At 53.8% G+C, this 126,087-nt stretch overlaps 2 protein-coding genes across 7 annotated transcripts; one reads left to right on the forward strand and one right to left on the reverse strand.

Moving 5' to 3' along the window:
• Window positions 1-3,795: 3,795 nt before the first annotated feature.
• Window positions 3,796-81,817, reverse strand: ADAMTS14 (ADAM metallopeptidase with thrombospondin type 1 motif 14). 6 transcript variants are annotated; one of them, XM_045581758.1, is made up of 22 exons: window positions 81,420-81,817; window positions 78,964-79,394; window positions 55,811-55,967; window positions 50,795-50,985; window positions 33,146-33,229; window positions 32,301-32,457; window positions 29,966-30,071; window positions 28,186-28,329; window positions 27,482-27,614; window positions 26,362-26,475; window positions 24,137-24,285; window positions 21,887-22,062; window positions 19,367-19,500; window positions 18,956-19,079; window positions 17,879-17,959; window positions 15,083-15,246; window positions 13,571-13,739; window positions 12,959-13,091; window positions 11,282-11,489; window positions 8,514-8,643; window positions 8,292-8,384; window positions 3,796-5,830 (listed from the first exon to the last, which is right to left on the reverse strand). In XM_045581758.1, the coding sequence occupies exons 1-22, from the start codon at window positions 81,742-81,744 to the stop codon at window positions 5,334-5,336; spliced, it is 3,900 nt and encodes a 1,299-aa protein (XP_045437714.1). In that variant the 5' UTR covers window positions 81,745-81,817; the 3' UTR covers window positions 3,796-5,333. The 6 variants fall into 6 exon arrangements, with proteins under 6 accessions (XP_045437714.1, XP_045437716.1, XP_045437713.1 ...); XM_045581757.1 differs by having other exon boundaries at window positions 3,797-5,833; XM_036438223.2 differs by having other exon boundaries at window positions 3,797-5,833; window positions 32,310-32,457; window positions 78,964-79,391; window positions 81,420-81,816.
• A 24,276-nt stretch (window positions 81,818-106,093) lies between these two features.
• On the forward strand, window positions 106,094-110,873 carry PRF1 (perforin 1). The gene is made up of 3 exons (XM_036438225.2): window positions 106,094-106,213; window positions 107,885-108,427; window positions 109,316-110,873. Exons 2-3 carry the CDS (start codon window positions 107,889-107,891, stop codon window positions 110,442-110,444), a joined length of 1,668 nt encoding a protein of 555 aa, XP_036294118.1. The 5' UTR covers window positions 106,094-106,213; window positions 107,885-107,888; the 3' UTR covers window positions 110,445-110,873.
• Window positions 110,874-126,087: the final 15,214 nt, after the last annotated feature.

Here is a 126,087-nt window from a genome sequence, read left to right on the forward strand (position 1 = left end):
ACTCTCCTCAGTCACACAGGCAGAACCCTCTTTGGCTCCTCTTTTTAAAGCTGCTAACAGCACTCCCTCAAAACCAGTCTAGCCAGGGCAAAGGGAAGGCGTTCCTGCAGGGTCCTAGCCCTTTACAGTAACCTGACCTCAGGCTTGAAGAGAAAGGGGAAGGAGGAGAGGAGGAGGAGCTCCAAGCAAAGATGCTGTGTGGGTGGCTCTGAGACTACAGCAACCAGCTGAGCCCACCTTGGTCCATCCCGCTCAGCAGACCAGGGGGCAGCATGTTGATAAGCTTCCTCTGAGCTTTGGAGTATTTATTCTTTGTTAACACTTAAAGCTCAGGATTTAAGATTTCTCTTAAGACATCAGAAGCTATGGAAACTCTGGATCCTGGTCCTGCTGGTGTAAGCTCTCATTCACTAACTTCCCCACCCTCATTTACGAGATTTGCCTGGAGTCTGGGCATCCTGCTCTGGACACACATGTCGTCCATTTGTGGCACATTTCAGCTCATTCATGTCCACCGAGTCAGCTCTCCAGCTCTTCCTGCCCCTTAAGCTCCACATCCCCGTAACAATGCCCCTCCCCCCCCCCCCGGACAATTTGGCTCTTGGCTGGAACAACAGCCCAATGAGCACTGAGTTCCACCATCTGTTTTATAGAAGCTGAGCCCTAGAGAGGGAAAGGTTTTGCCCACACTCACGGAGCAGGGAAAGTCCCCTGTGGAGCATATTTTATTGCATCCTAAATTACAGGGTGTTAGCAGTTAGGAATCCAATTCCATTCACTGCAAACGGTGTTGATTGGCAGCTTAGTTTTACCTACGTAATGGCCAGGACTATTGAGCCCTGACCACATTTTAATTCTACAGCTACTTGGCAGAATGGAAGGATAGATTTGGTGGCTTTAGAGCCAGGCTCAGCCACTCCGTGTCACCTTCTGCAGTTCCTTCATTACCCTGAGCCTCAGCTTCTGCTTTTATATGAGAACTAGAGGCCCAGTGCACGAAATTTGTGCATGGGTAGGGTCCCTAGGCCTAACTGGTGAACAGGGCTGATCAGGGCCTTTAGGGTGCTGGCCAGGGCCTTCCTTCCCTTGGCTGCCGGCTTGGGCCTTTCTTCATTCTGCGCCGTCCCCTGGTGGTCAGCATACATCATAGCAAGTGGTATATTAGCCTTTTATTATATAAGGTTCTTCTCAGCCAGAGCACCAGATTAACCAGTAAGTGGATTATCTGGCTCTGATTTCAATACTAAGAACCTCTAGCCCTTTTCTTTTTGCAAACACTGTCACTCACTGGGTGCCAGCAGGTGGCCTGCACACAGAATTCTAGGCATGTGTTTTGTCAACTGCATGATCTCCCCCCTCAGTTGCTATGGAGAGATTGTCTACACTTTTCTGGTTGTGTGACATAGGCAAGTGGCTCGACCTCTCTGAGCCTGTTTCCTCATGGGGTTGTAAGGATTTAGTGAGATATTGGGTGAAGGGCATAGCACAGTGCCTGGCCTTATAGTATGTGTTCAATAAATGTTAGCAATATAGCCCCCTAAACTCAAGTACCCATTTCTATAAATTAATCTGGAATGACAGCCATATTGCTATCACCATACTTTCTTGACAATACTTTATACAAGGGACAAGCTGACATTTACCGATGGGTCCCACGATTACTCTCCCATATTCCCCTACCATCTTCACAACTGCCCATCCAAGGAGCAGGTCTGCAATGGCTTTCCCCGTCGTGCAGGGGGGAGGTCAAGTGAAGCACAGACGGTCAGACATGAAGACATAGGGTTGGGCTGTTGCCTCCAAGGCCAATGTTCTACCCTCTACACCCTGCTGATTACTAAACGGAATGGTCGGCTGAGGTGATTCAGAAGGCCCCTCAAGTATGCTAGGCCAGTGGTCAGCAAACTGCGGCTCTCGAGCCACATGCAGCTTGCGAGCCGAGGTTTGCTGCTCTGTTGACTAATGAGTTTGCCATCTGCTGACCTAGACTCTCGATTCCAATAATTACAGGCTGTTGTTGTTTCTTGTGATTAAGCCCCAGTGGTCAGCAAACTCATTAGTCAACAGAATGGCAAACCGAAGCTCGCGAGCTGCATGTGGCTTGTGAGCTGCAGTTTGCCGACCACTATCCTAGGCTCTTGGGAACACCATTATGAATGTCAATTCTTGCTCTGCAGACAGAAAATTCAAAACATTCTGGCAATGTGGCTTGGATGCCCAAGACTTCTGAAAGTGCTTTTTGAGATGACGAAAACCAACGTTTTAGAGTTGGGCGGCAGTACTGTTATCCCATCGGAGAGACTAAAGTCTGGACAATTTATGGAGGGCAATAGGAAATATATATCAAGTGCCTTCAAGATGTGGTTTTGGTACACTTTTCATTCCAATTCATTTCTGGAAAGCTGTCTTAAGAAAAATCAGGTAAACATGAGAAGATTTACTTCACATCATTTATGATATCAAAATTTAGAAACAAGCTAAATTTACAGTACTAAGGAATGTGGGTTTAATAAATGGTCATTTAGCCATACAAGCGGTACTATGTGTCCTTAAAAATGAAGATTTAGCCCTTGGCGGTTTTGCTTAGTGGACAGAGCGTCAGCCTGGCCTGTGGACACATGCCCAGGTTTTGGGCTTGATCCCCAGTAGGGAGCATGCAGGAGGCAGCCAATCAATGATTCCCTCTCATCATTGATTTTCTATCCTTCTCTCCCTCTCCTTTCCTCTCTGAATCAATTAAAAAAAATACATTTTTTAAAATGAAGATTTAACTGGACAGATTTCAGAGTGAAAATGCTGTTGCCTGGGCAGAGGGGCAGGGGAACATAAGCAATGTGCCCAAATTGCTGTTGGAGCCGGGGTGCGGAGGCTCTTAAAGGCCCACTCTGCCCACACTACCAACCATGGCAAGGACTGCACTGCACCAAGGGCAGATGTCCCCTGGGGTCATTTGCCTCTTTGTGGTCTACCTTCTGGGTAGCTGGTCCCACAGAATTCCCTGCCTGAACAATCCTGAGTGCAGTTCGAGGGCCTGTGCTAGCATCTCCCTAGGTCAGTCCCCCACAGGTGTGCCTGCGTTACCCTGTATGCACTTCTAGGCCTGAGTGATAGCTGTTTAAAAGGGGTAGTTTCTAAGGGGAGAAGGGTTTTTGCAGGGAGATATAAATGGGGCTTGAAGTTGAGGGCTAGAATGCTCCCACAGGCATGAGAGGTCCCTGGAGGGGTTCTCTGGGTCCTTGTCATGGGCTCCACAATGTTAGAGAAGGGCCTGTGAAACACAAATCCATACACTCAGTGATGGATTGGCAATGTCTGACACCGCAGGAGGTTAGCTGTGGATTGGTTCTTTTAAAACTGTACAGCGCATGTTTCATGTCAGCCTTCCCTGCCCAACAAGATGCATCATACTCCTACCACCTGCCCAGCACCCACGTTCCATTTGGACTTTTGCAGGAAAGAATGTTCACCATCTTCCAGGGAAGTCCCCCTTGCACGTTTGAGCAGCCTTGCTCATTAGAATGTTTTTCGTCATGCAGATCCAAAAACTGCCCCCCTTTTGGGCCACATTCTGGATATTGACTTGCCCAACGCCACACAGCCTCTCAGCGGTGAAAGCTGAGTGGGCCCTCCAGCCCTGTTCTTACCTCTCCACCCAGAGCTGATGCTCAGAGCCCCAGAGCCAGTGAGACCAAGGCAGGGAGGCTGGGGGTCAAGTTTTCTCGTGCCTCTAGCATCTCTCCGTCCAGCCCCCACCCCAATCATCTCACCACAGCCCAGCCCATGTCCCCTAAACACAGAGAGAAAAAACACACGCAACACAATATTTTGGGGTCCAAAGCAAAACACCAAGGACAATGTTAATAAATACAGAACAATTCCAAGATCTGGATCTCAAAGGCGGAGTTCACAGCCCTTTCACAGGCAGGCTGGGCCACAGGAATGATTCAGTGTGTGTCCCAGCACCAGGAGGGGCGGGCAGCAGGGGGAGGGCTCTCTGCCCCCGGCACTCACAAGCCGGCCCGCTGCTCCCATCCCTCTAGCCCGGCTCAGAACAGCCCTCACCCTGGGGAGGAAGAGCTAGCCAGCACCTCTACATCTGCTGAAGGGTCCGGGAGACCCTCTGCACCATTTGGGATGAGGGCCCCTGGGAGGGACCCTTGGGGATTCAGGTGGCTTCCAGAGAGCCAGAGGGTCAAGGGAAGATAACTGCCCTTGGAGGTAAGGGGGTAGGAGCAGCTGAGGCACCACAGTGCTGTCTGTCAGTGTCTCCTCCCCACCCCAGCATGGGACAGAGGCTCATATCCTGCCCGGGGTGGCCCCTGTCATTTCCAGAGCCCGGCTAGGAGTGGACTCTGGTCCTCGGCTGTGAAGCCTGACCCCCTCCCCCATCAGCACCACAAACCTCTGGCTCAGCTGGAGCCAGGTGGGGAAAGAGGACCCCTAACTCCAGCAGGAGTGGTCTTTGGCAAAGGGCAACGATGGACGGGGCACAGCCTGAGAACGCACGTCTGCCTCCGTGTCCCACAGGCCCCCTTCCAGCCCGTCTCCCTTCATGCCCTGGAGTGATGAGTGATGACAGAGTTGCCATTTCTGGCCTAGCCATGGCTCTAGCACCAGTTGGGAAATTCCTAGAGTGTTCAGAGCCCCCTTGGGTGAGCTGGAGCGAGGCTGGGAGGCCCACCTGTAGACTGGAGGTCCCAGAAGCAGCAGAAAGTGCTGTCTGCCGAGGCAGAGGTGGCCACCAACACTGGTGGCAAGCTGGACCGCCTGCCCCGTGGCCTCGGCCGGAAGAGCTGCATGGAGTTCTTGCTACAAGAGGCTGGGCCTGCAGCCGGACCCCCCCTCCCCCCAACCACCCTCACCCCCAGCTCCCTTCCTCTCTGACTGACTGCCCCGGAGCACCGCCCTCAACTTCCCTGGCCCTGCTTTGCCTCTCTGAGTAGAGGGGCCAGGCAGATGGTGGTCCCACAGGTTCTGGTGAAGACAGGCAGCTGGACGGATCTAGTGTGGGACCCGGTGGCTGTGAGGGCAGGGCGTTGGCTGGCCCTCAGTCCTGGCAGGAGAGACAGACAGGAGCCCCTGAGAGGTTTGACTCAGTCACCTGGGCTGCTTGCTGAGGTATCTCAGGTTACGGTTTTCCCTGATTTGTTTTCTTCCTCGCACACCCATTTCACAGGTGAAAAGTATCACAGCCCGAAACTAGAACAAGAAGGCAAATAATTTAAAAGGAAGTCTGTGCTTGCCCCTGGCCCGCGGTGTGTCCTCGGAGCTGGAGGTCTATGGGCCTACAGAGTGTAAACTTGACTGGCAGCGGAGGGATGGGCAGGGCGGGCTCATGTCACCGGGGAGGTGGCTGGAAGGCTGGTGCCCGGATGCTTCAGGTCTTCCCTGAGTTGCCCTTTATCCGCAGAGGCTGGCAGAGGCAGGCCAGAGGTCCAGCCCCAAGGCTGCCCCCGGGTGGCGCTAGGGGAAGTACTTTGCAATGCTCCGGGACTCAGTTTCTGGGGAGCAGAGCCGAGGCGCCAGGCCCCTGGGGGGCTTGTCCCCAGAGGTCCTGGGAGCTGTGTGGGTCGGCCATGCGAACGGTTGTCTGAGCCCATTGATGCCACAGTGGGCTCCACGGCATCTGGAGGGGCCTTGGCTCCCGGCGAGGGGCTCCCAGGAGTGGAGGAGGGTGGCGGTGAGGTCGGGCGGGGGTCCAGGCTGGCATCAGGGCCTGAGGCCTTCTTGGAGCAGGACTCACAGCACAGCCGGTGGAAGCCGGGGATGGAGCAGTAGCGCTCGTGCACCTCCATCTGACAGAGGATCGACCTGTCCCCCACGCAGGGCTCTGCTGCACACACAGAACAGGGACGGATGCCGGGAGGACATCTGTCAGCCGCTGACACCAGGACACACCCCGGCCTCCCCCTCAGCCCGCCAGCTGCAGGCCCTTCTCCTGCTCTGGCTGGACTCACTATAGAGCTTGTTCCCAGAGGGAGAAACGGGCCGCCTGACAGGAGACAGGACTGAGTAACAGCCCTTACTATGTGGCGGAGGGACTAGACGCTGAGCAGTGGTTCTTAAAGCAGGTCCCAGCCTGCAGGTCCCAACCATCACCGAAGCGTGTTGGTAATGCACGTTCTCAGGTCTCACTCAGGCCTCCCGAATCAGAAACTCTGGGGTGAGGCCCAGCTCAGTGTTGTTTCGTTTGTTTATAAATTTTTGTTTTGTTTTGTTTTACTGATTTCAGAGAAAGGAAGGGAGAGAGAGAAACATCAATGATGAGAGAGAATCATTGATTGGCTGCCTCCTGCATGCCCACACTGGGGGTCAAGCCTACAACCCGGGCATGTGCCCTTGACTGGAATCGAACTCATGAGCCTTCAGTCCACGGGCTAATGCTCTAGCCTAGGGGTGTCAAACTCAATCAGAGAAGGGGCCAAAATCTAAAATCCAGCCTAAATCGCGGGCCGAATGGTTTACTGAACAGTCATAAACTGTCATTGTGATGGAAACACAGCGGAGTGCAGTGATGACAGCGTGGTGCGGGCCACATTGCAAGGCCTGGCGGGACGGATTTGGCCCGCGGGCCTTGTGTTTGACACATGTGCTCTAGCCACTGAGCCAAACTGGCTAGGGCCCAGCCCTGTGTTTTAACAAGACCTTCAAGGTGATGCAAATACATGGGAAACCCTGAGAGCCACGGCCCTACATCATGAGCTGTCAGATTTGACTGCCAACTGGAAACACCTGGGGAGCTTTGCCAGTAGCCACGGCTGAGCTCCTACACCCGGAGAGACCGGGTGGGGCGGGTGGGACCTGGGCCATGGGGGACTCCTATGTATAGCAGATCTTGGGAACCTTGCTCTGGGGGGAAGTGGGAACCCCTGCCTCCTCCCAATCAATCCAAAGGAGTCTGATCCATTCCACCAGGACCAAGTGAATTATCAGGTAAGTCACACTTGTGACACGCTGATCAAACACAGGCCATTTGGAGCACTAAGCCCTCCACCAGTAAATGTGGAATCAAGCAGATCTAGGTTTCAATCAAGGCTCCGCCACTTAAAAGCTGTGAGGCTTCGGGCAAGTCAATTTCCCCACCACAACCCTCTGTTTCTTCACCTGCAAAATGGGGGTAACGCTGGCATTTACCAATGAATAATAACAATATAAATGGCTTTTATAAAATCCCTGGCATAGAGGAGGGCTCACTGGACTAGTTTTGTTTGCTTTGTTTCTGCACTAACAGAAGTCGAAGGAATGAGTCTTGTGGCCTCTAGATGGCGCCAGAATTCTAGGACCGGAATCAGAGCCCCATTTTTTGCTCTTGGGAGGAAGAGAGAAGGAAACCCTTGCACAGCCTGAGCCTCAGCACAAGAGCAGAGAAGCCATAAAGTCAGAGGCAGAAAATTCTCTGAGGACATCTAGTCAGACCACTTTGTTTCACAGATGAGGTCACTGAGCTCAGAGAGGTCCAGGGATGTGCCCCAGGGCACAAGGACAATTGGTCTTTGAACTAGGAGTTAGGCTCTGTGATCTTTCTGCTACTCATCTTCTTAACTCAGATCTACAACTACTTACCCCTGGGAAAGAGAGAAGGAATTTAGAAGGGCACTAGTACATTGATCCTGATACATAGCAGGTGCCTAGTCAACTATTGATGGATGGAAGAATGGATGAGTAGATAGGTGAGTGCATTGGATGGGTAGATGAATGGGTAAGTGGGTGGGTGGGTGGGTGGATGCATGTGTGGGAGAAAGAACTGATCATGAGGCAGAGAGAAACTGTGCCATTTTTGTTGTTCTTAGCTGACAGCTGGACAGGAGTGCATGCATTATCTCATTTAATTCTCTCGACAGCCATATGACCGCAGCTCAGATCTTCATCTGCTGATCCAAAAATCTTGAAACAATATATGGCTCATAATTCAGAACTTTTGAGGTTAGAAGAATAATATTCACTGTTTTGTATTGTATAACATTCCCAGGGGAGATTGGAACATCATCTTATAACCAAATATGGCAATGTTTTCATAGCAGAATAATGATCTCTTGTTAGTTCGGGTCCAATTTTGCTGCCAAATGAATCTGCACCAGATTTAGGGAAGCATTTGCAGCTTTCAGCATTTTAGAACTGCAGATAAGGGATCATGGACCAGGACAAGCATTGTCCCCACCTCCCAGCTGAAGAATCTGAGGCTTCTGGAGGCCAAGGTCACACGCACAGACTGGGAGCTGGGTCTACTCCACCACATGGAGCAGTGGCCACCGGAAGGCTGGGGGAGGGATGGGGCCTAGACATACACTTACTTGATGTTATCTTGTTCATAGGATGCAGGGGCCCGGATCGTGGGGTCACGAGTGTCTGGACGTCAGCCTTCACGGTAGAGTTCTGGAGATTTCCTGTGAGCAGAGAGAAGCACCTCTGATACTGGGGATTTCTAGGGGGCCAGGATACAGGCTGGGCTGGGAATCGGGTCTAGAGGGGCTGGGCCTGCCTGTCCTCCCCCTCCCCCATCCTATGCGGCTCACCTCTGCAGGCAGGCAGGCTGCAGGCCTGGATGGTGTCTGGCTTGTCCCCCTCGCACTGTCCGAGGCTGTTGGCATTGGTCCGGCACACCACCTGCCGCTGCTGGATGCCCTCTCCGCAGGTGGCAGAGCACTGCCGTGAGACAGACACGGCCAGGCCATAGTGGTCAGGGAGGGGCAGGTGGAGAGACAGCGGGAGGGGGCAGTGAGCTCCAACCCAGCCAATGCCCAGGTCAGAAAGGGTACAAAGAAAGGTGCCAAGTCCCCACTTGATCAGCGGGACGAGCAAAGAACTGCTGTTAGAACTCACCAGGACAGCACGCCAGCTGTCAAATACTCCTGTCCTGGGTGGCAGACAGCCCCTGAGCTCAGAACCCAGGAACCCTTCCACCGTCTGAACAGTTAAACCCGGCTCAGGACCCCAGTCCGGCAATACTGCCTGTGTCCACTCTGCCTGGTCTGTCTGTGTCCGGGTTCTTACATATTTTGTGTCTCATCCTGGCAAACTCCCCTGTTTGATCCGCCAGCCCTTGGGACCTGGGGCAGGACCGTTTACTTGATGATATCTTGGTAACAGGATATGGCGACCTGGATCATAGCATCTGCTAAACAGACAGTTGGGTGACAAGGTCCCATAGACCTTTCTAGGTCTGACATTCATTGAATCTGTGGCTCAGATGACCAAAACTCAGCGTGCAGAGGCATGCTCAAAATGTCTTCTTCCCCGAGAGGAAAGGGCGTGGGTAAAAGGAGACAACCACCACATGCGAGGGCTGCCACGCACAGCGTCCCCCTTACACGTCTTCCTCTGACAAAGGAGGGGTGGGGGTGGGGCCTCAGGAAAAGCAAGACTGCCCAAGTGAAGCTGGAACGGGAAGGCTGGGTTTCTGCACCGAGCACAGCCTCGCCTATGGGATGGGGGAGAACTTGCAGAGGTCCCTTCTCAGACCGGGCATGGGACAACCCGAGCGAGACACCGTGTCACCGGCCACCCAGAACCCCCACACAAGGGGCTCAGCCTCCTGAGGTGAATAATTACAAACAGTTGCTCTCACGTGCTTGCCACGACGCATAAGGGGCAACTAGCTCCCTTCACCTGTCACTTCTCTGTTAGATTTAACTATGGGGTCTTTTGTGGGACCAGCAGTCTTCCTGTTTTATACTGAAACAGATAAATCTACGTTTTACGGAGAAGAACAGAAAATCTTTCTGTTGTTGTGTGGGGATTCATGGTTATTTCAAAATACTCTTTATGATGCAATCTTTCAAGTGTACAGAAAAGTCTGAAGAAGGTGGTCATAAAAACCTGTTCAAATACCATCACCAGCTTTAAAACTCCAGCATTCCAGCTTGTTTTCAAATATCGTGTTGTGCCTTTTTTAACTTTAAGTGAATTGGAAGGGCTTTGCTTCTTTATACTTCAGTGCTCTCTATTGCACTTATTTTTTTGAGGTTTATGTTGATGCGTACCGTTCAAGCTTGTGTGTAGTATTCGTTGTATGAACAGACTATGACTCTCCTTCCTAATTTCCAATAGATAAACATTTAGAATATTCCCTCTTCTTTTTTTTTTTGCTGTTACAATAACCTTCCCTGTGCTCATCTCCTTGATCAAATTAGTTTTTTTAAATTGTGTGTATAAAAAAATATACATCACATGAAATTTACCATTTTGACTATTTTTAAGTATAGAATTCTGTGGCATTAGGTACAGTCATATTGTTGGGCAACCACCGTCCATCTCCAGGACTCTTCATCTTTCCACACTGACACTCTGTCCCAGTTAACCACCAACTCCCCAGTCCTCCCTCCCCCAGCTCTGGAAACCACCCATCTACCTTCTGTCTTTATAAATTTGATTATTCTAAGTACCTCATCTAAGTGGGATCATACGTCATTTTGTGGCTGATTTATTTCCTTTAGCATAATGTCTTCAAGGTTTGTATCAAGTGAGTTTCTAAGAGAGTTTCTGGACATCAGAAAGAGATCCTATGGGCACTGCCAGGGCCCAGCCAAGAACGCCTGGACTGCTCCACAGCCTTCTTACTGTTTCCCTTTCCACTCCGCCTCCCAACAATGAACTTTCAGAGTGAGCCTTTAAACCTGAAATCGGAGCTCCTGTAACACCCGCATAAAAACTCAGTAGTTTCCCACTGCTCTGAGGGTACGGTATAGCTTTATACCTCTTCCTAAAGCCCCGGCCACCATCCCCATGTCCTCCTGCAGCCGTCCGTGAGGCCCTCTCTGGTGCATTAATCCATTCACGTCCCACACAACGGCACCCTGTAAATGCCTTTATTATGAGTTTACTTGTACCTTATGTCTCCGTCACTAGACCATGAGCTTTACAAGCACAAGGATCAGATCTGGCTGGCTAACGCCGGATCCCTGCGGTTCTAGCTCAGTGTGCCTGGCATGTATCTGGAACTAAGCAAATATTTATTGGATGCAAGTATGTGCTTCAATTTGCTCATTTGTAATAAGGGGATAGTAGCCCATATCTCCTAATGCTGCATGAAGGTCAAAGCAAATAGTAAATGAATTTAAAGACCCAGCCCAGAGCCATGGCCCAGGGCACAAGTAGCTGTTCCACTCAGTGTTGAGAAAAACCAAGTCATATAAGGGGGGCGGGAGTGGAGTCAGCCAGAAACTCTGTTCTCGGGGAGTACCAGATCTTTCAATAGTCCCCCCATCTAGTCCCACCTCCGCCCCAACTCCCCAGAGAAGGCGCCCCATTGGCCCAGCCCCTCCATCCTTTAAGGACAACTCACCTGGGACCAGGCTCCGGTCCGCCACTGGGCTGGGCAGGGCACTCGGAGGCAGGGTCGCCTGGCCTCCGGCCGGTCCCCAGGGCAGGCTTTGGCTGGCATGGCCTTGTGGGTACCGTTGGAGAGGGGCAGCAGGCACTGCACTGCCCGGGTCTGCACCCCTAGCTTCCCACAGCTCCGGCTGCAGGGGCTCCACTCCTCCATCACCCACCTGGAGGCAGATAGGGCAGAAGGTGGGGGGGAGGTGGGGCCAAGGGGACATTTCCTCCCAAGGTCACTTCACCCACTGAACTGCTGCAGGCAGGAGCCAGAGACAGGGTTTGGGCTTCAGAATGAATGCTTGGGGGCCAAGACCACTGTCCACCTGGCTCTGCAGATGCCAGGCTGTGTGGCCTCAAGGAGGTCACTTAATCTCTCCTCTGACGCCTCATCTGAAAAATGGCTAGAATGCATATTTAAATCCTGGCACCCTGCATATCCTTGAGCAAGCTTTTAACCCGTCTGAGTCTCAGTTACCCCATCTTTCCATAAAGAGCACAAAGCAGCTGCAGTCACAGCTTGTACAGTAGAACACCCTCCCGTGGGCGCTTCAGACAATTAAAGGGCTTGATCTGCATAAAGCACCTGGCAGGGTCCATGGCATACAATAGGCATGTAATAAATGCAGGCACTATTACTATCACCGTTAGCGCCTGCAGAGCTTCGGTGCCGATCAGCTAAGCTGGTGGTAAACCAGGCTCTTTCAGTCAACCCCTTCCTTTAAAAGACAAAAAAAAAAAAAGCCCCAGAACTTCACTGGACAATTTTACAGACAAGCTGGGGCGGGTGACCTGTTAGCCTTGCATGGCCTTGTGGGAAGGTGGCCTGAATGCCAGTGTATAGTAGCACAGAAAGGGGAGCGTGGAGGGCTGAGGGGCTGGGGATCCCAGCCTGGCCCGAGCATAGGGAGGCTGTGGCAGGCTCTGGCCCTAGCCCGAGGGAGCAGGAGCTGCTGTGACTCAGCAGGGCCGGTGGGCACCATGGAGGACTCCTGGGAGGGCAGGAGATTGGGTTTGGCTCTCTGTGGTTTCCCATGGCCAGCTACCCTCAGCCCTGCCTGGGGGCCTGACCTTGAATCCTCCGTAAGTCACAGCTCTTTCCTCTCCCCAAAGCCACCTCCCAATAACCTCAAGAATATGATCCTGTGCTCAGAAGAGCCTGTATCCTCAGGCCATGAAACCCCAATCAGCGGCTACTAGACCATGGCTGGGGCCAGCAGGCTAGGCTGAGTCCACGGCCCAGATGACCAAGCTGAGGAGAGCTGGTGGACAGCGCCCTGCCTGGGGGTTGCAGTCTGGCAGCACTGAAATCTGCATGGACCTCCCAGTCATTGAGGAAAGCTGTGCCCCCGAACTGGGCCTCAGTTTCCCCACCTGTAAGAGAACGCTGGAAGTGACAGAACAAAGTTAATCCAGGAACCCAGAGGAGACGGGATGGACAGGAGGGCAGTGCCAGCTGTGGCAGAGCCTGGCATGGGCTGCTCTCTGCTCAGGGATCCTGCCTCGGGGCTGAGCCTCTGGGCTACAGGCTGGAGGAAGCAGGCTCCGCAGCCCCTCCTCCAAGGCCAGGGCTCAGAGAAGGCCTGCAACACGCCGGGCTGGCGGGCGTGGGATCGGGCTCCTCGTCCCTCCTGGCACTCACTCAGGCTGGGGGCACTGGTGCTGGTTGCAGCGCCTGCGGATGGGTTTGGGCCTCTTCTTGTGGTCGCACAGGTGCCGCTGTACCATGTGATGGTCTCGTCGGCGCCGACAGCCGTATTTGGTGAACTGGATACCTGTGGTGGGGAGGGCGGAGAGGGGGGCAGGCTGTCAAGGAGCTGATTGGGCGAGGCCCCCACTGCCTTGTGGAAGGCCTCGAGGACAGTGAGCTCTGGGAAGCCTGGAGGGCCAATCCCACCTCTGTCCGTGCCTTTGCACTCCCTCCTGCCAGTGTCCCTCTCTAAGGAAACCTTCCCGGACCAGCCTGTCTCTTTACCCCAGGTGTCCTGTGGGCGGGGACATGGCTGCCTCTCTGCCCAGAGGCCCTGCCTGCCTGCGCTAGCACCCCAGCCCATCTCTCATCATCACTGTTTCTATCTCTCTCTCTCCCTTCTACACCCTGGAGATCTTCAAGGAGAAACTGAGTCATGAACTGGGGACACCGCAGTGGAGACGATGTTAACCCACTGGCTACTCCTGCTCCTCCCCTTCGGAGAGGCCCAGGGCTGCACCCACAAGGCAGCTGGTGGAGGGGCAGCCGGGCCCGGGGCAGTACCTCCTCCGCAGGGCTTGGTGCAGGGGGCCCAGCTCTTGAGCGCCCACTCGTAGGTGTCCGTCTCCTCCAGGAGAACGTTGTTGCTCCCGATGAGGGGCAGCAGGTCCTCGTGGATAACATACTTGTAGGCCAGGCTGCCGCGGGGGCCGCCCTCCGCTGGGGGGAGCACCTGCGGGGAGATGTCATCCCTCAGAATCCAATCTCATGGGATATAGCCATTTTCTCTAACAGTTCTAGAGTCTGAGTTCTTGTATTTGGGTCTTGAGTCTGCTTTGAGCTTAGTTTTATACATGATGTCAGGTAGTGGGCCAACTTCATTCACTTGTGGATATCCAGTTGACCCAGCACTGTTAATTTAAGAGATTATTCTTGCCCTCGTTGGTTTGGCTCAGTGGATAGAGCATCTGCCTATGGACTGAAGGGTCCCAGGTTCGATTCCGGCCAAGGGCACGTGCCTGGGTTGTGATGCTCGATCCCCAGTGGGGAGCATGCAGAAGGCAGCCGATCAATGATTCTCTCTCATCATCACTGTTTCTATCTCTCTCTCTCCCTTCTCCCTTCCTCTCTAAAATCAATTTAAAAAAAAATTTTTTTTTAAAGAGAGATTATGCCGAAACTGGTTTGGCTCAGTGGATAGAGCGTCAGCTTGCGGACTGAAGGGTCCAGGGTTCGATTCCGGTCCAGGGCATGTACCTTGGTTGCGGGCACATCCCCAGAGGCAGCTGATCAATGATTCTCTCTCATGGATGTTTCTAATTATCTCTCTCCCTTCCTCTCTGTAAAAAATAAATAAATAAATAAATAAATAAATAAATAAAATATATATTTTTTTAAACAAGAGATTATTCTTTCCCCATTGAATGGTCTTGGTACCTTGTTGACAATCAACCGGCCTTAGATGTATGGGTGATCGATAAATACAGGGTAAACATGAGTCAGCAGGCCCTGGACCCTGCCCTCCAGGACCTCCCGGACTCGTGAGGGCAGCACCAGGAACAGAAGCCTGTCCACCCTCCCCTGCAGCCCAGCCTGAGCCACCGGCACTGTGGACAGGGCCCCTCCTGGTCTCCCGGGCTAACAATCCCTGCTCCCTAAGCTCTGGCCTGGGGTCTAGGAAGAGGGGCTGGGAGAGAGGCCCCTGCCAGAAAAGTGGCCCTGTTCCCTTCTCAGGAAGCCCGCAGTGCCAGATGGCACCCCAGGGTCAGTTGCCAACTCGCTCGCTGGCAATGCCATAGTGCATGCTAACACTGGATGGTGCCAGGACAACACAAGGGACTAACCCAGGGCTCTACGCTGCGGAGAACAAATGCCCTGTGTGTGGCGTCTCTGGTCCGACAGTGAGACAACTGTTCCTCTCCCTCCTCACTGCCATCCTGCTGGCCTTTAAGCACAGATGCGGAGCGGGCCTGTGATGGAGGGCACCTTGGCCCGGCTCAGGCTCCCGAAGAGGGTGGGACCAGAGGGCTTCCGGCAGCAGGGACAGGGAGCGAGGAGGACTGGGCTGGGGCTCACCAGGACGGCGATGGCTTCAGGCAGGGGCCCGCTCGTCTTGAGGGTTTCCTTGGCGTCCTCCGCTGTATACTCCCACTCCAGGCCCATTGCAGTGAAGGTCCTGCTAGCGGCTTCCTTGCCCTTGGGGTTGAGGATGAAGCTGCCTGTGACCTGGTTCTTCACCGCTGGCCAGGGAAAGAGGGACACACAGATGTCTGTTCCCCTCACAGGCCCACAAGCCAGACCTCTCCAGGGGCTTCAGACCTTGCCAGGGTGCCCTGTCTACTGCTACTCCTTCCCACCTGAGCCTCTCTCCCCAACCACAGAATGGGATGTAACAAGATCCTGCGTGGATGTCATGAGGCTTAAATAAGATGCGTGTGGGAAGTGCCAGCTCAAGTCCCAGGATATGTAGACATTATGACAGCGTGAGTTCTCTTCCTTTTAAAGAGTCCAAGTCCCCAAATTCCAGGAGAATCTGAAGAGTCTGGACAGGTCCTTCACCGCCAAGGCTGCCACCTGTCCTGGGCTTCCCCGGAGAGTTCATACCCTGTCAGGCACACATAGGCACATACAAGGACACATGTGCACGCACACGTGCGCGCACACACACACACATTCAGTCTATACATGCTGTGGCCCCACGCATGTATACTCATACAACCTGTGCCAAGGCCAAGTTCCAACGCCTGCCCCTGTCCTGGCGTCCGGCAGAGCCCCAGCCCTTCAGGAAACTCACCTGATAAACAGGCGAATGTGCATGCACAGAGCTGCCCCATGCGAGGGGCTTGCCCACCTCTACAGAAGCTGCTGGATCACCCCTACCGACAGAGGATCAAGATGCTAGATTTCTGGAGGTGGGGTAGGAGCTGGCCAAGGAGGCCCAAGGGGCTGCCGATATTATGGAGCCATTTGTAGGTGTGCAGTAGCCTGTGAGCTCCACCCCCTTTCTGGAGTCAAGGACCCTTCTCTCCTTGCCCCGGCCCCTCCTGGGGCCCTATTCCAGCAGGATTCCCCGGGCAGGTGGGCAGGGAATTGGTGGGGCCAGAGCCCTCCAAACCTGCCCTCCCCATGCAGAGGGAGGTGCCTGCCGAGGGCACGGGGCAGGAGACAGGAGACCCAGGCTCAGACGGGCTGACCCTGAAGGAGCATCAGAGCACACAGAGGGCCCACAGCCCACTTCGGGCCTCAGTTTCCCCTTGTGCCCAGAGCCTGTTTGGACTACACCTCTAGGCACCTTCCAGCTGTGCTCACGTGGATGTATTTTCCAGGGGAGACAAGTTCTCCAGGAGACTTTTTTAAATGTTTGTATTACTTTGACGATAACCTAAAATTATAACTGTCAGCACTTTTGTGACATACGAACCTGCCAGGAAGTGTTATGTTTTGTGGTTATGTTTCTGACGAGTTGGGGCCAAGCAGTGTGACTTGGTGGGCACAATACGTAAGAGGGGCTCGGTGACAGAGTGACCTGTGTGCCCTCGGTAAGGGGTCTGAACACAGACAGGTGTGGGAGAACCATCCACTGCCCCAAATGCAGGTAACAGCCTGCTGCCCCTCCCTGCCAGGGCCCTGCTCTAAACCAAGCTTGTATTTTTTTAAATTCAGATCTAGCTCACATACCTTACAACCCAGCCTTTGAAAATGAGCGATTCAGCGCTTTTTAGTGTATTTACAAAGTTGTGCAATCTAATTCCAGGACGTTTTCATCATCCCCAGCGAAAGCTGAGACCCAGTAGCAGTCACTCCCCCTCCCTCTACCCTCAGCCCCTGACAATCACTGATCTATTTTCTATTAATATCTCTATGGACTTGCCTCTTTTGGACATGTTCATTTTTTGGACTGCCAACTTCGTTTCAACAGAAACAGAATAAAGCAAACAAACCAACAACAACAAAAGAAATCTCTCATGCCATGAATGTTTTTCATTTGAATTTTATTGATGTATCTGGAGGCCCTACTTTTCATCCACCTTGGCTAGATGGTTGTAAAACTGCTATAAATATGAAGGGGAGGCACCCAGTTTAGTGACCATGTTTGTCATTGTAATGGGAATAATTTAGACAGTGGGTACCAAAAATGGCTACAAATGCCTCCTCCTATTCCTGTCTACGTGCCCCTCTGCCATGTTTCCATCAAGAGGCGGTCTGTTTCTACACCATCAGCCTGGGCTTGGCCACCAGATCTGCTGGACCAATGGGACATTAGAAAACATGACGTGCCCTAATGAGTAGCTCAGTTGGTTACATTGTTGGCCCTATACCCCAATATATCAAGGTTGGGGATCTGATCCGTGGTCAGGGCACATACAAGAAGCAACCAATGAACACATATGAATGCATAAATAAGTGGAATAACATATCAATGTTTCTCTCTTTCTCTTCCTCTCTCTAAAACAAACAAACAAACAAGAAAATATGATGCATAAAGCTTGCACACGGGGCCTGCCCTCTCTCACAACTCCTGAGGTCCATGTGACGGACACCACGTATATAACCTTGGGCTAGCCTGCGGGGACATGGCCCCGTCAGCCCCATGACCCCAGCAGGCATCCAGTCCCAGCCAAGGCCCTACACACCCACAGCTGAGGGCATCTGCATGAGCAAATCCGGGCAGTGAGGTGGAAGCAGCACCCAGGTGAGCCCAGCCCAAACTGCTGAACCACAGGAAAACAAACAAAAAGAGGTTCTCTGCCATTATTCAAATCTTTGAAATCCTCCCTGCATTACAACCTTCTCCTCTCCCAGCTCCCCCAAACCTGTGGGCAGCTCTGGGGGCCTGGCAGCCCTCCGCACCCCCCCCCCCCCGGCACTCACCAATGCGGTGGGGGGCCTTCTCCAGCTCCTCAATCTGGATGTGCCTGGCACCGGCTGGGATCTGTACCAGCTTGAGAGCTCCTGCCAGAGGAGGATCCAGAAAAGCTGTGAGCACCCTGAGCCGTGGTCCCACTGCCCAGCATCCCCCTTCGTGCCCCCCACCCCCGGAGGTACCCAGGAACCTCAGTTTCCTGATCTGTAAAACAGGCACGGGCCCTTCCCCACAGGTGGTGCCAGGATCGCAGGAGCTGCTGTAGCTCAAGATGCTCCAGGCACTCGAAGGGGCTCTGTGCGTGGTCGTTGCTACTATTTCCCACTCTCTTGACCCTCCTCTTCTCTCCGGATTTTCCCTCCTCCCCCATCCCTACCCCCGCTTTCTTTTCACACCTTAAGCCACAGCAGGGATTTAGATGAAGCAGGCCAGGAAGATCCAGCATGGCTGCCCTAGGCCCTCTTGGCCAACCCAACGCCTGGAAACAAACCTTTCTTGGAGCCATCAATCTCCTCCCAAAGGAGAGGCAAGTAAAGCTGTCGCAATCCCCCAAAGGCAAGGATCTAGTTCACACTAACATGTAAAGGACTGATATCTGGCCTTTTCAACAGCAAGTTTGGCAAGACAGACTGAAGGTGGAGGGGAAAGTCAAGGAACTCAAAAGTACCGGGAGTTCAAAGCAGGAGGCTCCAGGGGCGCTTTTAAAGTAAGAGAGGAGAGAGGGGAAGCACACTACCAGTTCAGCCTGGGCCACACGTCCAAACTGGTCGGACTCCCCCCCCCCCCCCCCCCCCCACCAGCAGCCCCAGAGCCAAGAGGTGGCTGAGCCCCGTCACCACACGCTGCCTAACAGGAAAACGCTTCTGAGTCCCTGGCCCCAAACACAGGTAGCAGGTCGCCTGGAAAACAAGGTGGCCAGCTATGGCGTCTGGTCACCAGCCCTGGCCTCCGGGACTGTCTGTAGACTGACTTTGAGGCCCTCTCTCCCCACGTAGACTGTGATCCAGCTCCAGGAGGAAGGGCCCACTGAGGGACACTCAGGCACCGAGTCGCCACTGGCCATCCCTCCAGCCCCAGCCGCTTACCTGCCTGCTTGGAGGCCTTGCCCAGCGTCCCCTTCACAGTCCGGCAGTGGGAGTTGTCGCCGCCACAGACCCCACACTTGTCGTCTGCCTTCATGGACCCCACTTCTTTGTCACAGCCGACGGGCTGAGGCCAGAGGTGGGGTCAGTGGGAGGAGGCTCCCAGGCCCCATTCACCACCCTGAGGTCAGCAGCCTGTGCCCCCCACTCCCTCACCCACAAGCTTGCATGTGACATGGGCAAGGTCTTAAACTTGGCCACCCCTCTCCTCTTGAAAGGGGCTGGGCAATAGTCCCTTTCTAGCATCCAGGGTTATGTTTGACGATGGGGACAGTAAGGCAATGCTTGTCTTTGTAGGGAGCATAAGGGGCAGGGAGAGTGGGTAGTCTGGCGGGGGGGGGGGTGGTCACCTACCACACACTCCCCGCGGGCACAGACACTGTAGGGGTCCCGGTAGCTGCAGCGTGTCCCATCGTGGACCACTTGGTTCATGAAGACCACATCCCCCGTGTCCTCTGACCGGCAGATCAGCTCGCACTTCTGGCTGTCTGTGGGAAGAGGAGTCCTGCTGAGCCCCGAGCTGGGCTCAGGCTGGAAGCTCCAGAGCCAGTTCTGGGCAATAGGGGCCGCCGTGGGGCTGGGGCTCAAGTTTCCTGCTCTGTCACTTACTTACTGGCCTTGTGATCTTGGGCAAATCATATCTGACCCCTTCGAGCCTCTGTTCCCGATTTATTTCCCTTGATCAGTAAAATGCTACATCGGATGGTTGAGAAAAAATCAAGTGACCAAATAACAATAACAAGCCAGCACGCAGTGAATGCTTACTATGTGCCAGGAACTTCCCAAACCTTTACACACTCTTGATGTACAACTTCAAACGCTTTTCGTGAATTAGCTCACATAAGGCTTTCTATGCCCGATGAAGTAGGTTCTAACATCACAGAGGAGAAAACCAAGGACCAGAGAGGTTAGGAATGTGTACCAGGCCACACAGTAAGTGGAAGAGCCAGGATTCTGGTGCAGACACTCTGGCTTGGGTCCTGCTCTGACCTCTACATGCATTTAACCAGCCACACATGTTGCTTGCAAACATTACAAGGAAGCATGAAAAGCAGGAATAGTGGTCTGTGTTTGGGTTTGTAAGTGGAGCAGCAAGTGAGGGAGAGAAGGGGCTCTTTCTAGTTCTAACAATTAAAAGTTCCATTCTCCGTCTGGGCTATTGATGTAAAAAGGAGGTCCCAGAGAACATATAAACACTCCCTGCGTTTCTCAGAAAATGGGAGGTTGGGGCTTAGCTAGCTTCCTGGAATTTGTCTGAAAGTCCTGGGAAAACTCAAAGTCTAGCTGCCCCATCGGCCTCCCGCCCCTCACAGCCCCTCCCCACCCCATGCCCCTCCCCACCCCATGCTCTGTTTGGATTCTGACTGGATCTGCAAGGCTTTCAAAGCAAGCCGCTCACTCAGCCACGTTTTTAAGGGACCATTGGGCATCTTGCCCAGCACTCAGGACTCAGAGCCGCAACATCCAATACCACTTTGGATTTCACCCACAGGAATCAGATTCCTGGTGGGACCTGGCAGTGGGGAGGAAAGGGGAGGGCAAATGATGGAGGCTCCAACTGTCCCAAAGACCAGTATGACCCTGACCACCATGTCCCCGTGGAAGCCAGCCTACAGTGGCAAGGAAGCAGAGAGCTCCCCAGGGCAGGAGGCAGGCAAGCAGAGGGAAGACACATGTAACATGCTCAGAGGGTATGTGTACTGGCGAGCAGTGGTCAGGCCCCTGTGGTTCCTTCCAACTTGGAGGCTGTCATTCTAAGTGGGCAGAACAACTGAGGGTACAACCATTGATACCCTGGAGCCAGGGTCTGAAGAGGAAAAGCTGTCCCATCGGCACGCTGCCTGGCGGGGTGCACATCAGCCCGTGGAGAAACCATGGAGAGAATGGCGGGGATGTGGCTCAGAGGACTGTCAGGTTCCTTCAGCCCGATGGCTCTAAGGCGCTGCTAATCTCAGCCCTTCACTGGCCTCCCGCTGCCCCTACAAGAGCCATCCCTGGAAGCGCTCCCAGCAGACAGGCACTAGCCCTGTCTTGTCCCTCTGCATGGGTCCCCTGGCCTGTGTCTGTCCCATAGCAGCCTGGAGGGTTCTGTATGAGGATCCCACCGGTTCCCATCAGCCTGTCTTTCCAATCATTTTCATGAACTACTGGAATGGTCACACAATCAGTAAAACCTAAAACCACGGCATGGGATAAGGATCGAGCTTCTCAGGATGTTGGTTTTGCAAAGCAAGGGGTGCCTGCACCTGTACTATGCCTACCTGTACAGGTACGGGCATGTGGGAAAGGCACCAACCTTGACAGCCAGCACAGCTGCCAGCTCACAGCACCTCTGGGTGAGGTGGCCTTGCTCAAGACATTCTCCTTGCTCTCCAGAACACAGTCATGATAATATACACTGAGTGGCCGAATTATTATGATCTCTGAACGCATAAAATCTGGCCACTCAGAGTGTGTGTGTGTGTGTGTGTGTGTGTGTGTGTGTATTAGAGGCCTGATGCATGAATTCGTGCATGGGTGGGGTCCAGCCAGCCTGGTCAGGGGGAGGGGACATGTGTGGTTGGCTGGCCTGCCTGCTGGTCAAACTCCTAGTCGAAGGGACAATTTGCATATTAGCCTTTTATTATACAGGATATACACTAAGTGGCCAGATTATTATGCGTTCAGAGGTCATAACAGTCTGGCCACTCCGTGTACAAACCAGGGATAACTATATGAGGACGGTGGCCCCCAGAGCTACACAACACGAAGGCCGGCACAGTCATCTGCAGCAAGCCTGACAACAACAATGTCCCTTTTGGTGTCCCCGCTGTCCTCCAGCCTTCACTGTCGGGCCCAGGCCTGGGGGGTGGGAGGGGAGCAGGGCCCACTCACCATCCTCAGGCTCGTGGGGGACCCAGCTGTGCTTGGCGTTCTGATGGCGGTAGTAGGAGTTGCGCTTGGCACACTGCTGGGCCCGGAAGTCCTCGTAGGGCCCCGGGCACTCGTCGCTGTTGCAGACCTGGTACTGGAACATGGGCCCTGAGCACAGGCGGCCTCCGTAGGCTGGGCTAGGGCAGCACAGGGAGATCCCGTGACCTTGAGGGCTGGGAAGGCCGGGCAAGGCCGGCTTCCCACATGGCAGCTCAGCCTTTTATTTTATTTATTTATTTTTAAATATATATACTTTATTGATTTTTTATAGAGAGGAAGGGAGAGGGATAGAGAGCCAGAAACATCAATGAGGGAGAAATATCGATCAGCTGCCTCCTGCATACTCCTTACTGGGGATGTGCCTGCAACCAAGGTACGTGCCCTTGACCGAAGTCGAACCTGGGACCTTTGAGTCTGCAGGCCGATGCTCTATCCACTGAGCCAAACTGGTTAGAGTGGCAGCTCAGCCTTTTAGACTGGCTTAAAGGAGGCTCTACTAACTGATCAGCTACACAGGGCCCCCTACTGTGGGGGCTGCTGAGCTCAGAGCCTGCTGTCACTGGCTCCCTCCGTGAAGCATATGCCACCTGTTCCACTGGGAGGGACGGGGGAAGGAAAGAGATGGGGAAGATGGGAACAACTAACCCTCCCAACTGGGCTGGAAGAGACGTCAGCTGTATTCATCTTTGTATTATAGTCTTTCAAATGTTACCCAGGCCTGACATATAATATGAGCTCAGTACATGACTCTCCTATGCCTACAAGCCCCACTGACTATGCAATCTTTGGCAAGTCCCATAGTTTTGCTGTGCCTCCACTTCCCCTTTAAAGGAGGGACCACAGTACCTCTTATTTTACCTGCCTCCCGAGGTGTCTGTGAGGAATAAATAAGAACAGGGATTTTAAAGCAATCTGTACTCCCTGCTCCATTAAATGCCAAGGATCCAGTAAGATTATCGTGTATTTGAGCGCACCGGGTTATGGGGACTCTGCTGGGGAATTACGGGGGTCCATGCAGGAAAGTGCCAGCGCCCCACCTGGCACAGAGCAAGTGCGCCACAGTCCGGGATGGTTTTAACCGCAGCTGTCGTTTATTAGTGCTTCATCTGAGCTGGGATGCGCTGAGAGCACACATATGACTTCACTTAAGTCTCATAAAATAAAGTTATCATCACGGAGGAGCCAGTAGCTGGTGGCTCTGATCAAGGGGACCACTACCCACTGTGACGGGAAGGTGGTTTATCGGAGTGGGCACCACTGGGCCTCGCTCTGACTCCAGCTTCCATACTCTCCCCCCGCCCCCTCCCCCCCAGGTGGAAGGCACAAGGCCGCTCCTTTTGGTGCCTGTGTGGGAAAGGTCAGTGCCACCATCTGACCAGGAACAGGCTGCTCCAGGAGGTAGTGCGTGTCCCATCCCTGGAGGTAAACAGCCGAATAGGTAGGACCTATTCTGAGGATGCTGGGGAGGAAAGAGGGGGGATTTGTTACTGAGCCACCACGACGCTAGGACCCTGCCAGCCTGCAGTCCTCACCCCATCACTCATTGCGTGAGGCGTGGGACAGGCCCTACCCTGGTGAGGTTCAGACCCCTGGGTCCTAGAGCCAGCCCCCACCTCTCCTCAGGCTGCTGTGAGCCTGGGAGATGCAGTGCATGCCGAGCTGGCGAGCTGGCGCTCAGAAGTTCAAAACCACGGCAGGGGTCCCCACAGAAGGGATGATAAGGGGGAAATAGAAGGCGCCCTCAGAATGCTGAAAGTTGGGAGGGGTGAGAGGGAGGACTGTATATTAGAAGGAGGTAAGTTAAGAAAAGTTAGTTTTGTTTCATGTGGTAGAAAACCAACTTGGGGAGTGTATTCTCCCGAGACGTGATGACTAAGCAATTTAGATCAGTGTTTTCTCCGAGGTTAGCCAGAGGCCCAGGGTCACAGGAGGGCTTAGAGTCTTGGGCCCCCCAGACTCCCAGGGAGAACTTCTGCACACGCGTTTGAGAACGGCTGGTTCAAGCCTATTCTCAGACGTCAGACCCCGTGGGCGATGCCAGCCCAGGTGGGAGGCTCTTCCCCCTCCCACATGGTGGGTCCTCACCATTAGATACACAGCCCCCTGCAGAGGTCCTGCTGTCTGTGCCCACGCCCCACTGCCTCCCCTCCAAGCCCCTTGGGCCTAAGCAGAGGGGACCCTGGTGCGCCCGCCCCAGCGAAGCATACTCACTAGGGATTGTCACAGCTCCGGCTGCGGGATCGCACCCCGCCCCCGCACGACCGCGAACAGGACCCGAAGTTGGTCCAGGAGCTCCAGCCGCCATCCTGGCCGTAGGTCTGCTCTGGCGACTTCCATATGCAGTGACCTTTGAAGCACCACTGGGACGGAGCAGAGGGCACAAGGTCACTCGGAGGCCATGCCATCTAGCCCTGCACGGAGGCTGCCCAACGAGGCACGTGGCACAGCTGGTGGGCAGCACGGGTGAACCCAGAGAAAGGGCCATAAGGAGCACAAGCCTCAGGTTACACAGAATCCCACCAGCGCTATGAGCCGAGTGACCCTTTCTGAGTCGCTTCCTCGACTGTCCCACGCAGGGAAGTGTCAGCGCCCACCAGCCCAGGGCCGCCGCGGGCACTTGGGGAGATGGCGCCTGCACACACAGCCCTCCAGAAATGGCAAACCACACTACTAATGACGATGATGACCATGCAATTATTTGCTCACCGACCCAGGATAAACCGAGGTCTGCTAAGGGAGAGAAGACACAGTCTTCCTGCACTGGACGATCCAGAGTCCATCGTGGCTCGCTACCTCGAAATCGCCATCCAGGGGCCATAAGCAGGTGTGCCTGTGGGAGGCAGGCCTGCCCCACGGGGAGACCCATCCATGCATGGAGTCCGAGAGGCCTGGGTTTGAATCCCAGCTCGGCCGCGACCAGCTGTGTGCGCTCTGGTGTAACTTCTCCTCGCCGAGCCCGCCTCCCCTCCTCTGTTCAGTGGGCTGTTCTAAGGACTGAAGGCAGTAACACCTGCAGAGGCCTCAGCACAGGGCCAGGCACAGAGGAGGCTCGGCCACAAACCCCCTTGCCTTCTCCTCTAAGGCCACCAGGAAGAAATGCAGCAGAGCTCTCCGGGCTCCTTCCACAGGTACCTCAGCGGTTCTCAGCCTTGGAGCCACCTGGGACCTTCAAAACCCCCATGCCTTGGCTGTGCCCCAGGCCAACGGACTCAGAATCCCTAGGGGAAGGGGTTTCTCAAAGAAGCCATAACAAGATGTGTTCTCCCCAAACCATAACATGCACTCCCTTCAAGTGTACAATCCAATGAAGGTTCACAAAGTTGCAGCATTGTGCAACCGTCACCACAACCCAACGTTAGAGCATTTCCATCGCCCCAGTGAGCGCTCGTCCCAGAGGCTGTCACTCCCTGCTCTGGGGGTGGGGACTTTTAAAGCTCCCCAGATGGTTCCAATTGCGGCCAAAATTGAGAGCCACTGATGAACTGTTATGTGACACAGTGACAGGAGAGGGCCTGGAACGATGGTGACATGTGGAGGAGCCATACTGTCTCCGGAATCACAGCCTGCTGGGCTAAGGGAGGCCCCAGATGGGAGCAGGAGGAGCCTGGTGAGGGCAGACGACAGAGTACAGGCTGGTGCTGGGGTGGGGGTGGGAGTGAGGTGTCCCCCAGGGACTGGGTTCACAGCTGAGGCTGAGTAATCATCACACCTCTCTCAACGTCTTGTTTCTTCCGAGCTCTCACGTGCTCTGACATGATCAGTAACTTCCAAAACACACGAAGACGGGCAGTATGTGTGGTCAGGACTCAATAGGGTCCAGAGAAGTTCAGTAAATGGCCCACGGTCACCACCCGGAGATTCCAGCAGAGCCAGCCACAGAGCAGAGGTGGGTGTCAGAACCCAGCTCAGGGCTCCCACACCTGAGCATGCGGTCCCTCTGCCAGAGGAAGCCCTGGCCATTCCAATGCATGTGGGAGCAAACACACAGAAAGAAAATACAGGAAAGGTCAGGTTTTTTGGGTTGGGGAGAGGGGATGTGTGTGGGAGAAACATCCTGGGGGAACAGTAGGCAGGACACCTGGAGTCCTCCCTTCATCCCTTCTCTGCTAATCACTCCCTGTGTGACCTCCACAAGTTCCTTAACTTGCCTGGGCCTCACTCTCCTCATCTGTGAAATGGGAGCAAGCATTTCCTCCTGGTGGGCTATGAGGTGAAGCCAAATTCTGCCAACTAGGGAAGCAAAGGCTGTGGTGTGGGATGTGAGTGTGCAGGAGTTCGTGTGAGGCCTCCCATGTGCACGGGGCTCCCATCTGTTCTCTTACACTCCCCCCCACCCCACCCCCCACCCCCCACACACACACACACTCATTACACACTTGGTGAGGAGGCAGGGGCTCCCCTGGGCTGACCCCAGAAGCCGCTCCCGCTGCAGGTACCTTGCCTGGCGCGCACTCGGTCCCGTCCAGCGGGGGCCCCTTCTTGGTCTTGCAGAAGTACGGGTTGTCAGGGTGGCTGCACCACAGCTGCTTACAGGGCTCAGAGGTCGTGAACTGCGTGGCAAAGGGCATGGGGTCACCCGGCTGGACTGGCTCCCCAGCTCTGACCAGGGGGCAAAGGGCAGTGACAGAGAGGAGGGAGTGGTGGGACCTGGGAGGCAGGAGCCGCCTGTCCGGCCAGAGCCCCACAGACTCTCCAGCCCAACCTTCCCCAGGTGCCAGCAGCCTCCACTCACCCCTCCTCTCTCCCACAGGGCACCCGGCAGGGCCAGCCACAGCCCACACTCCCATCTCCCTCCCACGCCTCCCTCTCGGCCTTTGCCACTGAGTGGGGATTAGGGTTTGAGACTCTAGGGAGGCTGTGCCCACCGTGCCCCTGAGCCGTGCACCTTGCCACCCAGCCCAGACAAGGCTGGACTGCCACCTCCCTCCAGTTTCACCCAGTCATGCCACAGGCTGGCAACTGTGTGTTTCCGATTGTCACTATGTCCCAACTTCCTTTTCTCTCCTATTAGCCCCACCAGCCAGACAGCCATCCTTACAAATACAGCCGTTGGGCATTAAAACCCCATGGTCTCTCCTAGGCTGTGTGTTCACTCCAAAGCAGAGACCACGTGTCCCAGTGTGGCCTGGGCAGTGAGGAAGTGACCATGTGCAGGGCCTTCTGGTCCTGCAGAGCTGGTGGGGGGTGGGGGGGTGAGGCTCTCAGCTCAGTGAGTCACCAAGGCCTGATCCCTCAGAAAGCCCCTGCCCTGGGCTGTCCCCTGCTCTGAGCCAGGGCCCTGGTGAGAGACTATCCCATCTTACCCAGGGCTAACGTATTCTCCAACCACTGCCCGCGCCCACCCCTCCACCTGGGGCTGGGTGGCAGGTAGGTAGCAGAAGGTGGCAGGGCCTGGGGCTGGTCGTCCTGAATCTCCCTGATGGAACTGAACCTTTGGCCCCAGCTCCAGACAACAACCGGCCCAGCTGGGCAGCAGATGTCCTGTGAATGACCAGCCCGGGTCACAGAAGGACACCATCCGGGCAAACCGGCGGGCAGAGGCCAGCGGGAACTCACCGCGGAGCAGGTGTGGTACCCGGTGCCGAAGTCGAAGCGGCACTGCTCGTCCATGGAGTAGTCGGTGCCAGGCAGCTCCGGGGGCTGGGGCCAGGCAGGTGCAAAGGGGTCGTCCAGGAGGCAGTCGTAGGAGCTGCGGGCGAAGACAGGTGGTGAGCCAGGCTGGCGCGGGAACCCTCAGGCTCACGGGGCAGGAAGGCTGGCAGCGGTCCAGCCCTCTGCCCTGCGCGGTGTCTCATCGCACAGGGGCCTCGTGTCCACCGACTGCGTCTGAGGTGCTCCGGGGCATGGGCACCCAGGGCGGGGTTAGAGCCCAGCTTGTGGCTACCTTACAAGCCAGTTTTGCCTGAGTTAGAGGAACACGCCAAGGCCAAGATGAAGGGGTGGCTCCTGGGCAGTTGGAGGGCTCACTGCACTGAAGGTGGAAAAAGCCAGCGAGGTTAGGGCAGTATGTCTGCCTGTACCTGTCCCGCCCAAATCTCCTCTGTGCCCATTCTCGGCATCGCACTCACAAGTCTAGCACTTGTACTGGCCTCCATGCCCCTGGATATGGGACAGCTAACCAGACACTAATCAGCGAAGCTGTGGATTGAGTGTGCTTCCGGTGGCACGGCACTGAGAAGGGAGATGACTTGGGGGAGGGGGGATGAGGTGGCAGGCCGCGTGCTCCCCGATCCTGGGCCCCAGAGGCGGAGGTGACGTACGGAAGGTAGCGGCTGAGCTCCAGCTTGCTGCAGCGGGACCAGTGGAAGCGGTGGAAGGCAGCCTGCACCAGGGGGGCCATGACGCTGCCCAGGCTGGTCTCGTCGGCACAGCCATTGCCCTGACCGTCATGCTCCATGCCGAGCCTAGGGAGGCGGAACAGAGGGCAGCCTCCAGTCACGCCCCGGGAGCCCACCCCTGGGAAGATTGGGGGAGGGGGGGTGCGCCAGCGGTGGGAACGCTGCCCTGACCAGGCTTCAGACTGTGCTGCTGGCCTCAGTTTCCCAACCAGGCAGTGGGGAGGACCATCTCTCTGGGTGGAAGCTGAGGGTCCACTCTGTCCCTCAACAAGGCCAGACTCATTCTTCTCTGATTTCTACTCTCGGACACTCGGCCCAGGGCACCCTCCCTGGCTGCCCAGCCCATGGGCTGACCTCCCACGGCAGAGTCTGCCTGTGCCTCCACTGCAGCTAGCCTGCCATGACTATCTTCCCACCAGGCCTTGGCCTCCAAGTGCAAGGCCAGGTCTCATTCAGTTCAGTTTCAACCTCACTGGCTGAGTCGCTTGTGCCAGCCTCTCAAGCTTCTCCAAGACCCCGCAGTACTCAGCACAGAGCTTTGCCTACGCTATGCACCTACCATAGGACAGCTTACATTTCCAAGTTTGCTCTTCACACTTAATATTTAACGCCAAAGCCCAAAGGTTCTAAATTCTTAGAGACATGCAAGTGGCTGCATGTGGCCTTGACCACTAGACAGACACACGGTCCTCCTGGCTTGACCCCTCCACATGGAGAGGCCTCCGCTCAGTGAAGAGGGAACGTTCCCTGCCTCTCCTTGCCCCCTCCCCGCAAAAAGGAAGACAGTTTCCTGGCTCCAGAATGTGTGGAACCATCAGCTTCCAGTGCAGGAAGGGACCTCCGCGGTGGCTCTGATGCCAGCCTCCGTGTTGCAGACGAGGAAACCAAGGACCAGAGAGTAGGTACCACCTGCCTGGGTGGCAGAGCTGGGATGGAATCTGCATGGGCTCCCGTGCTGGCAGGATGGATGCAGAGAGGAGCACGGAGACTGTGGATGGCACACCCAGCCCCTAGGACAGGCCCACCCCGCTCCTTCCCACGACCCTCAGACTGCAGGATCAGCCCTCCCTCTTGTGGGCTGATGAGTGTGAACCTATGGGCAGACATGGCTGGGAGGCACGATGATGGCACGTGCAGGTCACCACCTGACATATCAGATAGAGCTGACTGGCTTTCTCCCAGAATGTATATATATAGCTTCTCGTGTGCTTCTCTGTCCTGTTCTCCACGTAGGCCCCACTCCTAGAACTGGGCCTGGCACATGGTAGCTACTCCAGAAATATAGGGTGAATGAATGAATGAATGAATGAATGAGTATGCTCTCTACAAAGCCCAGGCTCAAAGATCAAGCAAGCCCGCCATAGCGGAGCACAGTGTGGAACTGGTCTCAAAGGGTCTCAAAGTGTGAATGGAATTGGGGGGAGGGGAGTGTGGATCGAGACCACCTAGACGCTCACCACAGCCTATCGATGGGACACTGACATTGACCTTCTCAAAGACAGGGCCACATCTGGTCCCCCATCCCCTAGGCAGGCCCAGAATTGCTGTCGGGGCCCCTGGGCTGTCCCCCGACTCAGGGCAGAGCCTCACTGAGGGCAGCTCCTCTGGCATCTCCCGAAACACTGGCACCGGAGCCCGATCTGGGGCAAAGCCTCCCCCACCCACAGACTGCCTCAGAGCTCGCCGTCTCGGTGCCACTTACACATGACCGGTCTCGTGGGCCACCACGAAGGCGGAAGAGAAGCCGTCCTCGTGGTTAAGGGCGCAGCTTCTCAGGGGGTGGCACATGCCCGTGACAGGTGCATACCCTGTGGGGAGGGGAGGGAGCAGAGAGAGAAGTGATGCACAGTGAGATAAGACGTGCCGAGCAGGCCCAGCAGGCCCACAGGCCATTCTGGCCTGGCCTCTGCTACAGGGTCCCTGGAGCAGGAAGCATCCTTGTGAAGTCCCACCTGCAGGAGAGCAACCTGGACCAGCTGCCCCATATCCAAGGCTTCTCTCTTGGCTGCCCCTCCCCGTCCCTGTCGGCCATCCTCTAGCCGGGCAGTGGGGTTTCCAGACAGGCCCAAACCTGCTCACGTCTGACTTCTACGTCCCTCCAGCCACCCAGTCAGTTGGACATTTAACAAATAAGCCTCTTTCAATGGGGGGCTAGGGGTGCACTGTGTTAGATTCTATGGGGAAAACAGAGGAATCAGATCCAACCCCCCCCCCCTTCTCCTCTCTGCCACACACCCACACATTAAGCAGGGGTCCTCAAACTTTTTAAAGTGGGGGCCAGATCACGGTCCCTCAGAGAGCTGGAGGGCTGGACTATATGAACTACTAATTCCTACTGTAACACCTCAGCTGCGCTCACTGCCCAAAAAACCTGGCGGGCCGGATCAGACTCCTCTGGGGGCCGCATGTGGCCCGCGGGCCGTAGTTTGAAGATGCCTGGAGCAGGTGGCTTAGCAGACACACTCGGGGGGGGGGGGGGGGGTAGCTTAGGTGTGGCCTGCAGGGCCAGAGTTCGAGGAACACAGGGGTCGTGCAGGGGGATCTGAGGAAGGGGATGGCTTCAACTGAAGGGCCTGAGGGATGCCTCCGGCGGCACAGAGCTGGGCCTGGAAGAAGGTGAGACATTCCCATGGGTCAGGGAGAGAGCACGTGGTGGAGAGAACACAGGTGACGGAGCAGGCACGGCTGTGAAGGCTTTGGGTGGCCATGGGCATTGCAGTGGGGCTGGGATGTGCCAGCAAATAAACAGCAATTGTGGACAAAGCCTATGGTGCAAGGGGCCTGCTTCCCAGCCTCCCCTGGGGCCTAGCCTGGGCTGGGACATGGACGTGGCTGGGGAAGGCCTCGGAGGAGGAGGGAGAGGAGAGAGTGCTCCCTGCCTGGGCCTACAGCTACGAGACAGTAGGCCCTGTCCTTAGAGCTGCTGAAGTGCTCTTTTATCTGAGGTGGGGGGTGGGGGTGGGGGGCTGGCGATAAATAATGAGATGTGGCAGTGGGCAGGATGTTCCTGAAGCCTCTATTATCCTGAAGGTCGGTGATGTACTTGGGGTGCAGGGTACACATGTGTCTAGGTATATGTGTGTGTCTGTGTCTGTGTACATGTGTCTATATGTGTCAATGTGTCTGTACATGTGTTTATATGTATGCATAAGTTCCTGTCTGTGTATACATGTATCTGTGCACGTATATCTGTGCTGTTTGTGTGTAGGCCTGTACATGTGTGTCTGTATGTTTATACGTGTGTGTATGTGTATCTGTATGTGTGTGAAAGCCCACATTTGGGGCTTCAGGGATTCAGACAAGGAGCTCTTTGGCAGAGGCATGGCTGGCAGATGCACTTCTAGCATCAAACTAAAAAAAAAACACAGAAAGCCCTCAACTCGGAGCCTAGACAGCCAGGCCGAGTCTCAGATCTGCCTCCTCTGAAAAGCAAGGACACAGGCAAGCCTCTGCACAACCGGTGCCTCAGCTCCCCCACATGGAAAACTGGGGGTGGTCAAGGCTCCGCGTGTTCGCAGAGCGTTCGAGTCACACTCTGTGCAGACATTTCATGCACCCTCGGCCCTTCTAGCAGCCCTGGAAAGGAGGAAGGCAAACGCTCCAGTTTTTCCCATTCTGCTGCAAGGAGGACGCAGGGAGGTGACGTGAGCTTGGGCCACTGAGCTCGAGAGCCGTGCAGCTGCAGGCAGAGCATGTACTTCCTTCCCAAAGCCCACAGGAGCCGCCCTCGGTGCACACGAGTTGGATAGGACGGATGAATACAGTGAGGGCGGACGATAGCAAGCACAGAGCCGCCTGCAGGCTCAACCAGGATAGCAGGGGCCAGAGTGGGGACCCCTTCACTTCCTCTGACCCTCAAGAAATCCTTGCCAAGCTTGCCCACCTGTTCGTCCAGGTCCTGTCTCTCAAGTCTCATGGGCCTCTTTGCTGACGGGGACCTGGCCCCTGACCTCCGAGGGTGGCCCCAGAGCGGGCGCAGCCCCAAGCCTCAGCCTGTGGCTGGCACTGCACGCACCTGGCCCAGGCGAGCACAGTACCTTGCATACCTGAGGGCCCAAAGTCCTGCCGGGTGAGGAAGATGACATGGTCGTGGTGCTCTGCGTGGCCTGGGTCCTGGCGCTGCTGAGAGTGGGCCCAGCGGCACACCTGCTCCAGGCTGCGGGAGGGGTTCCCACGCTCAATCAGGCTCAGGGACTGCGGGCCGGAGAGTACCAACAGCAGAGTGGTGGGTTGGAGCCCCCAGACCGCAGGGAGTACCCGACACCCCCCTCCCACTGGCAGAGGAGAACTCTGAGACCCACGGGACTGCAGTGCCTGTCACAAGGTCCCTAGCTGCCCCAAGGTCCCTGACTCTGGCTGCTGCTGGCATTCCCTCCTGCTTTTGGGAATGTTCATGCACTGAGCCCTGCACGGGGACACCTGTCTGTTAAGAACTGGTCACACATGACCTCTAATCCCTCAGCTGACCCGCAGGCAGGTGGTTCTGAGCGTTTCCTCTAATATATTCACTGTTATGTAATCTTCACAAAAGCCCCTGGAGAAACATGTGTTGCTACCCCCATTTAGGGGAGAATGAGCATCTGGTCTACGATGGCAGAGCACAGGCCCGCAGCTCAACCATAGCAGGACCTGCTTGGTCACGGTCCCTCTCCAAGCCCTGCTTTCCCCATCAGTCCTCCAGGGGAGGGACCCTCAGCTTTAAGGATAAAGGATGGTCCATATAACATACCGAAGGGAACCCAGGAGTCCCTGCCCACCGTCCCCAATGCCTCTGCCACTGAAGCCTCCTGGCACTGCCCCCTCCTGACACCATAGCTGGGACGATGCAATGGCCCCACACCCCTTCTCTTTCCAGAGCCTTCCTGCTGACAGGGGGGCTTACTTGTCGGTAGCCAACCATGATCAAGCGGACAAGGGCAATGTTAATGTGCGTCCCCAGGGACTCGTCGTGGTAAATTTCATTCACCTGCAAGGAGAGAAGAGAGTGCAGTTTTGGGGGACACAACGGGTTATGAAGGGCCTTCTATGAAACAGGTACTGGGCCAGGTACCTGACACACCTTCTCCCATTTCATCCTCACCATGGCCTTTTGAGCAGGCATTTGATAAAAATCAAATATATATTGATTTCAGGGAGAAGGATATATAGAGAGAAACATCAATGATGAGAGAGAATCATTGATCGGCTGCCTCCTGCACGCCCCCTACTGGGGATCGAGCCCACAACCCCGGGCATGTGCCCTTGAGCGGAATCAAACCTGGGACCCTTCCATCTGCAGGCCGACACTCTATCCACTGAGCCAAACCAGCTAGAGCTGAGCAGGCATTCTTACCCCTACTTTACAGATTAAGAAACCGAGGCAGAGAGAGGCACAATGACCTGCCCAAGGCCATGCAGCAAACAGAGCTGGTATTCAAATCCTGATTCCAACTACGAGCTCTCTCCTCGGAGCCGAAGTGTGAGGGGCCTGGTCTCAGGCACTCTGATGAAGGCTCTCGTCTTTCCACATCTCTGAAGAGCCCTTCTGGGATGTCATCTGGGTCAGGTCGCTCCTTCTCACATCCTGTGTGCCTTTCCAAGCGCCACTAGGATCGTTCCTCTGCCCTGTGGTGCCTGGGCGCTCCTCCAGGCCAAATCCAGGCGGAAGCGCGCTAGGACTCTGGACCAGCAGCAACATCACATGGGAGTTCGTCAGAAATGCAGAGTCTCAGGCCCACTCCCAAGTCAAGGTCTGCATTTGAACATGCTCCCCCGTGCTTCTCAGGCATGGCCAAGTTTAAGGAGCTCTGCATTGGATAACTCCCTTGTCCCATAGCCCAGGGACCCAGGGGGCAATGCTTGCACAGTTGATCAAAAATTGCAGTCTTCTCCACTCCCCTGTTCTCACCACTTCCGTCTCTCCATGCCCTTTAGCTCATGAGCAAAGTACTGAGCCTACAGCCCACAAAGGAACTGCTGTCCACCAAATGGAGAGGTGCATTGAGGCCAACCTGACATGTGAGAGTCCCTCGGGGAGGGGAGAGCGGGGAGGGGGACTGGAGGCCTGCTCCTGTGCTGACAGGGCCCTCCTGGAACAGCCAAGGACAGAGCCGGCTGTGGGTGCAGGGCTGCAGCAGCTAAAGCTGCAGGCGTCACAGAGCCCCCGCCCACTCTCTCTGTGCCCGGAACTGGCAGCTGCCCCAACTCATGAGCACGCAGTCTTAAGACTGTAAGCACCAGGCTTCCACCAGGGTCTGCCTGGCATCCACGTCTGGACCCAACTGTGATCAAAGATTGCTACCCACTGTGGGACAGCAGATGCCCCAAATCCCCACCACAGGGAATGACGGGAAGCCCAATGGGTGGCGGTGCTTCCTTCCACCCTCCTCTCCTCCCCAGCATCATGGAAGCCAAGTGTTCAAATGCATAAAGAGATGATGTCCTTCTCAACCCCCCTGCTCCTGATTTATCCTAGAGCTGAGGGGTAGGAAATGTGAGAAAATGTGAGATCCAATCAGCCGCACACACATGTTCTCCCCAACAGAGTTCCAACCTAATGATTCTTTGCTGATCTGAATAAATTATCATTTATCTGCAACAGAATGACTTTTAAATAACTTCAACATCTCAGCCCCTCCAGCACTGGGACACGGTCTTCCTTCTACAAGGGGGCGGGGTCAGTGTCTCAGACCTGCCTGAGATGCCCTAGAGCACGTGTCAAACACAAGGCCCTCGGGCCAAATCCGTCCCGCCAGGCCTTGCAATGTGGCCTGCACCGTGCTGTCATCACTGCACTCCGCTGCGTTTCCATCACATTGACAGTTTATTACTGTTCAGTAAACCATTCGGCCCGCGATTTAGGCTGGATTTTAGATTTTGGCCCCTTCTCTGATTGAGTTCGACACCCCTACCCTAGAGGCATGAAGGCCAAGGATGGTGTCATGGGCAACCCACACTCTACACAGCCTCATCTGTGCCCCACACAGACACATGTAAACCCACCAGCCTCCCAGGGGAGGGAGAGGGAGTGGTCACTGGGATACTTTGGGGGAGGGGTACATCTGCAGGGCCTCTGGCACTTGGAAGTACCCAACACCACTTCCCTCCTGCCTTCACCTCTCTCCAAAATGGACCAGGCAAATTGCTGCCAGAATCTTGCAATGTTACTCACTTCTGTCCCCACACTCAGCAGGCCAAATGCTCCACTCCTGGGGACAGATGGTGACCAGTCTCTTGGGGACTTCTCTCCAAGCTCATGCCAGCCAAAGAGAAAATCTCATAAGCAGCAAGAGAGAAGGCAGATCGCTCACCGAGGCACGACCAGAGAGTGAGGACAGGTTTTCAACAGTAGCACGGGAGACACTGAAGTGGCTCCATCAAAACACGAAGACAAAGAAACGTCAACCTAGAATCCTGGGCCCAGCACACTATTTTTAAAGAACCATGATGAAATTAAAGCATTATCAAATTAAAAAAAAAAAAAAAAAACACAACAAACCACTGGATTAGTTACACAGATCCCACCAAAGGATATACAGGAGAGGAAGATGGAAAACAAATTTTTAAAAATGGCCTAGGGTATAAGAATGGAAGAATCGTTTTGAGGCTGTGATAGGAGCGGGGTTTGGCAATGAGATAGTCTGGTCTTTTCTTGTTCTAAGTAAGGATAATAAAAACAAAGTAGTTCTCACCGAACCCTGTTTGGCTCAGTGGATAGAGCGTTGGTCTGCGGACTGAAAGGTCCCAGGTTCGATTCCTTTCAAGGGCATGTACCTTGGTTGTGGGCACATCCCCAGTAGGGGGTGTGCAGGAGGCAGCTGATCAATGTCACTTTCTCATCGATGTTTCTAACTCTCTATCCCTCTCCCTTCCTCTCTGTAAAAAAATCAATAAAATATATCAATTAAAAAAAAAAAAAAGTAGTTCTGAGAAGTAGAGGTGGGCTTGGCTCTGCCATGCCAAGTCTCCTGGTCCGACCTGCCTCTGGGGCCCTGGCAGGCTCATCTGCACTCACCCTTATCCACTGTGAATAAGGACTTCAGGGCTTACATCCAGCTGGACCTACCATGAGGCCCTGAGCAGGCCAAGGAGGAGGTGAGTGAGGGCTACTATGTCCAACCGGAACTACGGAAGCCGCCTGGCACATGGGTTCTACTTACAGTGCCAAGCTGGTGCCAGAGCCACAGTCAATAAATGCAGCTACCTGAGAGGCCCGCCCCAGTCCCCTGGAACACACACAGGCAGCCCCCTGACAGGCTCCAGCCTGGCTGTGCACCCAAAGGCCAGAGCGGAGGCCAGAGAGGCAGCGCAGGGGAGCAGGAATTGCTTCGCATGTCAGTGGGCACAAGCGTAACAGCTCCAAGATACACCCACCGGGCAGAAAAGAACAGTGTGTCTGGTCTCCTTGCTGCCATGACACAGCCAAGTTCAAGGTGGTCTGCCAAGGCCCCCAGGTTAGGGTTCGGCATCACATCTTGGCCTGGGATGCCCACTGGGTGTGCACCAGAAAAACAAGCAAAAGTCAGGACTCTCTCCGTCCAAGCGGAGACAAGACTAGTGGAGTAAGTGGAAGCTGGAGAGTGCTGAGGCTGAAGGGATAGCGGCTCACTATTTACTGAACGCGTCCTATGTGCCACGCTCTGCTGAGCTGAGGGCTTTGCATACAATCTCCCGACAACCTTATGGAGACAGGAATGATTCCCTTTTCTCAGGCAAGCTAGCTGAGGCTCAGAGAGGTTAAGCAGCCTGCCCAAAGCCATCAGCTGGGAAGTGGGAGGACCAGGATTAGAACTCAGATCTCTGTGACTCAGCCACTACACCCAGCTGCTCTCCAGAACCAGCTCCTGTGGCCAGCTCGTTGGGGTGGGCTTTCTCTAACCTGGGAGAGAAGAGGAGGGAATTTACAACTCAGAGGAGGAAGGCAGGTCTTCAGGCACCCTGGTCACCTGAGCCCACAAGCCTGGCTCAGCTGACCATGGCATCCGTGGGCAACAGAGAGAAACTGAGCTCCTGGGGGCCTGGGGTTTGCCAGGCAGCCCCGATGGCAGACACTCTGTCTCCATCAGCACACTTGTGCCCTTCAATCCGTATTTCCTCATCCTTACTTCAGAAAAGAGGCTTTGTTTTCAAATAATTTGCAGTCTTACCGAGAAGATATGAGATGCAGGGTGAGATCGGAAGAGAAGGTTCAATGGAGGTAAGCTCAGAGCAGGCCAAAGGACTCGGGGTTGGTGAACCTTAAGCCGGGCCGGCTATGGAGGGGCAGGAGTAGGGGTGAGGGGGGGTGTCTTCTAAGTCAGGGATGGGGAAGGAGAGAACTGCCCAGGGGCCAGGAAGCAACAGGCAAGGAGGCAGCTCCGCAGAAGCGGGTCAGAAAGAGAGGCTGGCCCTCCGGGTATCTCAACCACATGCTCTGCACCTTCTAGAACCTACTTGCTAATATCTCTCCTGTGCACCCGACTTCTGAATCCCACAAAGGCTTTGCTGGGACCGAATGCAGGGTGGAGGTAGATTTCCACATCCAGTAACCAGGCAATGCTGTCAGCCATGGACTTGCTACAAGAACCCCTTCCCTGTCCTCCTGTAACCCTCACGGCCAGGATCCGGCCCAGCCCGGGGAGCAGGGAGCAGGGAAGGAGGGACTATTGGAGTGGGAGCTCTAAATCCGTTTTCCTGCCCAAAGGGAGGGTCAGACTCTGGGTGCCTATGGCAGGGGTGCAGCTGGAAGGGGAGCCAGGCCCAGGAAGCTCACAGGAGGGCAGCTGGCAGCCTTCCCTCTGGACCCAGCCTTCCCTCTGGACTTCTCCTTGGTGGGGCAGGGACAGGGGGCCCAGCAGAGAACGGTCCCCGGCCAGCCCCAAGTTTCCCCACTCCCAGGGGACATTGTTCCTGAGGAGGCAGGGAGCAGAATGTGCACCTATTCTGTGGCAGGCAGGTTCCAGAAGGTCTCAAACAAGGAGGGGCAGGCCTGAGAAAGCAAAACTTGGGGTCTAAGACCGCTGTGCCCAAACGGGAAAGAGCGAGAACCGTCATCTTAGGACGGGCTCAGCCCACAGCTGCTGTATCACCCACTGAACCCTCCTAGCAGCCTGCCCGGAAGGAAGTACTATCCCTTCTTTGCTTTGCTTTTTTAAATATATCTTTCTTGATATCAGAGAGGAAGGGAGAGAGAGAGAGAGATAGAAACATCAATGATGCGACTCACTGATCGGCTGCCTCCTGCACGCCCCCTACTGGGGATCAAGCCCACAACCTGGGCATGTGCCCTTGACCTGAACCAAACCTGGGACCCTTCAGTCCGCAGGCCGACGCTCTATCCACTGAGCCCAACCAGCTAGGGCTCTTTTCTTTTTAATTAACAAACTTTTAAGTTTAGTTTTAAATTCACTGAAAAGTTGCGAGGGTAATACAGAGGATTCCCACATGCACTGGGCACAGTCACCCAGTTCCCCCATTATTACCACCTGCCACTGTTCTGCTACACTGGTCACCACCTACGAACCAGGTTTGACTAACTAAAGCTCATATTTTATTCAAGTGCCCCTCCCTTTCCCCTGATATCTCTTCCTCCCTCCTTCCTTCCCTCCCTCCCTTCCTTCCTACCTTCCTTCCTTCCTTCCTTCCTTCCTTCCTTTCTTTGTTTTTTCCTTCTTTTTGCCCTGGGATCCCATTCAGGACACATTTAGTCATCATATCTCCTTTGGCTGCTCCGAGCTGTTTCTTCTCTCTGACATTTCTCAAACTTCTCTGGGTTTTGATGACCTCACTGACACTGGTTAGGTGTTTTGTAGACTGTCCTTCATTTGGGTAAGTCTGATGTTTTTCTCATGAATAGACAGGGGTCTCGGGTTTGGGGGAAGAGGAAGACAGAGGTGAAGTGCCATTCCCATCTCATCTGTCAAGGATGCATGCTACCAATAGGACTCATCACTCATGACGCTGACCTGGCTCACCTGCTAAGAGTGTTTGCCGTTTCCTCACAGGGAGTTCACGCTCTCCCTGCCCCTTCCTGGCTGTGCTCTTGGAAGGAAAGTCACCCTGCACAGCCCACACTCCAGGAGTGGGGAGCTGAAACCCATCTGGAGAGCAGTCTCGTCAGTTACGCAGAATCCTCCGCACAGGAGGCTTGCTTCTTCTCCCCCCCCCCCCCCCCCCCCACCTATTCATTCCGTTGTTTATGCATCAGTATGGACTCGTGGGTATTTATTTTATGCCCTGGGTACAATTCAAAGCTCCATTATTTTGTTGCTCAAATTGTCCCAGCTTTGGCCACTGGGAGCTCCTTCCGTTGGCTCCCGTGTCTCTTTAACTCACCCCCTCATTTTTGGTTTGTTTTTATTGGTTGGTTTTTTGGGTTTTGAGCACGCCCTGACTTTCTGGCCCAGCAAGATGCTCGGCTTGAATATCCCCACTTCTAGAGTCAGCCATCCTCCCAGGAGCTAACCGGAGCACAGCCCGTGATCTCTACCTTCGTGTTGGGAAAAGCAGCCCAACGTCATGGAGGAGCTGCGGTGGAACACAACCACACGCAGAGTGCAAGCCCAGCCTCTGCTCTCCCCGCCCTGGCCAGAATGAAGGCATCACTGCTTGAAGACAGGGGAATGGCCCCAATGCCCTCCCCTGCCCTTCCTCAGTCCCAGGCCCTGGGCTCAGCCCGTCTGTCTCCCTGGCTCTGACCCTCTGAAAACAGGCCTATATGGTGACTGCAGTCCAGGCGCCCCCGGTACCTGAGACTCAGCATCTCGTGAGTCTAAGCCACCCGCCCTCCTTTCCCTATTTACGGCTGCAGTAGACCCGGTGGCAGCTATGGAGTCTTATCCATCCCTGTGCAAGCAAGAACCTCCTGTTATTGCTGGTGGCTTTCCAGGCCGACCGGAACCCCTCCACACTGCAGGCAGCGAGTCATTTAGGGACTATCTGAGGAAGGAATGCGAGTCCTGGTTGTCTGAAGACGTCCACCGCCATCTTCCAGGAAGATCAAAAAGGCAGCTGCATCAAAGCGTGCAGCGTGAGTGTCCGTGGCAAAACCCCAGAGAAGAGAGCGGAGCACTTAGCGGCATCTCCGTGCTCTGCATGGCACAGGGGACAATGCTGTGCAGACAAGCACTCTGATGGCTCCAGGCCGAAAGTGGAGAACCTGATGCCCCAGGCCGGCCTGCCTGTGTGTAAAGAGAGGCAGCGTGGAGGCCTGGAAAGCCCCAAGCTCTGCGGGGTGATCTCACCCCTTGCGCCCAACTCCCCCCTTTCTGGACGCACCAGCCTTGCAAAGGCGAACAGAAGGTGAGCAAATGTCAATCAGGGACACCTGTCAGTTTGGAACTGCTGCTTCCCACTCTGGGAGCTGAGGGGTGGCTCCTCAGACACACACACACACACACACACACACACACACACACACACCCGGAACAGGACCTGGGGAGTCCGACAGCATGTCCAGTGTGATGCTGGGTACGAAAAAGCTTTGTGAACCGTAGAGCGATCTTTACTCATGAGGGGAACTCATCACGATGTCTCTCCTGCCAGAAATCCGGCATGCGTCCGTTTGCGTCAGACCCTGTTCTCTGCCCGGTGGGCTTGTCAGGAAATGCAAACACCTGTGTGTGGCCACTGAGCTGACACGGTGGGGCAGGGTCCTCAGCCTGGCCATGCGGGACGCTTTGGCATGATGGTTCTGCTTCGGGGTCGTCCCGTACGCAATAGGATGTTTAGCAGCATCCTGGGCTCCCTCTACCAGACGCCAGGAGCAGCCACCCCCTCGGCTGTGATAACCAAAAAGTACCTCTAAATGTCCCAAATACCTCCCGGGTCACAAAGCAGACCTTGGTTAAGAGCCACTGCCTTAAAGTAAGTGAATTTTTGCTTTGCTTTTGGGGGAGGGGGGTGTCTCTGAGTGCACTAAAAGCAGTGGAGAGCTTTTTAGGGAAAAGCAAAAGAAGAGAGAGGAATGAAAAGAAGGGAGCAGGGGCTGTGCCCATCCAGTGAGCAAAGGATGAGCTGCCCCGGAGGCTCACGGGGCCCGAAAGGAAAAGGCCTGGCACTGCGACATCCTCCGACAGCAGGAAAGCAGCTTCCATGGGTTCCCAGCAGCCTCTGGGAGGAATCGTTAATACATTTTTAAAAAATATATTTTATTGATTTTTCACAGAGAGGAAGAGAGATAGAGAGTTAGAAACTTCGATGAGAGAGAAACATCGATCAGCTGCCTCTTGCACACCCCCTACTGGGGATGTGCCCGCAACCAATGTACATGCCCTTGACCGGAATCGAACCTAGGACCTTTCAGTCCGCAGGCTGACACTCTATCCACTGAGCCAAACCGGTTTCATTTTATGTGCTAACAGGCCACCCTCCTAGGCTGAGGCCACCAAGGTCCTGGTCTGACAGCCATCTGCACCCAAACCTCCCAGGTCTGGAAGGGGCACCCCACTTTTCCAGGCAGGGCTCCGAAAGAGGCCCTGAGGGGGGTCAGAGCCGGTAGGACCCTTGCAGAGGCACCAGTCAATGTCTCCCCACAGGCAAGCCCGGCCCCTTTGTAGTGTCAGCCTAGCTGGGTAGGGTGAGGGGCAGGGTGGGCAGGGAGCCCACCACTCAGACAGATGGGCTGCCAAGAGGGGTCAGGCTGCAGACCAGCTCCGTGAGGACTAGTGAAAAGCCTCTTTGTCTCCTCTCACCCTCCTTCTGCTCCAGCTCCAGGCCCTAAGAGGATCCCCATGTCCTCACGGCCAAGGGCATCTGTGCCCCAGTGACCGGTGCGTCACCCCGACGTAAGCGGAAGATTTCTGCCATGTGCCCCGCTGGCAGGCCCAGCCACAGGATCCCGACTCTGCTGAGGGCCAGCGCTCCTCCCCACTCCAGGCTGGGGGCCCAGGGACCTCCTTCTCCTGCTTCCCAGAGCTGCTCACCCCAAGTTCTGCCACAGCAATAATGGGGGAAAGTGCAGACTGTGGAATCAGGTGGATCTGAGTTCCAGTCCTGGCTCCGCCACCTATTAGCTGTGCAGGTTCTGAGCAAGTCACTTGGCTTCTCACAGGGGTCCAAGGAATGAAGCTCACTGAGGACTCAGGAGCCCGTCTGTAAAGCTGCCAGCCCCGTGCTGACACGCAGAAGGGCGTGGGATGAGACTGAGATATGTGAGGCCTCCCAGGGAGCTGGGAGCATCCTGGGTCTTTATGTGGGCCCATCACAGCCTCTGCTGGTGTCCGTCTCTCCTCCCCGTCCAGGTGCCACCCTCAGGCACTGTCCTCCACGCATTCCCTCCACACAAGAGCCCACACGGCTGCCTGATAGAAAATGTCCTGCCATAGCCAAGTCCCTGAGATTTCCCTGCACACTCAGGACAGCCTTCCCATTCCTGCTTCCACAGCCCGGCCATGCCATCCTCCTCCTCCCCTCCTCCCCAGCACCACCTCACTCCCCCTGCCTGCTCTTCACCACCCCAAACACCCCCTCTCCCCAAGGCTGGCTCAGCCCTCTCCTCCAGTCCATGGGGACAGCCGCCTCCTCTAAACGCCGTCAGCCTTATTTTCAATGGTTCCTGAGTTATTCCATGGGACGGAGGCTTGTTTTTGCAGCCAGACCAAAGCTCCTTGAACAGGAGTCTGTCTGTCATTCTGGGCACACAACCAGGCGCTCACTAAATGCTGGACACAACTGCCCTTCCATTCCAAAGCTCTCCAAAGGCCCCCTAGCCCTGAAACTGAAAGAAGCCTTAAGAAACCAGTGCACGTGGGTAAACTGAGGCACAGAGAAAGACAAGTCCATCCAGGGCCCACCAGCATGTGAGGGAGGGGAGAGGAGGGAGTGTTTGCCCACCATCTGGAGCTGCATGAATATGTATAGCGCAGGCCAGGTTAATGCAAGAGAAAAACGAGAAGCAGGCCAAGAGCTGCAGGGCCTCACTGATAGCTTCTGCCCCCTCCCCCTGGGTTAGCACAATGGGACCATCCATCCTGGGAACCGGATCTCCTCTCTCTGATCCCCCTAGGCCAGCCCTCGCCCTGGAAATTGGGATCAGAAATGGTCACCGGCAGGCTCTCCCAGGGGACAGCAAAGGGAAACCCTGGTGCTGGCTTCATGAAATCCCTGGGAGACTTATGCTTTACACGCCCCGGCCAAATGAGAGCTCCCAAACAATGCCCGGGACGAGCCGCTGGCCCCTGGGAGGGAGAGGCTGCCGGCAGCCCATCCGCTCACCTCCATGGGCCGGAACTCGGCTGGCCGTCCCCGGAGCCTTGGAAGTCAGACCCCGTGGCTGGCCTTCCCCTGCAGTTTCCTCACAGCAGCAGCGAGTGTGCAAGGCAGCGGCTCCCTAGCAAGGCCGCTGCAAGGCCACCCACAGCCATGTGGGCTCTTGTGTGGAGGGAATGTGTGCAGAACAGTGCCTGAGGGTGGCACCTGGAGGGGGAGGAGAGACAGACACCAGCCTCTCCCCGCCTCCAGGACTGACTGACCCCTGTGGGAGGCCCTATCTCCACCACAGCCCCCAGGCAGCCAAGGCCTTTTCTGCTCTCACCTTCAAGAAGCCCATTAGGAGCATAACCAGCTTCCAACACCCTTCTGGAACCCCTGAGAAGGCACCGAGTCTCCTCACCTACTCTCCAGCAGGCTGTGAGAGGAAGGAAGGTGGAGCCAACTCTCTGGAAACAGCAGTCCCCGAGGCAGGCCCGCCTGGCACAGTCTTTGGTGTGCACACAGTGGAGGAACTCCCTGGCCAAGTCTGGGAGTCATGGGTCAGAGGTCAAGGGTCAGAAGTTAATTTGGCCAAGAGGGCTGGAACAGGGACACGAGGAGGGACACCAGGAACTGAAGGGCCGCTGGCCTCCACATCAGGAGCCTCAGAGCTTGGCAAAACTTCCCTGCTCCCCACCCCCATCCCATGGTGTCTGTCAGGCAGCTCCACCTGAGGCACTTATGTCGACCCCGCTGAAGTACCCGCATGTCAGTCTGGGCAAGGCAGCGGAACACCCAGTTCCAAAAGTACACTTTCCTCTAGCAGTGTTTCCCAAAGTGTGGTACGCGTACCCCAGGGGTACGGGAAGAGTTTGGTGGGGGTACGCGTTGCACCGGAGTTTGGTGGGGATATGCACTGCACCATGCTTAGCTGTGCCTAATTCTACATTCTCATGAGTACGGGGGGTACTCAGCGTTACGAAAATTATAGAAGGGGTGCACATATGTCAAAAGTTTGGGAAACACTGCTCTACAGAAACAAGTGTCTACAATATCTCTTCTAGTTTCCAAGCGAAGACCCCGTGTTCTTCTTGGGGAGCAAGATCTTGTTGACTCTCCCCATCACTCTGCTAACGTCACTGCCTTCAACCCTACCCCTCAGGGTTCCCCTTTGGCCAAGGCCCCAAAGAGCAGCCGTCCAACATCCATGTCACCTGAGCTAACCCTCTCAGAACCCTCTCTAGAGGGGCTCAGACTAGACCGTCAGTGGGTCTGGGGTGGGGGGGGGGGGAAGAGAGGAGGCTTGGTAAGAACATACAGGGGCCTAGAACACACAGCATGTGGGTTTCCGCCACAGGCAGAGACTTCGGAGGCTGGCACAGAGCCTGGCCCCGCTTGGACACGCACACATGCCACCCCTCATTTCCTGGGCTGCTCTGAGGTCCCTCCCGGCCTGTCTAGGGAATCACTCAGGAGCACAGAGCTGGTGTAAAGATTATCTCACACTAAGGTGACCAGGCGTCCCAATTTTTAACAATTTGTCCTGCGTCCCGATTGGGACTTTTTTAAAATGCCGTGGGACATTGGTGGACACAGGATCCTTAACAAGGAACATTTGTAGCACATAGAGGTGGTATTCGGGACAAATGGTTAAAAATCGGGACTATCCTGCCAAAGCAGGACATCTGGTCACCTTATCTTACACTGCAGTCATTTGAGATTCCATAGATGCTTTCTCAGAAATTCCCATATCTGACAAAGCAGCAGCTTCTGGGAAACCAGCTATCATAAATCCTTTTCCCCGGGAACGTCACAGCCATAAAAAGGAAAGACCACGTGTACCTGCATACACAAACATTACCACGGGCTTTATTATTTCCCGCTAGTTCTAAGAAGTCACTCACCTTCCGAAAGACACCTATTTGTCCTTCCCATAGAAGCCTTTCCCTCATTGCTGTTATTTCCCGAAGACCACCTCTATGTGCTACAAATGTTCCTTGTTAAGGATCCTGTGCCCACCAGCATAAATGAATGATGTGTCTCTCTGTTTTACTTTTTATCCAGTCGCAGAGATTTTCCTACTTCGCTTTCTCCTGCCTCCTTAATCTGCCACCGATGGATTTCATGTAACCCCCTTTAGGTGCCCTCCTTTGATTGTAAGGTGTAAAATTCTCCAGAGCATTTTCTCAATCCGTTGAAATGTTTGTCATCAATTGGGCACAAATAAGCTAATAAAAATTCTTACAGGTTTGATGTCTCTCACGTGGACTCTTCGCTGCCTGCTCCCCGGGATTAGATCCTGCTCCTCCTTGCCCCACACACATCAGTTAGGCTTCACCCAGACCCCCAGCCAACCCTCCAGTCCTAGCAATTGGTCCAGGAAAGCAGGAAGGATCCCTCTGCCTTTGGGTCCTAAGAGCAAAAGTGTCAGAATCTGGGGTTGCCAGGAGCCCCGCTTCCCACCATGGGGAGAAAGCCTAGCCCCTGTCAGTTTATGTTGGAAGCTGCCCATTGTCTTCACTCGCAGGAAGAGGTGGACAAGGAGTCCGGAAGGCTGGTCAATCTTGAGGCTCTGGCAAGGGTCAGGCCCTCACACCCACCGTCTGGTGGAGACAAAGGGAGCTGAAGCAACTTGTTTATAGACATGCAAATTTCTCTCTACACCCCCCTCTCCCCAGAATCCAGAGGGAGGTGGTAGTGAGGCCAGCTTCTGGGGAAAGGGGGGGTGGGGGGGGGTTCCCATCGCTTAGTTGCTTTCACACGGCCAGAACCCAGGGTGTGTCCTGAATGACGCTGCACCCCTCCACCTCCAGGAGCGGGATGGAGCCCTAGTCAGACGGGCAGCCACCCATGGAAAGGGCTCTCTACCTGGGGTCCAGTCCAGGCCTAGCACTCAGAGAATAAACACGTGTGCTTCCATGAGAGCTGCCTTGTCCGCCGCACGCCTTCAGCCTTGCCTGACTCTGATTCTTTACAAGGAGAGCTGTGTGGATGACTAATAGCAATGCAACCTTCTTGTTTATAGACATGCAAATTCTGTCTTCCCTCTCACCCCCCAGAAATGCCAGCGTTGTCTCTATTTGCACATTCATCCATTCATCTCAACATTTCTGTTCTTGGGTTCTTTTTTGCACAGGTCTTAACATTTGTCTGCTTCCCTCATTAATTGGTGAGTAGAGCAAAATCTTTAACACACACACACACACACACACCTCTGTTTATTTTATTTTAAGTATGTTTTTGTTTCAGAGAGTAAGGGAGAGGGAGAGAGAGAGAAACATCAATGATGAGAGAGAATCATTGATCAGTTGCTTCCTTACGCACTCCACACTGGGCATGTGCCCTGACCGGGAATCAAACTGTGACCTCTTGGTTCATAGGACGACGCTCAACCATAAGCCACACCAGCCGCCAGCCAGACCACCCAACTTTATGTTATTTTTATTTTAGGGCCCAGCTTTGGACCCAGGCTCCCAGCACCAAAGGGCCTCCTTACCCATTCCTGCTCCTCCCTTTCCACCTGCTGGCTACTGGGGCCAACCTGGCTCTCCCAGTAATAGGATTAATACTCAGCTGTGTGGTCAGCTGCGTGGTCTTAGGTTGAGCCAGTTATTTATAGAGCATGAGTGGGTGGTCCCGTGCTCTGGTGAGGTGGATGTGTTCTTAGCATAGTCATCTCCTCTCTCTCCCTCTCTCTCTCAAACAGCCCCAATGGTAGTCTTTGCTCTTTGAGTCCCAAACCACACGCTATGTAAGGAACAGAAGAATGAATATCCAAACTTACTGGCAGCCCCTCCCTTTCCCAGGGCTCCTGTCAGTGGAGCTGATTTCTACCCCTGCCTTTTTCCTGAAGCCGGCATTTCAGACAGAAATCTGCTGTCCTCCCTTTTTGCCATCTCAGGGATGCTGGCCCCTGCTTCTCTCATCAGCTTCCACATTCATTGATCACCTATCAGGTGCTGGGCACTGTGCTGTGTGCTGTGTGCTGTTGGAGTTCAAATAAGTAGAAGTCCCCACCCTCCAGAGACTTAGGCAAGGAACTGCTTATACACACACACACACACACACACACACACACACTAAGACAAATAATATGGCTAGAAGAACAACAGAACACATTACTTGAGTACTATGTGCCAGGCATGTGCTAAATATACATATTTAACTTTCACACACAAAACAAGAGCAGGTACTAACATCAAAATATGGAGGCTCTCAAGCTAAGTATCGTAGCTGACACAAACTGGGGTGTGTAGCCAGCCCAGAACAATTTCTCCAGTGGTCATCCTGAGCTAGCCCCTCTCTTCCTTTCAGTAACTTTATCTCCTCCTCCAACATTTAGTGATTGGTCCAAAGGGTGCTCATGTGATCCAAAGTTAGGCCAATCAGAGTCCTGCCCTCAGAATATTTTTTTATTAAATTATTATCTGTGTACATATTTTAACATTGCCCCCCCCAATACATAGTTTTGTGTCCATTGGTTGTACTTATATGCATGTATACAAGTCCTTCAGTTGATCTCTTATCTCCCCCAGATCTCCCTACCCTCTCCGCTGTAATTTGACAGTCTGCTTGTTGCTTTACTGTCTTTATATCTATCTTTTGGTTCATCGGTTTAAAATATTATTTAATATCCATAAATGAGTGAGGTCATGTGGTATTTCTGTCTCATTGACTGGCTTATTTCATTCAGTATGATGTTCTCTAATTCTATCCAGGTTGCTGCAAATGATGAGAATTCCTTCTTTTTTATGGCAGCATGTAGTATTCCATTGCTGCCCTCAGAATTTTTTAACTGGGAACTAACTAACTGTAGAGAAAACTTCTTTTATCTCTGGCCTCAGGGCTATGGGGATAGGAGTCAGCCTGATGTGACACCAAAATCCATGCTTTTGTCAGAATCTGTCACATAGAGAAGCTAATCAGAGATAACTGGGATGTCACAGAGAGGAAGAAACCTAGAAATAGTCCATGCTCTGGATGGCATTGTTCAGTGGTTAGAGCATCGGCCCTAGAACCAAAGGGTCTCTGGCTTGATTCCGGTAAAAGGCATGTACCTGGGTTGCAGGTTCTCGGCCCCAGTTGGGGTGAGTGCAGGAGGCAACCAATTGATGTGACTCTCTCACATCGATGTTTCTCTCTCTCTCTCTGCCCTTTCCTCCTCCCTTACACTCTCTAAAATCAATGGAAAAAATATCCTCCACTGACGATTAGCAAACAACAACAACAAAAAACAGTCCATTTAAGCCTCTAGTACCAATTACACTTACAGCCAGCTCTGTCCTCTCCCTCCCATGTTTGGCCCATGAGTCAATCAACTACCCTGTTTTCCTTTCTCTAGTTGGAGTTGTTTTCCATCACTTGCTACCTAAAGAATCCTAAGGAAGCCAGGTCCCTGTACAAGGTCACAAGCTAACGAGGGGCTGGCTGCATGCCCTCCTAGCAGCCTCCTCACAACTGTATGGCCAGCACAGGCAACGCTGTGACGTCTTAGAACCCTACAAGTGTTTCCTGCCTGGACTGCACAGTGCCCCCGCATGCTGAGTGGGGCCTGACCCCAACGTGTCACCCCTCTACCCCAGCTGTGTAGGACTGGTATGACCATGGGGTTCACACTTCTGCCCAACAACTGTTGAGTTCCCAGAAATGTGTTACCACGCCCCTCATGAAAGTCATACCATCATTATCACAAACCACTTATGGAGAGCTTAGGCTATTCAAGGTACTATGCTATGTGCTGTCTCATCCTCTCCAAAACCTTGCCTGGGAAGTATTGCCAATACTGCTTTAAAAGTGGGGGAAGGGACACTCCAGAGGGTTAGTCACAAGACAGGAAGGGCCAATGCCAGACAGTGTGACACCAAAGCCCATGCTCTTGGCCCATTGGCTAATGGTCCTCTCGGCGCAGCACTGTGACCAGCTGCACGTCCATCACAGCCTCCCAGAACTGTCGGTGTTAGCCTGGGTGTGAGGTGATTCTATTCCGGCCCGGCCCATGGGCAGTCGTGGTTAGTTGGCATGAGAATGCAGCGAGCCAACTTCCTAACAGGCCTCAGGTCCAAGATCCTAACCTTAAGACCAGCAGAGGCCCATACAGGGGCTGGGACCCTCGGTTTTCAAAAGAAGCCCCACTCAAATTCTCCAGGACCACCAGTATATGTATCTTCCTTCTCAACTCTTGTGTTCAGATGAATGTGTATTAAGAGCCATTAAACTGAGTCACCTGCAGACTGGGAGGTGAAGGCCCCGCCCTGTTGTTTGTTTCCTGTTGATGTGGCATTTGCTCACCTCCTCCTGCTTGCACCACAGTGCCCCGCATGCTGAGCAGGGCCTGAGCCCAAGCTGTCACCCCCTCTACCCAGCTTCATAGGAAAGAACCTGGAGTCCCACCTTCCCCAGCGCCTGGCTGTGGCCTGCACAGTTTCCCCTTTCCCCTGCACCAGTCCTCATCCTTCCCAGAGCCGCAGCCACGGGCACCTCCCACAGCCCGCGGTCCGAATGCTCCAGCCGGCTCTGTCTTGCCGGGAGAGACACCGTGTGGGGCCCACCTGTGCCACACGCACTCACCACCCTCCCTCTGTCATCTCTGCCCCGTTAGCTCAGAGGTGCCTGCCTGTAGCCCACAGGCCCCATGTGGTGCGTAGTCAGGTTCTGCTTAGCATTCACAGTGGTTTTTATATTTTAACATTTAAAAAATTGGTAGTTTCACTTAGATAACTGAATTTAAATGTTCCATGCAAGGTTTTCTTAAAAACAACCGCATTTCTGACTTTCCTTGAAGCATGCCTCCCATGGACCAGAGCCCTGCGATCTGCCTGAGCGCCATCAGCAGAGCTAAGTAGCCACACCCACCTGGGACCGGGCACAGCTCTCTGCTTCCGCAGCCTTCAGTTTGCCTGTGACCCTCTCTTCCCGGCCGGTCAGACCTCTGTGAACACCCAAGGCTCACACTGGAGGCCCGCCCCCCACCTGATTGACAGCGCCTGGCCAGGATCCCAGCCCTCCATTGCCCATTTTCTCCAGGTGAGGTGTCTCAGGCAAGTCCCGGCCACGCCTGACCGAGCTCCGATTGTGTCCGAGCCCACAACCCCCTGTCCAGATGCTCACGCTGGCCAGGGACTAGTGTGGATGGCCTGTGGACACCCCGCGCAGGCACTGCAGTTGAGGCCAGCCTGCAGCCTGGGATGGATCCAGACCAGCTCAGGGCCACTTCACCGCGGAACCCACTGTCCAGCTGGACTAAGGAGCAGACAGAGGCTCCCTGAGGCCGCCCAGAGGACGCCAGGCCAGAGAGAAACAGCGGGTTCAGACCGATCCTGGTGGTACCACCCTACCGCCTGCCCAGCCCCCTAACTCCCCAGCCCCCAGACGCGGGGACACTCACGATGTTCATGAGGGTGAGGACGTAGTTCTGCACGTGCTCCTTGCCATGGAAGCGCACCACGGAGTCGTCCACGGCCAGCAGCACCTCGATGCTGTAGCTGCCCGGCTTGGCATGCCGCCGCTTCCGCTCCGCCTCTCCCAGCTGGCCACCCACCAGGCCCAGCAGGTTGGGAAGGTCGCCCGGGCCAAAAGCTGGAACCAGGATGGAAAGAGACCGAGGTCAGATCTACATAAGGGGCTGTCACTGCGACGCGGCCTGTTAACCCACCCCTGCCCCCTATCACATGTGCCCCTGTCCTGCTTCCATAAACCAGGGTAGCATGCGGGTTTGTTCCATACCAGGTAATTCATGTACACGAGCCCTTTTCCTGCCACGGTGCATGGCTGTCTTTGAGGCAATGAGTAGCAGCAGAGAAGTGGAAACTAACCTGGGCCCTGGTTCCTACGTGGTCCTATCTCACTGTGCATCCTGGCCCAATCTCTGTCCATACCCTTCTCTGGACCTCCATCTCCCCTCCCGTGACTTGTGAGTGGTAATTCTCTATCTCTTGCCCCAGAAGCTTGCTTTGAAAAACCCAAGGTGCAGTGGGTGGAAACATCTTCATAAAGGAAAAAACTAAAATATTACTGTGGCCAACGCAGGACATGTTAGACACCCCTAGAGCATTCCCTGAGCCTCTCAAAACCCTCCCCATCACTGCCAGTGGCCCCAAATTTCACCATCACAGCGTTGGCCTTTTTTGCTAAAAACTAAGTATTTCTATAACTAGGATGTATTAACTTGTGTCGATTAATCTTAGGAGTTGTCAAAACTTTCCTGTGAAGAACCAGACAGGCTGTGTGGACAATAGAGCCTTGTCTGTGTTGCAATAAAACTTTACTGACAAAAACAAGTGGTGGCCCTGAGGACAGGGCACCGTGAATCACAAGACTCAGTGCTACTGTCTTTTTGTTTTCCCTTTGGTTGGGGAGCTAGAATACAAAAGGAAAACAGCATTGACTTCAGGGCTGAAAAAACATATGTGACCACTGGCCTCCTGGGGAACCCAAAAAGGGAGGCCAGCCTTGGGCTGATCGCAGCCTGGCGAGCAGGGCTCAGGCCGGCGCTGCCCCCACTTGCCCCCGAGACCACGGTGTTTCTCTGCAGGTCACACTCAACAGCAGCTCCTGGTGGCCCTGGTGCCTGAGCCCAATGGTGTGTTCAGCAACCCACAGACCAATTCTGGGAGAGAGGAGGGAGGAGGGAGGACCCCCAGGAGGGGAGGAGCAGGGCTCTCTGCGTGGAGTGGGGAGGGCCAGGAGCAATCGCTCCCAACGTAGGAGCAGTGCCCGAAGGGTCACGTGCTGCAGGTGAAACGTGGAAGTTGACCTACACCGCTCTCCCTGCCAAGGGGTGTCCCCGGGAGGCTCCGAGAGGTCACCGGCATCTCAGGTCACACAGCCAGTTCATGGCAGAAGCCCAGAATGTGAACTCAGATCTGCCACTCGCCCGTTATCACAGCCTGTCAGGGTCCACCCGATGGCTCTCTCAGCAAAAACAGCGAGGCGGTTAGGGGGAGGGCCTACTCGCATCAGCCATAGACCCTGGCGGTGTGGATCGCTCCCCCTTCAGGCCACAGGTGACCCTCAAACCGTGGAGGCCGCCGGGAAGCCCACCCAGGAAGCCTCCGGAGAATACGGGGTGACGCAGCTGCTTTGAAAAACCGTTCGGCAGTTTCCCAAAGAGTGAAACATAGAATTAGCATTGGACGCAGAAACTCTACTCCTAGGCACGCGCCCAAAAGAACTGGAGCCACATGTTCCATAAAAACCTGTACACAAATGTTCACAGCAGCATGATCGCAAACGGAAACTATGGAAACCACCCAACTGTCTATGGACAGATGAACAAGCTAACCGCGGTGCCTTCCTACAAGGGAATATTGCCCTGCCGTAAAGAGGAGGGAAGTACTGATACAGGCTCCCACACAGACGAAACCTACAAGCTGAATGGAAGAAGCCAGGCACAGAAGGCCGCCTGCTATAGAATTCCATTCACAGGAGACGTTCAGAACAGGCAAACCTATAGAGACAGAGGTGGGTTAGAGGGGCGGGGAGTGGGAAAATGGGGGTGGCTGCTAATTAATGGGGACAGAGGTTTACAGGGAAATGTTCTGGAATTAGATAGTGGTGATGGTTGCACAACACTGTGAATATAGTAAGAAACCACTGAACTGTACACTTTAAAATGGTTAACATAGTGGATTTCATTTCAATTAAAAAAAAAAAAACAGCAACCCTGAGCCCCAGACTGGCTGGCTGCCCCGCGTCTGGCAGCCCAGCCTCCAGCCCAGGAATGGGAACCCTGGCCACAGGCGCACAGGGCCTGTTGGCATTCAGGAGGGGTTCGGAGGGGAGGGTGGGAGAGGGCGACAGAGAGCAGGACCAGGGGTTAGGGGAGGAAAGGGAAGCACTGGGAGCCCGGGAACATCCAGAGCACACCCTCCAAGGCCGAGGCAGGGTCCACAGGGAATCCCTGAGGGGCGGGGGTAAGGCCGGAATGTCTACCCAGGACTTGGAGCGGTTTAGATGGCTCACCAGAGCCCCTGAAAGAGGACCACATAACACTTCTTTGGAGCCCATCAAGGATGTGCGTGCTGGGTGGGGTGGGTGGGATGGGGTGGGGTGTGAGTGGGTATGAGTGTGTGTGAATGAGTGTTAGTGAATGTGTAAGCCATGTGACTGAGTGTGAGGTATATGACAGCTGTGTGTTGTTAGTGAGCGAATGTGTACAGGTGAGTCTGTCAGCGTTAGGGTGCGTGCACGTTCTCTTCAGAAAGCAGCGGCCAACACCATGCCCCCCGGAGTGCCAACAAGACTCACTGGGGCATCTCAGACCTTTCTGCTGTGGAGCAACTGGAAAACCACGATGGACCCTCTGAGGCCTCCTTTCCTTCCTTGAGGAGAGTTAGACACCGGCCCCCCAGAACAGAGCAGCTCATGGGAGGGACACAAACATCATGGAGACCTGGTGTCTGTCCCCTAGGACACTCCCACAGTGAAGCTGGCCGCGGGCCCAGGACCAGCACACGTTGCATCCACTGGCTTGTTAGGAGGAAGGGGACAGGCCCAGGAGGAATCCCGGGGGCTGAGGGGTCCAGGAGAGGGGACATCTGAGCTGAGCCAACTCCTGGGCAGAGATGGGGGAGGTGCTCCGTCTGGGGGAGATTCCTCAAGTGTGGCTACTGCGGCGAAGCAGGCACTGACCAGCTGGCCCTGGCCTTTATGTGCCAAGTAAACCCAAAGACGTGAGGCAAACCCCTTCTTCTTCATCAGGAACGTTACATGGAGACAGGCACTCCCAGAAACGCTTCTCCACACACTGGGCTCAGACCCACGGCTGGTGTTAAAACAACAGAGTAAGAGTCACAGGTTTCCAAGAAAGTCTTCGCTGCCCCTTGTCTCTCTAAGGAGGAGCCCAGGTGGGCCCAGGGCATGGCATCGCCTGCGGCCCCAAGGAGCTCCAGAGGGCACAGCCTGATGAGAGGAGTCACACGGAGTCCCTGGCGGGAGGCTCCAAATCCACCAGCTCAGCGGTCTCCGCTCCCCAGCCACAGCCCACGGCAGGCGATGGGCTTGGTCCAGGCCATGAGCTGGGCTTCCCAAGGCCATGCCCCACACGAGGATTCAGGGTCTTTTGATTCAAAACTGGCCTCCAATGAAATGGAGCCCAATGAGGCTTGTCACTCCCTCCCGCCGTGATGGAGGGGTCGGTGCCCATCACCACCCTGTCCCTGCAATCCCCCCCACACTCCCGGCTGGCAGAGCCCTCCTCCTCCCGGCTGGTCCTGGAGCGGCAGCTTCTCTTCTGAGGGACGTGGAGCGCAGCTGGAGCTTCAAAGGAGGCGCTGTCTGTGGGGTCAGCTGGCTTTCAGTCATTCCTTCACGCTGTGCTCACCCTCCCGGGCCCGGGCTGGTGGGTGTGGAGCTCAGGGCTGGATTCCTCCCAGGGCCTCCTCGTGTCCTCTCGGCCAAAGCCTTGATGACAAGGCGGAGTTGGACAGTGAAGCTGGCCGCAGGCCCAGGACCAGCACACGTTGCATCCACTGCCTCATCCGCTCAGCCATGGGGTCCTGATGGCTGTGCTGGTCACCGGGATGCGGGGACACCCTCACGTGTCAGCAGTCAGCCTCCTAACACCAGCAGAATAAGAGCAACCTTTCATCATGCACCTGCCACCTGCCAGACTCCATGCTGGAACTTCCACACACACAGTCTCAGAGGGGAACGACAAATTGTCCTCACTTGACAGATTAGGAAACAAGGCTCAGAGGTGTTAAGTAACTTGCTTAGGGTCACACAGCAGACAGCACTGGAGGCAGGATTTAAAAATAGTCTAGTGGACACCACGCTGGCCCAGATGCCCCGGCACAAGGCAGATTCCCTACGAGCACCCTAAGAACTTCCCTCCTGTGGCCCCCGGGGTGGAGTTAGGGTTAGAGTAGGGGTGTCGAACTCAATCAGAGAAGGGGCCAAAATCTAAAATCCAGCCTAAATCGCGGGCCGAATGGTTTACTGAACAGTCATAAACTGTCATTGTGATGGAAACGCAGCGGGGTGCAGTGATGACAGCGCGGTGCGGGCCACATTGCAAGGCCTGGCGGGACGGATTTGGCCCTCGGGCCTTGTGTTTGACACATGTGGGTTAGAGGAAAGAGCTGACTACAACTATTCCACCTATTGCGTGGGCAAAGAAATAGCCTTGCCAAGCAACGCTGAACTCCTCAGAGACCTCTGCAGCCCCAAGTTCCACAGTTCCAGAGGCTCCAGTAGCTCCTCTAGCCCCACACCCCCCATGGCAGATAGTCATAACCACCTCTAAAACCCACTAGTTACAGTAGGTGCAATAGGTCAACGGGGCCCAGTCCCATTTTACAGATGAGAAGACTAAGGCCAGGCACTGAGTGGCTTAAGGCCTCACGTTACCTAAAAACACCCCAGAGGTCGGAACAGAGGCAGAGCCTCTGCCGCGGCCTACCTTCGTTGTGAAGGTCCCCTCCGGGCTCCGCCCACTCCTGCCGGACAGCTTCCCGGCGGTACACCACGTGCGTCCTCCCGCCTGCCTCCTTCTCTCGCTGCCCCCGCTCCAGGGGCTCGATGAAGTAGTCGGTGACGTCTGTGCGGATGAGGCCGGCCTGAGCAGTGGGCAGCAGGAAAGGGGGAGACAGAGAAGAGGCATGAATACGCGGCACAGAACACGGGAGCATTTGCAACTGCACACGTATGTGACCACATGTGTGTGACCACACGTATGCAGGCGCTTCTTCCAGGGCCTTGGGGAACTCTGGAATCCAGCAGGCGACTGGGAGGGGCTGTAAGGAGGCTGTGCCAGGGAGCCCATATGCCCATTTCAAGATCAGCAGACCCACTTCCACTGTGCTGTGCACTCACGGGGTTCCACAGAACACTTCATGTCATCAAGGAGTTCCAGTGCTTAAAGGGGGGAACCACTGCCATGAGGGACATGCTCACACACTGTGGTCGGCAAACTCATTAGTCAACGGAGCCAAATATCAACAGTGCAACGATTGAAATTTCTTTTGAGAGACACATTTTTTAAGCTTAAACTTCTTCTAACGCCACTTCTTCAAAATAGGCTCGCCCAGGCCGTGGTATTTTGTGGAACAGCCACACTCAAGAGGCCAAAGAGCCGCATGTGGCTCGCGAGCCGCAGTTTACCGACCATGGCACTAGGGCACCACATTCCACCCCAAAGCACTGCCACTATCATGCGGGTTTGCCTCTACCTTCAGGCAGACGGAGGGGAAAATCCTATCGGTAAAGCCTAATTATCTCGAAGGTGGGAGCTGGTCCCCCCGCCTCCCCCCCACTACAAAGTGCTATTATTTCAGATTGAAAGCATGTGGTATGCAAGCCAGGGAGAGCAGCTGTTTGCTGACGATAAACGAGCCAGAACAGTGCCCCAGGAGCGCGTGCTCTGCTTTCAATCTAAGTCTTTGCCTGCATCAAAATGTTCTCTTTAAAAAATCAGGTATTGGCCTTGGAAATAAACATATGACCTTGGCCAAGCTCAGCCAATATGTCATTAGGCCCCGACGATTGCAATAATCCCGGGGGCAATGAAACCTGTAACGAGATGTATGTGAATGCATGTGTGGCTGCACAGCCCTGCCCCCACACACGTGTCAGCTCTATAAAACTATGAGACCGGCCCACCTCCCACAGTGCCTGGAAAATAGTAGGCAATCCTAAATAAATAAATAAATAAATAAATATAAATTTGTTGAATTCCTTCACTCCAACAAATATGTATTGAGTACCAACAGCACTGCTTCAGACACTGGCAATACAGCTGTGAACACAAAGCAGTGAATGAAGGAATTGTGTTCATAAATCTGTGCGACCGCCCTAGCCAGTTTGGCTCAGTGGATAGAGCGTCGACCTAAAGCTAAAGGATTCTGGGTTTGATTCCGGTCAAGGTTGCATATCTCAGTTACAGGATCGATTCCCAGCCCTGGTCCGGGAGCACACGGGAGACAACCAATCCACGTGTCTCTCTCATATCAATGTTTCTCTCTCCATTTCTTCCCCTTCCTTCCACTCTCTCTAAAAAAGCAACGGGAAAATATCCTTGGGTGAAGATTAATTAGTTAAATAAATAAACAAACAAGCAAATAAATCTGTGGGACCTTCCCTGCCCGAATAGGAGCGCCTCTTTTCCAAGCTGCTGAGCTCCCCAGCTTTCCCGCCCCAGCCTGTTTGGAGATTGCTCCTCAGGGAACCGGGCCGAGTCCAGCGGAGCACTCACCGTGGAGCCTCCAGCAGCAGCTCCTGTCCCTTCCAGCTACGTCTGCTGATCAAACTGAAAGCACCATCTGGATCCAAACTAAGACGGCTGCCTCTACCTCATAAACAGACCCAACCAGGAGGCCAAACACCTTCCCAGGGAAAACAGCAGGATTGTACTGGAACAAGCTTGGGGCTCCCCATGGTATCCACAGTACGAGGCAATACTCAATTGTCTGCAAACGTTCGGGTCTGCTAATTAAGATGTCAACATCAAACCTTACACTGTGCGTCCTTCCTCTCACTCAGAGCACTTGTATGGTTTTGCTTTTGCACCTGCTGTGTGCCAAGGGCAGGGAGACACAGAGAATAAATGAGGCCCAGCTTTTGGCTTTGAGTTCTTATCGCCTGGAGAGAAGGGTCCGCAGAGGAGCAGAGTGGGGCCATGTGCTGTGCCTGGTGCTACAGAGGGTACACCTGCAGGACAGGCATCCATCAGGCTCTCAGGTGCAAGGGACAAACGTTCAACTTGAACCCCCTTGGCCCCATGTGCAGGACATGGCCCCATGGCAGGGGCAGGCACTGGGTTCCCTCTTCGGCCCGCCTCTCAGCACCTTCTGCATCAGCTTTGCTCTCCTACACAAGGTGACAGAGTCCACTCTTGCTGACACACCTCCATCCTGCCACCAGAGACAAGGAGACTTCCTTTAATCTGCAGCAGGGAGACTGGTTGGTCCAGCCTGAGTCACATGGTCACCCCGGGGCTCACAGGCCCTGCTAGACCCCCACGGCCAGTGGAAGGGAGATGACTGGAAGAGAGAAGCTGTGGCAGAAGAAGCCACCTGAGCTGGAACCCAGATAGGGGTCTGGGCAAGCTGTGGAAGCATAAAGGACAGTGTGGGGACCCGGGAGGCATTCAGGTTCATGGGCAGAGGCTGAACCAGAACTGGATAAGTGTGGCCAAATCAAAGAGCCTTGGCCACGCCCATTCCTCTTTCTGTGCCCCTTACTGACACCCTGGGAGATTGTTCCTGTCCCGTTCAAGGCCAGGCAAGGCAGAAGATCTTCACAGCACAAGTCAAAAGGCCTGTGTTTCATTCCTACAAACCCAGGCTCGCTGAGGGCTGCAGCCTATGGTGGCCCTGCAGATTGGACCACCAGATCTCAGTACCTCATATGAGGTATGCGGGTTCCGGAAAATCACTTAGCGTAGGACTGGGCTTCGAGGCACTGCCTTCCAGCCCAGCCTCCCTGCCCATAATCATGGACCACACCGACCTTTCAAGGTCACCTGCCTGCCTCAGTCTGGGGCTTCAAACCCTCAACAACATCCTCAATGAGGAGATTGCTAACTTTCGTTCAGATGCCTCTAGTGACAGGGAGCTGCCTCCCTCAAGACGTAGTAACCTTTTTTTTAATGTAAGGACATTCAATGTTTCATTGCGCTAAAACACACTTGCCTACATTCTACCTTTTATAAAGTCTTATTATCATAATAACAGGATGTGCCACTTTCATTTACAAATCTTATTTCCCCTTTACAACAATCCTATGGGGTTGCCACAAATACTGGACCCTCTTCATGTGGGTGAGGAAGCAGAGGCTCAGAATGGGTAAGCAACTTGCCCAAAGTCACCCAGCAATGACAGGACTAGAACAAGAACCCAGCTCTATGTGGCCCTTCACCACTGGGCTAAGCCTGGGCCCTGCTTCTGCCCTTGGGGGCCACTTGGAACAAAGAAACTTTCCTTTCATCATCCATTTGCCTATCCCTGGGCCTCTGGTCTGGTCTGACCTTGAAGAGCCAGCAAGATGTTCACTCCCCACAGCTAGGCAAAAAAAAAAAAAAAAAAAAAAAACAGGCTCCAAAAGAAGTCAGGCCTCCTCCCACTGGCGTGAGAATGAGAAGTTTCAGCACAGAGCCCTAACGGAGCAGCGCCCTCTCACTCCCCAGAGACCTCACCCCTCACCCCTCACACACCCTCAGCACCCTCAGCACACCGGAGTGGAAGCACCAGGATTCCTGAGCCTGGCTCAGCCCCCACGCCCCCCACAGGCCTCTCTCCGGGAAGAGTTAAACCCCACTTTCCCCACCAGCTTCACTGTTTAGGGCAAAGACAGCCTGGAAGGGTTAAGCATCTTTGTGACTCTGGGTCCCTCCAGTTTCCACCCTGGATCAAGGACAGAACTTCCCCAGCAAGTTCCCTGTCCATTCTGTGCCTCGTGTCCAGTCTCTTTTTCTTTTTTTTTCTTTTTAATATATCTTATTGATTTTTTTTACAGAGAGGAAGAGAGAGGGATAGAGATTTAGAAACATCAATAAGAGAGTATCATCGCTGAAACCGGTTTGGCTCAGTGGTAGAGCTTCAGTCTGCAGACTGAAAGGTCCCGGGTTCGATTCCGGCCAAGGGCATGTACATTGGTTGTGGGCACATCCCCAGTAGGGGTGTGCAAGAGGCAGCTGGTCGATGTTTCTCTCTCATCGACATTTATAGCTCTCTATCTCTCTCCCTTCCTTTCTGTAAAAAATCAATAAAATATATTTTAAAAAAGAGATAGAGAGAGAGAAGAATATCATCGATTCTCCTACTGGGGATGTGCCTGCAACCAAGGTACATGCCCTTGACTTTTCAGTCCGCAGGCCGACGCTCTATCCACTGAGCCAAACCACTTTCGGCCTCATGTCCAGTCTTGACAGGCCATTCTTGTCCAGGCCTGGGGGCCCCCCACCTCTGAGACCCTCCTCCTAGAGCCGCTCGGCCCCCAGGTCAGGCAGCAGGCTGGGCCGGCCTTCGGTTTCCCCTCCACACCACGAGAGGTTTGGCCCACGATCCCTCCAGCTCTGGCCTGGCCAGGAAACCAGGCCCCATGCAGGGCAGACAGACTGGCAACGGGAACGTTCTGGCTCTCCGCCCCTTTGCCAAATGACTCCAGTCTCTCAGTTTATGAGATGTTTATGTTTCTGAAAAGTGGCGGCTAATTTTAAAGCTCTAAAATCAAATCAGATTTCTGCGTTAAGAAAAAAGGCGGGAAATGAAGTTCTGGTAAGCTGGGAAAGAAATGTCAGCCAATTCTGTTTTCACCCTTACTTTAGTCAGGTCCTCGGGCAATTTCTCCGAGTGGAAACTCTCCAATGGGCGGTCCTAACGCCCCTCAGCCAAGCTCAAGACCTTTAATGTAACTGTTCTGAGGGGCCTTTCCTAGAAGGTGACTGGCAGGTGGGGGAGGCCCGTTTGGCTTTTCCAATATGACGGTGACACTGTCTTGGTTGTGAAGGGGCCACCTTCTGCCACCTCTTCATGCAGCGGCCTCCAGGCCACGCTAACTGAGGTTTCCCAGTCCTGCTTCCCCTCAGGGGAGGCCCCCAACTCCAGAGCAAGTCACTCGGGGTGACAGGAGAGGGGAGTGCTGGAGGGACCCTGCAGAGGGTCACAACCGAGCAAGTTCAGTTGTCACCAGTAGCTATCGCGAGGGCAAGGACCCAAATATTTTAGCAAATTTTTGCATGAACTTGCATGTGAATTTGGGAGGCAAGGGTACAAAGAGCCAGGGAGTTCCCGGGAAGAGACCCCCGAGGACTGGCACACACGTCCATAGACGGGGCACAAGTCCGGGTGTGGACAAGGGCAGCGCTCCATCTGTGCGGAGTCAAGTGCAGAGACAACAGGCAAGGACCCAGCCTGGGCCGCAGTCAGGGCAAGTGGCCTGACTCTGAGAACACAGCGTGGCTCTGGGGCAGGGGATCCTGAGCCCACATGGGGCACCCTCAGTTTGCCAACCTCTGTTGAATGCCCAGAAGAAGGGAGCAGTATCAAGATGTCAGTGTCAGTGGAGCCAGGTCTCCTCCTCCTCCTCCTCCTTCCAAGACTGGCCTCTGGGGGGCCTCCCAGAGGAGAAAGGAGCAGAGCAGGCCTCCTCCAACCCCACCGCCCCACCACCTCCCAGGGAGAGGGGACCCGTGATCCCGACCTGGTTCTGGAAATGCCATTATGAGAACTTCACTGTCAGCGGCACTCAGTTTCTAGGCTTCCAGCAAATTCAGCCTGAAACCGTTCCACCGTAGGAAATGAAAGGAAGCCCTGCACGTGGAGCCTGCGGTGATGCGCACAGCGGGAGTGGTGTGAGAATCAGAAATGGCTTCCACCAGCCGCAGCTGGTTTGGCTCCGTCAGCCTGCGGACTGAGGGGTCCCAGGTGGCAGGCTCGATCCCCAGTGGCAGGCGTGCAGGAGTCAGCCAGTCTATTATTCTCTCCCATCATTGAAGATTCTGTCTCTCCCTTCTCCTTCCTCTTTGAAATCAATAAAAATATGTTTAAAAAAAAAGTAAGAGCCCTAGCCAGCTTGGCTCAGTGGATAGAGCATCAGCCTGTGGACTGAAGGGTTCCGGGTTTGATTCCAGCCAGGGGCACATGCCTGGGTTGCAGGCTCAATCCCCAGTTGGGGGCATGTAGGAGGCAACCAATCAATGATTCTCTCTCATCATTGATGTTTCTATCTTTCTCTCCTCCCTTCCTCTTGGAAATCAATAAAGAAATATAATTAAAAAAAAAAAAAAAAAAAAAAAAAAAAGAAAAAAAGAAGAAAGAAAGAAAGAAAGAAAGAAAAAAATAAACTTCCACCAGGTTCACCCCAACCCAGCAACCTGCTTCTGTCCCAGCCACTGCTAGCCATGCGCCCTCCCTAGACCCCCACCTGAACAGCACTACCTGCTCCAACCACAGAAGCCTCCACGTCAGCAGTCTCCTTCCCTTCCGCCACGGGCCTGCTCACTGCACCCTAGCATGCTGGCTCCAGCTACTGTTAGACTTCCCCAAGACCTCCAAAGTGTGACCTCACCCCTCTATCACTGTCAATCTCCCTGCCTCCCCCTCTCCCTCCCTCCCACACCAAGTCCTCATATCCCCTTCACACCACCTTGGACTTCTTTGTCTAGATGCATAATAATTCTTCTGCAAACACGTATAACTCTCCCCACCTTCCCCTCCATCCACTCTTCCAGAGAAGCCTCTGCCCTGGTTCATCCCACCCAGCCAAACACTCCACGCCTTCACACTGATGGAGACGGCGCACATGGTGCCCACGGGTCTCCCTTGAAATCAGCCGCCACCATGCTCACATCAGCGCGATGCTGCCTGGGACTCAGCTGCCCCTCCCTGTGGTGTCTGCATTCCGGTTCTCCCAACGGCTTCCACCTCCAACATGGCCCTCTCACCCTCTCCCGTTTCTTTTATTTTTAAGTACATTTTATTTTTATTGACTTCAGAGGGGAAGGGAGATGGAGAGAGAGAAACGTCAATGACGAGAATCATTGAACAACTGCTTCCTGCATGCCCCCAGCTGGGGGTTGAGCCCAAAACCCAGGCATGTGCCCTGACCGGGAATCAAACTGCGACCTCCTGGTTCACAAACTGCAACCTCCTGGTTCAACCACTGAGCCACACCAGCCTGGTACCCTCTCCTGTTCTCAAGGACAAAGCAGACACCAACAGGCAGGCTCTCCCTTGTCCTCTCACTACCGTGCTCAGGACACCCCCTTTCACCTCCTCAAGGACTGAGCTCTGCAATCACTGCCCCTCTTTCGGGCATCCCCTCGCTCCCTCTCCCGGTCGTTTTCACTGGCACGCAGGTGCCCTCAGGATCTCACATCTGTGACACCCCCTCCCTCCCAGCCTGGTCCAGGAGGAAGCACAGGCCCGGCCACAGCCTCCACCTGGCCTCCACTTCCAGGTCTCATGTCTCTCCTCAGCCCATCCCCCAGGGACTTCTAGAGCCATCACTTCCCGGAAGCTACTCTCGTTAGGGCCACCTGTGACCTCCGTGGCCAGAGCCAGCACCCAATTCTTTATCCTGGTCTCACACAGCTCATCCATTTCAGCGCATCCTGGTCTCACGCAGCTCACGCATTTCTCCTGGGAAGTTCCCATGATCACAAGGCTCTCCATACCAGGCACTTTCAGATAGCTCCTAAATGACAGCCCCGCCCGGACCCCTCCCAGAATTCCCTGTGGAATTGTCCAACAGTCTCCTTGATAGAGACCCTGGGCCCTGCTGGGGCCTCAAACTTTAAAGCTGACCTCCTCCTCCTCCTCTTTTGCCACCCTGTCCCAGAAAATGGCACCATCATGTTCCAACCCCTCAAGTTAGAAATCGAGAGGAGGGGTGGGCCCGGGATTGGGGTTTTCAAATCCTTCCCCATCTCTCCCACCATCCATCTTTCTGTTGGGTCCATTCAACTGAAAGCTGCACCACCCAAGGTAACCTGCAGGGATTAGACCCTCATGTGGGTCACCCTGGGCACATCTGGGGGGGGGGGGGTCAGCCCCACACCACAACCCCCTCACCCTGGGACCACCACTCCTGCCAGGACTCTATATGGCCCTATGTCTTCATGAAACAAACACTGCAAGTTAGACGTGACGGGGCTGGGGTTGCATAAGGACATGAGAGACCAACCTCTGCTCCCCTGATTAGGGACTTGTACCTGGAACATAGAAAGAACACATGTAACTCAATAATAAAAAGACAAGCAACCCAATTTAAAAGTAGAAACAGGATCAAAGTAAACGTTGCTCCAAGGAATACATACAAATGACCAACAAGCGCTTTAAAAGGTGCTTGACATCATTTATCGGTAGGAAAATGCAAACCAAAACCACAATGAGATACCCCTTTGGCTAGAATCAAAAAGTCCCATCATAGCCCTAGCTGTTTTGGCTCAGTGGATAGAGCGTCAGCCTGCAGACTGAGGGGTCCCAGGTTCAATTCCGGCCAAGGGCACATGCCTAGGTCGCAGGCTCGATCCCGAGTGTGGGGAATGCAGGAGGCAGACAACCAATGGTTCTCTCTCATCATTGATGTTTCTCTCTCTCTCTCCCTCTCCTTTTCTCTCAAAAATCAATAAAATATATATTTTTAAAAGTCCCATAATAAGTGTTGCCAAGATGTGGGGAAATCGGAGCCCTCACACATTGCTGATGGGAATGTAAAGTGATGCAGCCACTTTGGAAAACAGTCTGGAAGTACCTCAAATATTAAACAGAGTTACCATCTGGCCCAGCAAGTCCACTCCTTGCTATATACTCAAGAGAAATGAAAATATATGTCCACACAAAAACTTCTCACTGCAGGACTACTCACAACAGCCAAAAATTAGAAAGCCCAAATGTCCATCAACTGATGAATGGATAAACAAAGGGTGGTATATCACAGGACAGAATATTATTCAGCTCTAAAAAGGAATGAAGTGCTGATATATGCTGTAACATGGTGAATCTTGAAAATATTATAGGGAATGAAAGAAGTCAGTCACCAAGGCCGCATATATATGACTCCATTTATACAAAATGTCCAGAACAGAGGGAAATCTACAGAGACAGAAAGTAGATTCGTCATTGCTGGGGGATGGGGTAAAAGATTAAAGGGGTGGTAGCTAAAAGGTATAGGACTTCTTTTTGAGATAGACGAAATGTTCTAAAATTGAATGTGGTGATAATTATACAAATCTGTGCATATGATAAAAATCCCCTGAATCACTACTTTAAGTCGGTGAATTGCATGGCATGTGAATTTTATCTCAATGAAGCTATGAAAAAAAAGATGACACATACACAGGGAGGTGCCACACATGCACCAAGATGACACACACACACATGCAGTGAGACAACATACACACAGAGACAATACACGTGCAGGCATACAATACGCGCGCGCGCACACACACACACACACACACACACACACACACACGGTGCACAGACGGCCCACTACCACGAAAGCATGAGTCAGCAGAGCTGGGATGAAAGTCTGAGGCGGCTGAGATCCCTATAATCCAAACCTGATGTGGAAGCCCCAAGCCACAGGCGCTCCGCTGGAGGCTGGGCCGCCAAGGCCAGGGCCCGCGCCAAGGAAAGTCTGAAAGCTGATTCACCCCAAGCTGCAGCCTTGAGAACAGGCAGGAGGAAGAGCCCTTGGAAGACGGAGCCTGAGCCGAGAAGCGCCAGGCTTGTCCTCAACTGGCACACCCTGCCACACCCACTCGGCGGCACCAGAGCTCCCAGCACAGGCCAAAGGGCTGGAGGGAACACCAGGAAGCAGGGCCTCCGCTACTGGAGAAAGTGATCTGGGGTGACCAGTTGGCCGCACTTCCTGGGGTCATGACCTCTGCAGGCCCCACACCCTGGGAGATGCTGGGTGAAAGGCAACTGAGGTCTTGCTAGGCCCAGCCCATTTGCAGCAAGAATCCTTCCCGGGAGGAGAAGTGAGGTGGGGAGGGTGGGGAGTAAATGCAGAGACTCCAGAGCCAGAAGCTGGGCTCTGCTCCTCTCAGACCATTGCAAGTCGCTTAACATCCCTGTGCTTCAAGATTACAACACACCTGTCTTTGGGGCTGCCCTGAGAAATGCACACAGAGCACCAGAATGCCTCTCCCCCCGCACCCCACTCCGGGAAGCAAGGACCATGCACGTGCTCGATTTGCCCAGAAGCTCATACAGGGGTGCCAGAAGCAGCATCTGGAACCACAGGGAGCCTTGTCTCTATCTCCTGGCTCCACTGGGACCTGGCTTTGACCCGCTCAAATCCCCTGCCCGTACACAGTAAAGAATACCTGTGGCTGAGCATCCCTCAGGGGAGACGTCCTCACCCAGATGTGGTGCAGGGTGACTTCAGAGGGAAGAGGGAGCGTGCACAGATAAAAGGTCGGCGGAAACACTCGGTTGTGGGAGAGTTGTCTCTGGGTGGCAGAACTGTAGGCAGTTCCTTCTCCTTAAGCGTCTCTTTTCCAACTTTTCTGTAATTCCCCTATCTGAAGGGGAAAGCCAATCCTGCACGGAATGTCTGCCTGCTACAATGCACAGGTCATGACTGTACAACGGTTCTTTTTAAGCAAAGTTTTAAAAAGGAGACCGACAGCATGGGGGTCTCCTTCTGTCACCCAACATCCCTGCAAAGTGGTGCAGGGACTGCCTGGGAGTGACGCACCCGGGCCTGCACCCAGCCGGTCCTTCCCAGCTGGTGACACGGGCCCTCTGCCAGCCTCCGTTTTCACGTCTGAAGCCAAAGGATTGCTGAGAAGATGGACTGAAACAATGAAGAGGATGCCCCTCCTGAGGCCCGGCCCACCGCAGGGTGGCTGACCACCTTTCCTTCCTTCTTCAACCTGCCTCTCCTGGTCCCCCCGGAGGTGTCCCTAACGTTCCCGTCAAACCCAGGAGGCTGCGCCAGTGGGTCTCACCCTGCATGCCCACTCGCATCAGCCGGGAACTTGCGGAACTACTGCCGTCCAGGCCACACCCCAGACCAACGAATCAGAGCTCAGCAATGGGGCAACGGGTTTTCTCAACCCTGCCCAGGAGATTCTAATGCGCTGCCAGGGCCTGCGCTGATGGTCTAGACTCTGGAAGCTTCCAATAAAGGAATGGTACTCAGAGGAAGGGATCGTCCATGTTCCACAAAGACAGCCGTAGCAGCATGGCATGTCGAACCAAAAGCGTTTGTTATGATGCAAAAAATGGGCAAGAAAGGCAGAGAGGGAGGGGGAGGGCAAAGGGTGCAAGCCCTGACCGAGGGGCTGGGGGGACGGAGTCTGGACAGGCCAGCTTACTGCGCCCCTCTTCCGCTGTGAGCCTCTCCTCAGGCCGAGCACGACCAAGGACCCCCTGGACCACATGGGAGCTGTGCCTTCGGTGCTGTCTTAGGGCCTAGCCACCACCCCCCCCCTCGAGGTGGGACCCCACTGTGAGTGAAGAATAATTGACTAAAAACTCCCCTGAGCAGGGTGGGGGCCTTGGAGGTGGGAAAGGAGGACTGTCTGCTGGAGAGCCAGATCGATGATGTCACAGCCGCCCCAGCTGGGGAGTCTCCACGTCAGTACCTCTATGATGATGAAGATGAAGGCGGTGATGGATTCTGTCCTCTGGCCTGAGGAAAGCACCATTGCTTGAGTCTTCAAGAGCTTGGCAAATGCTCTTAAAGGAAAGGTGCTCAGTTGTGTGACGACACCCCAGAGTGGGTTGGCTGGCCCAGGGGCAGGACAGGGCCTCACACTGCAGGTGTCAGCGACTCCCCATTGGGCTGCAAACCCCCACCCTGGAGCCCACCCAGAGTCCAAGGCAGACTTTGCCAGGCTGGCAACCACCCCCAGTTTCCATGCCCCGTGCCCAGGAGCCGCGTGGCTCTGAGGCTTCTCCCTTGGTCACCACCACGGCCCACCAAGCTCTGGCTGGGAGCTCTGCCTGGCCCCCTGCTTGGCCACGAGTCCTGGCAGCAGAGCGGCAGCTTCAGGATGAGGAGACAGGAAGCAGCCCTCACATGCCAGACGGCGGGCGGGCGGGCGGACGGGCTGGCGGGCGGCTGCCAGGCCCCAGGCTGAGCAGCAGCCCCTGCATTGAGGCCCTGCAGCCCGAGACACACGGCTCAGAAGCAAGCCAGCTGATGGCGGGACAGACCCAGGGAGAAGAGGCAGCCAATCCCTCCCAAGGCTGAGGCCGCTTGTCCCAGATCATTGCTCCAGCCAGGCCTCCCCTCTGGTCCCTTAGCCTGGCCCAGAGAGATGTTGACTTGGTTTTAAACCAGGTCTCCCCCAAACGAGATCATGCATGTAAAATGTTTCCCACTTAGTCTGACACATGGCGGTCTGTGGTGAGTGATAAATGAGGGATGTACAGGTGGTGGGGGGAGGGCGGTGAAGGTTCCCTACAGAAGGAGGGTGAGCATGGGAGGACAGAAAGTAGATCGGCCGCCAAGGCCCAACTCTACACACATCCCCCTGAGGTGCCCCCCATCCTCCGCACAGCGGGAGGAGCCCCGGGGAGCTAGAAATCGCCATCAAATGAGGCCGCCACTGTCCTTCCTCCTGCCCAGGGCCCAGCACAGTAGCACGTTTTCCAGACTCGTTAGAACTCAGACACTTCATCAAAGCTCGTCTGTGCCGAGCCCTCGGTCGGTAACAACACAATGCCCACATGCCAGCCACTCGGCCATTCTGGACTCACTTTACGTGTTCATATCTCTGCAAGTTTACCTCCCTAACCTCTGTCTGCAACTATATATCTACTCATTCATTCATCCATTCATTCATCAGATATGCACTGAGCAGCCTTATTCTAGGTGCTGAGGTCAAAGTCAAAAATTCCTCCTCACCTCAAGGGGGAGCTAGGTAAAAATATGGCACACCACACGGAAATGGCCATGGAGAAAAATCAAGCAGAGGAGAAAACGGGTGTGTGTGTGTGTGTGTGTGTGTGTGCGCGCGCGCGCGTGATATTTTAAATAAGTGAGTCAGGGATGATGTGCTAAGGAGGAGGTATCTGAGCAAAGGCCTGAGGAGGATGAGGGGAAGGTGCAGGCAGTGTCTGGGGAGGGGTCCCAGCAAAGGCATCGGGAGCAAGGAGGGAGGAGCAGAGGAGGTCGCAGGAGGATCGGCAGGAGGAACACCTCCAGGGCCCACGGAGCTGCTCCCAGGGAGTATTGGGGCGGGGGGGAAGGGGGGTGTCTGGGTTAAGAGTTGAAGGGATGGAAGGGGGAGATCAGTTAAGGAGACCATGCCCATCACCCGGAGGGACAGCAGGGTGGTTCGGACCACCTGGCACTTGTTCTTCCCATCAAGCCCTGTTTCTTTGTCTTTTGGAATCAATAGCAACAACCTCCATGCCCCCGGGCCCCTGTGCCCTGGTGCTGCCCCACCCCAGCAGCTCAGGGACCTGTTCTGAACCACAGGTGTCCACATGGCCCCAGGCCTTTGCCCCCGCTTTGAGCTCCGCCAGGAATGCCCTTCCAGCCCAGCTCAAATGCCTTCCATCATCTCTCCCTCCTCCATGACCCCAGGAGCTCTCGGGGGGGGGGGGGGGGGGGGGGTTATGTCTGTCTGTCCCTCTTGCAGACACACATGTCTGTCCCTTGCTTGAGGAACAGACAGACATAGGACATGCAGAGGACTGATCCCCGCCATGTGACCAGCTTTGAAACAAAACACATCCAACAAGCATCCCTGGCTCCAAACCTCCAAGGCAAACGCCCCTGGACTGTGGGCCTTCGTGAGAGACCTGCTTTCCCACAAACTGGCCACGGCTTGGGGGACCGCGCTGCACCCAGAGCCTCCCCATGCAGGGGCCGTGAGTTATGAGGTGATGAAGCACGAAGCACTCAGCGCACCCGCCAGCAGCCTCGGGGCTGCGGCACACAAGGCCCCTTTGGGCCGGAGGAGCTAATTGGGAGTGCGCGCGGCTGCCAGCGTCGGGGGCGGAAAGGACCGCTCCTGTGGGCCGGGGTGGCGTGGGGGGCGGGTGTTTTCTGGGAGATCAAAGGCATACACGCCCGGCTGGCTCAGAAGGCACGGCTGACAAAGGGCCTCCAGCTGCCCGTGGGGAACAGGGTGTGCATCAGCCGAGCGTGTCCTGACGGACGTTCCCACCTTCCAAGGTTGCCCTCAGAGGGGCCTGTTCGGCGGGGCTGCAGAAGCAGAACACGAGAGTGCGGGGTTTGTAATGTTCCAGGACCAGCCGGGTGTGCACAGCAGCAGCCCGCTGCCCTGCAGGAGGTTGAAAGCGGATAAAACATCGACGGTGCTCACTAGGGGGCTGAGAAACACCAGGTTCCTTTTGAGCTTCAGGTCCCGCCAAAGGGGCTGTTGACATTGTTTTTTTTTTTTTCTTAGTTGGCCTCCCAGTTTTAGGGAAACAATGGCCCTCACAGTGGGAGCCTCGTAAACACCTTCACCTGGGACCCCGGCCCAGGTCTTCCAGGGCACCCTGCAGGGCAACCCCTGGACCAGTCTCTTTCACACGCGTGCTGTCAAGCTGATGCCAGGCCATGGCATCATGGCCATCACAAGGCTGATGACCTTGCATCTCTATTCATATTTGCCCGTCTTTTCCACTGACTTGAGAGAGGTCACTTGGAATGGGGGCCCAGAGTGGGAAGGGGGGAGCACTGGACGGGGAGTCAGGCACCAGACTCCATTGGCCCTGACAATCGCCTACTGCACGACCCTTCCTTCCCTTCCCCGAGCCTCTCTCTGCTTTCTGGTCTGGAGAGTGAAGAGGGGACCGAGAGGCCTCCACAGCCACGTCCAGCCCAACTGTGTGCACTCAGGCCGAAGTCAGGGTTACGTGGAAATGACGCTGAGCCGGGATGCGCCCTCGGAGGTTATCATAACACGAGGATTGTTTGTGCTGACGAGGAGCTCCGGGGAGCTGCCCGGGGCCTGCAAGCATTCCTGGGACTATCGTGGGCTTTGAAGGCTGAGCAGGGCCCACAGGCTGGAAACGGAATGCTGGGCCTGGCAGGTGGCTTGGGAACTTCGCAGTGTAGGGTCCAGGGAATGCAGAGACCCCCTGGGCCCTCACCGAGGCCCCGCCCTGAGCCTCTGCCACACCGACACTGGGACGCAGATGGAAGGCAAGGGCGGCCCCCAGCACGCTCAGCCCTCCAGCCAGCCCTGAGATGCCAGGGAAGAAAAATAGAAAGTGCCCCCAGACCGGCCCGTACTGGAATGGGAGTCTGGCTTTGCTCAGAGGAGAGGCAGTGAGGTGATGTCTGGCTTCTAGTCCATATCATAAATAAGTTATTATTCCAGCAAGACCCAGCTGTAGGGAGACTGGGAGCTGAAGCTGCTGGATCACGCCACCTCGAGGCCTGGAAACCCCGCCGCCGTCCACTCAGACAGGCCCAGGGGGCACGGGGCCTTCTGGAAGCAAGACGAGCACCGGACTGGGCGACCGGGGATCTGGAAACGACCCGCCGTGGGCTCTGCCTCAGTTTCCATACTTATCTAGGCACCGTGGCAACACTGTAAGTGCTCTTGACGCTTCTTCTTTCCCGCCCCCATCCCCTCAGATGCAGCCAACTCCACCAGTAAATCCACATCATTTAAGGGCAATGCTGCCGAAGCCGGTTTGGCTCAGTGGATAGAGCGTCGGTCTGCGGACTGAAAGGTCCCAGGGTCGATTCCGGTCAAGGGCATGTACCTTGGTTGCGGGCACATCCCCAGTAGGAGGTGTGCAGGAGGCAGCTGATCCATGTTTCTTTCTCATTGATGTTTCTACCTCTCTATCCCTCTCCCTTCCTCTCTGTAAAAAATAAATAAAATATATTTTAAAGGCAATGCTGACGCTGCTGGATTGATGGCGTACTGAGCTAAGCCCTGTACACGTGACAGTTCTATGAAGTGACTACTATTACAATCCCCACTTTACGGATGAGGAAATTGAGGCACAGAGAGAACTAGAAACTGTCCAAGGCCACACACAGCACGTACAGGGCAGAGTTTGGATCTCAACCCAGACAGCTGGCTCCAGGGGCCACGCTCTCATCCCCTGCACACACTGCTGCACATGGGCAGCCCCTGGCCTCTGGCGAGCAGCCCTGCCGTGTTAAAAAACAGAACACTCTGCGTAAATAGGCCACTTTGCTTAAAAACCCCTATTTCTGATTTCTCCTTAAAACACTCAATGATTTTTCGCCACCAAAATGCCACTCCCTTTAGAGGGCACCATCCTCTCCAATTTGCACAACCCCACCTCCCCTGCTGGTAGCTGACCCTCTTCTCTTTCTCCTGCATTCCCTCCTCCTGGAGGCATCTGAAGTCAAGACCTGCCATAGCCCATGGCCCAGCCCTGTGCTCCGCACTCAGAGGCATGCGGAATGTCAGTCTCTGATTTCTGAGAACTAAATGGCTGGGGGGGGAGGGGGGGAGGGGGCGCTGCGCGGCGGAGCGGTGCATCAGGCAGAGAAGGGGAAGGCACCACGGGGGGTGAAAACAGAACAAATAGAGTCCGAGGGACTGCAAAGCAAGGCTTGAGCGCTCTGGCCTGGCTGGGATTTCCCACAGGGCACTATCATCTCAGAAGAACTGGGATGGCTTGCCATTTCTTGAATCCTGTGAAGACATCAGGTTCCCTTGCCTGCAGGATGCTCATAGAGCCTACCTGGGCTTTAAAAACTCCTACGGATGCGTAAAAACCCAGCCCAAATGTTCCCTCCCTTAGGAAGCCTTCCTTCTCAGGAAGCACCTCTCTCCATCACCTCCACGCCACCCACTGAGTGCAGTACGCTTCCCTGCGTCTCCACAAAACACTCCGGTTTAGTGTGGGCTGCCCTGTTGCATACTTTCTACTGTGCGTTGGCCTTCTCTTTCAACTGTGGGCTTCTGGAGTGCAAGGAGAGAGGGACTGGGTCAAAGTCTACGCCTGCATCTAGGCGGGGACCCACGATGGTTAAGGGAATGCTCCACTTAGCACCTCTCAGTCTCCCCTTCCACCCCCACATCCCACTCCCCTCCTGTGCCGGAAGGCACCTGGGGTCCTACAGCCCTGTTGTAAAATTCAGTCCTGTGCACTGAGCAAGCACCACATGACCCCTTCCTCAGAGAAAGCTGCTGCCACGAAGGAAACAGGCCTGGCCAGCCTGGGCCCACAGGTGGCCCCAGACTCCCACAAGAACGCTGTAATTACTGCATTTGTTACTATAAAGAAGTAATAAATGCTACTACTAACAACAATCCCCATGTACCAGGCCTTTCCCTTTTTACAATATATTGTCTTATTTAATCCTCTGAACAGCCTTAGAATTGATGGCTCTTCTCCTCTCCTTGCACATGAGGGATGTAAGCAGAGAGATTTAGAAACGTATTCTTAGGCCACACAGCCGGTCTGTATCAGAGCAGACTCCACCCTTCTTTCCACCCTAGACTGCGGCCTCTGAATGACCACTAACAATGCCTGCCATTGGCCTTTGTATGGGCCAGGCACTTTTTATAACAGTTTCATGGAGGTTTAACTCACATGCCATACAGTTCATGCATTTAAAAGTGTAGATGCAATGGCTTTTAGTTATATGCGTAGAGTTGTGCAACCGCCACCACCGTCCATTTTAGAGCATTTCGTCACCCCATAAAAATACCCCTGACCTTTTTAGCTGACAATCCCAACCCCGCCCCCCTCCATTATAATCCCATTTTAAATTAAAGGACTGAGCGTAGAGAGCCTCTGTGACTTGTACAATATTAGACAGAGGCAAGGAGGGCTGGGACTCAGCGTCCCCTGCCCTCTCCCCACACTGTCTGCCAGGGATCTCAGTGCAATCTGCAAGGAATGCACCCTCTGCAGCCCTGGCTGGGGGCTCGGCTGGTCGGAGCGTCGTTCTGTAGAGCAAAAGGTGGCAGGTTCGTTTCTCAGTCAGGGCTCACTCCTAGGCTGCAGTGGGTTCCATCCCTGGTCAGGGCACATACTGGAGGTAACCAATTGCTATTTCTCTCACATTGATGTTCCTCTCTCTCTTCTCTCTCTCTCTCTTCCTAAAAACATCTTTTTTTTAAATCCACCATCTGCACAGGGTGGAAAATGAAACCAGATGGTGACAAATCTTACACGTGCGGCTACTTCCGCACCAGTCCCGTGACTCACAGAGGCAGCGCGGCCAGGCCTTCGTCACCCCAGAGCAGGGCAGCAAGGCCCAGGACCCAGGTTCTGGATGGACACAGTGAGCACAAGGTCCCACAAAGAAGCAGGGACCCCACTCTGCTCACCCCATTCCTGTACCTCAGAACCCCTATAGGACCCACAAGACCTGGCCCCAACCCCTGGCCTCCATATTCCTCCCAGGAATTCAGAGGCACAACCACCAGCAGAGGGTCTGTTCTGCGCCTGGCCCCCCGCCAGGGGTCCTGCCCAGAGGTCAGGGGTCACGGGAGCATGGGGAGAACTGTTGCAATGACTGGTCAGGCTCCCCCGGTGGAGACTCTGAAGGGTGCAGGCTGCTGCTGTTGCCTGGACACATTCTTAATCTGAAACCCTAGACTAAGGGTTCCCTCACTCCCAGAGGAAACACTGCAGGAGGACTTGGTCCCCCCACATCCCTTCTCTCATTCTCCCAAACGCCCTCAAGCTTGTCTCAGTCAGTTGTTCTCTCTGCTGTTCTGGCGCCCCACACTTCCTTCCTTGTTTATTTATTCCTTTATTTTTAATCCTCACCCGAGGATACCTTCCCACTAACTTTTAGAGAGAGTGGAGGGAGAGGGAAAGACAGAGAGAAATATCGATGTGAGAGAAACACATCGATTTGGTTGCTGCCTCCTGCACATGCCCTGACCAAGGCCAAGGCCCGAGCCCCGGGAGGAGCCTGCAACCCAGGACCCTTCAGCCCAGAGTCCGACATTCTCTCCACTGAGCCAAACCAACTAGGGCTTCACAATGTTTAAAGTCTGCTGTTTCCCCCGGGAAGGTGTTAGGCCTCCTGGTTGGGTCTGTTTATGAGGTAGAGGCAGCCATCTTGAGCCAATGCCACCTCCTCTGGGGAGTCTTCCTGGATGCCCTAACAAAACAAATGGGTCCTCCTGCTGCTGGCTCACAGAATTTTAATTTGTTGGCTTTATATCTGGGTCCCCATTAGCCTACAAACTCATCCAGGGCAGGTGCTCGCTCCCTCAGTCTGGATCCTCCCAGCCCCCTCCCCAGCTGTGACACAGGCCCTCCGGAAGAGCGGGTGGGAAATGAGGTAGCGTACCCATTGCTCGGGTTCAGGCGTGAACTGGCCGCAGGGCACAGAATCCCCCCAGTGGCTGCCCCGGGTGCCCAAAGGTGAGGGACTCTCTGGATGGCAGCAGAATTGGAAGGGGTGATGGTCACGGCCACTCATCGTAGGTTCCAGTTAAAATAAAGATCGACCACCAGTTTAGACACAGTGCTTCTCACCAGAGCAGCTAAGATGCCAAATGGCTGCAAGGCTGGCAAGAAGGCTTTGTTCAGATCATCTTACAACTGGCACGTTGGCTCGGCCGTGAGGGCCAATCTCAGGACTGGTGCCTTTCCTCTCTGCCCCACCAGCCCAGCCCAGGCCTGGCACAGAGCATGCCCCAAAACCCACCAGGAAGGGAGGAGTCAACTATGGGTTTCCAAGAACTGGGCTCCAAACTCCTGCAGCAAGGCCCGCCCCGTCACACAGAGCCAATGCCAGAGCAGGAAGGGGCTCTGAGCTCACCCGTTTCAGCCTCTGCGATATACCCCGGAGGCAGGTGAGGCCCAGAGGAGGAAGGCAGCAAGCCCAGGGTCACACAGCCACATCTCCCAACTCCCCGCCCAAATTCCTCTCCCATAGCAGGCTGCCGAATCCCTGCCCTGGCCTCCCTCTCTCCCATTCCGCCCTCCTCACAGTCAGACCAAGACCAGCTGCCCAGAGTGTCTTCTCGGATCCCCTCCTGGCCTCATCCAGCCTCGCTCACTTGCTCAAGCTCTGTCCTCTGCCCACAATGCCTGACTCTCCCTTTGGACCCAGCAAACTTCCACTCATCCTTCAAGGCCCAGTTCAAACGCCATCTTCTCTGACACCTCAGGTCATAATCACTCCCATTTACTGAGCTCCCACCCCACTGTGTCCTGAAAAACCAACAAGGTCATGTTGACTGACTCTACTTACGGGGTTCCCATTGCTTAGCACACAAATTCATTGAGGGCAGGGGCCTGACTCTGGACAAAGCAGGGTAATAGCAATATCTGCCTATACAGTGCATACGACCGAAGGGCCTTGCACACTGTTAAGTCCTGTGTGACGGGGAGCTGTCTGCATTATCGTCAGATTTCCTCCCCACGGCTGTTGCCTCATCCACCCCACGGGGGCAGCTCATGAAAGCACATGACAGTGCATGTGCGGGGACGGGATGCACGTTGTGCCTGAGCCGTGGGAAGGATTCATTCCTGCTCCTGTTCTTATTTGTGTCACCTTCGTTTCCCTTTATCTCCCTGAGGGCCTTGCTCATGGCCAGTGCTCAGTTCGTATTGTCTATGGAATGAATGACTTTGGCATTTGAGACACTAAAGAAAATGGGTTAAAATCCAAAAACCACATGGAGACCCAGAGTTAAATCTTATCATGGAAATGCTGCACAGTAAGTAGCCTTCTGAGTCCAAAGGTGGCTCGGCTGGGACTCAGTCAACAGTCCCTTGCCCTCACAGAGCAGGTTTCTGGAATGGGCCAGAGTGAGGAAACCTCTGCTCTGGGGAGGCCTCTGTGCTGGGAGTGGCCCCTCAGGAACCTGGATGGGGAGGGCCCTGGGATTCAGACTGAGGGACTGGCCTCTGGAGACAGTCAAGGGCACAAGCAGAGGCCCAGCCTGAGGCTCAGCCCTATGGGGTCCATTTTGACCAAAGGCAGGGGACCATGTGAGCCTTGTTCCACTGCAGTGCAGGCCTCCAGAAGCCCCTTGCTGGACAGCCTCTGAGACCTGATCCAGCTTCTGCCAATGTCACAACAAATCAATGTCCACCTGCCAGGGAGGGACAAATAAGTGAAGCCCAGAGATGGAGAGTGACCTGCCCAGGTCACACAGCTCATGAGAATGTTTACTCAGAGGCCACCCAACGTCAGCCACACCGGCTAAGCAATGCCTGGCCCCAGGCCCCCCAAGCAGCCTCCCACCCCCAACAACCAGAGTGCAGCTCGTCACTGTGTACCACTGCCCAAGGCCACATGACCTTGCTTCATGGGTGCTGGGTTGGGGTCACAAATGATCCCTGCATCATCTAACCGTCAGTGACCACTTATTAGCGGGCTGCTGAACTAGTTCAATGACAAGGGAGTTTTCAGGGGACCACGGGGGTGGACAGTTACTTTATTAATGTGATTACCATCCACTGATGCCTGTGGTCTCCGGTATTCATGTATGGCAGCAGTCAAACCCGGGGGAGACCCGCCCTGTCACTGCACAGTGGACAGCCTACGTGGCCGATGGCCTTAGGAGGAGTTCACTTAGCCACACCGCCAGTGTGCACCTGCGCTCCCGGCCTCTTCCTCTGCATGGACCCAGCATCCCTGGGTGATTCCAAACGTCACCTCGGATTTTCAATCAAAACGTGTGGCCACAGCACAGTGCTAGCTAGCCAGCAGGCTGGCGGAGGGCTCCTGCTGCCCGGAACTGCTGAGCCAGGGTGGGCCGGCGGCCAAGGCTCACCCTGGCATCAGGACAAGGTCTCAGCCTTCTGCAGCTGTCCTTACAGCCTGGCTTTCTCAAAGCCTGCTCTGCAGAACCCTCGAGTTCCAGGTGATTCTAGAACACGCTCAACTTTGTGAACCAACAGCTGCTCAGACCAAGCCTCTCAAGGGAGGCCCTGACACCTCCAATGGGCAAAATCTGGTTCTTTGAAAGGCAAAAAAGTTAATCGTTAAAGGTAAAGCACAGGTATACATACAGTTTATAAACATATATTCGGTTTATCTATGGTATTGAAATTTCATGGGGTGGCCATTAGGAAAAATGTCTAAGAAGGCCCTTTGGGAGGGGGCGGGAGGATGAAAGAAAGATTGAGAAGCCCAGGCGTAGACAGAGGCAGCCATTCAGCAGGCAAATCCCTCTGAAGAATAGGAAGGTAGTAAGTGCCCCCAGCCCTGCCAATAAGGAAAAACCTTCCTTTCCCATATGACTCATCCCTCTCTTAAAGCTGAAGGGCAAAGGGGTAAATGGGTCTTTTCCTGGGGCACATCAGCTCATACCTGACCGAGCAGAGACCACGCAAAGAATGCCCACTGCTCTGAGGCTGCCACACAGGCTCAGGAGGGCCTGGCACACTGAGGAAGGAGCAGCGAAGGGACCAAGATGCAGCAGGAACTGAGGGTGAGAAAGAGAGCAGCCACTCACGGCTTTCTGGTTGGCAGTGATGCGTGGGAGGAGGGAGCAGGTCCTAAGAAAGGGAACTCACGGAGCAGAGCGGGCAGAAAGAGCAGGCTGGCTTCAGGGACCAGAGTTAGCGGGGGAGATGTCACAGGAGCAATAATAGCCCAACACTGACAGAAGCTGGACCACCAGCCAGGCAGGTTCGAGCACCACTCATGCTGCCCAGGAAGGCAGGTCATGTGATCATCACCAGCAGGTCCGCTCCAGGACTGTGTCTGCCTCAGCCCCCTGTGGCCCCAGGGCCTGGGCAGAGCTGGCCTACAGGGCACACGCAATAAGTATGTACAGAACAAAAAAGCCCTCACTTTTCACACAGGGAAGAACCACAGGGAAGGCAAGTCACTTAGCCAAAGCCCTGCGGCTAGGAAGGCAAGTCACTTAGCCAAAGAATCAATCCCAGCAGAGCCCGCCTTCCTCACCCCTGCGCGCATCTGGGCTCAGAGGTCCCTGCCAGCAAGGCTATGGCCTCGTCCTGTCTGAAGATGGTAAGGGGATGGGCAGGATAAGGGATCATCCTTAGCTGGGCCGCCACCCACCTGGCAGAGCACAAACCTGGTGCCGGCAGGGCATGTGGGGTTTTCTTTGGAGAGCAGCACAGTCCAGACCACACAACCTGCCCACAGGAGTCCCCAGACACAGGGCAGCTAAGGAGGAAGCCAGGTCTGCCCGGCTCGGAGACTGGGGAGAGGGGCAGAGTGCAGCTTGAGGAGAGGCTTGTCCCTTACCAATCCGTCACAGTTGCTGATGGCGACAGCTGCCCCCGGCATGCCTGTGACACTCCCGGTGTAGACGCACTCTTGCTGCAAGGGCTGTCGGAAGAGCTCCCGGAAGTCCTCCTGCCACTCTGCGGGGGCTCCGGGCACCACCAGCCGCCGGTTGGGCCGAAGGCGCAAGTGCAGCTCCTCCCCGAACACGGTGACATTGAAGTAGAGCCGGTCAGGCCGTGGCGCGGCTCCTCTGGGGCGCAGGAGGCTGCGGGTCACCCGCGGGTGACCAGCGTGTGTGGGCGGTGCCGGCGGCCTGTCCTCTGACGCCCTCCCTGCAGAGGCTGCGGCTGGGCCGGACACCACGTGGGAGAGGAAGCGTCCGCGGAAATCTGTGCTGCGGGGCACGGTCACGCCATAGTCACGGAGCCTTCCGGAGAGGGGCCGCTCTGCAGGAGGCAAACAAGCTGTTACCTCAGGACAGGCTGTGCAAAGGTAAGGGGAAGCCAGATCCCACTGCCAACTTGAAAATTAGTGGTATAGCCGAGGCCGGTTTGGCTCCGTGGATGGAGCGTCGGCCTGCGAACTGAAGGGTCCCGGGTTCGATTCTGGTCAAGGGCATGTACCCTGGTTGCAGGCACATTCCCGGTGGGGGGTGTGCAGGAGGCAGCTGATCGATGACTCTCTCTCATTGATGTTTCTAGCTCTCTATCTTTCTCCTTTCCTCTCTGTGAAAAATCAATAACATATTATTTAAAAAAAAAAAAATTAGTGGTATACCTGTAGGATATTATGTTCTCTCTTATTGAGGAACTAGAGGCCCAGTGCACAAAATTCATGCACCCTAGGTCTGGCTGGCCAGCAGGGCTGATCAGGGCCTTCTGCAACTCGGAGTGTCACCTTGAAGGGACCCTGAGCCCAAGTTCATCCCTTTCTCATCTCTTGCTCCTGAGCCCCCGGATCTCTGCACTCGGATGAATGGTGCTCAAGTACTTTGTGGACATACATTGTTTCTGGGAGTCCCCAGGTCCTTTTTAGCTTAGCAGAAGAAAACAAATAATGCCAAGCAGAGTCCTGTCACTCTAGCAGCAAGCCTTCCAACCTGGAGCACTGCAGAAAGCAATGAAATTCCCCCAAAGCCCCCAGGGCAAAGCCAGGGTCTGCCCAAACATTCCCAGTGTGCTGAAGTCACCAGACCCGCCTGGGGCAGGGCCCTCCTCACCAAGCTCCTTGAACGCAGCTGGCAAAACAAACACACCTAGAAACCCAGGGGATCCTGGGCACGCGTCAAGGAGAGAGGAGGAGCCGGAGAGGGGAGGGAGGGAATACAAGTTCTATATTTTTCCATGTTTAGAAAGAAAACTTTTTTTAAGCAGCACAGTGGCTGCTGAGATTTCTACATGGCCCAGCCCCAAGCCGGTTAAGTATAGATCTTCAAAAATAAAATAAAAAGGACGCCCAGGATGACCTGCCCACTGGGGCTGAATTAAGTGTGAGGTCATGGCCCCCTGCTCCAGGCTGCATGCCAGCGGCCCCGTCCTCACACAGCCCTCCCTGAACCCCGGCCAGGCCAGGCAGGAATGACAGCTCCCTGGCTCCCAGGCCTGGTGATTCATGGGTCCGGGCTTGGGAGGAATTTTCATTTCCACACGGCTCTATCTCCTGCCTCCCCAGCCCCCCTCACAGCGCTGATAAAATCCGGAAAATGATGTGTCCTGAAAATCCCCCCACGGCCGGCTCTCCTCTGGTTTACCCATCACAGCACGGGAGCCCCAAGACACCAGCTGGAGGGGTCCGTTCAGCACATGAGCAGAAGCTCACACACAAGCAGCCACCCTGCCTGGGAATTATGGGAGCTGCCTTTCAGTGTTCAGAGCCCCCAGGAGGGCACCCCCACATTGCCGGGTGAGGGTGAAGTGTGTCTGGTCTGTGTGTGAACAGAGCGTGACAATGCTGGGGCGAGGAAGGAATGTGTGTTTCTGCGCAGGTGTGTCCACTGGGGTGTAGGGTAGCCACCTGCCAGCCTGATTCTATGTGTGTGACAGACACTTGCATACATGTGCACACATGCATACAAGTTGGAGAGAGAAGACACTGAAAGAGAAAAACACACAGGAGAGAGAGAGAGAGAGAGAGAGAGAGAGAGAGAGAGAGAGAGAGAGAGAGAGAGAGAGAAACCCACAGCGACCAAGATGTATAACCCCTAAGAAGAGAATCCCTATTCCCAAATCCTCTCCTCGGTTGTCTCTCCCAAACTGGTGCCAGAAAGTTAGAGAAATCACAGGACAGCGTCGGTGCACAGTGGAGAGCACAGAGCTTAGCCTCAGTGTGCGCACCGCCTCCGACCCGACCGGCTAGGACGCTGCTCGGCCAGCCCCTCAGGCAACAGCGCGTCACCCTGACCCTGACCCTGACCCTGACCCTGACCCTGCCCGGCGTGCACCCCGGACCCTCCGCGCCCGCCCGCACGCACGCACCTGGGGTCGGGCTGCCCGCGGCGGCGCAGAGCGCGCAGTGCAGGGGCAGCAGGCAGGCGAGCAGCGCGCCGAGCGGAGCCATGTGGCCGCGCGGGGACGCGGGCCGGCCGGGCGCCGGGGCCCCGCGCTGCGGGCTGCGGACGCGGCTGGGTCGCGCCCAGGGTTGCCCGAGCGCCGACCGGCCGGCCTCCGCCGCCACCGCCTCCAGCCTCGTCGCTTCCCGCCCTCCCGCTCCCTGTCCCCGGCGCGGCGCCGCCGCCTGGACCGCTGGCTCCGGGCGCCCGAGGCTGGCGGCGGCGGGAGAGCGATGCAGCCAACGTGCCATCGCCCCCTGTGCCAACTGCCGGCCGGCCCTCCCGCGCCGGGAGGCTCCGGGACGCGCGGGAGCGGGCGAGGGGGCGGCGGGGCGGGCCGGGGGTGGGCACTGGGCGGGGCGGGGCCGGGCGCCGGTCGGAGCGGGGGGCGCCGCGCTCGGGGGCGGGGCGCGGAGCTGGGGAGCGCGGTGGCGTGCGGCCCCGCCGGATCGGAAGTGCCACGCGGAACCACAGCTGCGGCTCCGGGAGCTGGGCAGCTGGGCGAGGGTCCCGCCAGCCGCCGGGGCTCTCCCGCACTGACAGCCCGTAGCTGCTTTCCCAGGCTCCTCTGTTCCCCTTGCTTAACCAGCGCAGCCCTCTAGAGCCGCAGGGCAGAAGGGACTTCCGACTGCATTTGAGAGGGGAGAGGGTGAGCAACCCCCAGAGTGTTTCCTTAATGCCCCACTAACCTCCAGACCGCTTGGATCTACCTAGTTTGCAGACTACAGGTCCCTGAGCCCCAGCGCTGTGTGACTGGCCCCAGTCAAGAAGAGCAGGGCTGAGCCAGGTGAAGAGAGAGCCCTGGCTTTAGGACAGCCCTGATGGAAACCTTAGCTCTGAGCCTCCATGTCCTCATCCATGAAATGGGTGTTAATTACAGCACGTAGTAGGTGTTCAATAAATAACATCTATTTCCACCTCTGGCACCTGCCACGCAGCCTAAGGTGGGGAACACAAGAGTCTGAGAGAGAAGAGTGGATGCTGGGTGTGCAGTGTTGCCAAGACCAGTTCCGTAGTCGGGCCAACAGCCAACTCCTGCTCTGCGCTCCAGTTTTACTCTATAAATGTGTTCTTAATGATTTGCAAATGAGCTATATTTCAAGCAATTCAAAGGAGGGAATAGGATTTTTTTTTTTTTTTGAGAACTGTGGAATAAAGAATCTTTGTGGAAAGTGTATCAAGACCCTAATCTTTCTGCCTTTGAGTTCAAGCATTGTGCTGTAGGGCTTTCTTAAAGGGAGGTCAACTTGAGGATGGAAATTCTCTAACCTGACTTCTCTTGGGGATCCCTGGGTCCCCTGAGAAAGGACTTGGGTTCCTTCCCTCTTCTCCCCACGAGAGGTGTCCCAATCTGCACCCTCGCTGGGCTCTGAATATGCTCCAGCCTTGTGGGCGGAGAGCTGGAGTCTTCATCCCCAGGACCCCCGCACCTGGCTCGGAGACTCCCATAGGTAGGGCCTGTGGAATAAATGAAATGACATTGAGGTTTTGGAAGGTCAGTGCTCTTATGAAGCAGCTACAGAGAACTGAAGTGATGTATCCCAGGTCACACATTTGTAGCTGGAATCAGGACCCAAGAGCCTGGTGCTGAGTGGAAGAGAGAAGCAAGATTGGCCATCAGGAAACTGTTCTAGGCTGGACTTTGCCAACTACAGGCCATGGGCACATCATTTTCCTTCAGACTGCAGTAGCTCTCTGTCAAAGGGGAGATCCTGAGGAATCCTGGAGTCACAGATGCAAACTCTAGAGACCTGTGGAAGTGCAGAGTGTGTTCTATTCCAAGCAAGACCAGAGCATCCGGTTACAGTCTTCCCTCTGTATCCTTGGGAGATGGTTCCAGGACCCTCACAGATGCCAAAATCATGGATGCTCAAGTCCCTTATGTAAAATGGCATAGTATACACATGTAATCCATCTTCGCACACAGGCTACTGCCGAGTGTACATACACACCTCTTCACTCACATGGACTCAGCCTAGTGCTCAGCACGTGGCAAATTCAGGTTTTGCTTTTGGAGCTTTCTGTAATTTCCCCCCCAAATAGTTTCCATCTGTGGCTGATTGAGTCCTTGCATGTAAAACCTGCAGATATGGACAGCTGACTGTATTTGGAAATGGCACCGCCAAACTAATCTGTATTAGGTTCGGGAAGAATAGAGTTCCTTTTCTCCATTTTTCTGTTCCTTTAAAATCTGGGAAGTCAAGAGCCAGACTGCGGTTTTGTGTGTGAAGGCTGATGGAGCAAGAATGCGAGGGGTACATATGTGTCCGTGGGAACAGGAGATGACTAGGCCTGGAACTGTGTCCACTCTGGCTCTCCAGGAACCCACTAAGAGAGAACCGCCTTCCCTCCCAGGGCCTCAGTGTTCCCAGCTGCAGAGTGGGGGCCCTGTGGGGACGGAAGGGAAAAGTTATGGCCTATGATTGCCAATCCTCCGCCTGCTGCAGGCCATCTCAGAGAAGCTTGCCTGGGAAACTCAGGCCTAAGGCCGCTCCCCAGACTCCGCCCCATTCCTTCCTCAGACTTGGTAAGTCAAGAGGGACAGACCACAACTGGGACCCCAGCCGCCTGACGCAGGAACAGTGGGGCTGGGGCCCTCCCTGGACCAGTCTTGGCAAGCAGAGAGCAAAACCTCACCCTGATTCGCTACCCCACTCCCTTCCCAGGGGTACAATGGTTGCTTTTGTTGGCAAGTATTGGATGTCCAAGTTCTTTTCTACTGAGGAAGCCTTTGTTAGGGAGAGGGAGCATAGGAACACAGCTCAGCGTCTGGGCCAGAAGGTGGGGGAATGGCCGGGTGGAGGTGAGCAGGGCCAACGCGAAAAAGTGTACTGGCATCAGCTGGCGACCCTCTCCCGTGGACACCTTCCGGGTCCTCTCCTCGCCTCGGGGTTTTGCACGGAGGAGAATGGCTTGGGTGCTTCTCTTGCTGACAGTCCTATGCAACGGGCTTTCAGTCCAGGGCCCTGGCAGGAGCGGGACAGGTGCAGCTCACCCTGCATACAGTCAGCAGCCGGTCGGCAGGCATGACAGGTGCGTGGGGAAGCCTGAAGAACACATGATCCGGGGAGGGGGATCCTGCTCTGGATAAAGAAGCTGGGCACGCAGGGCTGTGGGGATTTGGAGGGAGAGGGGCTCAGCGGGAAGTTCCCCGGAAGACATGGGTCTGAGCTAAGCCCGCAGGAGAGGAGAAGAGGACGTGCTTCTGAATGAGCCCAGGCGTGGAGGTGGGAACAGACGCCCTGAGTGAGCGACCCCCTGCGGGGGAAGGCGGTCCTGGCCCGCAGCCCATCCTCCCTGGAGCACAAAACCCAAGTTGGAACTACAGGTGCCCTGACACAGTCTCCAATCCATTGTTCACCCCCCTTATACACGGCAGTAAACTGAGGTCTAGAGGGGAAGGGACTGGCCCCTGGTCACACAGCTAGTTTAGAGGAGGGCCAGGACCCCGGCTTCAAAACCAAGGCCCCTGCCCTCTCACCTGCAGAAGCACAGCTTCTCCCCAGTTCCCTCCCGGTCCCTTGCTCTGCCTTCCAAGAGGAAGATGAGAGGGTATGAGGTTGAGACAAAACTCCACACCTCAGGGGAAGGCATAGATGCCCCCGATCGCAAGGAAACAAGAATGTCAGCCTGAGAGGCCAGGCACCCCTGAGGGAGGGTGCGTGGGCTGCACAGCGGCGGGCACAGTGTTGTCACCGCTCCGGAGGCGCAGCAGGTGGCTGTCTTTGGTTGAGTACCAACTGCTATGCTAAGCACTTTGCATGTTTCCCTGAAATACACACAGAGGGTCCCTTTCTTATAACCTCTGGTGTGACCAGCGACCAGCTGGGCCTTGGCATGCTCTGGAGAGGAGAAAGGGAATCCCACCCTAACTCAGGGGAACCCGCCACCATCCACCCAGTTAGGAAACCGGACAGCCAGAGCCACCCTAGTCACCTCTCTCACGAGCCATGTCAATCACTTCTAAGCCCTGTGGTGTCTGCTCTACAGGATCCTCCCCCTTCCCCCCGCCCAAACATAACTACTTCTATCTCAAATGCACACCCCATCACACCCAGGCCATCAGTACCCCTCTGGACACTGCCATAATATGTCCTAACAGACCCCACCCCCTGCCCTGTTCTCTGGCCCCTGAACCTTCCCTCCAAATACATCTGGAGGAGGTATCTGAAACACACCTCAGGTCAGGCAGCTGCCTCCCCTACAAAACCTGCAAAGGTTCTGTTGCCCTTATGATAGAGACCAGACACCCTAATTCAGCCTTGGAGGCTCTGCACGGAGTAGTCCTGCCAGCCCTCCTGCAGCCCTCCAGCAAGCTCCTTGAGTGCACGCTCGCCTTGCCTCAGGGCCTTTGCACAGGCTGCTCCCTCCAGCCTGGAAGCTCTATTCTACCTCTTCACTCAATCAATCCCTGCCCATCTGGGGGGTCACCCTTCCAGTCCTCTCTTCCTGAAGCCTGTCCTGTCCCATCAACACGGTCAGACGCCCCTGTTGTTGCACCGCCTCCGTGTCCTTCACAGCACTGGTCACCGTGGAGCTTCACGGGTTCTATGTGATTCACAGGTTCATATCCGCTTCCCCCACTAGACCGTGAGTCCATGGGCAGCAGGGACCTCGTCTGGACTTTCCTCCTCACGGTGTCCCCAGTGCCTGTCCTTGTTTGGCATCTAGTGGGGCCCTCCATCTACACGGGTTAAATTAATAATCAGAGGAAAGGGAGTTGGAGAAGGAACAGCTCATGGAAACTTTGGGGAGTTGAGTGTTTCCCAGAATCACGTCGTGCTAGGGGAAAACTTGAGACACACATGTTCTGATTCCACCATCAATGTGAAGGTCGGCAGCAGGCTCCTTGGGGGAGCAGGGAGGGGGGTGAAGAGTCGCCTCTGTGCTCCCCCAAGCCTTGATAAGATATTAAAAACAACAAAATCGTCATCATAGCTGCCACCTGTCGGCCAGGCACTACATATTTACATCGGTTCTCACAGAAACCTTGCAAGTCCGTCTCCTCATCCCCATATACAGGCTCATACATGGGCCCTCATACGTTAGGCGATTGGGCCCAGTGCTCACCGCAGGTTCATATCGGGGTCCCACTGACACCCAAGTCAAATTCCACCTCACAAGCTTCTGAGGATAGGACAGTGTCTGCATGAGGTTTTTGCACCCTCACATCATAGAGGTCACCTTCGTTTTATCTTCCTCTTTTACTTTTAAGAACCTTTTTGTTGCCATGGCCAGTGTTGCTAAGCAGTTAGAGCATCAGCCCACACACCAAAGGGTCAAATCCTGTTCAAAGGTATGTACCTGGGAAGCAGGTTCCATCCCAGGCCCTGGTTGGGGCATGGACAAGAGGCAACCAATAAATGTCTTTCTCAAATCTGTGTTTTCCTCCCTCTCTCTTCTCTGTCTCTCTCCCATTCCCTGCTTTCCACTCTCTCTGAAAAGCAATGGAAAAAACCCTCAGGTGAAGATTAACAAAACAAAAACAAAAACAAAAAAACAAAAAAAACCTTTTTGTTGTGAAAACTGTAACATAGAAAAAAGTTTTACAAAGAGGTAAACTGAGGCCCAGAGAGCAAGGTGACCCCTGAGGCCACACAGTGAGTTTGTTCAGGGACAGGATCACACCCTGTGACTCCTGGTCCCGGGCAGATCACCTTGGAGCACCCCCACTCTTAGTCCCTCCTGTGCTAGAACTGTGGGCCCCTTCACCACTGGTTCCCACCACAGTCCAAGGAAGAAGACAAGTGTGGATTCCTTTCTCCTGTGGCCTGAGAGCCATCGCCCTGCTAAGAAGTTCTAGGGCTGTAGTTCTCCAGTCAGGGTCTCCCAGGCCAGCAGAATCAGCATCCCTGGCTGTTTGTTAAGTTTTCAAATTCTCGGGCCCCAGACCTCCTCAATCAGAAATGCAGGGGCGGGCGGGGGACCCAGCAATCTGGGCCAGTGGTTGGCAAACTCATTCGTCCACAGAGCCAAATATCAACAGTACAACGATTGAAATTTCTTTTGAGAGCCAATTTTTTTTAACTTTAAACTTCTTGTAACGCCACTTCTTCAAATTAGGCTCCCCCAGGCCGTGGTATTTTGTGGAAGAGCCACACTCAAGGGGCCAACGAGCCACATGTGGCTCTCGAGCCGCCGTTTGCCGACCACGGCTCTGGGGGATTCTGCTCATCTTCAAATATACGTCATGATTCTGAGCAAAGCCTTGAAGATCGGGGTCACATTAGGACTGGGAACAAACTCACGGAGGCCCTGTGACCTGCTCTGAAATAAAGGATGCCATCCTCACCTCCCATCCGGTCTCCTGAGTCTGGGCTGGAGCTGTGTCTGAACTCTGGGCCCGGGCAGAGCTCCAGGAGCATCCAGAGGAACCAGAGGAACCAGAGACCATGCCTCGTGGCCTCCTCCACATCACCCTTCCCCTCCTCCGCCCCCAGCATTCCCTCTGCACATTTTCTGGCAAGTGTCTGAGGGCCGTATCTAGGCGACGCGGCCGGGTGCAGCTAACCACTATGAGTTGTCATGCATTACGGAAGAGCTGATACCCCTGAGACCAGCTGAGCCATGAGGTCAGTTAAAAACAATGCTGTTTGGGCCCCGTGCGTGGACGCTGTGTGGCTGTGGTTGCTGCGGGTGGAAGGAAGGGCTCAGGGAGAGGAGGGCTCCTTGTCCTCAATAAGGAGGGAATGCCAAGAAGGCCAGCTGTCCTCCGGGAACTCTGTCTCTGCCATTTCCGCCTCTGAAACGGGAGGTCAATGATTGCGACATCAGCATCCTTCTCACCAGAGCCCAGTGCAGCCCCTGACCTTGGCCCTTTGGTACCACTAGGGGCGGGCAGAAAGCAGAGTCCTCACCCATGTCCTGGAGCCCCTCGGGGGTGATAGGACTCAGAGGGACCTGTCAAGGGCCTGCATCTCACAAGCCTTTCTTCTAAGCCTGGTGTCCTCTTAGATGCCAGGCGTGGCATCCTGCAGCAGTGAGGGGCCAGGCCTCCGTTCTTTCCTCTCTCTACCAGGGGTCTTCAAACTACGGCCCGCAGGCCACATGCGGCCCGCAGAGGAGTCTGATCCGGCCCGCCAGGTTTTTTGGGCAGTGAGCGCAGCCGAGGTGTTACAGTAGGAATTAGTAGTTCATATAGTCCGGCCCTCCAGCTCTCTGAGGGACCGTGATCTGGCCCCCACTTTAAAAAGTTTGAGGACCCCTGCTAGACCATTTGGGTTACATGTAACCAAAAAAAAATTTTTTTTAATTAAATATGGCCTACCGTATGACTCCACATAATATGGAATACTGAAGCAGGCCTGTTCTGGCCTGGTTCATTTGGCGTCTCCACAGAATCATCCAGAACCCCGGTTTCGTTCTCTTCCCACTCTGCCATGTTTGGTGGTTAGTCTCGTCCTCGGGCTTGTCCTTTCTTGCTTACAGAAGAGCTGCATTGACTTCCCGGCAACATATGTTCACCAGACACAGCAGTGACCAGAGGCAGTGGAGGAGGGAGTTCTTTCTTGATCCCTCTTTTTGAAAATGTTAAATTTCCAAATACACACAAAAGAAGACAGAATAGTATGAAGACCCCCATTTTCCCATAATCCAGCTTCAATCAGTATCAGCTCATGGCGGTCTTATTTCCTTGCACCCCCTCCCCTCCACACATTGGGGTATTTTAAGGCAAATTCCAGCCATCATTTCCCTTTTAGGATCAGTAGCTAATAGGTAAAGACTGTCTTTAGTAAAACAAGACAATATCGAGAACTAAAACCGTAATTCTTTGTCACAGCTAACAAAATTAACCAAAATCCCTAAAATGATCTTATATCCAATCATTGTTCAAATTTCCCCACCGCACCCCAAAATATTTGTTGTTGTTGTTTTTTAAGACTTGGGTTGTTCAAATCAGGGACCAAAGAAAGAGCTTGCATTGCACTGGCTGATGCGTCTTTGAAGAATCTTCCCATCGGGACCATGGTGGGCAAACTAGACCCAGGGCCGAGTCCAGTCCAAGGCCTGCTTGTCAGCACACCCAGCACCTCCACCTGCTTACACAGTCACTGGTTCTTTCGTGCTACCTGGGTAGACTGAAGAAATCTCTACAGAGCCAGCCAGACTAAAATATTTACTACTTGGTTTTTACAGAAAGGGTTTGCTGATCCTTAGCATGAACAATTTCCCCTTCTCTTTTCTCCTCTCTGTGTTTTCAGTTGAGAAACCAGGACATTTGCCCCGTACAATCCCGAATTTTTTTGTGCCCCTTTTGTAGATCAAGGCAGAGGTTTCAGAGGCCCCCGCAGCAATGTGCCTTCAGGTCTCTGTGTCCAGAATTGCCCACAGCAGAGGCCCTCCTCGGAAGCTCATGGCCGCTCATAAGAAATTAATCAAATGGGGTTCCCATCAGAAGGAGGGAGGGGAGTGGATGGTTGCTAGGTGGGAAACCAAAGGTGAGTTCAACCTTCCAATATGAGTCATCTCAGCAAAATGCTGGAGCGTGTCAGTCTCCCTCTGTCGGCTTTAACCAGTCAGGAGCCCCCTCGAACCCAGGACAGAGGTTCTCCCTACTCCATCTCCCAGCTCATGGTCAACATCTAACAAACCCTTGGCGCAGCTCCTCTCCTCAGAGATTTAAACTGAGGTCCAGAGAAGTTAAGTAACCATCCCAAGGTCACACAGCTACTAGACAGTGGCAGAGTTGGGACTTGGAGTCAGCTCTTCATACCCCCAAATCCATGCACTCCATGCTGCTGTAGGGTCTGGAAGCACGTTATTTCTCACCAAATTATTAGCTTCATAGTGGCTCTTCATAGGGCATGGCTCCCCAGGGTGCCTGGAACAGGGCTGGACCCATAGCCAGCTCTCAGGAAACTGTGAGCCACTGAATAAGTCCTGTGCCCTGATTCCCTGTGCCCTGTGCCCTGTGCCCTGTGCTCTGGATAGATATGGTCCCTGCAGCCCCAACTCTAAGGTGAGAAAGGATATCAGCCTGCATGGATACTCAGGCCTTGGGAACTGAGTGAGGCTTGATACTCATTATCCCACCCAACAGCTAATGGCAACACCCCAGTGGTCACCATTAGTCACCCGTTCTTCACCGGGACTCAGAGCTGCCCCACATTTAAGCCCTACTGGCCTCTATACTTTTTGGCAAGACCTCCAAATCAATTAGCCAAGTCAGCGCCGGGAAGCTAGGAGGTTTGTGAGGTGGGAACCGGGTCAGCAATCTCCCCCAGGGCCCCTGACTCAGTCACCAAATGGCTGCCTTGGCAGAGGGGCACGGGGAGCCGCAGGAATGCAAGGTCACAAAGCGAGCAAAGCACACGGAGAATTAAAGTACAGTGCGAAGTCCTAAATCCGGAATGAGCTAAAACAGGACTCTAGATTGCATGTTGCATGCTGCAAAACCGGAGCTCCTGAGTGAGGCGCTTCCCTGAGTCCACTCCAGCTGGCCTCGGAAGCGTCCTCCCACTCGGAAGTGACTGGCCTCCACCAAATGTTCAAAATAGGTCCGCATCCCCCTGCAGCACACGGCCAGAGAGCAGCTGCGAGGAGCCCTGTGGAGGCCGCCACACCCAGTGACCTAATGCCTTCCTTTCTGAGGCCTGAGCGCCCCGGGAGGTGGGGAGGCAGAACCCTCCATCACTCCCTGGGTAGTGGCTTCTGGAAGGTGCACCCCCATCAAAGTGCAAATGTCAGAAAGCAAAACACAAGACACAGATGGGCGTCCAGGGCCGGGTGGGGTTATGGTCACATGAAGACATGTCATTGGCTGGGGTCTATTCTGTGCTTTGGGTTTCAAGGGGCCCTCTGGCAGCTCGGGCTCAGACTGGACCCACCCAGAGCTACTGTCAGCTTTGGGGACTCCTTGGCCCTTCCTCCTCCAGGTGGGTCTGCAGCTGGGCCCGAGCCAGGTGGCTGCAGGGACTCAGGAACAGCAGCCAAAGCGAGAACCAAACAGCTGGTTCCCTTCTCCCTCCAGCCCCACAGCATCATCGACAGGAAGGGACCCTTACCCCCACCCTTCCCCCACCATTGGGTGGGTGCATTTGTTACCATATCCATGGGGGCTCCTTATAGCCCCACCAGGGCCCCCACTGGGCTCTTGTTCTTCCTCTTCCAGCTCAGCACCCATCCTTGTCACAAACTAAATGGTTTTGAAGGGTCTGAGATGTTACCCTACTTCTAGGCCAGTGGTCGGCAAACTCATTAGTCAACAGAGCCAAATATCAACAGTACAAGGATTGAAATTCCTTTTGAGAGCCAAATATTTTAAACTTAAACTATATAGGTACATTGTTATTAACTTAATGTAGGGTACTCCTAAACTGGCCTTTGCTAAAAACTCAAGGGGCCAAAGAGCTGCATGTGGCTCACGAGCCGCAGTTTGCCAACCACTGTTCTAGGCTAATCCAGTTTCCTGGCAGAAGACACGGAGCTTCTGGGTCAGAAACCAAGACTTTGTGACTCCGGGCACAGCAGGCAGCATGACCTTCACCTTTCATCGACCCCTCTCCTCCCCCAGGTCCCTCGGAGCCAAGTTAAAGGCAGGCCTGGGTGGGTGCTGTGCCCGCAGTGGGTCTGTGTCACAGCTGAGGAACCCCAAGTTTGGGAAATTCCAATCTTAGGGTTCCTAAGGGGGCTGCTAGCAGGCCTGCCCAGTCATCGCCGTTTGGGAGATGGGGGCGGGGAAGAGACAGCAAACAAAGCTGCCCTCTGTCCTGGAGACAGATGAAGATCTTTATCTGCCAGGGCCAGTTACTATGCAAAATCCCCAGAAACACAGTCCAGGACAAAAGCTGTGAGGAGGTATACGGAACCACAGCAATGGTCTCCCAGCAGACACTGGGGGAGCAATGCAGGCCTGTGAGCGGAGCGGGGAGAGGCCGCCTGTCCTCATAAGAGCTAGGTAGGCCCTGAGCCACATCCTCTTCTTCCCGTGGCTGAGCCCTGACTTGCAGGAAAGCATCTGGAAGCAGAATCCGAGACAATGCAGACGAGGGCTGGTGGGGGGGCCAGGCACCTGGGCCCCAGAAGAGAGAAGGAGGCGGCAACCAGGGAGAGATGGGGCACTTCCAGGACAATAAATGCCAGCTGTTACTCTGGCTGTGTCTCATCGTATGGCTCTAAACGAGGATAACACATCAGTCGGATGTCCAGGTCTGGGGGCTTTGGTAAGAGTCTGCGCTCTGCAAATGAGAAACTGAGAAGTACTCCAATAATGTCATGGGCGGCTGTGAAAGCCCTTTGTAAGCCCTACAAAGCTATGCAGGTGAGAGAGGCGATGCAGACTACGATTAAATGGCCACAAATGTGCCCTGTAAGAAAGGCTTAGAAGCAGAGCATATCCATGGAGCTGCGGCAAAGCACGGGCTCGGTGGCCATATGCTGGGCTCAGCTTTCTAAGCTCCCCGCCCCCAAGAGTGAGAACAGGGTGAAGGTGACCATAATGCCAGCAGCCACCTGCCCAAGGCCCCCACCAGGCCCTTTCACACTCACAGTGCCCCTGTGTGGTTTGCTGGGCAGGTGGGTATTCATTCTCCTGCTTGTAGATGTGGAAACAGAAGCGGAGGCCCTGGCCCGGGGCCACTGAGCCCAAACTGGAACCCATTCAGCAAAGCACCCAAGGTCCGGAGATGGAGGGGCCAGAGCAGGGCCAGAGGCAGGTGGTCTGCAGCATCTAGAGGCCTCTGCCCTGCTTCTCACAGATGAGATTGAGCATTGGCTGGGTGCTTGATGAGGGTGACCAATTCACCCAAGGTCTGCCCATGACTTTCTGTTTTTAGCATGAAAAGTCCCTGTCCTGGGAAAACTGGGGTCATTAGTCATGCACCATGTCCAAGCTTCAGAATGAGGCTTACTTCCTTCCAGGGGACCCCGGAGTACCCTCAGGTGAGCCAGTCTTAGCTCCTGCTCTTCACCCCACACTAGCTCCACTGTTGCCAGGAGACCTGCCTTGTGCAGGAGGTGGAGGTGCTAGAGAGGGGGCTGGGGTGGCTTGAGTCCACAGTGGTATGTGGAGAGGTGGGGGCAGGAAAAGGGGGGAAGATGCTGTAGAGACCTGTCTCTTACAAGCCCTGCTCAGGCTCAGCTCCACATGAGCAAGTGCCCACCTCTGCACCACTGTGGCCACCTGCCTGCTCCTTCCTGACATCCTTCTCTATCAGCTGCCCCTGCCCACCATGGTCCCCAGCCACACAGCCATGCTCCAAGTAAGAGCATATCTGCTAGTAGCTGGCAGAGGAGGGCGAGGAAGTGACTAGCCTCCTGCCCTTGAGCTCCTTCTCAGTGGTCACGCAGCTTCCTTTCCCCCACAGCACCTGCACCCTCTGCCATCATACCCTGCAGCAAGACGCCACCTCCACCCCACCCCCCAACGCCTGCCCCTCGTGCTCATTGCCTGGCTCACCCTGGGCTCAGGCTGCCAGCATTTCCCCATCCCTAATCCTTCTTCTTAAAATAGCCCTATTCTAACCTCAGTCACCATAGATGGGTTTTCCCTATTTTGAACTTCATGTAGGTAGAATCATAGTTTGTATTCTCTGGTGTTGGGTTTTCTTCATTCATACTTATGTGTGAGATCCATCCATGTTTTTGTATTGGTTGTTCACCATTTTTTGTTGCTGTGTAGCTTCCATTGCACAAATACACCACCATTTAGTCACCTATCTATTGTTAGTGGACTTTTAAGTTGTACTCCTCCGCGGGGAGAATGTGCAAGGATTTCTTGGCCAAGATTCTTGACTCTAGGGCTCCCTCTTCTGTTATACTAAAAAAATGTTTTCAGAGCGTGGCTTAGAGGCCTCTGAGAACTGCTTCCTCTGTGACCCTCCCCAACGTGTAGCTGGATCTTCTCTTGGTTCCTAACTCTCCTGTTCAGTTTAGGTTATACTCCCAGCCATTTCTCCTTTGAAGATTTGTCCTAGAAGGGATAGTTGGCTGGTAAGTTTCAACAGTTCATGCGGAGATTTCCATTTCACATGCTAGTAGGAAGATTAATTCGCATCATAATTATAAAGCACTTCCAAGGTGTCTAGCAGATAGTGAATATTAAATATGAGATGTGTGTATGCTGCTATAAAAAAAGAAGGAATTCTCATCATTTGCAGCAACCTGGATGGAATTGGAGAACATCATGCTGAGTGAAATAAGCCAATCAATGAAAGAGAAACACCACATGACCCCACTCATTTGTGGATAATAAAGATCATTATAAATTGATGAACCAAAAGATAGATATAGAGACAGTAAAGCAACAAGCAGATTGTCAAATTACAGCGGGGAGGGGAGGAGGATCTGGGGGAGATAATAGATCAACCGAAGGACTTGTATACATGCATATAAGTACAACCAATGGACATAAAACTCTGGGGAGGGAGGGGATGTGTGGGAGGGAGGGAGGGGGGCAAAAAAATCAATAAAATATGTTTTAAAAAATAAATTAAATAAATAAATAAATAAATAAATATGAGATGTGTGTAATAATTATAATTAATTAATATCTTCCTATTGGTCCCCTCTACACAAATCCTACCCACAACCAAAAGCTATTTCCTTGATGTGGGTCCCTCCTTTTTGCCTCTATGCCTCTGCTCCTGCTACTCCTCTCTCTGCACAGCCTCGGCCACCTGACAATCCTTCGAGAGCATCCTATTCTGGTGACGTCAGGAGATTAATGAAACCCCAAACCATCACTCTGGACTGCTGTGGCTCCACATTTCCAAGCCACACATCCCAAACCTTCTTTACGATTGTTTGCCAGTAGCCTAACTTTTATTTAGATCTTTTCGTCTGTGCCATACCCTTTACACACATCACCTCACTCTCCATGTGAATACTTTGCGTTATTGAAGTAGTTGACTCAATACAAATATTGGCCTCGTTTTATAGATGAGAACACCGAGGCTTAGAGAGGTCAGATACTGTACTCACCCGAGGTTAATTGCTAGTTGTGATAGAGCTGGGATTTCAGTCCGGCTTCCAAGGCAGTAAACGTGGTCATGGAGCTACAACGTCTGTGGGTCGGGAGTGCCTTGAAGGATAGACTCCTGTCTTGCGTGCTTTTGTCACTCTCTCTGTCATGATCCACACCTAGCAGCACCTGGCACACACAGGTGTTGAGCAAAGACTTCACTGATGAGTCACATAACGGGTGAGTGTGCACAGTGCATTGTGCTGTCCAGGGCTGTGGGGTTTGAGAAAGACACTTTTCTAGCTGAAAGGCAGGTGTTCGGGTTTCAGACACTGCTCAATTTCTTCCAAAGAGTCGTTAGTCAGCCTCTTACTCAGAACTTCTTTTTTTTTTTTTCCATGCATGTTTGAGCTCAGAGAAACATGTTTTCACAAGTCATTGGCCACTAGTAACCCCTCAAAAACTCCCGTAGGTGGCCAAGCATGGCCCGCAGGACACTCACAAAACCCACACCAGTTTTTTTTAACTCTATAATCCGAGGCCACCACTCTCACAGAAAACGCTCAGACCCACCGTTCTTTAAAAAAAACATCCGAAAATTAAGAACGCACTGATGAGTTAGAAATAATCTTTCCAGATGTTGGAATTTTGCTTGGATGTGAAATCACTCACTGGGCAGCTGTATGTGAGCCGAGCTTCTAAGAAAATGCTGGCCCCCACCAGAAAACCCAGGGTTGGTCCCTGCTCTGCCACTGGTTAGCTATGTAATACTGGGCAAGAACTTCTTGCCGAATCTCTCTCTCTCTCTCTCTCTCTCTCTCTCTCTCTCTCTCTCTCTCTCTCTCTCTCTCTCTCTCTCTTAATTAAAGACATAATTTTAAAAATAATTCTGGTTTTATCACAATGTTGTTAAGCATAGATGAAATAATGTGTGTGAAGGTCTTTGTACAAGTAAAGTCTATGCTCATATCAAGAGGGTGAGCCATGGGAGTCCATGGAGAAGGCTGGGCTGCCAGTTTTCAACAGCTACCGTGGGCCATTGGAGCAGATGAGTGAGCCGCGGAGGCAGCCTGGTGAAAGTGAAGAATGGGGCAGAGAACGAAGAGGCAATGAGAGACTGTGAAGTCAGAAAGAGAAATACAAGAGGACAGGAGAGAGTGAGGAGCCTGATGTCCGTCTAGCCCCTGTAAGTACCTGCGTTCTGGGAGAGTCCCACAGTGAGCTATTCTTATAGCAACCCTCGTTGTTTTAAATGATAAGAAAGCAAGAGATTCTACTGTTACTACTCATTTCTATGATATGCACCTTAGCAGTCTAAATTCCTGTTTTATTAGTCAATAGAGATTACACCCCAATCAAGGATGTTAGCCCTAGCCCTGTGGTTGGCAAACTGCAGTTTGTGAGCCACATGAGGCTCTTTGGCCCCTTGAGTGTGGCTCTTCCACAAAATACCATGGCCTGGCAACTCTATTTTGAAGATGTGGCATTACCAGAAGTTTAAGTTTAAAAAATTTGGCTCTCAAAAGAAATTTCAATCATTGTACTACAGTGGTGCCTCACACAACGAACTTAATTCGTTCCAGGAGCAAGTCTGTTATGCAGAAAGTTCGTTATGTGAAACGTGTTTTCCCATAACAATACATGTTAAAAAAAATAATTTGTTCTGTAGCATAAAATATGCTAAGATGACATAAAAAAAGATAAATTTTTTGTTATTATTTTTATTTAGATACATCTAAAAACATAATTTTTTTAAAAAAACACACACACATTTTTTTAATTTTAAGACAGACTAAGTAGAGTCTACCGAATCTTGCACATCTTCATCCATTTTCTGCTTTTTGGCCGATGGTTTCATGAAAAACCTGTCCAAAGTCGTTTGTTTTTCTCTTTTCTCCAACATCTGCCGGAAATAATGGACAAGAGTATCGGAGTAAAGATCGTTGATCCTGTTTGCTTCAGCTGAATCTGGATAGTGGGCATTGGTAAACTCCTGAACTGCTTTCCATTTGACCAGGATGTTCTTGATGTCAGCAGTTGGGATTGGTTGATTGTTTGATTGTTGCTCCTCGTTATCAGATGACGCTTCCCTTTGAGCATTGTCCTGTTGCTGGACCAGAAGTGCTTGGAGCTCTTCAGTTGTCAGCTCTTCTTCGTGTTCCTCAATAAGCTCCTCTACATCCTCTTCCTCTACCTCTAATTCCAACCTTTGGGCCACTGTGATGATGTCCTTCACCACTTATGTGTCATCAACTACTGCTTCTTCCTGGGTCCACGAAGGCACAAGCATCTTCCAAGCAGAAATGAGGGTCCTTTGTGACACTTCTTCCCAGGCCTTCTGTATAAGTCGTATTGCCATAAGGACATCAAATTTCTCCTTCCAAAACTTTCGGACAGTCATATTGTCTCCACCAAACTCGCATTCTTCAAACACCTTATTAAAGAGGGCTCTAGTGTAGAGTTTTTTAAAGTTCGCAATAACTTGCTGATCCATTGGCTGAAGAATGGATGTGGTGTTTGGTGGCAAATACTGCACCTTGATAAAAGGATATTTTTCCTGCAATATTTCCTCTAGGTCTTTTGGGTGAGAAGGGGCATTGTCAAGTATCAGAAGGGCTTTGAGCGGCAGTTCTTTTTCCAGCAAGAATTTCTTCACGGCAGGAGCAAAGGTTTCCAGAATCCATTCGTTGAAGATAACTTGGGTCACCCAGGCTTTTTGATTGGACTTCCAATGGACGGGCAGTTTGGACTTAATAACGTTAGTATTTTTCTTGAAAATTCTTGGATTTTCAGAGTGATAAACCAATAGAGGTTTGATCTTGAGGTCTCCACTGGCATTAGACGAAAACATAAGGGTAAGTCTGTCCTTCATGGCTTTGTGTCCTGCCAATTTCTTCTCCTCTTTTGTAATGAAGGTTCTGCTCGGCATTCTTTTCCAGAAAAGACCCGTTTCATCGGCATTGAACACTTGTTGTGGGCAGTATCCTTCATCCTTAATACATTTTTGAAAGTTAATAGAGAACTTTTCTGCTTCTTTCTTGTCAGCACTGCCAGCCTCACCATGCATAGTAACGCTGTGGATTCCACACCTTTTCTTAAATCTAAAAAACCACCCCCTGCTGGCTTTGAATTCTTCTTCATTATCTTGATTGCTGCTACTTCCAGGGACGTTTTTCTTTAGATCGTCATAAATTCTCTTGGCTTTGTGACAGATAATATCTTGGGTTGTTACGTCACCTTTCACCTGCCTGTCCTTAATCCAAATCGCTAATAGCCTCTCCATTTCCTCGTGGATTGAAGACCTATGTTTTTCATGAAATAGTTTTGATACTCCTTTGGCTACTTTGGCTGATTTGATTGCATCCTTATTTGTCAAAATGGTGAAAATGGTGGTCTTGCTGAGGCCAAACTCTTTGACGAGGTCACACTGTTTTACCCCACATTCACTCCTTCTAATTATTTTCTGTTTCATTTCAACAGAAATCACCTTCCTGCTTTTTTTTAGAAGCCATGATATAAAAAAAAATATTGAGTTTAACTTAAAAGGACGACTGCCGTGATACGTGCGTGATTTAATTCGTAATGAAGAACGATTGCCGCGATACGTGCTTAAGTTAAGCGCAGTGACTAACGACTGCCTGCAGTGCCTGCGCGGAAGGATGCAATACATTGGCAGCGATCGTGGAAGCTCGGGCGAAGCAGTCGTGGAAGCTCGGGCGACTTCGTTGTGTGAAACGAAGTTCGTTGTATGAATCATGAAATGAAGTTCGTTGTGTGCAGCGTTCGCTGTGCGAGGCGTTCTTTATGCCAGGCACCACTGTATTGATATTTGGCTCTGTTGACTAATGAGTTTGCCGACCACTGCCCCAGTCAATTTGGCTCAGTGGATAGAACATGGACTGAAGGGTCCCCGGCTCGATTTCCGTCAAGAGCATGTACCTCGGTTGCAGGCTCAATCCCCAGCCTTGGTCAGGGTGTATGTGGGACTCTCTCTCTCTCTCTGTCTTCCCCTCCTCTTCCATTCTCTCTAAAAATCAATGAAAAAATATCCTTGGGTGAGGATTAATTTTAAAATTTTTAAACAATTTTAAAGGGTGTTACAAATGTCCTTTTAATGCTACCTTAGTTGGGTGGGTCCCATATAAAAATATTCTCAGTGTGGATTTGTAACTACCATAACCCTGTCCCCATCATCTACCATGGGCTTAGATCTCTGTTAAAACTGACAAAAAAAAATTCCCTTCATCTAATGGAGTGTGAATTAAATGGTGGTTGCTATACTTATCAGAGCCTTTTGAATCTTTTTGAATAAAATAGAAAGACTAGGATAGTCTAGTTTGGTAGTCAATAAATAAATATTTCATTCAATGTTTGTTGAATAAATATTTATTGAATGAATAACATTTGTGAAGTCAAATACTATAGAATAATTATTCTTAAATTTCCCCCTGCTGCAAAATACCTAGAGAACCTGCATTAAATATAAGAGCCTGCATCAGGCCCTGGCCGGTTTGGGCCTGTGGACTGAAGGGTCCCAGGTTCAATTCCGGTCAAGGGCATGTACCTTGGTTGCAGTGGCCACATCCCCAGTAGGAGGTGTGCAGGAGGCAGCTGATCGATGTTTCTCTCTCACCAGTGTTTCTCTCTATCCTTCTCCCTTCCTCTCTGTAAAAGAACCTGCATCAGGAAGCATAGATGAAATTGAAAATAAGTAAGAGGCATTCCAAGGTTCCAGGAACCAAAGAGGTAAGAACTAGAGAGAAAAGCAGACAGACCTGCCTTGGGTGCCCTGAGGGCACGTGCCTCTGGAGCCTACGTTACAATAACCACAGAGGTAAAGAGCAGTGACATCGTGGGGTGGGGGGCAGAGGTAGGGGAACTGAGGCTGAGATCATCCCACATAAAACCTAAATAAATTCTCAGAGGGCTAATAATATCCATGAAAGGATAGACTAGAAAAAGGGTCTATTTACTGGGAAAGGGAGTCAAGTACGACACTTGTTTGTCTCAGTCTCAACTCTGAGTGGAAGGACAGAGTGTCTCCTACAGCGTCATAACCACAGCCTGACCTTCCCGACATTGGAGGTTCAAGTTTACACTGCCGGTGTGGGTGAGAAGGTGCCACCCCAAAATACAAGCAAAAATAGCTGGGTGGGTAACACTGGGAGACGCCTCCCAAAAGCAAATGCAGACCTGCTTTGGGGTGACAGTCTCAACCCAGGCTTTGCAATATTCCCACGGATGAAGAGCCCCTAAGCCTGAGCTCACCGTCTGAACTTCTGAGCAACACAGCAAGGATACAAGCCACCCAGAGGGATGATCCAGCTGATATCACATGATAAAGAATTAGATGTGCCAAAGCTTCAGGTGTTAGCTAGATGTAAAATTTTAAAAGAGTATGTTTGAATGTTTTTAAAAAATGGTTAAGGAATAGAAAACATAATTATGAAATTTAAAACAATATGAAACAGAGTACATAAATAAAAATATAAATCATTAAAAGTAAAAATTAACTTAATAGCCAAAAACTGTTTTGGCTCGGTGGATAGAGCCTCAGCCTACAGACTGAAAGGTCCCAGGTTCGATTCCGGTCAAGGGCATGTACCTTGGTTGCTGGCACATCCCCAGTAGGGAGCGTGCAAGAGGCAGCTGATTGATGATTCTCTCTCATCGATGTTTCTATCTCTCTATCCCTCTCTCTTCCTCTCTGTAAAAAAATCAATAAAATAAATAAATAAATAAATAAAGTTATAAAAAAAACATTAACTTAACAAAATTCTGGAAGACCCACACTCTGTAGGTAAGACTGAGGGAAAATAGGCCCACTCACACACTCATGGTAAAAGTGAAAACGAATGCCACGCCTGTGGATGGCACGTATATACATATACACCCGTATTAGCATGTACATATATACATCCTATATATGGATATTTGTAATGTACGTATACATGTAATTTTTAACAAAAGGGAACATGCATAAAATTCAGATCCAACTAATCAGTTATGTACTAAGTTGATTGCAACATTGTGAGAACAAAAAAATTTTTTAATAATTTAAATATCCATAAATAAGGGGCTGGTCAAATAAATTATATTTCACCCATATAATAAAATGCCATGCAACCATTTAAAATAATAAAAGAATGGGGAAACTTTCTATGTGCTGATATGGAAATATCTTCAAATTATACCTTTTAATAACAAAATCAAAATACAAAGCAAGATGTATAACATGATTACTTTTGTGTGAAAAAGGGAGAAAATAAGCAATTTTCTCCCTTTGCTTAGATATGTTATACTAGTTATACTAGAATTTGCTTATATTTGTGTGAAAATACCTCTGAGAAGACACCAAAGAATCCAAAAAGGAGAGAGGGGGCACCTGTGATGGTGAGTTGGCAGGGTGCCATGGAGAAAAGGGGCAGGAGCAAGAAGATTCACTGTGTATCTTCTTATATTGTTGTTTTTTTTTTTATCTTGGACAATATATTGCCTAATTTAAAAATTCAATAAGTGGATTAAATAGTAGACTAAACACAGCAAAAGCAAGAATTAGTGAATTACAACAAAGAACTGGAGAAAATAATGGGAAGTCAGTACAGAGCAGAAAGTAGCAAATATATCTCATTCATATTCCAGAAGGCCAGTACAGAGAATGAGGGAGACAGGACAGCAAGGGCTAAGGGCTAAGCTGTTTTCCAGGATGGTGAAAAATGCAAATCCTCAGATTCAGGAAGAACAAATCCCGAACAGGATAAATGAAAAGCAATCCACACCTCCAGAGACATCGGTGACACCCAGAGTGTCACAAATCTAAGCTTAGAAGTCATTGCTCTGAACAGAGAAGACTATGACAGTGGCCCAGACATCTTAGGGCAGTGGTAGGCAAACTGCGGCTTGAGAGCCACATACGGCTCTTTGGCCCCTTAAGTGTGGCTCTTCCACAAAATACCACAGCCTGGGCAAGTCTATTTTGAAGAAGTTTAAGTTTAAAAGATTTGGCTCTCAAAAGAAATTCCAATCGCCGAGACCAGTTTGGCTCAATGGATAGAGCGTCAGCTTAGGGACTGAAGAGTCCCGGGTTCGATTCCGGTCAAGGGCATGTGCCTTGGTTGCGGGCACATCCACAGTAGGGGGTGTGCAAGAGGCAGCTGATCGATGTTTCTCTCTCATCGATGTTTCTAACTCTATCTCTCTCCCTTCCTCTCTGTACAAAATCAATAAAATATATATTTAAAAAAAAAAAAAAGAAATTCCAATTGTTGTACTGTTGATATTTGGCTCTGTTGACTAATGAGTTTGCCAACCACTGTCTTAGCGGAACTCAAAAATGCTGACACCTCCACACCAATTACAAGCCATGCTGGCCTTTCCAAATCCTCCATCTCAAGCAAACTTCTTCCTCTTGTTTTTATAAGCTATCTGTATGTTAAAATATGTTTTTGCTCTAAGTTATGATATAAAGTTATATAATTGAGTATTTAAGACAAACCATAGCCAAAACTTCACCATTTGCAGCAGAGTCAGGTCACAGAATCTGGGAATGGTCTGTGGGAAAACATAACACTGGAAACTCCGGAAGGCAGTTCCACTGGGAATGGAGAAGACCATCACTGACTGTGCAAACAACAGAGGGCTTAGAGGGGCAGCCCTCAAACAATGCCACCAAGACTGACCGGTGCTGTGCGCATGGGGAAACACGGGTTCGATGGAACAGTTGGCACTGACGTACTTTATTTGGGTCATTTCATTTCAGTTGTGGTTGAACCTGTCACCGATTTTAGCAAATAACTAAAAGCTTAGAAAAGCAATTCATTTCTATCTTCATGGTTTGTAGCAAATTTTCGGAAAATCAAAAATGGAAAGATCTTAACAGTCCCTCCCCTCAAAAAGAAGACAAATTCTCTAAAAAGGAATGGCCACAATAGAAGCCCGAAACAGAGAGCTCACTTCAAAGTTATTTTAAGAGGTGTCAACCAGCACTAACTCCGGAGTGTCAACCAGCTAAAATTATGGTTCAAAAACGAGGGTGACGTAAAGACATTCCAGGCAAACAGAAACAGCTCCCAGAGACACCCGCTGAAAGTACTTGTAAATGGGTGTACTTTAAGAAGAAAAAGGAAATTATCCCCAAAAGGAGCTCAGAGATGAAAGAATAATGAGCAAAGACATTGGGAAGCACATGGGTAAACATGAAATCATAGTACCCAATGACTAATCTAGTGGAGGAAAAGTAAGATAGAGCTAAAATACTGGGTAAAAATAGACCTCAGAAGCAGAAAGGGGGATATTAGTTAATAACATTCTAAGTATCCCTGGAAAAAGAGAATAATACTAACAACTTTAGACCTTGCAAAGAGGGAATGTTAGCATTTTTCTGGATAAACACTAAAGAATCAGAAAGATTTTAAGATCTAAACCAGTAAGAGAAAAAAATGTAATTTCTTAGAAATAAACTCTCATAGAGCAGTAATCACAGTAAATGTGAATGGCTTAATGCACAGTTATATAGATAGATTAGATGACAAAACAAAATCTAACTAATTATGTTTAACAGAGTTTGAAAGTAAGATAGAAGATCTCCAAGATGAGTATTAGTCAGGACACTTAAAAATTACTAAGATGGTAAATTTTATGCTATGTGTGTTTTATCACAGTTAAAAACAACAATAAAAAAGAGGAAGTTGGGATAGCTCTACAATCATGGACAAAATTGCATTATTTGGGATTAAAGGGGTTACTACATAAAGAGTTCAATTCACTGGGAAACAAACAATGTTAAACTTGTTTAATAAAATAGCCTCAAAACATAAAGTAAAAGTTGACAGAACTCTAGCTGTAAGGGGAAATGTATAGGTCTTAAACAATCTATCCTCACAGGGAGAGATTGTGGCATGATTCTCTCAGTAATTAATATATCAAAAGACCATAGGTCTGGACATTGAACCCTGTACCCAAAATTTAGCAAATTATAAAATAAAAGACTATTTTAAATTATAGAATAAAATTTTTCTGCTCAGGTCCACAGGGACATTTACAAAACTGAATGTTTGGTAGACCATAGAGAAAATTTCAACATACATCAAAGAATGGTGGTCATATAGACAATATGTTCTGACTACAGGGTAACTACAATATGTTGAAAATCAATAACCAAAAGTATTTAAAATTCCATTTTTGTAGAAATACAAAAGGCATACTTTAAAAAAAAAACTCACAAGTCAAAGAAAAATCATAAGGAAATTTATGATTTCCGCGTATAGGTATCTATACAAAGAAAACAAAAACACAAATTTGAAAAGATAATCACTCCCATGTTCATTGCAACATTATTTATAATGACCAAGATATGAAAACAACCTAAGTGTCCCTCCATGGGTGAGTGGATAAAGAAAATGTGACACACACACACACACACACACACACACACAATGGAGTATTACACAATGGAATATTGTTCAGCCATTAAAAAAGAAAATCTTGCCATTTGTGAAAACATGGATGGACCCTGAGGGTGAGATAAGTCAGATAAAGACAAATACATGTGGAATCTTAAAAAGAAAACCAACAAGCTGCGATTTCTGGGAGAGGGGGTGGGACCGTTGAGGGAGGAGTGAGTCAAGTTCGAGAAGGCAACGTGAGCCCCTCTTCCCGTAAGCAGCCAGGGGGACATGAACTCAAGGTATGAGCCACTGCATGGTGTCACACGTGGTCTGGGTCTGCGGCTATCTGTCCCCATCGCCGATGCGGTTGGAGGGCGAAGTGAAGGCTCCCCACTTACCCAGCTGACCCCATTTCAGATCGGTGTGACATTGTCCCCCGAAGACGCTCTGTGAGTCAATCAACCCATGGAAACTTTACCCACCCTGACCTCGAGGAACACGGAAACTGAAGAAGACCACTGGACCTTGGTCCCACCCAAATATCTCTCCCCAGTGGGGTCCCTGTGGCTGCAGCCACGGGCCAGGGCAAGGGTGGGACCACGGTGGCCACTGATTCTCACAGTGATTCTCACAGGCAGGACACCCTGTCCTCGGGTATGTGTTTAGGGCTCAGAGTCTGGGCTGAGCTGGGGGATAGGTGTGGGCAGGAAGTGGGCAAAGAGGTTTGAACAATGTTTATTCCCCCCATACACACACACACACACACACACAAACACACACACATGCCACTCAGGGAGGACGGGCTGGTCACACATGAATGCTGGCTCAGGGCCAGGCATTGTCCTAGGCACTTCACGTGTAGCAACTCCCCAAAATGTTTACAACCTCTGCCATCTACACTATTGTTATTCTCGCTTTTAGCTGAGGAAACTGAGGCACAGAGAGGCTAAAGGAACTTGCCAGCCACAAAGCTAGGACACGAGCGGGCTGGCCCAGCTGGGAGTTCCTGCTCTGTAGCGCCCCCCAGGGAAGTGCCCTGACACCAGAGTGGACCATGGAAGTCCTCAGGCCCCTGTGTTCACTCCACGAGGCCTCGCTGTTGCCCCAGGCCCCTCGCCCCAGGGTGCTCCGCTTGGCGGCTGCGCCTCTGGCCTCACAGTTTGCTTCCTGAGGGCTGTCAGCGGGGCCGGATGAGGAGGTGAGGACAGGGTGGGTGCTGGCGGGGGACTGGGGGGGGGGGGGGGGCGGGGATTTGAGATGTGTGACCACAGTTGGGGGCGGAGGCAGGAGGGCAGGGCAGGAAGCAGAAGTGATGTGAGAGGTGGCCTGGTGATGAGCTATAGGGTGAGCCTGCTGGGAGGGCTGACACACTTCAGGAGCTTCCTGTGACGAGAGAGGGTGTCTGTGTGGGAGCATCTCACTGCAGGACTCCAGGTATGGGGAAGCTGGGGGTCAGGAGGCTGGGAGTCCTGGGTGGGGTCAGGGGGGCCTGGAGGGAGGCTGCTCCTTTGGAAGAAGAGCCTGATGGGATAGGAAGTGCTGTGACCTGTAAAGATGAGAGACGTGGGTCCCGGGCTGTGCTGCTCACGGACCCCCTGAGCAACCTCCCTCTGACGTGGGGCCTCCGTTTCCTCACCTCTAACATTAAGAGGTTGGAATGCATAGCTCTGAGACCCCTTTACATGTGGAGCTTCCTGGGAGACACTAGGATGGGGGCCCAGAGGGAGCTGAGCTCCTTGGGTTGAGGGTCTGAGCTGTGCTGGCCTCCGGAATGGAATAGCCCTCGGAGGGGCCTTTGAAAGACTCCCCTTGTTCTGTTACTGCCCTGGGGGCTGCCGTGTTGCCCGGACCCCCACCATGCAGTCAGTCCTCTGGGCCGGGCACAGAGGGAATGCGGGGGCAGCTCCTGACCTCCACAGTCCCGGGGGTTCAGAGAGACTGCCCCACCACCACCCTCACCCCTGTCCCCCGAAGGTTCTGAGAGGGGAGCAGCCCTCAGGAGTTCATTTGCATAGAGCAGTGGTTCTCAACCTTTCTAATGCCACAACCCTGTAATACCGTTCCTCACGTTGTGGTGACTCCCAACCATAAAATTATTTTTGTTGCTACTTCATAACTGTAATGTTGCTACTGTGATGAATCGTAATGCAAATATCTGTGTTTTCCGATGGTCTTAGGCGACCCTGCTAGCGGTTCTCAACCTGTGGGTCGAGACTGTATGAAAGGGCCACGGCATTAGAAAGGTTGAGAACCACTGGCGTAGAGGTAGAGAGAGAGTCCAGATCCTAAGCAGGCTCAGGTGAGGCCCCAGGGCCACCTCCAAATGAGGAAGAACCTTCTACCGTATCGCTGTCAGATAGTGGCAAAAGGTAGCTGGTAGAACTCCACAGAGCGTTGGGCAGAGGGGGGAGGGGGAAGATGCACAAGCAGGGCTGAGTGTCAGGGAGCCTGGAGAGCCAACGTGACGGCCCCTCCCACCCAGCTTTCTCGGGGCCTGTGCCTACGGAGAGCTCTTATTCTAGAAGGTAGGCTAATGCTCTTCCGGGGGCTCAGGGAGAGGACCCCCGAGGGAGAATGGGGAGGATGACACTGACGCACCTCGTTTCCTCTCCGTTTCCACGAAAGGCTTCTTGGGAAAGAGAATGAGAGGGGCAGAATGGGCCCGGACGCATGGCTTGTTCCAGGGCCCAGGGTGGCACTTCCCCAGAATCCAGTCTTCTCCCGAGTCCCCAGGCCCCTCCCAAACCTGCCACAGCTACGCTCAGCTCCCCTCCTGTGCACTCAGAGCCCCCTCCCCACCGGCAGCCACTGTGAGGACAGAGCCATCCCTCTGGATCCCCAGAAGGCCTTCAGTAGTGGGGATCTTAGCAAGGGGCTCCTCTGGCTGTGACCCGGGCAAGGCCCTCTCCTCTCTGGGCCCCTCCGTACAAGGTGGTGGCCAGGTGTGCAAAGGCCATTCCGGCTCTGACATCCGGTGACTTGAGAGACACTTCATTCCCTCCCCATTCTGTGTGCCCTGATCATCGGGATGAGGGGAGGTTGTCGGCCATTCTCCTCACCTCTGCCCCTAGCTTCCCGGGGTTCCGACAGCCTCTGTCTCCACAGCCCCATGGCCGCCCGTGTGCTCCTCGTGGGCATCCTGCTCCTGCTGCTGCCCACGCCTGCCCCTGCCCCCTGCTACACTGCTGCGAGATCCGAGTGCCAGAGCGTTCGCAAGGCGGTGCCTGGCTCCGAGCTGGCGGGGGAGGGCGTGGATGTGACCAGTCTCAAGCGCTCAGGCTCCTTCCCGGTGGACACAGAGAGCTTCCTCCGGCCCGATGGCACCTGCACCCTCTGCCGCAACGCCCTCAAAGGGGGTGCCCTCCAGCGCCTGCCCCTGGCGCTCACCCACTGGCGGGCCCAGGGCTCAGGCTGCCAGCGCCATCTGGTCAGGGCCAAGGCCAGCTCCACAGAGACCGTGGCCAAGGAAGCAGCTTCCAGCATCCACAATGACTGGAAGGCAGGGCTGGAGGTAAACCCCAAGCCCAGCACCAGTGCCCGCATGACGGTGGCCGGCTCGCACTCCGAACAGGCCAACTTTGCAGCTGACAAAACCCACAAGGACCAGTACAGCTTCAGCACCGACACAGTGGAGTGTCGCTTCTATAGGTGAGCGCTGGGGGTGCTGGCAGAGGGGGCTTGGCAATGTTCTGGGGGATGCTGGGTGGCCTGGGAGCCCTGGCATGGCACAGTGGGGTCTTAAGGCTGCTGCCACCAGGAGGAAACCACAGCCCAGGTCCTCACACACCAGGTGGTCCAGCACCCCGTGGCCCTGACCTGGAAGAGCCCAGGGAGGGGACAGCGGAGAGGAAGCAGGCAAGGCTGTGCTGAGAGCCCCAACAGAGTGCCTTCAGGCCTCCTGAGGGCCCAGCCCCTTCCCTGGGCACTGCCAGCCTTCTGCGGGCAGGGGGCCTGGCTGGGTCCCTCCCATCTCGGAGCCTCCTTCGTCCATTCAGACACTATTCCTGTCCGTGTTGCCAAGCTCCGTGCTGGGGATTAGGGCTCCGAGGCTGAGCACCAGTTCTCAGGGACTGAGGTCCCACGCCTGAGACATGCGTGGTCTCATCGGGCAACCCCAAACCCCCTGCCCTGGTTCCTCACCCTGGAAGGTCACCTCACAGTGAGTCAGGGCACCTCCACCTGCATGGCCAGAGTCGTCAGCAGCCCAGGCATACGGGGCCCAAGCCATGGGACAGACAGACGAAGACCACAGGACTAGCATCCAAAGCCAGAGGAACATCCCCGCTGCAGCAGCATCACTTTTGTCGTTAGAAAATAAAAAGGAAAGGAAAACTTTATTTTGAAAAAGGAAAAGTGGAAATGCCTCGACAAAGTCATTGAGGAGGCATAGACAGGGTATGTTTCCTGGGTTCGGGTCCCAGCTCTGCCATGTGTACGTGACCTTGGGCACTTGAGGGAGTTACGGAATCCAGGACAGACCACCCTCTGCTGGGCCCACCTGATGTCTTTCCCTCCCCACCTCCCCCCCACCCCCAGGTTTCACCTGGTGCACGCTCCGCCACTCCACCCCGAGTTCAAGAGGGCCATCAGGGACCTGCCCCCCCACTTCAACGCCTCCACCGAGCCCGACTACCGAAGGCTCATCTCCAACTACGGCACCCACTTCGCCAGCTCCATGGAGCTGGGCGGCAGGGTCTTGGCCCTCACCGCCCTGCGCACCTGCGAGCTGGCCCTGGGCGGGCTCTCGGCCGACGAGGTGGGGGCCTGCCTGGCCGTGGAGGCCGAGGTCAGCATCGGCAGCCGCGCCAGCTCCTCGTCGGAATACAAGGCCTGCGAGGAGAAGAAGAGGCAGCACAAGATCGCGGCGTCCTTCCACCAGGCCTACCAGGAGCGCTACTCCCGGGTGGTGGGCGGCCACCACACCGCTGTGTCCGACTTGCTGTTCGGGAAAGACGCGGGGCCCGAGCAGTTCTCGGCCTGGGTGAGCTCCCTGGCGGACAGGCCCGGCCTGGTGGACTACAACCTGGTGCCGCTGCATGAGCTTCTGCGGAAGCAGGACCCGCGGCGGGAGGCGCTGAGGCAGGCCGTGAGCAAGTACGTGATGGATCGTGCCCGCTGGAGGGACTGCAGCCGGCCCTGCCGCCCGGGCCAGCAGAAGAGCCCCCACGACCCCTGCCAGTGCGTGTGCCACGGCTCCGCGGTCACCACCCAGGACTGCTGCCCCCGGCAGAGGGGCCTGGCCCGCTTAGAGGTGATGAACTTCCAGGCGACGGGTCTGTGGGGAGACATATTCACATCCGCGGACGCCTACCTGAAGGTCTTCTTCGGGGGCCAGGAGCTGAGGACGGGCACGGTGTGGAACAATAACAACCCCGGGTGGGCGACGCGGCTGGACTTTGGGGATGTGGTCCTGGTCTCCGGGGGGCCCCTGAGGGTGCAGGTCTGGGACCAAGACTCTGGCTGGGACGACGACCTGCTTGGCACCTGTGACCGGACTCCGCAGGCCGGCCGGCACAGGGTGGAGTGCAGCCTGCATCACGGGCGCCTGACGTTCGCGTACCACGCCACCTGCCTGCCTCACCTGAAAGGGGCAACGTGCTTGGAGTACGCGCCCCAAGGGCTTCTGGGGGAGCCCCCGGGAAACCGAAGCGGAGCGGTGTGGTGACGGCGGGGGCCTGAGAGGGCCTGTCTGCCCGGACTGAAGGGGTTCTCACGGAGGGAGGGAGCCAGGGGCTGGCTATCGTCATATCCCCTTTAGACACAGAGGAAATGGGCTTCCCCCGCCTTTTTTTTTTTTTTTTTCTCAGTGAGGTGGCTGGACTTATAGGCAGCCCTGAGTCTCCCCGTCCGAACTGCCTTGGCTGCCCAATCTTCTGGAGCCCAGGAAACCAGCTGCCACTGGGCCATGGGAGTCATGGCCGCCGGCCGCTGTGCAGGCCGCAGAGAGGCCAGGAGCTGGGCAGAGGGCCAGGAGGCCACTCCCTCCAGGCTGCTTGGTGTCCTCAAAGGGCTTCCCTTCCTAACATGGTGGATTTTCATCATTTTAGATCTCACCCTTCTCTCCCGGCGGCTCTGTGTTCTGTCTTCTTTGCGTCTCAGACCTGTCCCGTGTGTATACAACCTGGCAGAGAACCAATAAACGCGACGTGACGAGAACTGTCATGGAGGCGGCTGTGACAGAGGAGAGGGTGGGGACCAAAACAGCCCTGGAGACAAGCGTCTACTCCCCCAACCCCGCCAGCGGCAGGTGGCTCACCCCGCGGCAGGCAGGGATACAGGACTTGTCTTCCACTTTTGTTGGGAATGTGGGGACCCAACCTATTTTACTTTCCGCATAGTAACGCTCTCATTTGAGAAACAACAGCGTCAACTTACATGGCGATGGACATTCTGCTCCCAGCTGTGAGGCCATAGGGAATGTGTGTGTGTGTGTGTGTGTGTGTGTGTGGGGGGGGGGGGGGGGCGGGGGAGACTCTGGTTAACTAAAGGACCCAGGTCTACTCTAGGGGGTGGGAGCTGCGCTCTGCACCAGCCAAACATTCGCAGGCAGGAATATGAGCCCCGTGGGGCCAAGTCTTCTAGATTCTTAAATATATATATATATACACACACACACATATATATACATATATATATGTATATATATATATGTATATATATATATATATATATATATATATATATATATATATAATTGATTTTTTACAGAGAGGAAGGGAGAGGAATAGAGAGTTAGAAACATTGATGAGAGAGAAACATCTATCAGCTGCCTCCTGCACAGCTCCTACTGGGAATGTGCCTGCAACCAAGGTACGTGCCCTTGACTGGAATTGAACCTGGGACCTTTCAGTCCGCAGGCCAACGCTCTATCCACTGAGTCAAACCGGTTAGAGCTAGATTCTTAAAGTAATCAGAAATCTCAATTTGACTTCTAATTGTTGACAATTTCTTTCACCTTGTAAAAAAAACAAAACAAACAAAAACAAAAGCCTGATGCGGGAAAACATGGGGCCAGCCAAGGAGAACATGGAGGAGGGCCACCCTTGATCTGGAGCAATCAGTTTGGAAACTATCTCCTCAGGACCCATGGAGAGGCTGACAGCTCTCCCTTGTCCCACAGTCTCCGAGGAGGGAGCCCTAGGTCCAAGCAGGAGATGTCGGAGGGCTACCTGGTCAGCGTGCAGGAAACGCCAGAGCCTTGGGGTCAGGTGTAAAATGAAATGGCCTGGGTTCCTGTGCCTGGGACACAGGCCTAGGAACAGGCCCATAGGCTGTGCAAGGCGTGGTCGGGGCTCAGCTGCCGGCACAGGCCTCCTGATTGATTATCTTTGAAACCCGCTGTAAATCAAGCCCCTCGAGGCTTGTGTGAACCCCCAAGTGGCAGTACATGGAGCCTGAATCCTCCAGTGGGACGAGAGGGACGGGTGAGCGCTAAAAGCCAGTTTAAAACCACCGTTCTTAGCATGTTTCCACTCGCAGCCACACACACAAACAAGCGCGGGAGAGAAATCTTGAAACTGCACGCTGGCTGCTGCACTACTTGAAAATGAACCTGGGTGGGGGAGCAGGGAGGGCCAGGGCGGGCTGCGGGAGCAGCTCTGGTGAGCACGGGGGTTGGGGGGGGGGGGTGTCTTGGTCAAGTACCCACATGGTCGGTGACCTCCAACAAGCCCCCCTGCTCCCTAGGCCTTGGTTTCCCTCCTCAGGGCCCCGTGAGCCTCTCTGTGTCAGTGCTCTGAGAGGGTCCTGAACGGCTACCTGGCTAGCCCTCCTGGTGGGCCTGTAGGAGAGTGAGGCCAGAGGAGAAGGGATGGGACTGTGGGTACGGCGCTAGGGGCCAGGTGTCTTCGTGTCCCGGCACTCCGTCCAGCACGGCTTTGGAGAGAGCAGCAGGGCTCAGAGAGGAACGTCCGGAGAGGACCAAGGCCCACTTTGTTGTGGGGCTGCTATGGAGCCCTCAGCCCTAACAGAACCCAGCACGTTTTTGTCCCCGCCCCACATGGACATGGAGGCACTTTGTCACACCTGAGGCCCCTGTTTGTCTGAGAAGTTCTCCACTGTGCCAGGTGCCTTCCTTTTGCCCTCCAGGTCTGGTCTGCACCCTGCTCCTCCCTGCTCCTCCCTGCTCCTCCCTGCTCCTCCCTGCTCTGGCCCAGGAGGCTGACCCGTACGTCCGAGCCTGGGCAGAGGCTGGAGGGAGGGGAGAGCTCCGAGATTAGGCATTCACTCCACTCAGTGTCTCTCAGTGAGGCAGCCTTGGGTCTGCTCAGTCCCCCTTCCTCTCCGGGGGTCTCTGCGCACTCTCTCTTTCTTCCTGGATTCCAGCAACCGCCCCCTCCCCTCATCCCTTCAGACCTAGGGGCGGCAACAGCTCTACTGATGTGAATCCTGAGTGACGGCACTGTCCCCCATGCCTCCCCACACCCCCACACCTTTGTAAGTAGGCCCTTTATAAGCAAACTCCCTCAAATTAGTACTGCCTGAATATGTCACTGGCTTCTGCTAAGATCTGAATGCTCGTATCCCCCCAAAATCCACATGTTGAAAACATAATCCCCAAGGTGATGCTATGAGGAGGTGGGCCTCTGAGAGGTGATTACGTGGGGTCACTGCCCTTATGAGGGCCCAGAGAGACCTCTGCCTTTCCCACCATTTGAGGATACGGCGAGAAGACAGCGTCTGGAACCAGAGAGTGGCCCACAGAATCTGCTGGCACCTCGATCTTGGACTTCCAGCCTCTGGAACTGTGAGAAATAAATTTGTGTGGCGTTTCGTTTTAGCAGCCCAAACGGCCTGAGACGGCCTCCTATTGGGACCCTGATGGCACACCACCTATGGGTCCTGGTGGGAAGCAGCCACCTCGCCCACCAAGACGGCAATATGCCCACTCCTTGCTTCCCCACCCCTCCTGTAACTGGGAAAGGACTTGTGACTGGGTCTGCCGGTTGGATGCACCTGTCCCAGGTGTGGCGTCTCTTCACAAAAGGTCAGGATCTGAGTGCAGATCGTTTATGCCGGAGGCAGTCCGGGGAAGCTCCGGTAGGGGCGAGGGGAAGGGTGCCAGCAAAGGGAGGGTAGCCCGTAAAAGGGACACTATCCTGCAAGTCACGGCTGTGGGCACCCCCCACCCCCACCCCAGCCCTTAGTCATTGGTTTTCTACTTCTTTCATTCTGACGTGGAGACCAGTGCTGGTGACGATAAATGCTGGTGGATGACACCACCACTCTCCTTCTCCCTCCCTGCTTCAGCATGCACACCCCTTTTCCAACCATTCTCCCACCCCCCTGGCGGGCCCATGTCCTGAGAACCTCCGCTCCACTGTCCCCAGCACCTCCCTCCCAAAGGCATGAAGCTCAGAGGACAGGGACCATTTGCGGTTCCATCAGTCAACAGACGGAGCACCTGCTGTGAGCCAGTCCTGGGCGGCCAGTGAGGAAGCCACGCAGGGCATCTGTCCTCCTTTGGCCAGACAGGAGACATAATGGAAGATACAGGGGGCAGGGTGACGTTGGGGTAGGGGGCTTGGCTCGGTTGCTTTTCTCTCGTTTTCACATACCTACACTTGCGCGCGCACACACACACACACATGTGCGTGCACACACGGTCCACGTGATCTCTTCCAAGACCTGGGCTGCTGCTGACCACAGCCCCGTTTGTGTCTTTAAGCAGTTGCTGCAGCACCTTCATCTGCCTTCACACATGCTCCGTGGTCTCTGAGGTCTGGCCCTGGCTGCCTGGGGTCTGGGTCCGTCTCTCAGATGTGGGCAGGGGAGGGCCTGCAGAAGAAGCTGAGGGAGAGCCTTGGGGAGGTGCAGGAGCCCCTTGTGGCTTTGCGAGTCCTCCACAGTGTTCTTCGTCCCCCCCATATCTGTCACCGAGGCTAACCATCTCTGCATCCTGACATTGTCCCCTTCTGCCGTCCCCACAGCCTCTCCAGCCCCGGCTACCACCATCTCCTTTCGCGGCCTCCTCACTGATCCCCAGGCTCCCGTCTGCCCTGGCTGTCTCGCCAGCCATAACCACAGTGGTGCCCACACACTGCCCATGTCCCCTGAGCCCCCCCCCCTCAAGCCAGCCCCTGCATCTCTCTCTGAAGGCCCATCCTGCAGCCCACTCTGCCTGCCCCTTCGGAAGACCACGGCTGTGGGGAAGTGCCCATGCCCTGCCCAGCCCAGAACAGAGCTCAGAGGCCCATGCAGGTGATCTATTCGGACCCCAGCTCCCTTCGCTGAAGGGGAATAACTGAAGGGAGAGCTCCCAGCAGGATTAAGCTCCAATACCCACAGAGATGACTTACTTGGCCACACACGCTCTCCTGGCTGACTCCCATCCCCGCCTCAATTCCCCTCTCCCCTACGGGTATTTCCTGGAATCACCTCCCACATAAATTACCCAGCCCCTGTCTCAGGGTCTGCCTCTGGGGAAACCGGCTGAGAAGCCCATCTGACCACATCATTGCCTTGCTTAAAACCCTCCATTGGTTCCGTGTGGCTCTTGGGATGAAACTCAAACCTCCTAATGGGACACACATGCCGACCCCACTCTCCACTCTGCTCTCCCCTCGCTAAGCCCCGCCTCCCTGAGCGTGTTGGTTCCTCCGTGGGCCATGCACTCTCTGGCCCTTCACCCATGCTGCCTCCTCTTCCTGGGACTTGTCTCCTCTGGCCTAAGTCCTCCTTGGCCTTCGGGCTTCAGCTTCAAATATGGCTTCCTCCAGGAAGCCTTCTCTGACTGCCAGATCGAGGTCACGACCTCTACGACTCTGCTCCTATAGTTCCCATTCTTTCCCAAGGGCCAAAGGCCATTTCTATCTTATTCATAGTTGAATCAATTAAGGCAGCACCTGGTATAAGTTTGATGCCTGAAAAATATTGATGGGATGATTAGTTGGGTGAGTGAATGAATAAACGAATGAAAATGAATGAATGAATGAATGAATGAATGAATAAAATCCACCAAGGAACCTTCTAGCCTCTGCTCAAACTCTCCCAGAGTCAGAGAGCTCGGTGCCTCTGGAGGCAGCTGTGCTGCGTGTGGAAGAAATGAGCCATCGTGTTACACTGCCTCCTTGAGACGTCCAGCCTGGCCATGGTTAGGGGTTCTGTGGATATAACCCTCTGGCCCCCCTGAGATGTGGTTGGGCAGAAGAACCACTGGGCTGATTCCAGTCCAGGCCGCCATAGCGGGGACACTCACACGGAGTCACGGAGGGGACACACACTGCCCGGGTAGAGGTGGCGTTTGGCTGGGCCGGCCCCTGCTCTCCATTGCTGCCCACAGAAGTGAGAGCCTCTCGCAGGGCGAAGGGGAGCCTCTTCGGGGTTACCCACCCGCCTCTCCCTGCTCAGTGGACTCGGTTCCAGCCGGGCAGCTGCTTCTCTGGCCCCAGCTGCTGCCCACTTGGCCCAGGAAGGTTGTGACCCAGCAGGGCCAGGCCCACCACCTTCACCTGCTCATGGATTCCTCTCCCGCTCCCACCCCTGCTGCCTGCTGAGGTCCTTCCCAGCCAAGACCTCCACGGCCCCGGTGGCCACACACCCGCCAGGTCACACTGTCTGCCTGGTTTCCTCTGCTCAGGATGGGGTTGGTCTGGTGTGGCTGAGACCGGGACACAGGTGAGAGTCTCACAGGTGGTTAGGGTTAGTGTCACACAGAGACAGACTCACCCCCCTCCTCACAGACAGGGACCTCATGAGCAGCCAAAGCCTGAAGCCCAGCCCACAGAGGACATGACCGTGGTCACACCCGCACCCCAGACTCGCCATAGAGCGATAGGAGACTGAGCCCCAATTCCATCCGTTCTCAGCACACTGCAATCACATGAGACTCCCCTGCAGACACCCCAGCTGTAAAACAAGGCAATAGAACAGACTTCTGCACCACCGCACTCAGAGGGGCCGGGCCCTGAGTCCATACGCATGTAGGCCCAGCCCTCAGCAGCCATGGCTGAGCGGACCCACAGCGTGAACCTGCTCGGCAGGCCGGCCCCGCTGTCCTGAGGCGTGAAGAGGCCCATTGGCCTTTCTCTTCTCAAAGGCCCGGGTGCATGGCCCCGGGGGCCGGCGCCGGCACAGCTGCTGTTTCGCAGGGACAATCAGAGTGTGCTTACTGAGGGGCTCCCAGCGCACAGCGGGGCTCACAGTCACTCTCCACAGCAGCTGGCTCCTGGTTTCCTCTTAAAAAGGCAGGGACATCCGTTCCAGCGGGACCACGGCTTTTCCCCTGGGGACCCGAGTCCCCTCAGCACTCACCGTGAAGTGGCCTCCAGGCAAACGTCTGGGTCTCCCGTTCCTCTCTCCTCACAGGCAGCATCAGCTCTCGGACTGGTTCCTCCGCCGAGGCCCTCCACCGTCGGGAGGTGGTCATACGGGAGGACATCGGTACCACCCGGGCCTCTCCCTCCCCGTGGTAACGTGGCACTTCGAGGGTTTTTATTCTGTAAAGCGTTTTCCCACGTGGGAGTAGTTGAGAGAGACCTTGCTCCCTTGCCTGGCCTCTTCACTGCCATTATTTCTCTCTCACTGAGACCACCGACGAAATACTAAGAAATCACGTCTCTTTCCCGGTGGTGATGCTCAGTGGTTGAGTGTCGTCCCATGCACCAAGGGATCACCAGTTTGATTCCCAGTCGGGCACATGCCCAGGTTGCAGGCTCCATCCCCTGAGGGGGGTGAGGGGGCATACAGGAGGCAGCCAATCAATATTTTTCTCTCTCTCTCTTTTCTCTCTTCCTTCCTCTCTCTCTAAAAATCAATAAAAACATTAAAAAAAAAAAAAAAGAGCGTTTCTTGAGGGATTAAAGTAGTGCTTTAAGGACTGTACATGCATCCGCTCATTTAATCCTCCCAACAAGCCTGAGCATGGAGGGACTCGGGCCCTTGTGGACATGAGAAATACAGAAAGCTTCCCCTCCCCTTTGTCTGCACCTCCTCACCGGACCGCGCTGACTCCTGAATGTGTTTCCACAGCCTCTCCTCCATCGTCCTCACCACAAGGCCTTCCCCGGCTAACAGGGCCCGGTGCTAGGGGATGCTCTCAAGAGGAGCCATCTCCCCATGCCACCCTGCCATCGCTTTTAAAAAACGTGATAAAACATACACAGTGCAGTATTAATCGCTGTAACCACTTGTAAGTGTGAGTTCATTGAATACATTCACAGTGCTGTGTAAGGTAGCGCAGTATTACTCGCTGTAACCACTTGTAAGTGTGAGTTCATTGAATACATTCACAGTGCTGTGTAAGGATCACCCCTGTGTACTCCTGACACGTTTTCCTCTCCCTCCGTAAGCTAGTGCTAACACACACCCCCACCAGCCTCTGGTAAGCTCTACTCTGTTTTTCATCCTATTACAGGCACCTCCTATATGTGGAATCAGACAATACAAGGGTGGGCAGAAGTAGGGTACAGTTACAGCAAAGCAGAGTTTATTCTTGTGTTGCTACTTATTAATTGTATTGTTTTCTATACAATTTAGAACAACTGTAAACCTACTTTTGCCCTACCCTGCATCTGTCTCCTGGGTCCTGCTTCTTTCACTTAGCATGATGTTTCCAAGTCCATCCGTGTTGGAGCATGTGTCAGGCCTCCCTTCTTTTTCACGGGTGTGTAATATTCCACCGTAGGGCTATATCATTTTGCTTATCCAGCCATCTATTGATGGACACTTGGGTGGTTTCCACATCTGGGCTATGGTAAATAATGTCGCCATGAACACCGAGGCACCAGGAAATGTTTGAGTCCCTGCTTTCACTCCCTTCAGACATACACCTAGGACTGGAGTGTTGGGTCATATGGCAATTCTGTTTAACCTTTTGAGAAACCACCACACTGTTTCCACAGCCTGCTCCTACCTTCTTAGTTACCCTCTCTGCCTGGCCTTCCTGTCCCTGCCTTCCCACCTGTCAAATCAGGACTTGATCGTGGATCCATAGTCACCAGCCAGTGACAATAAGGAGCGAGAAGAAAGCTGAATGGGTGCGCACCTGTTACTGGGCCTTGGGGTCCTCTTGCCTAGTGGACTATCTCATTCTGTCTTCTTCATCACTGTCCCCATAGCCCTCGCAGAGGCCCAGCCCGGAACAGAGTAAGTGCTCAATAAACATTGTTGAATGAATGAATGAATGAATGAATGAATGAATGAATGTTTACATGTATACACCCGCCCCTCACACACACACACACACACACAAACACACACACAGAGGACTATGAACCCATCCAGGGTAGGAGCCATGGCTGTCATCTCAGAATTCCTACCTAGCCTGATCTGAAAGAGGAATCACAAACAAAAAAACATTTGTTGGCCGAAACCAGTTTGGCTCAGTGGATAGAGCGTCTGCCTGAGGACTGAAAGGTCCCAGGTTCGATTCCGATTAAGGGCATGTACCTTGGTTGTGGGCACATCCCCAGTAGAGAGTATGCAGGAGGCAGCTGATCAGTGTTTCTAACTCTCTATTCCTCTCTGTAAAAAAATTAATAAAAAATATTTTTAAAGAAAGAAAACATTCGTTGGACCAAAGCTAATTAGCATGATTGAGAACAGATTGTTTGGCCTGGGGTGGGGGTGGAGGGACCATGAGACTGGGGAGGAAGGGAGGAGGCAGATGGGGGAGGGAACATGAGGGCACCGGAGCCCTGCTCTTGAGGAGAGGCTGGGCTGGAAGGAAAGCTCCTGGCTCTTCCCTCCTCACCTACCCCTGGCCGGGAGCAGCCCCCACCACTGCCTGTCCCCCATACAGAAAAGCCAACTGCACCCCAACTGTTCCCCTTTTACCTCAAAACAGTGTAAGACCCACCACACGAAGAGCCCTGTGTTTGGAGGAAGGGACTTCGTATCAGAGCCAGCCCAGGGGCCCCGCCCTCAGACGTGTGCCAAAGAAGCACAGACTCAGCGCGTCAAAGTGAGAAGGGACTTCAGGCTTCTTGTTGATTCTCGCCTTTATCTGCAGTGTCTTTGGTGCTCGCTAGAGGACAGACCCTGAGAAAAAGGCATTATTTCATTTGATCGTCCTAAGAACCTGTTTTACAGAGAAGGAAATTGAAGCAAAGAAAGGTTTGATAGCTTACCAAGCCCCCCAGCTGCTGAGCGCTAGGAAGGTGAGAGTCACTCCAGCGGTGCTGCGGCCAGTGGGCCAGCAGAGGGCGGGAGGCTGGACGGGGAGTTGTCGGGAGCGTGAGGGAGGAAATAGGACCCCGAGCTGGCATGCTGACCTTCCTCTCTGCCTCTCTAACACCTCAGCTGGCAGGTAAGGCCCCCAAGGACAGGACAGGAGAGGGTCTCTCTCAAGGCCATGCAGACCAGCCCAGAAGGCCCCACTCTTTAGCAAGAGCCCCACTCCCTTCCGTTCCCAGGGCCCTCCCTCCCTGGAAGCCCGAGCTGAGGGGGCGGCAGATGCTGGAGGCCGCTCAGAGCCGGGACCCCTCCTGCCCCTTACACAGCGAGCTGGGCAGAAGAGAAACAGGAAAGCCTGTGTTTAAGCCGGAGCCACAGTCTAAACATAAACATCTGTTTGTGATTTTAAAAGCAAAACAAGACTTCATTTTGCTGCACCAACGCGCAGGGCAGATGGGATGGCAGGGGCCCTACACCTCTGTGAAGAGCCCAATCTGCTCGCAAGTCCTCTGGAAACCACGGAAACCGTGCAAATTAGCTTATAACCCGTATGTGACCCCTCGTGCTTCTTATCTCCGCAAGTGCCGTGGGGACCCCGGGTGGGCGGTGCGGTAGCTTATTCTGTAGTGTCTGGGAAAATAACATAAGGGTTTTCCTTCAGGAGGTTCAGTGACTTAGAAGTTCTGGTCATTTCTTCCCTAGTCACGTCCCCCAAAAAGCATTTGTTTGTTTCTTGTCTCTGTTGCATCCATGACGCTGGGCAGGAGCCCTGATTGGTTCCATCTGGAGTGCACACAGGTCCAAGGCTTCCCCGCTCCAGATGTGTGCGGCGGGCCACACCCTCGCTTGCCAAGTGACCTTCCTCGCTGAGGCTCCCCTTGAGTCCCCAGTTCCTCGGGGTGTCGCCTAGACGCACCGACAGTTAAGCCAGGGGTTCGGGAGAGGATCTGATGTGGAAATGCCACAAACAGGAAGGCACAGCAGCATTGAAAAGGGGGCCCTGCCCTAACCGGTTTGGCTCAGTGGGTAGAGCATCGGCCTGCAGACTGAAGGGTCCCAGGTTCGATTCCCATCAAGGGCATGTATCTTGGTTGTGGGCATATCCCCAGGGGTGGGTGTGCAGGAGGCAGCTGATGGATGTTTCTCTCTCATCAATGTTTCTAGCTCTCTATCCCTCTCCCTTCCTCTCTGTAAAAAATCAATAAAATATATTTTAAAAAGGGAAGAAAAGAAAAGAGGCCTTGCTCACGGGGCGACACCTGTCCTGCCTCGGGTCCCAGAGACAGCTGGGAGGCCTGCGCATGCTCCAGGGTGTCCAGGGCGGGGGAGCATCACACTCCACTTTACAAAGAAACCGAGGCCGGAGGAATGGAGCCATCTGCCAGGCACACAGTAGATGCTCAGTAGCATCTGTTCACTCAAGAAGCGCCCACAGAGACGGTGCTGTGCGCGGAGCAGCGGGGACAGAACAGCCCCCCACAGCCCTCGCGCTGCTGGCCTTCCCCGCCCCCTCCCCACCAACATCCTCCTGGGACCGACTTCCTCCTCAGCAACCATCCCAGGAAAAGGTCTGTACGAAGCCACGATCCCGCTGTCCTCGGCCAGGGAGAGAGTGGACCCGGCGGAGAGAAGGCAGCCGGTGCGCTGATGAGGATCCGAGGCAGGTGGGACAAGGGCCCATCAGAATGGACCAGAAGGGAGAGATGGAGAGAGAGGCCCAGGCAACCTCCGGGAGAGGGTCATCTCGCATGGCCCCAGCCCCCTCCACCCAATGCTTTCAGAGACCCCTTAGCCCGCCCCTCCTCTAAGGGCTTCACAGAAGCACGCACACACACACACACACACACACACACACACACACAAACACACACCGGGGATTCCCTTCCATAGAAGGAGGGGCAGCAGGTGGCTTTGACCACTCAGCCTGCGTTCTTCAGATTCTCTCCGAAAACCTGCGGGAGAGACAGACCACCTGACAAAGACATAACCCCCCCCCCCACGTGAGACACATCCACACATCTGCGTTCATCCCATCTCAAAGCCCAGCAAACAATCTGTGGCACCTGCCCAGGGGGCAGGGAGGGGAGAAACTGCCACCCAGGGGTCCCCCAGAACTACACAGGGCCTTTCAGGGAGTCCTGTGCTTCCTGGTGATGGAAAGTCAGCTATGGTCCCCGGGACTGAGTGGATTTGAGGGCAATGACAACCACATGTCCACTCTACGGACCCACGCGTGCATGGGGATCTAATGATGAGGCTGTAGTTCAAGGATTTCAATAAATAACGTGGGGTCAACTGGATATCCATTTGGAAAAAAAAAACACTATTCTCCACCTCACGTCATTCACACATTAAAATGTATCCCAGATGAATTAAAGCACTCACATGGAAGACAACACTGTGCAAGCAGTCAAAGAAAACATAGGAAATGGGCGTCTAACCTCGGGTGGGGAAGATCTGCTTACACAAGACACAAAATACAAAATGCATTCATTTGACTGCAAAATAACATGCCTTCTCTCTGACAAAGTGCACTCTAAAAACGTCACAAGACAGCTCTAGCTGGTTTGGCTCAGTGGATAGAGTGTTGGCCTGGGGACTGGAGGGCCCCGGGGTTCAATTCCGGTCAGGTTGCTAGCTTGATCATGGGTCCTTGTTGAGGCACATGTGGGAGTCAACCAATTGATGTGTCTCTCTCACATCAATGTTTCTCCCTGTGTGTCTCTCCCTCTCCCTTCCACTCTCTAAAAATCAATGGACAAATATCCTTGGGTGAGGATTAACAACAAAAAAGTTCAAGACAAACTGGTATAAAGACTTGGCTGTGTATCTATATCTATATATGAAACAAACTGTACTAAAAATGTATGCCTAATATGAAAAAAGGCAACCCAGTAGAAAAACAAGCAAGTACATAGAGATTAGATCCAAGTGGCCTATAAAAATAGGAAAAGCTGTCCCCATTCATTAGTAATTGAGAAAGTCACATTAAGTTAAAAATAAAAGACGGGGTTGTTGTTTTTTTTCTATCAGATTGGCAAAAAATTAAAAAGACCGGTGACCTCAAACATCGGGGTGGGAGTGGGGAAAACGGGTATTTTCATAAACTATTGGTGTGTGGTTCGGCCCAGAGACGGCCTCGTTTAGTTCAAAGGAAGAATGAAAATTGCTTGGGGCTGCGTCCACACGCTGTCACGCAGGGTGTGTTGATGGGTGAGGTGGGCGGGTGGTAGGAAAAGGAAAGAATAAGCCAAGAAGAAGCACAAAGTGAAACTTAAAAGGCCCGCGTCACAGATCATCCGTCCGTGTGACTCAGAGGAAATGGTCTTTCTTGTGGGTGTTGAGGGCAAACTCTTGAAAGCACACGGGGTTGAGCAGCATCGAGTCCGAGAACCACAAGAAGACCTTGAGGGAGGGTTTTCAAAGCAGTCATGCTTTCCCCTCGTCCCCTCCCCCGCAACCCACCACAGCGAAGACTCTTCCCGAAGCAGGCAGCTCTGTCCCCATCATGGAAACTGTCAGAGAGGATTCCAGCACCCAGAGCTGCTCCCACGTCTCCCTCTGGAACGGGCTACAGCTGGCGATCAGACACTCGCGGGGCCTCGGCATCCGGCCTGCACCCGGGGACCGTGGTCCTCACCGGTGCTGTCGCTGGCAGGCCGGACAGGAGGATGCGTGTCTGACAAGGCACGTGCTCTGATGGAGAATGCAGTGAAATGGGCAAAGGCCATTACTGGCCTGGCAGAGGGCCGCTGCGGGCACTCCGGGGCACGGAGGCTCGGAGAGGACAGGCCTTGGGGGAGCACGCGTGTCCGGTGATATCTTAAAGCTAACGATAACGAGACGTAGGTAAGAAATGAACCACAATTCCCAGCGACTGTATTGACTTGTAAAGCCCGGGACACTTTATTCCTTACCTACGTTGCATTATTGTTAGCTTTACAAGTCAATAAAAATAAGTCAGCAAAGGACACAGACAACCTATGACAGAAAAATACATATGGCCAATAAACACGAAAGATGTTCAGACTCACTGCTCATTTAAAAGAAATATAAAGTGCCGAAACTGATTTGGCTCAGTGGATGGAGCGTCAAGCCTGCAGACTGAAGGGTCCCAGGTTCAATTCCGGTCAAGGACATGTACCTTGGTTGCGGGCACCCTAGTGGGGGGGTGTGCAAGAGGCAGCTCATCGATGTTTCTAACTCTCTATCCCTCTTCCTTCCTCTCTGTGGAAAATCAATGAAATATATTAATGTGTGTGTGTGTGTGTGTGTGTGTGTGTGTGTGTATATATATATATATATATATATATATATATATACATATATATATAAAGTTAAGTAAGTATGAGATTCTATTTTGAACCACAAAACTGGCAAGACCCTTTTTTAAAAATGTAAGAGGCGGTGCGAGCAGGCACTGGAAAGCAGCGTGCTCAGTAACTGCTATTTGAACAGACCTTTCAGGACAAATAAAGGTGCATCTCAAAAACCTCTCAGGCGGCGACCCCTTTACTTAGGAAACAACCAGGCTGGCACCGGCAGAGGCAGAGGGGGAGTATGGACTCAGCTCACTACCCCTCCTCTCTCCCCACCCCTCCACCCCCAGGTCACAGTACACAGATCGGTGGCCTGGAGATGGGGGACAGGGCGAGAGGGAGAAAGGTGACTTCCTCTGGGGAGAAGGATGACGTATGAAATTGGAAACCAGGGCGGTCATTTCCCCAGGCAGTGATGGGCAGTGACCTCCCTCAGAGGGCACGGCAGCCGCCCAGAGGGGTCCAGGCAAGAGGGAGGGTGTTGCTCAGGTCCTCAGAGCAGCAGACACCAAGGAGGGACTCGATGTGCAGGAGATGTGTTGGAGAGCCTCTGGGAGGGGGAAGGAGGGAGAGACGGTGGCAGAGGGCCTTCGGCAGAGCCCCACACTGCCCGGGGCTCCAGGACCTCTAGGCAGACCGACCGGAGGCCCCACAGGAGCTGAGCTGCCGGAGGGAGGAGCACGGGGATGCGCAGGAATCACGGAGCTCAGTCCTGGTCCGAAGCGGTGACTGAGGGGAGAGACGCTGCAGGGGAGCAGGGTCTGAGGTCCCAGGCGCAGCAGCTGGCGGTTGTGTGAACCGTTCTCTGTAGCGGGCTCTCCGGGGTCAGCGCGGTGCACGCTCATGGATGTCACGGAGGGCCTCCAGGCTGGTTCCCGAGTCCGGCCGTCCCAGCCCGCTGCCCCCCTCCCACGTCTCTCACGAGACCTTCCACTGACCACGTTCACCGAACCTTCGTTTGCCGGGGCCGCTTTCAGTGGCATGCAGTCCCAGGAGCGCCAACCATACCTACACAGAGATGTGTGTTTGACGGTGCCCTTCTCAAAGGTACCGTTTATAAATCTTAACATGAACCATAGCCCACAGGTCAGGCTGTAGATCTTGAGAGGGGGCTGGGTTACACAGGAACACACGTGTGTTAAGATTTGTGTGGTTTTCAGACAAGGCGTGCGGGTGAGCAGTGGGGGACTACGGCTGAGCAAGGGCAGAGACGGACCAGGTACTCACTGTGGCTCAGGCGCCGTCCTGAAGCCGCTCGCGTGTCAGAGGCTGAGGGTGCCACTGGCCAGAGGAGCCCCTGCGCTGTGGGCCAGGGCTGTCCCCGTCACTGCTATACACCCTCCCCACCCCCGCCCCCGCCCCCGCGGGCTGGAGCAGGCAGGGAGCGTGGGGGACACACCCACGAACAAATCACCCACTCCTGTGCACCCCCACCAAGACCCCTGATTCCAGGCAGAGAAGTGAGGACTGCCACACACACACACACACACACACACACACACAAACACACACACATACACAAACACACACACACACACACAAACACACACACACACACAAACACACACACACACACACACACAAACACACACACACACACGTGAACGCAAGCATGCATGCATGCACGCACACGCCCTGGTGCTCACACCTCACTTGCATTCAGAAACCACACAAAGCATCATGGGAAATAACGATGTGCTACGAAATAAGCCCCGGAGGCCCCCCCTCCCAGCCTGGAAAGACGACCACCTCCAGCTGAATGGGGGCTCTGAGCTCCATGCCGCCCACCCCCAGCGGACCTCAGAACTGCATCCCGCGGGGCCTGGTTCCCCTAATCCTGGAAGAGTCTGGGTGGGAGCCAGGGTCAGTGCTCCC

The sequence above is a fragment of the Pipistrellus kuhlii genome, unplaced genomic scaffold (genome assembly GCF_014108245.1).
Source record: "Pipistrellus kuhlii isolate mPipKuh1 unplaced genomic scaffold, mPipKuh1.p scaffold_m20_p_15, whole genome shotgun sequence".
Taxonomy (NCBI): Eukaryota; Metazoa; Chordata; class Mammalia; order Chiroptera; family Vespertilionidae; genus Pipistrellus; species Pipistrellus kuhlii.

Excerpts from the sequence above, each read along its gene's own strand:
- PRF1 (XM_036438225.2), top strand. The coding sequence starts at position 107,889 with ATGGCCGCCCGTGTGCTCCTCGTGGGCATCCTGCTCCTGCTGCTGCCC. Across the intron at positions 108,428-109,315 it reads GTGGAGTGTCGCTTCTATAG|GTTTCACCTGGTGCACGCTC; the intron begins GTGAGCGCTGGG and ends CCCCACCCCCAG.
- ADAMTS14 (XM_045581757.1), bottom strand. The coding sequence starts at position 81,744 with ATGGCACGTTGGCTGCATCGCTCTCCCGCCGCCGCCAGCCTCGGGCGC. Across the intron at positions 50,986-55,810 it reads AGGGGACCTTCACAACGAAG|CTTTTGGCCCGGGCGACCTT; the intron begins GTAGGCCGCGGC and ends TCCTGGTTCCAG. Across the intron at positions 19,501-21,886 it reads CCCCCACGAGCCTGAGGATG|ACAGCCAGAAGTGCGAGCTG; the intron begins GTGAGTGGGCCC and ends CTCTTCCCACAG.